The sequence below is a fragment of the Pistacia vera genome, unplaced genomic scaffold (assembly GCF_008641045.1).
Source record: "Pistacia vera cultivar Batoury unplaced genomic scaffold, PisVer_v2 Contig343, whole genome shotgun sequence".
Lineage (NCBI taxonomy): Eukaryota > Viridiplantae > Streptophyta > Magnoliopsida > Sapindales > Anacardiaceae > Pistacia > Pistacia vera.
This window is the reverse complement of record NW_022196161.1, coordinates 638012-782190: the sequence shown is the minus strand read 5'-3', so window position 1 is coordinate 782190 and position 144179 is coordinate 638012. Positions and strand designations below refer to the sequence as shown.

The following is a 144179-nucleotide window of genomic DNA, read 5'->3' as shown; positions in this document are numbered from 1 at the left end:
AAAACTTGCAGGGCAAGCTTTCTATTATTTTCTGGATGGCTATTCTGGATATAACCAAGTATCAGTTGCCCCCGAAGACCAAGAAAAAACCATGTTTACATGTCCTTTTGGCATGTTTACCTTTCGTCGCATGCCCTTTGGGTTATGCAATGCACCAGCAATGTTTCAAAGGTGTATGTTATCGATATTTTCTGACGTGGTGGATCAATTCCTTGAAGTGTTCATGGATGATTTTTCTGTATTTGGTGCATCTTTTGATGATTGTCTCGAAAAACTTGAGTTGGTGTTGAAACATTGTAAAGAGACAAATCTTGTTCTTAGTTGGGAAAAGAGCCATTTCATGGTTCAAGAGGGAATTGTATTAGGTCATGTAGTTTCCAAGGAAGGGATAGCAGTGGATAAGGCAAAGGTAGAGCTGATTTCTCAACTACCACCGCCTTCGTCGATCAAACAAATTAGATCTTTCCTAGGCCATGCAGGATTTTATAGGCATTTCATCCAGAATTTTAGCAAGATCTCTAAGCCTTTATGTGATTTGTTGATATGCCGTTCATTTTTTATGACTCTTGTATGATTGCCTTTATCATTTTGAAGGAAGCGTTAACCATAGAACCCATCATGCAACCTCCTGATTGGAACCTACCATTTGAAGTGATGTGTGACACGTCGGACTATGCCATTGGTGCAGTCCTTGGCCAACGGAGGAATAAAAAGCCCATTGTGATCTACTATACAAGCAAGACCCTCTAATGCTCAATGTAATTACACCACTACGGAGAAAGAGTTGCTTGCAGTAGTGTTTTCCCTTGATAAGTTTTGGTCTTATCTTCTTGGGTCTAGGATAGTTGTCTTTACAGACCACGTTGCAGTTAGGTATTTGTTAGCCAAGAAAGACACCAAGCCTAGACTAATTCGATGAATTTTGTTGTTGCAAGACTTTGATCTAGAAATCAAAGATAAAAAGGGTAGTGATAATGTAGTTGCCGACCACTTATCTAGACTCTTTACAGAGTATGTCCCTGGTTAATGTTTGAATGAATCTTTCTCGGATAATTTCTCGGATAAGCAACTATTTGCAATATCCCAATCCAAAGTACCTTGGTATGCCCATATAGTCAATTACTTGGTCGTAGGATAATTACCATTAGGGTGGACCAAAACTCAGAAAGATAATTTCTTTGCAACCATCAAGCATTATTTTTGGGAAGACCTGGTCCTTTTCAGTGTGTGTGCATACCAGATAGTTAGGAGATGTGTTCTGATAATCCATGGATTATATAGTTTTCATTAGACTTTTTAATCGAATTTCAGGTACTTTCTGGTGCATTTTGACCTGAATTGTTGCTTAATTCTTTACATTTCCTGTTTCAGGTTAGAATGGACATTTTGAGCAAATAAGGACAAAATTGAAAATTTTTGACTCAGAAGTTAGCGGATCTCAGAAGTTAGGAGAGTTCTGAAGCAAGATAAAGCACGATAAGGCTTGTTCCAAAGGGAGAGCACCGAGAATCGAAAAATCAAGCGAAGATGCAAGCAGAGTGGCAGTTCTGTAATTTCAGAACTTTTCAAGAAGCTTCGCCGCGGCGAAGATTTGTACTTCGCCATGGCAAAGTGAGCCAGTCACGCAGCAGACCTGTTTGGTTCTCCGCCACGGCGAAATTTCTTCTTCTCCGCGGCGATGGTCGTATATTCCAGTTTTGTGAAATGCACAGTTTTATTTTGTGCGTGTTTTTCTTAGGATTTTGGGCTAGGTATAAAAGAAACACTTAGCCTTTTTGTCCAGGGTCGTCCAGGAAGTAGGTTAGCAGCTTTTACATTTTCTTTGATTAAGCTTGGAGAGATTTAGCGATTAGAAGGGTGAAGATTCGATTTTGAACCAAGGGATTCATCATTTGAGGAGATTTCTTGTCCTTTCTCTTACTGTTCATTATGTTGAACTTGAATAATATCATTTTTCTTATTTGTAGTGTTAATTTAGCTATGAACTAACCCATTTTGGGTTAGGGTTTTGATTGTAATTCGGATTTTAATGGTTTAAGTGATTGATTGTTTTATGTTCATATGACTATGCTTTGATTGTGTGTTTGCTCTGAGTTTTAATGCTTTATGTGATGAACATGATGAGATTGAGAAATGAATCATGTTAGGCTTCTTAGGTAATCACCATTATATTATTGGATGCTAGAGATAGATTCAAGAATTAATGAAATCATTGTAGGATTCTTATGCTTAATGAGTTTGGAATTGTTAACTTTTAAATTGTTGGGTGCGGAAAGTTAATAAGGAAGAATAGGAAAACATAGCTTGAGAAGGTATGTTTAACACCTTAGTGAGTTTGATTTACAACTAATGCATATGAATGTGAATGTAGTTTAATTTTTAGGTTTAACCCATAAAGTCCGAATGAAGTCAAAACCTTACCCTTTTTAATTGAATTGATTTTATCCGTATTTTTTTCATCTCGCATTTCATAGTTAAAATTTAGTCAGTAATTTCAGATTTTGTTTTCTTTAATTAAAATTGCTCCCATTAATCCAAAAGAAGTCGATTGCTCCAACCTGAGAACAATAGGATATTTAGTGCTTAGCTTGCAGTCCTCGTGGGAACGATACTCACTCATCACTTTATTACTTGAGCGATTAGTATACTTGCTACATATTGCATGTTGTAGGAAACACGCATCATGTTCCCGACCACGAGTTTAGTAGTGTACTTGCATTTTGTCATTCTTATGCTTGTGGTGGTCATTATAGTGGCAAAAGGACCGCTTTAAAGGTCCTCCAATGTGGTTTTTATTGGCCCACTCTTTTTCATGATGCATTCTTTTATTGTCGTGCTTGTACTTCATGTCAAAAAGTAGGGAATATTGGTAGACGAGATATGATGCCCCTGAATCCTATTTTGATTATGGAAGTGTTTGAGGTGTTGATTTCATGGGTCCATTTCCCTCATCTTTTGGCTTTAAAAATATCTTGCTTGCAGTGGATTATGTGTCTAAATGGGTAGAAGCCATTGCCACTAGGACCAATGATCATAGGGTGGTTGTCAACTTTGTTCAATCGCACATCTTTAGCCATTTCGGTCATCCGCGCACCATCATCAGTGATGGTGGCTCACATTTCACCAATAGACACTTTGGCTCACTATTGAAAAAGTACTCAATCACCCATCGAGTTGCCACACCTTATCACCCTCAAACTAGTGGACAAGTGGAACGTTCTAATAGGAAAATTAAGACTATCTTAGAGAAAATGGTACGGCCCGATCGTAAGGATTGGTCAGTGCGTCTGAATGATGCATATTGGGCCTCTCAAACCACATATCGTACCCCTATTGGCATGTCCCCTTATCGGTTAGTTTTTGGGAAAACATGTCATTTACCTGTAGAACTTTAACATAGAGCATATTGGGCCACAAGAAAATTCAATTTTGATATGACCACGACCGGTGACCATAGGAAACTCCAACTTTCGGAGTTAGATGAGCTAAGACACGAAGCTTATGAGAACTCTCACATCTCTAAAGAGAGGACTAAAGCTTTTCACGATAAACACATTGTTAGGAAGTCATTCTCTCCTAATCAAAAAGTGTAGCTCTTTAACTCTAAGCTTCGCCTCTTTCTGGGGAAGCTTCAGTCACAACGGGATGGCCATTTTATTGTTCTTAATGTTTTCCCTCACGAAGTTGTCGAAATCCGAAACCCAAAAAGGGGACAAGTTTTTAAAGTGAATGGCCAAAGACTTAAACCTTATGTTGATGGCATTAATGATGGATAGGTGATTGAGGAGTGTTCTTTATTAGAACCACATTAGCCATGTCAGTGCACTAAGTCTGGCTGAAGACTTTAAACTTAGCACTTGTGGGAGGCAACCCACCTTTGTAAATATGTTTTACTACTTTTATGTTTTTGTTGTTTTTGTCTTCGCAGGATTGTCATGTTTGGAAACTCATTAACTAGTCCAAGGCTAAGCTTATGCATGCTCCACAAACTCTGTTGATGACAGCCCCACCATTGTTCCTCAGGTTGTATATCTCCACCTTATATGCTGTTATTGTTAGATTTCTTGTTTCTCAAATATGTTGGACGATTTTAATGTTATTGATCATATTGCCATTTGAGATCATTTGATACTAAGTTGGGGAGAATGTTTGTAGTTGTGGTTCATTGAGGACAATGACATTTTAAGTTGGGGAGTGTTGATTGATTTCTATTTTTGTGAAGTGTTGTTGATGATGCTTTTGTGGAGATTTTGATATCTTTGTGAAGTATTGTTGATGATGCTTTTGTGGAGATTGTGTGTTGAATGAATTGTGCTTAAATTTTTGTGGCATGATTTCTATTTTTGTGAAGTGTTGTTGATGATGCTTTTGTGAAGATTGTGTGTTGAATGGATTGTGCTTAATTTTTTTGGCACGATGATGTTGTTTTTTGTTGGAAATATGTTGAATCTTACTCTTGTAAGTCCAAAAGTGGTTAAAGTGAACTAAAGTGAGTTATTTTTAAAAATTTTCATGAATTCATGCATAATCACCATTTTAGAAGCAATTGAGATGCTAGGTGAAAGGTTTTGTGAGGTTTTTGAAAATTGTTTGTTGCAACATGGTTTTAAACATTAAACTATTGGTTCTGTTTTGTGCTAGGTTTGTCCATAATTGTGGTTAGACACAGTTTTGTATAAATGTCATGTGTTTTAGTGTTTATGCAAGTCTCCCACATACTTTGCATGCCTATGGAGCAAAGTTTCATTTATTATCTTGCGTGTGTTAAAAGTGCTTAAATGTTGCTTGATGATTTGGTTTTGATTTGTAGCCTAGTTGACTCGAGTGAGTACGCCCGAGGGGTGTTCTACACCTAATCCCCTAAAGCTAGCTAGCTTGGGAGCGGTTGACCTAAAACTCGTTACATGGGTTCTCTAGAAAGCATAAGAAGTCATTACATAGATCATAAGCTTTATAAAAAAGAAATAAAGAAATAAAGTCTTGACTTGTAGCCTAGTTGGTTTGGGTGAGTAAATTCGAGGAGTGTTCTACACTTAGTGCCCTATAACCATTTGGTTTGGGAGTCATTGACCTAAAGCCCATTACACGGACCTTCTAGAAAGCTTAAGAAGTTAAGACAAGAAAAAACAAAACAAACAAACAAACAAACAAGTGATGAATGAAAACAAATAATATGTCAAAATCTTGTGTGGAAAATGAGCATTATGTTGCATGTACATAAATTGGGGAGTTTTGCATAACATCTTAACATTGTGATATGAAAATGAATGTGTGTTTGAGAAGCTTGAATGGAGATAGGCAAATCCTGACAGAAACTTTAGTTCTTTATATAGGATTATGTTGTTTGCATGTTAGGTTCAAATTCTTCACTTTACCTTTTGATGAATGTCTTGGTTATTGATGAATATGGTTGTATATGGTTTTGTGAGAACGTTGAAAGAGTTCTTTTAACTTTACTCGAGGACGAGCAAAGAGTAATTTGGGGAGTGTGTTAGAGTCATGAAAGTGCTCTATTTTGGTGATAAAAATACCCCAAGTGTGATTAAATTGAAGTATATTGAGACAATTAAAGAATTTATGAATTTATTCACGAAAATCGCTTCCTAATATTTTTCTTATGAATTTAACATGTTTTGGAAAGGATATGAGTTGATATTAGGTTCTCGTTTATGGATTAGGGGTGATTTTGTCTCATTTATGCTGTTTAGGGGGTAAACTGTCATATTTACAAGGGTTGATTTTGTCATTTTTCAATCATGCAGGGACCAAAGTGATATTTTATAGTTTGTCTATAAAAAGAAAACGAAAGGTCGCGTTACAAGGTGCGCTGTTCATCCATTTTTTAACGACTCTTAGTCTTCCTTTCCTGTGACCTTCAGCGACAATCCATCTTCCCCGTGCACCGTTCTTCATCAGCCGCCATCACCACCGTAAATCACGCACCACTGCCACGACATTTCGCATTCTGCCATCGCGACTCTTCATCTTCTAGCCATGATTTCTCCAGTTTTTGATGACGTTTCAGCTTCTTCCTACCCCACAGTCGGATCTAGCACTTCCAAGCTTCAGCTGCCGTCAAAACCGTCGGAATCAGCCATCTAGCCCCCGCTCCTCTTCATCTTCTAGCTGCGATCTCGCTCATTTCCGACAACCTTTCATCTCCCTAGGACTTGATCTAAATTCCCCATCACCAGAGCTTTCCATCGGTACCTTCGGATCCCATTTTCGCCACCATTTTCCAGAAGACCCGTCGAAAAATTAACATTTTTCGGCGAGTGTGACTGTTCATATTCCGAGCTATCCGTTGGTCGTTTTCGCCCCTTCTTCACATCATATCGCTGTTGGTTACTTCCTCTCCGCCATGATCAGCTTCGTTTCTACCGTTTCAGCCTCTGTCATCACTACCATGAGCGGCTGAGTTCTCGGTTGTCTGTTACGGCGTAGGCGAGATCGAGATTGACTCCACGACTCTGCTCATCAGCTCTGACTAGTTGGATGAGCTTGATTGTAGGACATTTGGTAGTATTGTGTTTCGAATTATATTTGTTTTCGTTTCATGTTTGATTTCGATACTTTAATATGATTTGAGCATAATTTGTGATGAATATTGTTATCCATTATGATTTGATGTTTTCATAGAACTTGTTGAATGATAAACGTTGGCTTGAAATAACTGAATGATGAATATTGCTTTTCATTACTTCGCATCGATTGTAATTGACTTGTGTTCGGATTTAATTTCATTTCTACTGTTGTTGCGTTTATTGTGAAGTTGGTTGATTGGAAGATACGTGTTAACAAATTGTATTTGTTAATTGCGTATCAACTAGTAGTATTATCGTGTAGCGTTTATCGGCGTTCAATGATAGTCTTTAACCAATTGAACTTGAGTGATCGGGTGAGACAGGATAGATTATACCTAGAGTGCCGGGAAGCCATTTCATTTATTTACCTTGCCTTGTAGGTTTAGGGGATCGTAGAGGGTGGAGGAGAATTGTATGAGTCAGTCTCATGTCGAACCAAAAACGTAACGACAATATTTTTATTATAAAGTCTTCATTTGTTTTAATTTCACGATTTATTATTTGCATTTAGTTTGTTTAGTTTAATTAATCACATTGTCAATTTCATTTCCGCTACTCAAAATACATTCGGTTGTTAGTCTTGCTTTCTGTGGATTTGATCCTGCTTACCGCTAACTACGGTATTTAGGTTTAATTTCTTGACTGTGACGATTGGTTCGACAATAGTTGTTTTTATTACTGCAATTATGAACTAAATTCCTTTTCTAAGGCTAAAGATGTAGCCCAATTTATGAATGTGTAAACTTTATTGTTGTTAATTTTAATTAAGCATTAATTCTAAGTTTTATTATTGTGTGTAATGCTTTCAATTTTTAAGGGCCCAAGAGTTGAATGATTTTACGGGTTGGGTTGAGATCAAGAGATGAAACTTGATTAGTCTACTCTAAGGTAATAAAACCATAGATTGAGCGAACACTAGAGATAAGTTATCGTGATCTGTAAGGTTCTGGTAAATTCCATGGAACTTAATGATCTCTTAGCTTCTAAATCCACCTTAGAGATATTTTCGGTTATTGCTTAAGGGTTAATTCGCTAATTGTTCGAGAGAAAGTTAGTGAAATATTAGGGAGTTTGGCCTTTAGAATAAGCTTAATTAGGTTAGCAATAATTGTCAATACATATGATTAAATTGGTGTGAAATCTGTGCACTAGGTTTAGTCTTATTGATCTTTTTACCAAAGTATTAATACAATTCTGGTTTTGTTTACTTTAGTTTGTTTTATTTTTCATTAATTCATTCTTAAAATTATGTTTCATTAAATAGCAATAAAATAGACTAGTTTGATACTTTGTAGGTAGTTCTCTTGGGATTCGATACTCGTTTACTCGAGTTTTACTACTTGCATGATTTTGTATACTTGCGAATAACCTGTCGCAAAACGCGAGAGAAAATAGTGAGTGTGATTGAGAGCATCAATGCCTGGAGGTAAGTTTCTTGTTTTTTCTTTAGTTATTTTGATCCCTTTAGTTTGTCAATTCCGCATCTAGGATCAAAGATTATTCAACATTTTGATGAATTAATACAAAAATAATTCACTATCATTTAATATGTATTTATTAAGTTGATTTTTATATTAATTCATCCAATCATATTTTCACACGTCACTTTGTATAGAGTTTTTATAAGTGTAGTATTACTCTTTTTGAGTCCTTAGATTAAAACATTTGAATGGTTAAGATTACATCTTAATTATAGTATTTTCAAAATACATTAATTATGCAAGTTATATTGAATTTCAACCTCCCAAAATCCTTGGATATAATAGCTCATAAATTGTGTCATATTTAATTTATGTCAAAATAGTGGTGCTTCTAAACCTTCCAATAGCACTGGACTACAATTCAATGTCTATAATAATGATCTTCTTAGTTGTTTTATGTAGATGCTAATGTCTATATTATTAATGATAATGAAATAAAGTTGTTTTTTTTTTTTTTTCAATTTTTTTTTTTTTTTTGGCGCATAGAGTATGTTTGGTTCTCAGGATTGGATTGCATTAAAGGGATTATGAGGGCTATTTTAAAACTAAACCCTGTTTAGTTGGGTTGGAACTTGGAAGGAGAGATGACAATATTAAAAGTAGGGAGAACTCTTCACTATTAAACCAAAATTAATCACAAACCTCCCACGGGTTTTATCTGCAATTGCAATAACCCAAACTTTTCAAAAGAAAAAAAAAATTGTTAAAAAATATTTTTGTAAATATTAAAATTATTTAAATAATACTAATAGAATAAAACGGTCGCGTGTCACCGTTGAGTCACTGACAACAAATAATGTTGGGCCATCGCCAGCAGTGAATCTATCATCATCATCGACACCATTAAATAGATAGTTGTCTGATTTATATAACGGTGGAAACAGAAAAGCTGCTATAGACGTAAAAATCTACCTGTACGAAAGAGGGTCTGATCCCATGAGGTTGAGACCGCCAGCGATCCGCTGCACCTGCACACGTAGAGAAACAAACACGTGAAGCAAACGGGAAACACCGGGGTGGTGTTTGCCGTAGGCACTCCGACGCTTAAGTCAGCAAGGCTGAAAAAGGCTAGTGTAGTAAGGGCTAGAGAGTAGAAAGGTTACCGGAAGTCTAGTCAGAGACTATGACTATGGCAGTGATATGAAGCTCTCAAGTAAGAACTTCGGGTGTGAAGGTGTAATGTCATGTCATTTGTGAGAGGGTTGGCCTCTATTTATATAGTGACTATCTGGTCTCTCAATCCTGGTAGGAGTAGGAGTCCGAGTGTAACTCTGATGCAAACCCTAGAAAAGTTAAGGTGGTGGTGAGCTATCTTACCTGCATCCAAATAGGAAAGTGATCTGAACAGGAAAGTCACTTTGAGTAGGAAAGTGACCAGGAACGGGAAAGTTACTTCGAATAGGAGATTGAACAGGAACAGGAACAGGAAAATGATTAGTGGGGGCCGTGGGCTCTGAACTCGCCTATAGGCCTATGAAGTGAGCTAGAACTGGGAGGCCCGTGCCCCGATGGTTTGGGCTGGTCTTATCTTGTATCAAATGGGACTAATTTGGCTTGGGCCTCTTTAGGATTGGGCCTGGCCTTTTCTTCACTGGTGGTCCTGTTTTCCTATTTGGGCCAAGCACGATTTTTGTCCCCCACTCTCTGAGTTAAGAGTTTCTTAAGTCAGACAGTAGGTAGCGCTCGAGGCGAGCTCGGTCTTCCTTCGTGGACGATCTAACCGTTGCAGGTGATTCTTGGTTGGACGTCGTTCGATATCCATTCCTGACCCAGAGTATGCCACTATTGAAGTGTGCCTGATCGGTGCGACGGGCCGAAGGGAAAGAGACAACCAGGCCCCGGTGCTCATGTGCTCGTTTGGTACATCCGTCTGACTAGCAAGGTGAGTTGCAGTGTTAAACGAGGTATTCACTCGTCATGCCGAGTCGAATGATTAAGAAGTTTATTAAAAGGCTTCGCTCGGTCAGGATGCGAGGACGATCAAGTGGATGAGATAAAACTCGACTAATGATTGTCCACTCGTTTGCTACGGAAGGATGAACGGGTGAGGCATCCAGCCTTGTTCTGAAGAGGGCTCGACCCAGGCCGTTCCAAGCTGATTGACCGGTCGACCAGGCCTTCTGGGTCGACAGAGCATGGGAAATTAGAGTGCCTCTGGAAATTAAAGGCTGAGTCAGTCGGAAGGATCGGGCGACCGAGTGGATGTGAAAAGCAGATCTAGACCAGGGGTTGATTACTCGTCCATTACGAATGAGCGATGCATCTTGGCTTGGTTGTCCGAAAAAAGTGCACGGGCCGGCCATTCGAAGCTGACCGGCCAGTCTGGAGGATCTCTTGGTGTACGAAGATTGGATGCGCGTCGGGCCCATTTCGGAAGACATGAGCTGAGTTGGCCGGGAGAGCTGGGCGGCCGAGCCGTAGCTTTCGTACAGGGCTACGGTTTCTTATGTGATCTGGATCACTGCCACGTGTATAGTGGCGATCGATCCATCGTTTCAAGAGCGGGAAAATGAAGAGACTCCTAACCACTAGCCAATCACAAACTGCCACGTGTTCGCTTTTTCCTTACAAAACTAAGGAACAGACTGTTCATCTTCCATTTGCATTTGTCTTGTGTTTTCGTCCCAAATTTTTTTTTTCTTTCCTTTTTCTTCCTTCTTTTTTGTCCCAGTTTCTTGAGCGACAGTGGTCTCTTTCTGCAATCTTCCAAGGTAAACATTTTTTCTCTTTAGGCTGATTTTCTACTTTGTTTTGGTTGTTTGTTGAATCTTTGGAAGGTAGAGTGAAGTTTTTGAACTTTTGAGTGGGTTTAATTGGATTTCGAAGTGTTTTGGTATTAGGATTTTTAGAATAGGCATAGATTTGGATTTTCCGATGGATATCCAGCGAGAATCCGACAGTTTTAGGTATTTTCTGGGTTTTTGGACAAGATTGGGAAGACGAAGTCATGTTTAGTATCGTTTGGTTCAGCCAGTCTGTCTTGCCGAGTGGTGAGGGAGTACAGAGTGGATTGAATAGTTGGTCGGTCATCCAGACCGAATGGGTAACATTGAGTGGGTGCATCAGTGAGCAAGGGCGAGTAGACTTAGTGCTGAATCTAAAGGCGAGTCAATCACTTGGGGTGAGCGAAGAAAGGCTTGAATCGAGGTCTAGGTCGGTCGGTAGGAAGGGTCGATCAAGGATTAGGAGTGACCTTGTTGCTGGGTAGGTCGATTGGTGCTGAGGGACGGGTGATAGCTGGGTTTTTGCGGTTTTATTCGGTCAAATGGTTAGGGCGAACCGTTGCTTGTTCACTTGGCATTCTTGAGTTAAGTTTGGATCGGGCCGGTCGGTCGATTCCATGGGTCGACCGAGGTTTAACAGTTGATGTGTTGCTAGGTAGGTCGACCAGTGCTGAAGGGCGATCGATAGCTAGGTTTATTATCTTCATTCGGTCGATACTCAGAGCAAGTGGTTCTTTGACAGTTGAGAATTCCAAATCTAGGACCGAGTCGGTCAGTCGGGACAGGCGATTGGGCCGTTATGTCAGACACTGAATCAGCAAGCTCAAGTGAAATTGTGGTGGATGCTGGGGATGAGTATGAGCATGCCTCCACCATAGTGATGGTGCCCGAAGAGGGCGTCCTGATTGGGGTGCCGACTAGAGTTAGTGTAGCTACCCCAGGTACGAGTACTCCTGGCTCGAGTGGTTCGGGTAGGCATGAGGGAAGTGGGGAAGACTCCGAAGGAGTTGGTAGTCCATCCTCTTCCGGTAGTGGCTCTAAAGAAGAGCCGAGCCATCAGGGCAGCGATATTTTGACTAAAGATTATCCGCCCATGCTGAAAGATAGTGATGTGTGGAGCATCTGGACCTTGTATCACATTTCGAGTTCGGTTGATATCCAGATGCCGCAGGCGTATGAGCAGGTTGACTATGAGGCAAAGGGCTGGATCAGTGTTTATGAGAAGTGGTTTCATGATGGGTTGAGGCTACCCGTCCCTCGCCTCGTGTGGGAGGTACTGAACCACGTCATGATTGCCCAGTCTCAGCTTATGCCGAATGCTTGGAGACTGCTAATGGCTTTGGAAGACCTCTGTGTTAGGAACCAAGTGAGGTCCAGGCTGCACGAGCTGCTGTATTCGTACTTCTTGAAGGAGAACGATTAGGAGAAAGGTCGGTATATGTTGAACTTGAGGCATGATCGGTCTCACTTGGTGATCGACCTACGGTCCAGTGATAAGAACTGGAAGGATCGATACTTCTACCTGAGGGGTCAGGCTATTTTTGGAGAGAGAGGTCAGGGCGAGATCCCGATCGGCTGGCGAGCTACTGGTGAGAACTTAGTTGTTTCTTTCGTACTTTTGATTACTAAATCTTGATTGTGTTTTTTGTTTGTAGAGCTTGAGTTCAATCGGGCTGGGCAGAGCGGAGACAGCTTGGACGTAGCGACCCAGAAAGTGTTAGCCATCCCATTAGAACAGAAAGATTGGCGAGTAGTGCTAGCAGAGTCCAACCTGAGGACCAGCATTCTTTGGACCGGAGTAGAGGCGATACAGAGAGGTATTCCCTCCCCTCGCTAAAACAGACTTGGAATGTGCTTCTGAGTAGATACTACAACCATATCATTTTTGGTGAGTCTAGGCTGAACCTACTAACTATTGGACAGTTTGCACTTGCAGAGTCACTGATGAAGAAGTTGACCATCCTGAGCGCGAGCGAATCTATCGACCGACGCAGCGAGAAGAAGAGGAGGGAGTCTTTAGCCAAGGAGGACAGGAGAGCAGAGGATGTGTTAATGACGTCGTCGAGTCAACAGCCTACAGTTGGAGCTGGATCGTCCCAGACCGCGGTCATGGATGAAGAGGCCGGGATGATTACCATCACGATTCTGGCTAATGCGTCGACTTACTCTGATGCGACTACCATGAGTAAGCTGGCCGACTCATTTTTGTTCCTGGCGGATGAGGCGCGTCTTAACCAGATGGGTGCAGTTACTACGGCTGATTAGAGGGTAGCCCGCGCCGTTCAGGTATGATAGTAGTATTTGATGATTTTGTTCCTGAATCTCGTTCTGATGACAATATTTTGTTGTGCAGGTACTCACTAGCAGTCTTCATCTGAGGAAGTCTGTCGTGGCATAAGAGGAACAGATACAGGATGTATCCAAGGCCAACACCAGCCTACTCCAAAAGAGGCGACGGCCCGGAAGGCCGAGCAAGAGTTTCAGCAGCGTCTGAGGGATAGCAAGCGTGAGTTGGAGCAGTTGAGGCGTGAGTTGGCCGAGAAGACAGCAGAGATTGAGTCTCTGAAGGAGTAGTGTATTTCCATTGCCGATGACGCTATCATCAAGGCCTGCGGTGAACTCATACTTGAGTTCAAGGAAGGGAAGACTTCTTACTAGGATCCAGACGAAGACATTCAGCTCATACGGGAGTTGTTGGAAGAGGGAGCTGGTCATCCGGGTTTACAGGACGAGGAACCGATGCCTGACCTTGCTAGTCAGCCAGGGCCATCGGATGTTGGGGATGTGAGCTACTGGGCTGCTAGGACGGGTGCTGGTGGTGCAGACATTATGACTGAGTCGGAGATGGAGTAGGCAACTCGTACTGAGGATAGTTAGCCTAGTTTCTTCCTGTATTTTAGGGCTTGCGATGCCCTTTTTCTTGGCGTGTGCCATTCTTTTGTATTTTGAACTGAGCCCTTTGAGGTCATCTGTTATTATATTTGGCTGTTCTAACTTCTGATGCTTTCTTTATGGATGAATGAGTTCATTGTTTCTTTTCTTGTAGATGCACCAGGTTGTGTTTGCTACTTCAGTGTGACCCAGCGGCTAAGGCATTTAAGCCTTATGTTGGGCTAGGTTGGCGTTTCGCTTATTGCCAGTGTAAGAACCATTCATTCGGTCTGGCCGACCGAGTATTAAGTCTTGGATTGGATGAAGTCAGCTCGGAGGTGTGAGTTCTTGGGTCGGACGGGTCCGACTCGAAGGTGCAAATCGTAGGTCGGGCTGAGCTGATTTGATGGCGTCTCTTCGTGCATCGGGCTGGGCCGATCGAAGATGATCTCGTGAACCAAGCGGGTCGATTTAAAGATGTTTTTGTGAACCGAGCGGGGTAGATTCGAAGGTGTTTTCATGAACTGAACTGGGTCGATTCGAAGGTGTTTTCGTGAACCGAGCTGGGTCGATTTGAGGGTGTTTTCATGAACCAAATGGGGTCGATTTGAAGGTGTTGAACCAAGCTGGGTCGATTCAAAGGTGTTTTCGTGAACCGAACGGGGTTGATTCAAAGGTGTTTTCGTGACCCGAGCTAGGTCGATTCGAAGGTGCAAAATCGTGGATCGGACAAGGCCGATTTGAAGGTGTTTTCATGACCCGAGCTGGATCAATTCAAAGGTGTTTTCGTGAACCGAATGGGGTCGATTCGAAGGTGTTAAACCGAGTTGGGTCGATTCGAAAGTGTATTCGTGAACCAAACAGGGTCGATTCAAAGGTGTTTTCGTGACCCGAGCTGGGTCAATTCAAAGGTGCGAAATCGTGGATCGGACAGGGCCGATTTGAAGGTGTTTTCATGACCTGAGCTGGGTCGATTCGAAGGTGCGAATTCGTGGATCGGACAGGGCCGATTTGAAGATGTAAACAATAATTGATTGATCGGAGTCGATTTGGAGATGTAAGATTTCTGAATAGTACTTTATTAATATTTGGCCATGAGGCCGACTATCTAAGAGGAGGTGGATAGGCCCACTCATCCCTTTAAAAATAAACAAGGAAAAAATAGAAAAAAGATTAAGTTCACCTAGAAGTAGTAGCGCTTAAGGTGAATGGCATTCCAACTATTACTGATGTCTTTGCTTTCGGGGGTCTGGAGTTTGTAGGCGCCCTTCCCTGCTTCTTTAGTTATCTTGTATGGGCCTTCCCAAGTGGGGCTGAGTTTGCTAGAGTTGACCTCCTTAGTGTTTTGAAAGACCTTGCGGAGGACCCAGTTGCCTATCTTGAAAGTATGGATCCTCACGTTGCGGTTATAATGTCGGGCGGCCTGTTGCTGATAGACTACGTTACGGATGCTCGCCCATTCGCGTAGCTCGTCGATGGTGTCCAGGTTCTGGCAAAGGTTCTGGCAAAGGTTCTTGTCGTTTGATTCCTCGTCTGCCCATTGGAGCCTGGTGGATTGGACTGACACTTTAGTTGGGATTACTGCTTTCGAACCGTATGTAAGGGAGAATAGGGTCTCGCTCGTTGACGAGCGAGCTGTGGTTCGGTATGACCAGAGGACAGTGGGTAGCTCAGCTGCCCATGCACCCTTGGCTTTCTGTAACCACTTCTTTAGTGTCTGAATGATGGTCTTGTTTGACGACTCGGCCTGGCCGTTAGATTGAGGGTTGCAGGGGGTGGAGAAGCTCAACTTTATCCCCCATATGTCACAGAAATCCCTGAAGCCTGAGCTGATGAATTGGGATCCATTGTCGGTGACGATCTCTTTCGGTATCCCGAATCTACAGATGACATTCTTCCAGATGAAGGTTTTTACCTCTTGGTCTCTGACTTGTGCGAAGGCTTCAGCTTCAATCAACTTCGTAAAGTAGTCTGTCACAGCTAACATGAAGACTCGCTGTCTAGGTGCAGTAGGTAGTTTTCCCATGATGTCCATTCCCCACTTCACAAAGGGCCAAGGTGTGAGGATGGAATGTAGTCGCTCTGGTGGGAGGTGTGAGATATGAGCAAACCTTTGACAATTGTCGCACTTCTTCACATAAGCGGCCGAATCGGCACGCATGGTCGGCCAGTAATATCCAGCAGTGATCACTCGGTGTGCAAGGCTGCGTCCCCTAGCATGGTTTCCACATTCGCCTTCATGTAACTCAACAGGGACACGTTGGGCCTCCTCTGGGCTTGTGCATTTGAGGTAAGGGCCCGAGAATGATTTTCTAAGGAGTTGGCCCTCATGTATGGTGAATCTGGTGGCTCTTGTTTTTAGTCGTCGTGCCTCGTTCTTTTCGGCAGGGAGTTCGTCATGCTCCAAGTATCTCACTATCAGAATCATCCAGCAATCGGCTAGTTCAACTCCCATGGCTTCCTCGGGCGGCTTGTTTGATTATTGTCCCTCCCAGTTGGCAGGCCACTGCATGAATAATAGAGGGATCGACGAGGGGGAAGAGCATTTGAGGGCTGAGTCGAGATTGGCAAGAGCATCAGCATGAGAGTTCTCCGCTCTGGGGATTTGGACAATGGAGAACTCATCGAATTGTGCCTGTAGCTTCTTGACCATGCTCAAGTAGGATGTCATCTTCGAGTTGCGTGCTTGGTACATGCCTTGTAGTTGATTGACCACGAGTTGGGAGTCAGACTTCACTTCTAGTTCCTTTGCTCCAATTTCTTTGGTTAAGAAAAGTCCAGCTACGAGGGCCTCATATTTGGCTTCGTTGTTTGTGTTAGTGTATATTAGTATATGCCCTAGAAACCATTCGTGTTGTCGGTTTCAGAGCATTTTGTCTTGTATCTATATATATCATAAATAATGGAATAAAGAGTTCTTCAATTCATATATATAAATTGCTTCCTTTATTCAATCATGAATTTAAAATAAAGTATGTATATGAATTGTTCAGATGATTCATTTAATCAGTAAATGAATTATCGAAAAGGGTTCCCTACGGAAGCAATATAATTTGGGCAACTATATTGCACAGTAGGCATATCGGATGCTTTCGAAAGATATCATGAGTTGATATAAGTACGGATGACGATGATAGTCTAAATGGCTTTGGAAGACCTCTGTGTTCAGAACCAAGTGAGGTTCGGGCTGCACGAACTGTTGTATTCGTACTTCTTGAAGGAGAATGACAAGGAGAAGGGTTGGTATCTGTTGAACTTGATGCATGATCGGTCTCACCTGGTGACCGATCTACGGTCTAGTGATAAGAACTGGAAGGACCGATACTTCTACCTGAGGGGTCAGGCTGTTTTCGGAGAGAGAGGTCAGGGCGAGATCCCGATCGGCTGGTGAGCTAACGGTGAGAACTTAGTTGTTTCTTTTGTACTTTTGATTACTAAATCTTGATTGTGTTTTTTGTTTGCAGAGCAATTTAATCAGGCTGGGCAGAGCGGAGACGGCTTGGACGTAGCAACCCAGAAAGTGTTAGCCATCCCATTAGAGCAGAGGGACTAGCAAGTAGTGCTAGCAGAGTCCAACCTGAGGACCAACATTCTTTGGGCTGGAGTAGAGGCGATACAGAGAGGTACTCCCTTCCCTTCGCTGAAGCAGACTTGGGTGTGCTTCTGAGTCGATACTGCAACCATATCATTTTTGGTGAGTTTGGGCTGAACCCACTAACTGTTGGAGAGCTTGCACTTGCAGAGTCACTGATGAAAAAGTTGACCATCCCGAGTGCGAGCGAATCTATCGCCTGGCATCCTGAGAATGTGAGAGAGTCCTTAGCCAGGGAGGATAGGAGAGTCGAGGATGTGTTAGCGACACCGCCGAGTCAGCAGCCTGTAGCTGGAGCTAGGTCGTCCCAGACCGCAGTCATGGATGAAGTGGTCGGGACAATTACCATCACGATTCCGACTAATGCGTCGACTTACTCTGATGCGACTACCATGAGTAAGCTGGCCGACTCATTTTTGTTCCCGGCGGACGAGGTGCGCCTTAGCCAGATGGGTGTAGTTGTTGTAGCTAATTAGGGGGTAGCCCGCGCCGTTCAGGTATGACAGTAGTATTTGATGATTTTGTTTCTGAATCTTGTTCTGATGGCAATGTTTTGTTGTGCAGGTACTCATTAGCAGTCTTCATCTGAAGAAGTCTGTCGTGGCATAGGAGAAACGGATACAGGATGTATCCAAGCCAACACCAGCCTGCGCCAAAAGGAGGCGGCAGCCCGGAAGGCCGAGAAAGAGTTTCAGCAGCGTATGAGGGATAGCGAGCGTGAGTTGGAGCAGTTGAGGCGTGAGTTAGCCGAGAAGACTACAGAGATTGAGTCTTTGAGGGAGCAGTGTATTTCCATTGCTGATGACGCTATCATCAAGGCTCGCGATGAGCTCATGCTTGAGTTCAAGGAAGGGAAGACTTCTCACTAGGATCCGGACGAAGACATCCAGCTCATGCGGGAGTTGCTAGAAGAGGGAGCCGGTCATCCGGGTTTACAGGACGAGGAACAGATGTCTGACCTTACTAGTCAGCCAGGGTCGTCGAATGTTGGGGATGCAAGCGACTGGGCTGCTAGGATGGGCGCTGGTGGTGTAGACATTATGACTGAGTCAGAGATGGAGGAAGCGACTCGTACTGAGTATAGTTAGCCTAGTTTTTTCCTGTATTTTGGGGCCTGCGATGCCCTTTTTCTTGGCGTGTGCCGTTCTTTTGTATTTTGAACTGAGCCGTTTGAGGCCATCTGTTATTATACTCGGTTGTTCTAACTTATGATGCTTTCTTTATGGATGAATGAGTTCATTGCTTCTTTTCTTGTAGATGCACCAGGTTGTGTTTGTTACTTCAATGTGACCCAGCGGCTAAGGCATGTAAGCCTTGTGTTGGGCTAGGTTGGCGTTTCGCTTATTGCCGGTGTAGGAACCATCCATTCGGTCTGGCCGACTGAGTATTAAGTCTTCGATTGGATGACGTCAACCCAGAGGTGTGAGTTTTTGGGTCGGACGGGTCCAACTCGAAGGTGCAAATCGTAGGTCGGGCTGAGCCGATTTGACGGCGTCTCTTCGTGGATCGGGCTGGGCCGATCGAAGGTGATCCTGTGAACCAAGCGAGGCCAATTTGAAGATGTTTTCGTGAACCGAGCGGGGTCAATTCGAAGGTGTTTTCGTGAACCGAACGGGGTCGATTCGAAGGTGTTTTCGTGAACCGAGCTGAGTCAATTCGAAGGTGTTTTCATGAACCGAACGAGGTCGATTCGAAGGTGTTAAACCAAGCTGGGTCGATTCGAAGGTGTTTTCGTGGACCGAGTTGGGTCGATTCGAAGGTGTTTTCGTGACCCGAGCTAGTTCGATTCGAAAGTGCGAAATCGTGGATCAGACTGGGCCGACTTGAAGGTGTAAACAATAATCGATTGATCAGAGTCGATTTGGAGATGTAAGATTTCTGAATAGTACTTTATTAATATTTGGCCATGAGGCCGACTGTCTAAGAGAAGGTGGATAGGCACACTCATCCCTTTAAAAATAAACAAAGAAAAAATAGAAAAAAGATTAAGTTCACCTAGAAGTAGTAGCGCTTTAGGTGAAGGGCATTCCAACTATTACTGATGTCTTTGCCCTCGGGGGTCTGGAGTTTGTAGGCGCCCTTCCCTGCTTCTTTAGTTATCTTGTACGGACTTTCCCAAATGGGGCCGAGTTTGCCAGAGTTGACCTCCTTAGTGTTTTGAAAGACCTTGCGGAAAACCCAGTCGCCTATCTTGAAAGTCTGAGTCCTCACGTTGCGGTTGTAATGTCAGGCGGCATGTTGCTGATAGACTGCGCCACGGACGCTCGCCCGTTCACGTAGCTCGTCGACGGTGTCTAGGTTCTGGCAAAGGTTCTGGTCGTTTGATTCCTCGTCCGCCCATTGGAGCCTGGTGGACAGGACTGATACTTTGGCTGGGATTACTGCTTCCGAACTGTATGTGAGGGAGAATGGGGTCTCGCCCGTTGACGAGCGAGCCATGGTTCAGTATGACCAGATGACTCCGGGTAACTCATCTGCCCATGCACCCTTGGCTTTCTGTAACCGCTTCTTTAGTGTCTGAATGATGGTCTTGTTTGATGACTCGACCTAGCTGTTAGATTGGGGGTTGCGGGGGGTTGAGAAGCTCAACTTTATCCCTCACATGTCACAGAAATCCCTAAAGCCCGAGTTGATGAACTGGGATCCATTATCGGTGACGATCTCCTTCGGTATCCCGAACCTGCAGATGACATTCTTCCAGATGAAGGCTTGTACCTCTCGGTCTCTGACTTGTGCGAAGGCTTTGGCTTCAATCCACTTCGTAAAGTAGTCTGTCATAGCTAACATGAAGACTTGTTGTCCAAGTGCAGTAGGTAGTTTTCCCATGATGTCCGTTCCCCACTTCATAAAGGGCAAGGGTGTGAGGATGGAATGTAGTCGCTCTAGTGGGAGGTGTGAGATATGAGCAAACCTCTGACAACTGTCGCACTTCTTCACATAAGCGGCCGAATCGGCGCACATGGTCGGCCAGTAATATCTAGCAGTGATCACTCGGTGTGCAAGGTTGCGTCCCCTAGCATGGTTTCCATATTCGCCTTCATGTAACTCAGCAAGGACACGTTGGGCCTCATCTGGGCTTGTGCACTTGAGGTAGGGGCCCGAGAATGATTTTCTAAGGAGTTGGCCCTCATGTATGGTGAATCTAGCTGCTCTTGTTTTTAGTCGTCATGCCTCGTTCTTGTCAGCAGGGAGCTCGTCATGCTCTAAGTATCTCACTATCGGAGTCATCCAACAGTTGGCTAGTTCAACGCCCATGGCTTCCTCGGGTGGCTTGTTTGGTTTTTGTCCCTCCAAGTTGGCAGGCCACTGCATGAATAATAGAGGGATGGACGAGGGGGAAGAGCATTTGAAGGCTGAGCCGAGATTGGCAAGAGTATCAGCATGGGAGTTCTCCGCTCTGGGGATTTGGACAATGGAGAACTCATCGAATTGTGCCTGCAGCTCCTTGACCATGCTCAAGTAGGACGTCATCTTCGAGTCGCGTCTTTGATACGTGCCTTGTAGTTGATTGACCACGAGCTGGGAGTCAGACTTCACTTCTAGTTTCTTTAATCCAATTTCTTTGGCTAAGGAAAGTCCAGCTATGAGGGCCTCATATTCGGCTTTGTTGTTAGTGCACTTGAACCCACACCGTATTGCCTGCTGGATGATGTCTCCTTCTGGCGCAACCAGTACCACTCCAAGTCCGCTTCCATTTACGTTACTCGAGTCGTCCACTAAGAAGGTCCACTTGGATGGTGATCCGCCGTTCATGCATAATAACTCACTTTCTGTTTGGGTGGTGGTATTCGGGGTCAAATAAAGTCTGCCAAGGCCTGGGATTTGACGGCGGTGCGAGGCTGGTATGATATATCAAACTCACTGAGCTCTACTATCCACTGCAGGAGTCGGCCTGATAGTTCCAGTTTGTGCAGTATCTTCTTGACTGGGAAGGAGGTGAATACAACTATTGAGTGGCACTGAAAGTATGGCCTGAGCTTCCTGGATGCATGGATGAGGGCAAGAGCTAACTTTTCCAGCTGACTGTATCGCGTTTCCGCGTCAAGGAGTGACTTGCTTACATAGTAGACTGGCAACTGCCTCATTTCTTCTTCCCAAACTAGTACTGCTAAGATAGCTGTCTCTGAGACCGCTAGGTAAGAGTAGAGCTTCTCCCCGTCCACAGGTTTGGAAAGGAGCGGAGGGGAGGTTAGGTACCTTTTCAACTGTTGCAAGGCTTCTTCGTAGGAGGCGGTCCACTCGAACTTCTTGGACTTCTTGAGGGCATGGAAGAAGAGATGGCATTTGTCGGTTGACCTGGAGATGAAACAGCTCAAGGCGGCTACACGTCCTGCGAGGCGCTGGACGTCTTTAACGCAAGTTGGAGACAGTATCCCAAGGATTGCTTTGATTTGGTCGAGGTTGGCTTCTATCCCTCGCTGAGTCACCATGTAGCCTAGGAACTTTCCTGACTAGACCCCGAATGAGCACTTGGTTGGATTTATCTTCATGTTGTACTTCCTGAGGACGGCAAATGCCTGGCTGAGGTGGTCGAGGTGATGTTCGGCCATCAGTGACTTGAAGAACATATCGTCGATGTATACCTCTATGGTGTCTCCTAGGTACTCGGCGAACATCTTGTTGACCAGCCGCTGGTAGATGGCCCCAGCGTTCTTCAAGCCGAATGGCATCACCTTATAGCAATAAGTTCCCCTTTTCATGATGAAGGCTATCTTCTCTTTGTCATTCGGGTGCATCAAGATCTGGTTGTACCCTGAGAAAGCATCCATGAAACTTAGGAGCTCGTGACCTGCGGTCGCATCGACCATCATGTTGATATGTAGGAGCGGGAAGGAATCCTTGGGGCAGGCTTTGTTTAAGTTCGTGAAGTCGATGCATACTCTCCATTTCCCGTTCTTTTTCTTTACGACCACGACATTCGCTAGCCATTCGGGGTAGTGGACCTCTTTGATCATACCATTGCTCAGGAGCTTCTTGACCTCTTCGTTGACAATTCGATTACGCTCTGGTGCGAATTTCCTTCTCTTCTGTTTCACTGGTGGGTGATCTGGGTCTACCTTGAGCTGGTGGACCATTGCTTCCGAACTGACTCCGATCATGTCGGCGTAGGACTAGGCGAAACAGTCTTGGTTCTGTTTGAGGAATTCTATCAGCTTCTCTCTTGTCTCGGGCTTGAGGGGGGACCCTATGTGTGTCTTTCTCTCGGGATCGTCTGGATGTATCTGTACTTCATCCAACTCTTTCATAGATGGTTGATCCGGATCGGTCGGTAGGGTTGGATGAGACTGTAATTGCTACGAAGAGTTACCCTTGCCTTTGAAGGCGTTCTTGTAGCAATCCCTGGAAGTTTTGGGGTCACCCTTGATCTCTCGTACCCCCCACTTGGTAGGAAATCTGATCGTCTAGTGGAAGGTAGATGGGACTGCCCGCAGGTCGTGGATCCAAGGTCGGCCCAAGATGATGTTGTATGGCGAAGGGCAGTCAATTACCAGAAAAATAGTCTATTTGTTAACTCTGCCGGCGTAGATAAGGAGGATGATCTCCCCGATAGTATACTTATGCTCAAAGCTGAAACCAACTAGAAGCGTCAGCCGCCTGTTGATGTTTGCCTCTTCCAATCCCATAGCCTTCACCGTTTCAAGAAATAGAATGTTTGCTGAAGAGCCTCCATCTAAGAATACTCTTTTTACTAGGATGTTGGCGACCTACTGGGAGATGACTAGGGCATCGTGATGAAGAGCGGCCAAGGCAACCAGCTCATAATCTTCAAACTGAATTACCTGATGAGTGTGTGACCGCGAGATCGGATGTATGGACTGGACTTCATGGTGGTGGTTGACTCTGGCGTATCGCTTGGCCGATGAGTAACTTACTTCACTGATCTCTGATCCTCCGGAGATGAGCGAACAAAAATCTTTTGGTGTAGGTTCTCGTAGAGATGGTGATGGTTCTTTTGAACTCTTATGGCTAATGGTGTTCTTCCCCTTATCAGTTAGCAGATCCCGGAGATGTCCCCTCTTTAGAAGTGCAGCGACCTCTAGCTGTAAGGCGATGCAGTCTACAGTATTGTGCCCATGATCGCCGTGGAACTCGCACCATTTGGTCTTGTCTCTCCTTGCCTCGGGATTGAGCTTGCCTGGCCACTTAACAGTGGATCCCATTCCCTTCATAATAGCGATGACCTAGGTTGGCTCGACATTGAGGCTGTATTCCGGTATCTTGTACCGATTCGATCTGAATTGTCTACTCTCGGTTCTTGTCGGTTGACGATCATACGGTTTCCTTGCTCTGTTCGAATTACGTGCTGGAGGTTGGTAGCGTGTTCCGCTGGCCTGTGTTCTGGCTTCATGTCATTCCGCCTTGAATCGTATCTGGAGTAAATCATTTGGTTTATCTCATCCTCCTCCCACCTTATTTGGATCACTGCCCAGGCCAGGGCGTCTTCCATTGTGGTGCAACCCAACTTTGTAAGTTCTTTGTAAGTTCTTTGTATAGCTCTCCGTCCGGGAGGAGACCCTTCCTGAAAGCATCTACGGCTGTCTCAGGGTTACATGCAGGGATGGAGATCTTCTCTTTGTTAAACCTGCTGACATACTCTCTCAGTGGCTCTCCCCTTCTCTGGTATACTCTGTATAGGTCAGCCGACAGCTTCTCGAGTTTCTTGCTGCTGGCAAACTGTTCAACAAATGTGTCGATGAGTTGAGCGAATGAATTGATGGATCCGTTCAAGAGATTCGTGTACCATTGGAGTGCTAGGCCAGATAAGCTCGAACCGAAACTTTTGCACATGCAGGCTTCCCTAAGCGGTCGGGGTATTGAGACGGTGAACATCCGCTGCTTGTATGAGACTATGTGATCGTCCGGATCGGTTGTGCCGACATATAGTTTCATGTTAGGGATAGTAAACTTCTAAGGCATGTTAGCTAGGGCGATCTCATCCACGAAGGGTGAATCCACATAACAATGGGGCCTCTTCTTCTTGGATGGGACCGGCATTCCTAGAATGCGTCGCATCAGTGCTTCCACATCGGCCAATCTCTTGGCTAGTACCTGTTCCATAGGAGAAGGGGACGCCACTAGGTCATCCCGCATGACCGGGTCAGCCTTTGCAATTGACTTTGGTACATTCCGTTGGGTCATCCCTCGTGGGGTAGTCTGACGAGTTGTTCCTTCGTGCGTTCCTTGGTAGCATAAATCTTCGGTCATTACCTCTAATTGGATGACTCCAATGGTAACTGTTCTGGTGTTTTGCCCTACATGGATGGTCAGGGGAGTGCTCTGATAGTCATTCGGTTGGTCAGGATGGATGGGCTCAGGTGCTATTTGTTTAGTTTGGCCGTTCATCCCGTAAGGATGAGCCGAGCCGAGCCGAGTGGAGTATGTGTTGGGATGGTCGACTGGATGTAAGGTGGGATGGTTAGATTGGGTTGGTCTTGTGGATGAGGGTTTTCTGCCATCGGATCGTCTTGATCTTGATGCTGGGATGAATCGGCTGAATGATGTTCTACTAGCATATCTTTATCTCCATGAATCAGGACAGAATCGTCGATCGCAGACGAGTTTAGCAGACGCGACCCTCTGCCAGAGACCGAGGGTCGGTGCTCTGGCGTAAGGAGAGGTTACATGGATGGAACAAGGGTGTGGAACCGATTGGGGGGTGCCTGGCCAGGCAGGAACTCTAGATCGTAGAATTGACTAACCTTCTCCTTGAGAGACTGGTTTTCTGACCTGATGGACGCGTTTCCTGTCTGGATTGCATTGTTCTCGGCTTCCAATGCGGCTACCTTGTCCGAGTTCTGTTGCATGAGAGCGGTTAGAGTTTCCAGTTTGGCCTAAAGGCCGAGATTAGCGTTGTCGGAGTTGTCAGCCATAGAAAGTTCTTCTATGTAGCAGGGTTCGTCGAGTTGAATGATTGCTAGAGGCCCCAAGGTAGGCGCCAAACTGTAGACATAAAAATCTACCTGTACGGAAAGGGGGTCTGATCCCGTGAGGTTGAGGCCACTAGCGATCCGCTGCACCTGCACATATAGAGAAACAAACGCGTGAAGTAAACGGGAAACACCGGGGTGGTGTTTGCCATTGGCACTCCAACGTTTAAGTCAGCAAGGCTAAAAAAGGCTAGTATAGTAAGGGCTAGGGAGTAGAAAGGTTACCGGAAGTCTAGTCGGAGACTGTGACTACGACAGTGATATGAAGCTCTCAAGTAAGAACTTTGGGTGTGAAGGTATAATGTAATCCCCTTTGTGAGAAGGTTGGCCTCTGTTTATATAGTGACTGTCTGGTCTCCCAATCCTGGCAGGAGTAAGAGTTCGAGTGTAACTCTAATGTAAACCCTAGAAAAGTTAAGGCGGTGGTGAGCTGTCTTACCTGCATCCGAATAAGAAGGTGATCTGAACAGGAAAGTCTCTTTGAGTGGGAAAGTGACCAGGAACGGGAAAGTTACTTCGAATAGGAGATTGAATAGGAATAGGAAAATGATCAGTGGGGGCCATGGGCTCTGAACTCGCCTATAAGCCCATGAAGTGAGCTGGAACTGGGAGGCCTATGCCCAGATAGTTTGGGCCGGCCTTATCTCGCTGGTGGTCCTATTTTCCTATTTGGGCCAAGGATGATTTTTGGCCCTAACATTATATATATATATTGTTTGAATATGTTTGCTTGATGAGAGCTTCATATGATGGGTACAAACTCTGCATAGAATTTCTAACCACCAATCCTACCATCACTGACTGATATTCATCTTTTTCTACCATGATGATTCTTAATACAAAAAATTTTTATAAACAAAAAGCTGGATATAGAAGACAATTCTTCCATCTTGGACATTTCTGTCATTAACAATTAATTGATTATTCCCTGTCACCTTTCTTTTTCTTTAGGTACTATAATTCTACTTTCTATAGTCCACATGACAATAAGATCAGAAAAAAAGATGCAACCACATAAAAATGCCAACATTCCCAATAGGGCTGTGCAAAACCGGGTATCCGCTCCGATTTTGGCCAAAAACTTCGGGTACCTCCAAAAATATACCCGCTAACCGAACCGGTTTTAGAATACCCGGTTTTACAGGTACCCAAAAATTCGGNGCCTAACAAGTATGGCCGCCAAACTCGTATTGCTTCAATTATGGCTAGCATCTCTCTGGCGTATGTAGACCATGATCGTTTTGAAATTCCCAAGGCCAAAATCATGAAGGCAATCAGTTTATTTTGTTGAGTTAGAATTGAGACAATCCCATCAAAGGAAGCATCAGATTCAATAACAAAAGGTTCTTTGAAGTTAGGCATAGCAAGAGTAGGAGTAGATGTCATGGCTTGTTTAAGGGAATTGAAGGCAGCGTCTGCCTCATCTGTCCATCCAAACTGTCCTTTCTTCAAGAGGTTGGTGAGTGGTCGAGCCAGGATGCCATAATGGCAAACAAATTTCCTGTAATAACTTGTAAGACCTAAGAAACCCCGTAATTCAGAAATAGTAGTAGGTCTAGGCTAGTTGAGCATCGCCTTAATTTTGCCTTGGTCTACCTTGACTCCCTGAGGAGTAACAATATGACCCAAATACTCTAATTCTTGTTGTCCAAATGCACATTTGCTGACTTTAACAAAAAATTGGTCGTGCCTTCGAATTTCCAAAGCTTGTTGAACATGTTCAAGATGCATGGTCCAATTGGGGCTATAAATCAAAATGTCATCAAAAAAGACTAAGATAAATTTACGGAGGTAAGGGCAAAATATGGAATTCATAATAGCCTGAAACGTAGATGGTTTATTGCAAAGGCCAAAGGGCATAACTAAATATTCATAATGACCATTATGAGAAAGAAAAATAGTTTTAGGAATATCTGGGGAATGTACTCGTACCTGATGGTAACCGACCCTTAGATCTAATTTGGTGAAGTAAGTTGCCCCATGAAGTTCATTTAGCATGTCATCGACTGTGGGTATGAGAAATCGATCTTTAATAGTAACGGCATTAAGAGCTCTAAAATCAGTGCAAAAACGCCATGTACCATCTTTCTTTTTAACCAGTAAAACAGGAGATGAAAATGGACTGGTACTAGGTCTTATATGCCCCAATTTTAACAAGACAAGAACTTGTTTTTCAATTTCAGCTTTTTGGAAATAGGCATACCTGTAGGGTCGTACATTAACTGGTTTGGTGCCTTCCTTAAGGAGAATGTAGTGGTCAACTTCTTTTGTCGGGGGTAGTTGTGTAGGTTCTTTAAAAATATCAGCATAGGCCTCCAGTATTTGTTGCATGTCCTTGTAAACATGTGGTTGTGACACTTCCTCTATTGATTGCAAGCAAATTGCAAAAGTTGAACTTCCTTGTCTCACCTATTTAGTCACTACCTTCAAAGATGCGGATTGAATGGTTTGTGCATTGGTGCCTTGTAATTTATGAGCTTATTCTCCCATTGGAACTCCATTGTCATTTGTTTCCAATTGCAAACAACTGACCCCAATTGCTCTGGCCATTGGATACCCAATACTAAGTCCAAACTTGTTAGTGGTAATGAATATAGAGTAAGGTAAAAAGGAATGCCTTGAAGAAGTACATGTACTTGTTCATATCTTCTTTGGCACTGTAGTCGATTTCCCCACTCGGATAGTAAATGATTCGGTGGGAATTACTGGTAAATGCAACAAATTAGCCACCTTCTCACTTATGAAGTTGTGAGTAGACCCACTGTTAATGAGGACAACAAATTCATCGTGTCCTATCTTGGCCGTGACTCTCATGGTTCTGGAGGTCGACCACCTAGTCAAAGCATGTAATGATATTTCTGGTTCAGGCTAGAAATCTAGTAAGGCGTCCTCTGTTGTATCGCTGTGTTCTCCTCAAGTGTAATACTACTTTCGCCGGAACATCCTTCGAGCAAATAGAGTTGTGGCCCCTGGTATTTATGGCCTGCAGTGAATTTATCATTGCAATTGAAACACAAACCTTGATCACCTTTTTTTTTGCATTTCTTCCCAAGATAAACGTTTCATAGGAAGTGTTGCGTTGGATCTAGCTGAAATAAGAGAGTCCAACTGCGGTCGGTTAAATTGAGGTGGTCTGGTGAACTTTCGTTGACGAAGAAGTTGGTCCTCTCTCATGCGTGCAAGACTAATGGCTTCTTTTAGTATTTTGGTTTGAACATCCTGATGCCTTATGCAATTTCAGGCTTGAGACCCCCCATGAAGGTTGCCATCAAAGCCTTATGTGACCATCCATGTACTCGATTGCCCAATCTTTCAAACTCCTTCTAATAATCTCACAGGGAGCCCATCTCTCTAACCTGTGATAATGCCTCGTCGAAATCTTCGCATTCCGTAGGTCCAAATCGAGCCCATAGTTCTTCCTCAAAAATCGACCATGTCACCGTTCTGCCTTCCTCCTTATAAGGTCGTTGTAACCACTACCACCACTGGCTGGCTTCACCTTCAAGATGGAATGATGCTAGAGAGACCTTTTTTGTTTCAATAGTCCCTTGAAACTCAAAGAATTGATCAACGCGGTTGAACCATTCGGTTGGATCGTCACCGGAGTATCTTGGAAACTCAAGCTTGGCCATTTTGGCTGAAAAAATTTGTCGATTCCCTTCTGTGTCCTTTCTATTTTCCTCCTTGTTGATACGGAGTAAACTATCTCCTACTATTGTTGTTGCTGGATCCTTCTTGCTTGGAATAAAGCTCATACAACCTTTTGATAGTTTCTTCCATTGTGTAACTTTTCAGCAACACCAAGTTCTATTCGGCTCATGTCATCTGAAGTCTCTGTCAGCCCGCCTTTAAACTCTCAATCCTTTCCTTGTTAGATGCATTGTTAAACCCCTATACCAATGATAAGTGCCCAATCAAGGTTGATTAATAATAGCAAGATAATTAATTCTCTTTGGGTGAGAATAAACCATTGTTTGGATGAAAATTGTCTACTTTTTTACTGCACTGGGTGGAATTTAAAATAACAAACTTCAACAACTCTTCCTAAACTTAGACCACTACTGCAGACAAAACGAAAACAACAATATCAAAAAAGCAACAAAAAACAACTTGTCCTATTCCAGCATATACGGGAACTAACAACGTTTCCCACAAGCCGCTCAAATCTGTGCATATAAACCTCTTACGCCCACTACTTTTTTGTTTAGGAGCACACATTCATGATTATTTGGGTTAAATTGATACACAACTTATTATATGTGTTTCTTTTTTTTTTCATTAAATTAATAAACAGATGAGTTTATCAACAGAATAAAGTATGAGTAAGATAAGATTAAGATCAACCATAATCCTAACACTCAAACAACAGATCTGTTTACAAATTGACTTCTCCATTTACATATGTTGTTGGGTTTTATACAATTAACATTTCAATGCCATATTGGCTATTATAATTTGTGATTGCAATACAAATCTATCATTAATTGTTTCAAGTAATATTTACGCACCAATCGGTTATTAATCAAGTTTAACATGTATTAAGTCCTTATAAGATATACATATGATAAGTGCAATTAGAATGACCATTAAACAATGAATTTGTCACATAGAACATTAGATGGTGACAACTTGGAGTGGAATCATAATGTAAATATGAATAATATATATTCAAACTCTTTTATAATATTAATATATGTATAAATATAATAACAGAAAATTAGTATATGATACAATCATAAAAAAATTATTAAAACACATATAACATAAATTCAATCGCCATTTGTATATAAGGTCTTTTGGTTTTTGGAATACAAATTCAAATGAGCGTGCAGAATAAACTTTTTAATATATATATGCAATGTAAAGCTTCTGAATCAGGGAGGTAAACCCTGTGATCCGTGATAAATAATATTAGCAATCGTTCTTGTAATTCGAACTTGAGACCATAAGAGGAGCAAACCCCTTGACCCTAAGCTTTTACCATTCGGCCAACCCATTATTGGTTAAAATAAACTATATAATTGTATATAAAACTATGATTTATAAAAGAGAAAAGTGAAACTCACCTACCCACTAATCTTATATAGAGGTGGAAAAGTAACCCGCCCGGCCCGGCCCGGGTGGGTTACTTCTTTTGGCAGGTTGGTCCTAACCCGCCTGCCAACAAAGGCAGGCCGGGTTAACCCTATTTTTTGATTTTTTTTTTTTATTTAGTTAACTTTTCAAATAAATAATTAATGATTTATAAATGAATAAATGTAATTGCTTTTAGTTAACTTTTCAAATATCAATAATTATATTAAATTATTTTTTTTTTATTAACATTTCAAATATTAATTCAATTTTAATACAATAAAATTGTAATATAAGAAAAATTAGATTTATTCATTCAATTGATGAAACTTTAGTATAAGAATGAATTATATTTTATACAAGACATGGAAATTTAAGAATAAGACTTCAGTATTTAATTTTTTTATATTTTACGTACCATAAAAAAATAATAATAACAATGTGTCAAATATTAAGAAGTTTTATACATTTTAATATTTATGATTTAGAAGTATAGTTTAATATTATTGTGTAAAATTATTTGTAAGAATTCAATTATAATAGTTTAATTAAAAGAATTAAAAAAATGGGGGAAACTTGAAAAAAATAATTAATTTTTAATTTTTTTTGGGCCAACCCGCCGGGTTTGCTATTGTAATAAATAGCAACCCGCCGGGTTGGCGGGTTGCCATATAGAAACCCGGCCCGTCTATAAGGCGGTTCGAGTTGAACCCTCTCTAATGCGGGCCGGGTTAGGGTTGACCCGCCTAACCCGACCCATTTGTTCCACCTCTAATCTTATAAGAAATTTTGATCATTTGGATCTCAAACCAAGGGTTGATTGTGGTCTTTNTACATATGTTGTTGGTTTTATTACAATTTAACATTTCAATGCAATATTGGCTATTATAATTTGTGATTGCAATACAAATCTATCATTAATTGTTTCAAGTTAATATTTACGCACCAATCTATTGGTTATTAATCAAGTTTAACACGTTATTAAGTCCTTTATAAGATATACAATTATGATAAGTTGCAATTAGAATGACCCATTAAACAATGAATTTGTCACATAAGAACATTAGTATGGTGACAACCTTGGAGTGGAATCATATATGTAAATATGAATAATATTATATTCAAACTCTTTTATATATATTAATATATGTATAAATAATAATAACAGAAAATTATGTATATGATACAATTCATAAAAATAATTTTATTAAACAATATAACATAATTATTTCAATCGACCATTTTTATATAATGTCTTTTTTTAATACAAATTCAAATGAGCGTGCAGAATAAACTTTTTAATATATATATATATCCCCGACGTTGAACAAGGCTTCCGAATTAGGGAGGCAAACCCTGTGATCTGTGGTCAATAATATTAGCAATCGTTCTTGTGATTCGAACCTGAGACATAGGGGGAGCAAACCCCTTGACCCTAAGCTTTTACCACTCGGCCAACCCATTGTTGGTTAAAATAAACTATATAATTGTATATAAAACTATGATTTATAAAAGAGAAAAGTGAAACTCACCTACCCAACAATCTTATAAGAAATTTTGATCATTTGGATCTCAAACCAAGGGTTGATTGTGGTCCTTGAATCACGAATCAATGGATAAAAATGTCAAAATATCACCCTTTTCAAAAATATTTTTAAAATTGCTCTAAACTTATTTTACGTAGGTATACTTTAATAGATCAGGCAATTAGTAATTTAGTTGGTAATTACTAGGGTCCGTTTGTTTCAATATTTTCCCCTATCCTACTACTATTTTCAAAATACACATTTGTTTCCCTATTCTTAAAATACTATTATATTTTATTCAATTATTTTTAAATCCCATAAGTTTGTTAATTTAACTAAACCCTCTCCCCCCCCCCCCCCCCCCCCCCCCCCCCCCCCCCCCCAAAAAAAAAAGTTTGGAAATTGAAAAAAACATCACCACCATCCACATTTGCCAGATTCTAGCCACCACTGCCAGAAGGTGACCAGAATCTGGTATAATGGTGCACTACCGACTGGATCTGGCCGGTAGTGCGATTATATATCCTTTTTCGGACAGATCTGCCGTGGATCTTTGGCCGTAGCTAATCGTCAACGACGGCCATATCTTAGACTATCGTTGATGACCAAACACGGCCAGATTTGACTGTCAATGGCCAGATCTAACAATAGATTTGGCCTTTTCTGGCCAAATTCACGGTGAATCTGGTTGGAAAAGGCCATCTCAATACACAACCGGTCATATCTAGCCGGTCGTACGATAATATGGCAACTCCGGTCACCCTCTAACGGTGGTGGCCGGCTACCGATATTTAAGGGATGGATAAGGGTGTTTTTACAATTTTTAATATTTTTATTACTGGGGTGTTTAGTAAATTAACAAACCTATGAGGTATTTTATTAATTTTTAAATCTTACCTCGTTATTCCCACCCAACTCTTACTATTTCAAAAATACTATTATAAATACTAAACCAAACATACTCTAGAATATTGACAATTTATCACTAGAATTAATTCATAATCTCATGTTGGGATTAATGTATGTATGATTTTAATTTCAAAATTTTTGGTTATAATATAAAATTATTTCATAGATTGATATATTATACACATGTAAAACACGTATATAATCTCGTATCAATAATTGGTAATTAAAATAATTAAAGAAAGGACACAACTAAACAAGGGTAAAATAGTAACTTCACCGAGTTTCCTAAATTTAACGTTAGTGACGCCATGTAGAGCTGGACTAGAAGAAACCCTAACCTGAATAAAAACACACAACATCCTGTCACTTGAAGCGAAAATTACGTAATCACATCAACGTACATACATAATTACATATACATTCCATCGCCTCCCATGCCATACATCATACGAATAGACATACATATTTTTACATACATGGCCATCCATCCATCCATCTTATATTTATATTAAACGAATATTATATTATGAGATGAAATGACATGATATGACATGTATTTGATGTATCATGTGTGTGATATATTGAGTCACGTGCTACGTGGAATTTGACGGAAAGAACACCGTTGCGTTATTCAGATAAAAGGCATAACGGCCGTTTAAAAGCTTAATATCAGCTAGCGCAGCGCTGACAGTTGGACTCTGAACTTAAGTGCTTCAAAAGAAGATTCTCTCTCTTAAAATAATATATTTTTGAGGTCCAATCCGCTGCTTCATATCTGATCGTATAACCTTGCAACTCTCCCGCATCAACCTGTTGTGACATTACTTTTCGTTTGACTTCAAATCTGTAGGCTCGAGAAATGGGTGTAGGTTAAGAGAAACACACGGGAAAATCACTGGATTAGTTAATTGTGCGGCTCGCGATGCAGGGTAGATAAAGTGTAACATTTTAATATTGATTAGTGTGATGCGTTAAGATGTAAGGTGGACTATATTAGTAAGATGTGATGACGATTAGATATTATTCAACGGTGGTGATGCAATTTCCTAAACTGATATTTTTTTCTCTTTTTGGGGTTTGAGTTTAATATCGATAGGAATAACTGTCTTAATCAGAAAAATAAGTATTCTTCTTTAGGAAAAAGAAATTTAAAATTATTATAATTTATTTATATTGAATTAGAGTATAAAGAATGGCCAATGTTATCTGCACTAATTATTTGTACTAATCCAAATACTAATATTGAAAATTTAAAATTCTCCAAAAAAAAAATTCAAATTTTCAATATTAATATTTAGATTAGTATAAAATGGTTAATACACGTAGTATTATTGATAAAGAATGTTGATAAAATTGTTTTAGTTATTTTGGGATTTTCATAAAAAAAAATGATTTATAACTCTAATTCATGTTTTGGGTTTAGGTCCCACAATCACTTTTTGATTAATGTATAAGCAATTAGAGGTTATTAATTATAATTATAATTTTAAATGGAGATTAAGGTTGAAGATGGTAAAAATATGAATCACAAACTTACATGGTGGATTTTTTTTATTTTTTATTTTTGATAATCGAGATGTCTGGATCAGTTTATACGCATTTCAACTAATCCTCAAGACTCATTAAATATCTTATAAATCTAATATTTTAGGTAAATCACAAATATAATAGATGAATACGATGTAGCTTGAACTCAAAAAGTTAATCAATTGAGCAAAATCTTCATTTAACCAGTCAATAGGCTCCTCGGGATTATACGGTAGGTTTGTTGGGTTAGATTACAGCACTATTTCCACTCTTCTTAAAGCACACCACCAAGTCATTTGGTCAAACCAATGAATTAGTCTAATATATATATATATATATATATATATATAATTGAATCAACTTTTTATTTTTTATTATTTAACTTTTTCTTTTGACGATATCCAATTTTGATAAGATATATGACGTGGGAGATGACATGTCATCTTGTCATTGAGGGATATTTATGTTAAAAAATAATATGAATCGATTTATTTTTGGCAAGAGGAAATTATTAAAAGAGTGAAAAATGTTTAGAATGTGAATGGTAGGAGTAAAAAGTGAAAGTTAAAAAATTGAAGAAGTAATTGATTGAAATAAAGCTGTAAATGGGAGTAAATTATAATAAAAATAAAAGGAGTATAATTGAAGAATTGGAGAATTACTAAAAAAGAAAAAAGATGACTAAAAACTCAAGTCATACTTTTAACTTTTGAAAAATAATCAAATTGAAGTAATAATGAGACTCCACCAAAAAAGTAGAAAAATTTGAGGCCCATTGGGCCTTGTAGGACACGGGCCAGCGGGTCCAAATCTGAGATTGCTGTTTAAAAGACTATATAATAAATTAACATATTTAATATGTTTGAAGATATTATATTCACTCTGGGAATTTCAAAATTAGAATTTTTTTAATTAAAAGTTGTTTGTTTCTAAAATACAGATATATGCATTGATTATAGAGTAAAAAAACTGACGTTACATTTTATAGACCATATGAGATTGCCAAATGGCAATTTTTTTTTTTGTTTTTTTCGTCTCGATTCCCCCCACAACTCTTTTATAACCTACTCTTTTGCTCACCAAATTCAAAATCAGTCACTGCAATTACAGAGATAACAATGGCGAGCCAGCAGCCTCCTCAGTTTCAAACTACTGTAACAAAGAAGCTCACGGTAGCAATGGTAATTATATAAACTCAAGAAAATTTTTATTATTTTTTATTTCCCATGTTTGGTTTAATTAATCAAATACCATTCATTTGATATGTGTGTATATATATAGCGGATAATGAATGTATTGAACAAGGAAAAGGAGGAAGGCAAGACTTCAAACAAAGGAACAGTGTAAGTACTGTATATATTTTAGGCCAATTCCTATAAATATTAATGATTTATATTTAAATTATTTATTAGTTTTATGTGGTGATTAAATGAAGGGTGGCATCGCAATATGAGACGAAGGGGGAGAAGGGAGTTCCAGTTCCAGCTCGAATGATCGTGACCAAGAATATCAAAATCTTCAGCAGACTCTGAAGGATCTAAATGTGAAATAATGACGCTTAATTTTCTGAAAAAAAGCCCTTGCTTTTAATATAAAATAAATTACTTTGTGTTTCAATGCTGGTTGTAAATGGCAGGTGCTTGCTCTAGCATATATATCACCGCCATGGTTATCATGTATTACTGTTTTCCGTTTGAATAAACAGAGTTTATGAATCTAATTAATGTTGTATTTGATTTCTGATTTTGCTTATAGGTTTAGTTAATATATATATATATGATTTACTGAAAAACATATAATTTTTTTTTTTTTTTTTAGATTTGTTTGGTACCACTTATTAGAATGAATCTTACAAAAGAAGAGTTTAAGAAAATTATTTTTTATGAAAAAATTGTAATTAATCAAGAAAAAGTAAAATAAATTTTGAGTAAATTTATAATATGATCAAACATTTTGTTGTTTGTATATTCTATAAAGAAAATATAATATATTTATCATATTATGTTTAGAAAAATTATTATATGAAAATTCAGTTGTCATATATTCTTTAAAGAAGATTTTGTTGTATCAAATATTTTTGTCGTAATATGTTTAGAAATATTTATCATAATAATTGAATGTTCTATTGATGTTTTTTGTTTAAAGAATAAATTTTTTTTTTCATAATAATTATCTTTGTTGTATTATGTTAAAAAATATTTATCATAATAATTGAACATTCTGTTGTCGTATATTATTTAAAGAAGATTTTGTCATAATAAATATCTTTGTCGCATTATGTTAAAAAATATTTAGCATAATAATTGAACATTCTGTTGTCGTATATTATTTAAAAAAGATTTAGTCATAATAAATATTGTTGTCGTATTATGTTAAAAAGTATTTATCATAATAATTGAACATTTTGTTGTCATATATTATATAAAGAAGATTTTTTTTTTCAAAATAAATGTTTTTTGTTGTATTATATTCGAAAAATTCATTATAATGATTGAAAATTCACTTGTATATTTCGTAAAGGATTTTTTTCATAACTAATATTTTTGTCGTGTTATATCAAGAAGCAGTTATCATAACGATCGAACTTCTGTTGTAGTACATTCTTATAAAAATATATATATTTTTATAATAAATACTTTTGTCATATTATGTCGAGAAAAAATATCATAATAATAAAACATTCTGTCCTCGTATATTCTATAAGTAAGATTCTATCATAACGGATATTTTTGTCGTACATAATAATGAAACTTTGTTCATACTTCAACAAAGTTATCATCTTCATTATTATGTAACGACAAATTAAATTGTCATACTTTGTCGGATATCATAAATCATAATAATGATATTCATTATAAATCATAATAATAATAATATTCATTATCGTAAATGAATTGATTAATATTTTTTTTTTGCACACAATATTGTTTTATTGTGATTTAATTTCTATAACCACTTTATTCCAAGAAATAGCACATATAAGATTTAATTAAAACTTTTACAAATAAATGAAAGAGAGAATAAGTATATAGATGGTATGATATTCAAAATTAGATAAGTTTTAATTACCTGTTCAAAGTACGTTACATTTTGAGGGTTGCCAAATGGCAATTATTTTTTGTCTCGACTCCTTCCATGACACTTTATATATCTCATAACACAACCCTTCATTGACAATCAGTCACTGCAATTAGAGAGATAACAATGGCGAGCCAGCAGCCTTCTCAGGTTCAAACTACTGAAACAAAGAATCTTACAGTAGCACAAATCAATGTAGCAAGGGTAATTAATTTTTTTTTTTTTTTTTTTTAATTTCCCATGTTTTTTTAATTAATTAAATACCATTCATTTGATAATATATATAATGTTTTAGCGGATTAAGCAGGCACTAGGAGCAATGCAAGCATTAGAACAAAGGAACACCATTAAATTAATGGGTGTAAGTATTTTCAGGCCATGACAAATACTAATATCGTTGTTTAATATGTTATTTATACATATAATTGTTATTTATATATATTTTTTTTTCTGAGAGATTGATATAATTAAATTATATTTCAGGTTGAAATTGCAATATCAGATGAAGCGGGAAAGGGGAGTTCATCATCAACCTCGAAACCTGATGAAGGATATGAAAATGTTGAGAAGAACTTGAAGGAACTGAATTTGAAGTGATCGATGGAGGCTTAATATGCAGCAGAAAGCTCTGGTTTTTATATAAATTACTTTATATTTAAGTGCAGTTTGTAAATGGTTGGTGCTCCACCATATATAGCACCACCATAGTTATCATGTATTATCATTTCCCATTTCAATAAACAGAGTTTATAATTACAAGTAAATGTTGCATCTGATTTTTAAATAAAACCCAAAATAATTTATTTAAAATCTTATAAGCACCTTTAAAATTAATCAACCAAACAACCTAAAATTTTAAATAAAATCTTTTGACCTATAAATAAACCCAACTAAAGACATTATACATGATAATGTTGTATATACAGAGATATTAAAAAGATGAAATTAAATGCTAAAAACAGCAATTCTTTTCAATAAATTAATTGAATTAGCCATGGCCAATATGCAGGTGTATCTAATAGAAAGACGTAATAAGGATGTATGGTTATGGAGTTACATTTTCATGAGAGAATCAAAGCAGTTTGCATGAAGCTAATAGCTTTTACTGATTGGTACTGCCAGCCACTGCACAAATCCACTCACCTTTTCTGAAAAATTCTCAAAGAAACGCTCCCATTATTGGCTGTTACTGACTCGCCAAGCGACGGTTATACATTCAACACTTTATCCTTCTGCCATCTGTATCTATTTCCTTGTCTTCTCCCACCATGGCTGCCACGTTTTTGCATCATCACACCTCATCTCCCTCACCATGCATGCATCCTCTTCTTCTCTTTTATTTTTATATAAACAAAACAACCCTAAACAATAATAAACAAGCCATTGAATCTTTTTTTTTTTTTTTTGTTTTTTTTTTTTTTGTTTTTGGTTTGAAAGGAGAATGAATATGGAAAAAGAAAAGCCTTCATCTTCTGAAAAAAAACTAGAGAGGAAATCATCCCTGGAAACTGAACCCAAGACATTGTTTGAGAAGGAGCTGGACTCAGCAAGGGTCTGCATAATTATATATATTAATTAATTTTTAATATTATTGTTTCTTTGTTTTTGTATTTTTTATTAAAATTTATGTTTGACTAATACAGGAAGCAGCCCTGAAAGTGATCAATAGTAACACGCCAGAGGAGGCATTGAAGATATTTCTGGAGGTATCAACTCATCATCTTAATTTTGTTAATTAAATGAAGATTAATTAATGATATAAAATTTGATGTTTCAGGGTCTGCATCCCATTCAAGGTGCAGTGAAGGCAACTTGGGAGTTCAAGGCAGCTGATTATGAGGAAGATTGAAGGACTGACTTCATTTGAGAACTCCAGTGATCTGCATGTTGAAGCACAAAGACTTTTTTCAAGCCAGCGTTGTTGTTCCTTCTTGTTTTGATTAAGCTGTTTCTTATGTATGAAATATGGTGATATATATGTCACCTTTAATAAATTGTAGCTTCGTTGAACTATTAATTATGTCCCTTCGTGTCTCAATTAAGTTTATATCTTCATATCACTGTTTAAAATTTTGGTGCCTAAAATAGAAACAATTAAATGTCACATTGATCCGATTATCAAATTCATATGAATATGCATCTACACTTAAACCTTTCTATAATCACAATGGTGGGATTAAACTAATTTATTATCATAAGGAGGTTATAACTTAATAGAGATGTAGTTATAAAAATTAATGTTTTAATTTCTTATTTTATAATTCACGTTTTAATAGTATGTATTAGGATTTCAATTAATTGTTTTAGTAGTCATTGCTGCAATTAGGCAAGAATAGAAATGAAATAATTATGAGGATAATAGTACAAAAATACAAAAAGTTTCATGCTAAGAAGCTTTAAACATTTTTTAGAAGCTATAAATGTTCTGGCTTCAACAAGAATGTGTCTTTATTAGCGAGTTATTATGTACTCACAAGTTAAAAGATATAGTAACAACTTTAAAACATAAATTATTGTCCCAAAGAACTTTAGATAAATGTTTTATTTCATCTTAAACCTTTAATGTAACATAGTATATATATTTTTACAATATACATATAATAATTACTATATGAAGGCAACTTTCTTAAGACGAGAATTAGAAAAAAATATAACTTATTACAATGTGGAGTTTATTCTTATTTATAATCATCCCAAGTGAGAACTATAATTTTTTATGACAATATAGAAGTTATTCCTACATAAAGTATCATTATAAAGAAGTTTTACTGTACATATAAGTAAAATAAAATACAGATAAACTAATATATATATATATATATTGAAAAGAAATATTTTCAAATTATAATATATAGGTTTCAAATTTATATCTTTAACTTTTGTATCCTAAGTCTTTATTCATCTAGTAATTTTCAATATACAATAGAATTTCTATATAATGATACTCTATACAATAGAAATCATCTAGTTATTATTTTTCTAGATTTCGTCTCAAGGAACTTACCTCCACATAGTAATAATTATATATACATTGCAAAGAATTTATGTTATATTATATTAAAAGTTTAAGATAAAATAAAATACTCATCTAAATTTGTTTGCGATAATGATTCATACTTTAGAGTTATTACCACATTTTTGAATTTGTAGGTACGTAATAACTCGTTAGCATATACACCTTCTTGTTGAAGCCAAAATATTTCTAGGTTTTCAAGCATGTTTAGAGCTTCTTGGCACAAAACTACGTTTGAATCTCTTATCAATGTCTATACCTTGACATGCTCCATTAATTAATTATTAATGAGTGCATATTTTACCTCTATACCACTTGCACTAAGAATAACTAAGTCAAAACAATAATTTTTGTAACTACACCTCTATTAGGTTATAACTTCCTTATAGTTAGGGGTGGATCCAGAAATTTCTATTAGGGTGGGCCAAATAAAACCTAATTGTATATAACATTCGTATTCTGTTTTTCCAGTCAATATTGTCACAAAAAAAAAAAAAAAAAAAAATTACATTTACTATTGTCCTCGACAGGGCTTCATATTGAGGAATCGTTGCATGACCATCTCCTTATCAACACTGTCAAATATATCTTTCTCAACATATGGAATTAGACTATCATTCAAGAATTGATCTCCCATCCGATTGTGTAAATGAGTCTTCACAATTTTCATAGCAGAAAATGCCCTTTCTACACTTGCAGTTGCAACGGGTCCAATGTGATGAACAAATATACCAATGAGTAAATAAGATGCTTGTTCTTTTCAACCATTTTCTGAGCAAGACTGGTAATATTATTTAGTTCTGTAATTATCAAGTTGAAGTTCAAGTGCCATAAGATTAGTAGAAGAAAATTCAAGTGGAAAAAATTGAGCAAAATGCTTGAAAGCAATCACTTGGATTTAGGGAGGCCATGCAAATAAGTAATTTTGTATTACCTTCATTAAAATGACTGTTAAACTCTGATAGTTGCAAATCTATTATGGCATAGAACAACTCAACACGATAATGAAATAAATTTGTCATTCTTGAACATTACGCCGTGATCTCCCTCGTGCAACAAATTTCTCTTTCATATTTGGCACATCTACATTATGAGCAATGCAAAAATGAGAAACTTCATCAAGTAGATTATCCCATCCATTATTTCTTATCAACAATAATCTTCTTTTCGACAAGTGAACCAAAGACATAGCATTTATAATATCTTGATCCTTCCTTTTCAATGATTGTGAAAGTTCAAATGTGATTCCCAAAATGTTTTTCATCATGTGCAGGTTAAAAGCAAAATCAAAAGAAGTCATATAATCCACCAAATCACTTGCTTCAACTCTATTATCAGAATTTTTAGTAAGATCCTCAAGTACTTCAATAACAAATGAAAACAAATTAATCAAGCTCAATACAGTCCCATAATGTGAACCCCACCATGTTTCCCTTGGCCGCTTAAGACTAGTATCTTGATTAAGACCTTGCCCTGTTGAAAGCTCACCACTTTCAATAGCTTTTTTCACCTTCAAAGCTTGTTTCTCATTAAGAAGATCCTTATGTCTAGGTGACCATCCAACAATATTTATCACATAAGAAACTTTCAAAAAAAGTCTCTCAATATTTGTATCCTTTTTTACCACAACTACAAGTGCCAGTTGAAGTTAGTGAGCAAAACAATGAACATAGAAGGCATATTCATTATCTTTCAATATAAGTGCTTTTAACCTATTAAACTGACCTCGCATATTACTCACACCATCATAGCCTTGTCCACGTAATCTTGATATGCTCAAATTATATTTAGAGAACAATGTTTCGATTCCCATCTTTAGTGACAAAGCAATCGTATCCGTGACATGCATAATGCTCAATAGACACTCAACAACACATCCTCTTTTATTTACATAACGTAAGATAATTGTCATCTGCTCTTTGTTGGATCCATCACAAGCTTCATCAACTAGTATAGAAAAAAAACCATCTCCAAGATCACTAATTAGTTTGCTGATGGTTTCAATTGCAAATGCATTGATTATATCTTTTTGGATACTAGGAGCAATCAATTTATCATGTCCAGGAGCATTCTCTAATTCTACTAATCTATATTCTTCATTTTGCTTAGCTGTATAGTGTAAAAGTTCAAGAAAGTTTCCTCGATTCATTAAATAAACAGACTCATCATGGTCACGAAAAGGCAATCCTTGCCGAAGAAGAAACCGACTAGTAGAAATTGATCCTTTCAACTGAATACGATAATCTTCTCGCTGTTGGTCAGATTTCTTATTAATAATTGTACTTACATGCTGCTTTTGATCCATCAAAGCTTGACAATTTTTCACTGCCTGGTTATGATAACTGTTAGGACCTCCAATATGATATTTAAAATTTTCAAGTCTCTTCCAATTGCGAAACCCATCAAGAACAAAAGAATCACCGCCACTTTGCTCACCTTTATCTGGTTTGAAAAGATAATAACATAAACAATATGTAGCATCATTCTCAACACTATATTCCAACCAGTAAAGATATTTGTCAAACCAAGAATGTTGGAAACTTTGTTCATGATCACCAGATTTTGATTTGGGAAACTTATGGTTGCGAGTAAAACTATAGTTAATTGCCACTGTTTCCATTGTTGCTTTTTCAAACCATTAATTTCAATATCACACAGTCACAACGGAATTAATGTGAGTATTCATATAAAGATGTATTGAGATTCTACAATGGATGCATCATCTAGAAGATGGAAATGAAACTGTGGGAGGATTTGGTGGTGAATCAGTGGATGGTTGATGTGAGATCTGAGTTAAAGAAAGCTATAGAAACCACTCCCAAACAAGTAACTCTCCTCATCTCCTACAGACGGCGGTTACGCCAAAGACAAAGCNTGCTATTAAAGAGAGGCAATTCTCATGATTTTGCAATTCGACAATGGGAATATAAAGATTATTTGCTTCATTATAGGATAGTTAATGCAAAGATCAAGTAATTTGAACACTCACTTGAATTCAGAGATGGCGATGGTGAGATGGAGACCGCTAGCTGAAATCAGTGAGACAGCAATGGCGATATAGAGACCAAAAGATGTAATTTGCAGCAACTGGTAGCCGGAGGCCTTGAAATCAGCGATGGCTACTGGCTGGAGACCGAGAGGATAAATCAGCAACGGTTGGTGGCTGGAGGTCGAGAGGTTAAATCATTGACGGCTGGTAGCTGGAGACTGAGAGTTGAAATCAGCAACGGTTGTGGCTGGAGGTTGAGAGCTGCACGGCGATGATTGGTGGCTGGCTTCTGTGAGTTGAAAGGAGTTTGTAGTTTAGTTTAGGATAAAGATTAAGGCAAGGAAAAAATGGGTTTATATATGTTGGGTAATTATGTAAATTGGGATAATTCATAAGGGCAATATAGTTAAATTATATTGTTCAATATATGGCGGGCCAGGGCACAAGGGGGGTCGTCCTCGGGCTTGGCCCGTCCTCAGAGTTGGAAATTAAAACCGTCCCCAGGCTCGTCCCCATCCCTTAAAAAAGTGGAATTCCAACCGTAAGATATGGGTAAGGATAGGCCATCTCTAACCACAGCCCATTCCAAATCACCCCATCCCAAACCACCACCATAGTTGGCCAAATGATCCCATTCCAAACCACCACCACAGCCGGTCAAACCTCCACTTTTCTTAGATAAATTGAGGAATGGGATGGGTTGCCATTTCGCTAAACCTTCCTGTGGGAATATGTTGTTTGCTTTAAATATAGTAGTAATATCTATTAAACATAAGTATAAATTATATAATTTAATTAATTAATGTAAACCTTTGTATAATATATGTTAATTTTATTAGGCGCTTGTCCCCACCCCTCTCAAATAAATTGAGGAATGAGATGGGGTTGATGTATGGGCTAAAAATCGTAATGGGTCTTATTAGGCCTAAACACAAAATATCTACTACATGACCTAATGCCATGACCCAATTCTGATTGGGCTTGCGCTAAGAACCATACAACGAGTCAGCCCATTGCACAAACCAAGCAACTCACAAATTAGATCGTTCAACTACGAAGGCCATACCTCAAATTGGGCCTTGTCGTTAACTCGCTTAGGCTCAAGCCCATCAGCCCATGGCTACTCCAAAGAACCCAGAGTTCCATTCATATCCTAATTCATCTACATCCTATTTTATCTACATCCTAATTCCTCTAAGATTTGGAATCTTACATGAATTAGAACTCTTACTCCTACGAAGGCAAGTAAGTCAGGACTTTCCTATTTACTCAAACTTCGCCATTATGAACTCAAGGTTCTACTAATATTCAAACTCTTAGGCTCACTATATAAATAGAGATCGTGCCTCTCGTTAGGTATTCAATCTTAATACCACCTACTTGCTCCTAAAGTTCTTGCTCTCAAGAACCACTGGCACCTTCACCATAGTTCTAGTCTCTAACGAGACTCTGGTAACCTTTCCTCTCCTTAGCCCTCATTAAATTGTCTTGTCTAGTCTTATTGATTTAAGTGTCGGAGTATCTACGACAGACACCACACCGGTGTTCCTCGTAAGCTTCACGCTTACTTCTTTGTGTGTGTAGATCTAACATATCATCAGTGGCCTCAACCTCTCACAGGATCCGTCTGCTCTGCAACCTTAGATTTTTATCGTCTATAGTTGAGAAAAAAACTTCCCATGTGGGGAATCTCACTCCTCTCGTTCAAATAATTTGGACAATAAAATATGAAAAATCTAAAGTGGGATAGGAAATAAATGACCTCTAATCCACTTCTTTGCCATTCCTAAATAATTGTAAGATAATCAAATACTTTTATATCATGAAAATCATATTTATAAGAAAGATTTAGAACTTCAAATTTTTTTAAGGTATACGAAAATATCACCTTGTGCTACACTTTCACCTTGTGCTACACTTTTAAGTTTGGAAAATATCACCTTGTGCTACACTTTTAAGTTTGGAAAATATCACCTTGTGCTACACTTTTAAGTTTGGAAAATATCAAGCCATTGGTAGCTCCCTTCAAGTTTTTCTTGAATCGAGTACAAAATTATAACTGAAATAATTATTCAAGTAATATACCACATTAATCCTAAGATGATAATACGATTATATTATTATTTTTATATAATAATACTATATATACAAAGTTAGGATACTAATAAATCTCAATTAATGTTATTGAGATATATTAACATTGCATTATTCATAATAAATTAAACATTTTATAACATCAACTTATAATAATTATTGTATTAACATATCAATAATGGCATCAATTTTTATACAGACATTATTGATACATATTGTTGATGCTGATTGCTGGCACCAACCAATTCTCACGTGGATGTTGCTATTTGATGAATTAACACACGCGATGATGGATGCATGAAGTGAAATAAATGCAAAGAAGACTTTTAAAGTGGTTCGGATGCTAAGGTAGCAAGTCCTACGTCCACTGATTTGTATTGAAATTTGTGTGGGTCAGGTCGCGAGGCGGACTGACGTACAAAAGGTTAAGAAAAGTAAATGTTTTCTTTTACAAAAGAGAGAGAGTCGTTTTCTGTAAAGAAATGGCCGAATCCCCTTAATGGAGGGGTCTTCTTCGTTTTATATCCAATTGAAGCGTGTAATCATCATTAAATCCATGGGTTGGTGTGATTGTCAGGATGTAATCCGGCTTTTACGTCCCATTTTCCTTTTTCCAAGCTGACTTCGCACGACTCGCTGCAGAGGAATGGACGCGTGTGAGCTCCATATTATTTTGCAGGACTGACGTGTGTGTGTTGCCCTGACGGGAGCAGGTCACCCGTAACGTGACTTTCCCACGTCAGCCCTTTATTTTCTCGGGTATAACAAAAGCCCCCTAGTTTTTAAGGTTTGAGGAACGAGCCTTGGAAACTATGTCACACTGGAGTCTTTGGTCGCTCCGACCTGGATGGGGTGAGCTCGGCTCAAGACTAGCAGCGAACACGGTCTCGCGCGATCCCTTGCCTAAGCGACCTGACAATCTTTATCCTAGCGACCTGGACCTGACGGACGCTCCTTTCTGTACCTTAGAGGTCCAATGAACCTGGCTCTGCGCTATCAGGCGCTCTGCATGCATTACAGCGCTTGTCAGACACATTAAATGCGTGGTATGATGACCCGATGCCGTTTTGACAGCATTGACTGTTTAACGCATTTGAAACCGACAGCCTTTATTACTGCATTTAATGCGATGTGGGTTTGAAATGGCGCCCCTTTTCACGGCATTTAATGCGACGTGGGGGCGCATTTAATGCGGAGGGAGAGAGAACTGCCGTTTCGGTTCCAAGGGGTGGTAACCGTCGATTCGCAATCCATATAAAAGCTTTGTATTTTTCAGATGAGGTCACCGAAACTTCTTTCGCTTCGAGTGACAAACATCGGCAAACCAAGAATTATTTTCTCCCGATCGGCGCTTTTCAAGCAACCAGAGCGAGTTTCGGCCTCAGCTTCGTATACCACAGAGTAAGGTTCTTCCCCCTTTTTTTATATTTTGCATTGGTTTGGTTGAACCACGGCGTCGGGTCTTCCGGTGTTTGACCGAAGTCGCGACGCCGTTATTGGATTCAAGCCGTGGATGGCGGCTTAAACCACCACTAGGTTTTAAGTATTTGTCCCTTGCCACCGCACGGGACAAACATGAAGGCCCAAATGACCGTGTCTGTCGATGTTGCAGACTGGAATGGAACCGTCAACATCAAGGCCCGAGGAAGGAGCCAGCTCGTCCTCCCGGGGAGCTCCCGAGGACGCAGCTCTCGATGTCTACTCGGTCCTCACCTCCGAGGAATATGCTAGAATAAAGCGGCAGTTCGATATCTGCGCGGAGGTGTTCCTTGACTATACTAGGCCGTCACGGCGCCCACCCGACGGCCTTGCCGCGATCTCTGAGGAGATCTTCAAGGGTGGAGGGAGGATTCCCTTCCATCCTTTCATCAGGTCGGTCCTGGATCATTTCGGGATCGCACCAATGCAGCTGACGCCAAACACGTATATCATCGCCGTCGCGATGTACATTGCGTGTTGCGAGAACGGCTTGGGAGAGCCGTCAGCGGTGGAGCTCGGCGTCGCCTACTACCTGAAGAAGAGTAGGGACAAGGATTCGTACTATTTGTCTCGGCGACCTATGATTGTCGCGGGGATACACAGCTATCCAAGCAAAGCGGGGGCCTACGAGACAAAATTTTTCTTTTTCTTTTATGACGGTCACCGCCATTTTCAGGATCCAAGTAGGTTTCCTTTCGCTGGGTTTGTTATCTGCTCGCACGATCATTAGTAACGACCTGTTTTCTTATGCAGTTAATAGAACGACCAGCCAAGACTTACTCGCCGACCCAAACAGGCTCGTATCTTTCGGGGTACTGGACGAGGAACAACGGGACGCGAGGAAGCTTGTGACGACCGCGAACCTGCGGAAGTACGGTTTTTTCACCAACAAGGCGTCGTTAGAACCTCTGGACGGTAGGTTATACTGGTAACTTTCTGGTCGTGATATAAATTCCGTTACTGACGAGTTTAAATACAGAGACCATGCCCCCAAAGGAGTCCGGGTAGTCCCGCCGAGCGCCATTTGTTTTCCCTCGATCAAGGAGGGAGAGAGAGAGAGAGGGAGAGTGCGGCCGAAGCTGCTCGGGCTATTCCCGCACAACCGCTGCGAACTTCTGCGCCTTCGCAGCCTCGTCCTGCGCAAGGAGCGACCAGGACAGAACAGGTCGCTCCGGCACCTGCTCGCCCCAGACGGAAGGCTCCGACCCAAAGGTCCAAGAAGAGGAAACAGGTCCAGGTCGAAGAGTCTGAGACCGAATCCGAGGAGGAGCCTCTGAGGACGCGCCAAGAATCCAGGAGGTCGGGAAAAGAACCCGCGAACGAGGCGGTGACTGGCAACAAGGCGAAGGACGCGCCTGTTTTGGACTCGTTGGGGAGTCTGCCCGAGTACCTGCAGCCAATTGTTTATGGCCTGCTCGAGTGCGAGCTATCGGAGTCGTACGGCGAATTTGCAGACACGGGCGACGACCTGATGGCCACCTCGTTCCAGCATCTGAGCAAGGTAAACCAGCTGTACTTGAATTTCCATTTTGATTTATTTCTAACTCGTATAATGCTCGAAGGGGTTGCTTGCGATGAGGATGTCCATGGAGAAGACGCGGCTGGGGGCCGCAAAGGGAACGAGCGACCTGGAGGCGGAGGTCGCGAAGCTGAAGCAGAACTTGGAGTCCGTTGAGGCGGAAAGAACCCAAGCGTTCGAAGCAGCGAATAGGTATCTGAACCAAAAGGACGCTGCTCAGCGAACAGTGGACTTCCAGAGGGCGGAGCTCGATCGGCGTGCGGAAGAAGTCAGAGAACTTCAGAGGACAACCGTCAGGCTCTCTAGGGAGGTCGGAGAAAAGGACCAGGAGCTTCAGGCGACCTTCGCACGGGCTCAGCGAGCTGAAGAGAATAGGCAGGTCTCCGAGCAGGAAAGGCTAGCTCTTGAGGCCGAGCTCCAGGAGAGTCGGGCGAGAGTCGCTTCTCTAACTGATGAAATGCAGAATCAGTCGGAGGAGTTGGAAGAAAAGGCCGCGGACTGGGCGATAGGGTGTATCTACACCCTGCGAGCAAGGAACCCGGATTTGGACATGTCCGCCCTCCCGGAGGGTTGGCAGGCGACCTTGCGGATAATGGCCGAAGAGGACGACCAGGCTGCCGCGGCCGCCCAGGGACCCGACCAGGCGGGTGGCTCTGGCTCGAAGGATCTCCCCGACCAGCCTTAGGCGTAATGAACTGTCTTTGTTGTAATCGGGTTTTTGGACTCTTTGTTTGTAAATGAATGAAATCATCTTTTCAATTAGCAGTTCGCTCTTTTCATATATTGTGTGTACAATTTACAATTTGCGATTTACATAGGCAACTGTTCACTAATTTTTACATGCGAACAGAACACATACGAACTGTTTTAAGCGAACAAGGTAATGCTTAAAAAAGAAATTAACAAAAATAATGAGAGTTGAGTTCGGGATTACTGATAGTACGGCCGGAGGTGCTCGGCATTCCAAGCTCGGGGTACTTTGGAACCGTTCAACCTTTTGAGATGGTAGGTCCCTGGCCTGATTACTTTGTCGACCCGATATGGACCTTCCCAGTTAGGCGGAAGTCATCAACGATTTTGATTGGACAGTTTGCAATATTTTATTTCTTAAAGTTTTTTACAATTTCACTAATACATTAAGTGATATTTATTATCCTACTACTAATTTAGCTTTAGAATTTTACTTCAAATTTGTAAAACTTTTGCTAGACATAGATATAATGAAGAGTTAAGCGACATTGTTTCAGAAATGGAAGCAAAATACCAGAAATATTAGTAGATATTCAATTCTTATATGGATTAGGTGTTATTGTAGATCCTAGATTTAGATTAAACGTATTTAGTTGTATAGTAATGAGATAGGCCAACATTTAAAATATGACTATAGCTTATTTGATATAATTTAACAGAAAATTGGAATGTTTTTTTTTCTTGTATCAAAATAGGTACATGGAATGCCCATCAAAGACGAGCAGCAGGAAGCTAGATAAGACATTATCAACAGGGATTGAGCATCTGGATGTATATGAAACTTAGTAATAGTGCTGGTGGATGTAGAAGCTCCAGCACGTACAAACATGGATCAAGTGAGCTACAATGGTATCCACCAACGGACATGTCCTACATGACCAAGAAGGAGAAAGTGAGGGGATGTGCTTCAAAGGTAGAACCAAATGCAAGTCGATTCTCCATTGTAACCCAAGGCACGTGACATTTTATGTGTGCCATTTTCCACAATTGCATCGATAGGCATTCTCAATTAATGGTTGCATTATGGAAGACAGAAGACACTCTTTAATCATGAGGTGGTTAAAGTCATTACATGTTTACAAGACTGGACTCATGTAGACAAAAAACTATAGTACCACCCTGAAGATTCGAAGTACGCAACTTCTAAAAAACATAGATTTGAGTGATGTAAATTTCGACGATGTAAATTAATATTAATAAAAAAAATTTTATTTAATGTTTATTGTTCAAGTTAAATTAAATTTGCACATTGTAAACATTTATTAATTATTTATGCTAAAATTAATTTACTCTTTAAATTAAAACCATATAAATTATAAACAATTAACTATCTATTTATATTCATTTAATTGTAGTTCAAATTAAATTTTCACATTGCGAAGCTAAAATTAAATTATCTCTTTAAATTAAAACCATTAAAACCATTCATTATGTTTATTTACTAATTAATTAAAAAGTTTACATATCAACCCTTGAAAATTACACAAACCCCTTTACATAATTTATATTTAGCACTAAATATAAAAAATTAGAAGGGCTAAATGAAATTTTCTAGGCCATAAGACCGATCCTATGGGCCCATGATTGGTCCTAAGGACTGGTGAGCCTTGAGAAATCTCATGGGCCCAAGATAGTCCCTGATGATTTGGGCCTAGACATTGAGGCCTAGTCCGGAGCCAGAATCACCTGGGCACGAGCCTTTCCATCTCTAGTTTTGGACAAATGATTGATCGTTTATTATTGTTACAATTCTTAAATGTTAAAATTAGGGGTGAAAAAAACCGGTTACCGAAAGCTTGAATCGAACCGGTTTTCGATTCAAGAAAATAATTGAACTGAAACCGGACGGTTTCGGTTAAATTATTTTCTTGAATCGAAAATCGTTCCCGATTCGGTTAAAAACCGGTTATGAACCGAACCGAAAATTTGGTTCGGTTAACCGGTTAAAGCGCTTATATATAGGGTGCATTTTTTTGGCCCAATTATGAATTATGGGCTGCTTTTTTCGGCCTAATTCGGTCACACTCCAGTTTGACCCATTTTTTTTCTAGTTTTTTTTTTTTTTTATTGAATTAAAATTATGCTTTACCAAACCGAAGAAGAAGAAGAAGGAGGCTGAAGGTCAATCATGGTGTTCTCTTCTTGACTGTTATCCAAATCTAAACAGAAAACGTGAAAGAGAAGAAATGGAGATACGAAAAAGAAAAAAAAACAGAAAAGTGAAGGAGAGAAGACAGAAAAAGAAAAGGAAAAGTGGAGAAGGAGACAAGAGAAGAAGACGAAAAGAAAAAGAAATTGGAGAAGGAGAGGAAGAGAAAAGACGAAAATGAGAAGAAAAACTGAAAAAAGAAAGAGAAAGCAGTGAAAGGAGAAAGAAGACGAAGAAAGAGAAAATCGTGAAAGGAGAAAGAAGACGAAAGAAAAAGTACTTGTGTGGAGAATCAAACCCAAGAAATACGAGAGAAGCAGGCTGCAGTTCTACGTCCCTAACACCAAGAAAAAGTGGGGGAAAAAAATAAGGGATATTTTTATTTTTTTTTTTTTAAACCATTTGGATTAACCGGTTTAATATTATCCTAAATCGTTAGCTGAACTAGAATTCGATTTAATTATTTTTGAAAATCGAAACCGAGCCCATTAATATTAAAACCGGTTTTTCGATCTGATTTTTCGGTTCGGTTCATTTTTGGTTTTTTTTTTTCAGTCCTAGTAAAATGATTGATGAAATGACTGAAGGTTCATTTACTTTTTTTTTTTTTTTAACATTGTTTTAATTTATTCCAAAAATTAGAGAGAAAAAAAGTTTTTTCTATCAAACCTTATTGGGATAGTAACTAACTTCTATTTATTGATTATCATAATAGTTGATTGAGTATACCCAGCAATATATAATTTGTGATGCAGGTTTTCGGCACCACCAATTGTCACGGGTGACACTATTTGATGAATTTAATGCACGTAACAATAGATGTGTCAAGTGAAATAAATGAAAAGAGGTTTTTAAAGTGGTTCGGATGCTAAGGTAGCAAGTCCTACGTCCACTGATTTGTATTGATGTTGGTGTGTGGGTCAGGTCGCGAAGCGGACTGACGTACATAAGAGTTAATAAAAGTAATATGTTTTGGTTTTACAGAGAGAGAGTTGTTTTCTGAATGAATGGCCGAATCCCCTAATGGAGAGATCTTCTTCATTTTATATCAAATTGAAGCGTGTAATCATCATTAAATCTATGGGTTGGTGTGACTGTCAGGATATGATTCGGCTTCACGTCCCGTTTCCCTTTTTCCAAGCTGACTTTGCACGACTTGCTGTAGAGAAATGGACGCGTGTGAGCTCCATGTTCGTTTGCAGGTCTGACGTGCGCACATTGTCCTGACGGGGCAGGTTACTCCTGACGTGACTTTCCCACGTAGCCTTATTTCCCGTGCAAACAGAAGCCCCCTAGTTTTTAAGGTTGTGGAACGAGCCTTGGAAACTAAGTCACACTGAAGGTTCTGGTCGTTCCGACCGGATGGGGTGAGCTCGGCTCAAGGCTCGCAGCGAACACGATCTCGCGTGATTCTTGCCTAAGCGACCTGACAATCTTCATCCTAGCGACCTGGATTTGACGGACGCTCCTTTCTGTACCTTTAGGACAAGACCTGGTTCTGCGCTGTCAGGCGTTCTGGGGTGCAGCGCTTGTCTGACACATTAAATGCGCGGTATGATGACCCGATGCCGTTTTGACAAACATTAACTGCATGGCATATTTGAAACGGCAACCCTTATTGCCGCATTTAATGCGACGTGGGTTTTGAGTTGACGCCCTCTTCACGGCATTTAATGCGACGTGGGGCGCATTTAATGCGGGGAGAGAGGGAACTGCCGTTTCGGTTCCAAGGGGTGTAACCGTCGATTCGCTATCCATATAAAAACTTGGCATCTTCAGATGAGGCCACTGAGATTTCTTTCGCTTCGAGTGATAAACCTTCGCAAACCGGAATCATTCTCTCCCGATCGACGCTTTTTAGGCAACCAGGACGAGTTTCGGCCCCGGCTCCATATTCTACAGAGTAAGATTCTCTTCTTTTTTTTTTTTTTTTTTTTTTTTTTTGCGGTTTGGTTGATCCACGGCGTGGGGTCTTCCGGTGTTTACCGGAGTCGTGCGCCGCTATTGGTTTCGAGCCGTGGATGGCGGCTTGAACCACTGCTAGGTTTTAAGCATTGTCCCTTGCCGCCGCACGGGAAAACACAAAGGCCTAATGACCGGGTCATGGGATGCTCCCTTAAGAAATATTTGATTTAAATTTTAAAAGGTTAAGCATGTTTGATTTATTTTAGATATTTATATAAGATAGGAGTGGTTAGAAAATTAGAATCCTGGGATATGTGAGAGAGCCCAATTTTTTATGCAATTTTTATTTTATTTTATTCTAAAAATAAAACTTACCTTGGAGAGAATGTTTTAATAAAAAATATCTTTAATATATCTTATAAACAATTTTAAATAAGAATAGATCTTCTAATTTAGCAAGAATAAATCTCAACCATCAATATTCTTAGATAATTTAATTAAAAAACAGATTTTATTTGAAGTATTGATGATTTTTGTATCCCTTATTATTTCTTACGACATTTTCTTTCGAGTAATGCTATGTGCACTAATCCAAGTACTAACATTGAAAATTTGATTTTTTTTTTTTTTTTTGAGAATTTCAAATTTTCAATGTTAATAATTGGATTAGTACAAATTGGTTAGTATACATAGTATTATTGTTTTCTTTCAACCCTTAGTGACTTCATACTTAAAAAGACTAACTATAGTGTTACTGGGGTTAGAATTTTTGCTAAACCTATAATAGTGTTTTGGGGTTAGAATTTTTGGTCAAATAGTTGGAAGTTCGAACAGCGGTTATAAGTTTTGGATAGGTGGGAATTAAGCTCGGGCCCAAAGGGCTTGACCCAAAAACCCGATCCTAGGATTGGTCCTTGGGAGGATCGGACTAGGCCTAACGGAGGAGGGACCGAGCCTAGGGCCAATCCCTCCTCCAAGGCCTAGGCTTGGGATCGGTCTAGGCCTAGGCCCAAACTTACTCCTCAATTTTGTTTTAATCCTTATAAAATATCCAAAACCCCTTATTTGATATGAAATTAACAATAAATATAGGGAATACTTTTTTTTACAAAAAATAAAATAAAAAATTGGACCATTGGCTCAATGGTCAGCAACGGTCAAATGGGGGGAGGGGAGGAGGTTTATTTTTTTGCACTTTCCCTCCATACCTAAACTATAAATAAACCCCTAATTCCCACCCATTTTCCTCATAACTCTCAATCTCTCATTCTCTCTACTCCAATTTTCAAACTCTCTTCAATTTCACCTATTCTTCAATTTATTTTTTATATTTATTCATTATCATTATTCATTATCATTATTCATTATTCATTATTCAATTTCATTTATTATTTAATTTAATCTATTTCAGTTATTTATTATTTTATTATAATAGATTCCCCAAATTATAGATTCGGAAGATCATCATCCCCAAATGAGTATTATGTTCCAGTTCCTCCATCCACCCAAGAAACAGAAGGGTTCGATCCATTTTCATCACCCCTTCCAGACGCAGCAATTCTAAATCCAAAGGTGGTCGGGACTGCGTCTAGCCATACATAAGCGAGCTACGACACCACGACAAGACCGATGAAGAGGGCTATGTCCGGGGTATGACAATTTTTCACGAAATCAAAACGAGCAAAGCCAAATGGGTTGGGGGAAGAGACGTGTGGGGTATGTAATTTTTGCCCAACCACTATCGGTGCTAAGAACTTGACTTCTATGATGAGGCGACACTTGGAGAAGAAGCACCCCAAATTAATGCAACAATGTTCAACTTTAACTAAAACCGATAAGCAAATACAAACTCAACTTTATTTTAATCCACGAACCTCAACTCTCTCAAACTGGCAATTCAATGCACAGACTGCATGAGAGGAAGTAGCCAAATACATAGTTGCTACGAACTCCCATTTCTTTATATGAAAATGTATATTTTGTTGATATGATTAAAAAGGCTTTTTGTACACAATATAGGCCTGCTAGTAGAGGTACAACTAGAGACATAGAAAGACTTTATATTAAAATAAGTGATAAACTTAAAAAAGAATTTGAAAATTTTTAGAATATTTCTATTGCATTTACTTTCGACATATGGATTGCTAGATCAAAAACAATTTTTTTGAGTATCATAATACATTATCTAGATCATAGTTGAGCTTTACAACAAAAATTGATAGGTTTCAAACCATTATATACTAAACATAGTGCTAACACTATTTATTTTACAATTATTGAAGTTTTGCAAGATTATTTATTAACTGAGAGAGTTGTGGTGCTAACGCTTGATAATGTAACTGCTCACACTAACAATTTCTTTATTTCAAAAGAAATTGGATCCGTTTCGTGAAAGAAATTTTTTTCACTAGAGATGTGCTTGCCACATCATCAATTTGATTGTTAAAACATGTTTAGAAGCTATACATGCGAGGATTGATAGGGTGTGTGCGGCTATAGGATTCATTGCCAGTAGCAATACAAGATGGAATGAGTATGTCAAATATTGTCACCAAGAGGAGTTGTCGGTTCAATCGAAGAAGCCATGTTGCGACATGTCTGTCCGTTGGAACTCAACGTACTTGATGTTGCAAAAAAGCTATGCCAACTACAAGATAAATTACAACTTTCATCAACCGGAAGAACTATCTGGATGAAGTCATCAACGATTTTGATTGGACAGTTTGCAATATTTTTCATTCATTTCTTAAAGTTTTTTACAATTTCACTAATACATTAAGTGATATTTATTATCCTACTACTAATTTAGCTTTAGATATTTTACTTCAAATTTGTAAAACTTTTGCTAGACATAGATATAATGAAGAGTTAAGCGACATTGTTTCAGAAATGGAAGCAAAATACCAGAAATATTAGTTAGATATTCAATTCTTATATGGATTAGGTGTTATTGTAGATCCTAGATTTAGATTAAACGTATTTAGTTGTATAGTTAATGAGATAGGCCAACATTTAAAATATGACTATAGTTCTTATTTGATATAATTTAACAGAAAATTGGAATGTTTTTTTTTTCTTTGTATCAAAATAGGTACAATGGAATGCCCATCAAAGACGAGCAGCAGGAAGCTGATGAAGACATTCATCAACAGGGATTGAGCATCTGGATGTATATGAAACTTAGTACTAGTGCTGGTGGATGTAGAAGCTCCAGCACGTACAAACATGGATCAAGTGAGCTACAATGGTATCCACAAACGGACATGTCCTACATGACCAAGAAGGAGAAACGTGAGATGGATGTGCTTCAAAGGTAGAACCAAAATGCAAGTCGATTCTCCATTGTAACCCAAATGGCACGTGACATTTTATGTGTGCCATTTTCCACAATTGCATCCGACTAGGCATTCTCAATTAATGGTTGCATTATGGAAGACAGAAGACACTCTTTAATCAATGAGGTGGTTAAAGTCATTACATGTTTACAAGACTGGACTCATGTAGACAAAAAACTATAGTACCACCCTGAAGATCTCGAAGTACGCAACTTCTTAAAAAACATAGATTTGAGTGATGTAAATTTCGACGATGTAAATTAATAATTTAATAAAAAAAATTTTATTTAATTGTTTATTTGTTCAAGTTTAAATTAAATTTGCACATTGTAAACATTATATTTAATTATTTATGCTAAAATTAATTTATCTCTTTAAATTAAAACCATATAAATTTATAAACAATTAACTATCTATTTATATTCATTTAATTGTTTAAGTTCAAATTAAATTTTCACATTGCGAAGCTAAAATTAAATTATCTCTTTAAATTAAAACCATTAAAACCATTCATTTATGTTTATTTACTAATTAATTAAAAAGTTTACATATCAACCCTTGAAAATTACACAAACCCCTTTACATAATTTTATATTTAGCCACTAAATATATAAAAAATTAGAAGGGCTAAATGAAATTTTCTAGGCCCATAAGACCGATCCTATGGGCCCATGATTGGTCCTAAGGACTGGTCCGAGCCTTGAGAAATCTCATGGGCCCAAGATTAGTCCCTGATGATTTGGGCCTAGACATTGAGGGCCTAGTCCGGAGCCAGAATCACCTGGGCACGAGCCTTTCCCATCTCTAGTTTTGGACAAATGATTGATCGTATTATTATTGTTACAATTCTTAAATGTTAAAATTAGGGGTGAAAAAAACCGGTTAACCGAAAGCTTGAATCGAACCGGTTTTCGATTCAAGAAAATAATTGAACTGAAACCGGACCGGTTTCGGTTAAATTATTTTCTTGAATCGAAAATCGGTTCCCGATTTCGGTTAAAAACCGGTTATGAACCGAACCGAAAATTTGGTTCGGTTAACCGGTTAAAGCGCTTATATATTAGGGTGCATTTTTTTGGCCCAATTATGAATTATGGGCTGCTTTTTTCGGCCTAATTCGGTCACACTCCAGTTTGACCCATTTTTTTTTCTAGTTTTTTTTTTTTTTTTACTTGAATTAAAATTATGCTTTACCAAACCGAAGAAGAAGAAGAAGGAGGCTGAAGTCAATCATGGTGTTCTCTTCTTGACTGTTATCCAAATCTAAACAGAAAAGCAGTGAAAGAGAAGAAATGGAGATACGAAAAAGAAAAAAAAACAGAAAAGTGAAAGGAGAAGAAGACAGAAAAAGAAAAGGAAAAGTGGAGAAGGAGACAAGAGAAGAAGACGAAAAAGAAAAAGAAATTGGAGAAGGAGAGGAAGAGAAAAGACGAAAATGAGAAGAAAAACTGAAAAAAGAAAGAGAAAGCAGTGAAAGGAGAAAGAAGACGAAGAAAGAGAAAATCGTGAAAGGAGAAAGAAGACGAAAGAAAAAGTACTTGTGTGGAGAATCAAACCCAAGAAAATACAGAGAGAAGCAGGCTGCAGTTCTACGTCCCTAACACCAAGAAAAAGTGGGGGAAAAAAATAAGGGATATTTTTATTTTTTTATTTTTTTTAAAACCAATTTGGATTAACCGGTTTAATATTATCCTTAAATCGTTAGCTGAACTAGAAATTCGATTTAATTATTTTTGAAAATCGAAACCGAGCCCATTAATATTAAAAACCGGTTTTTCGATCTGATTTTTCGGTTCGGTTCAGTTTTTGGTTTTTTTTTTCAGTCCTAGTTAAAATGATTGATGAAAATGACTGAAGGTTCATTTACTTTTTTTTTTTTTTTAACATTGTTTTAATTTATTCCAAAAATTAGAGAGAAAAAAATGTTTTTCTATCAAACCTTATTGGGATAGTAACTAACTTCTATTTTATTGATTATCATAATAGTTGATTTGAGTATACCCAGCAATATATAAATATTGTTGATGCAGGTTTTCGGCACCAACCAATTGTCACGTGGGTGACACTATTTGATGAATTTAATGCACGTAACAATAGATGTGTCAAGTGAAATAAATGAAAAGAGGTTTTTAAAGTGGTTCGGATGCTAAGGTAGCAAGTCCTACGTCCACTGATTTTGTATTGATGTTGGTGTGGGTCAGGTCGCGAAGCGGACTGACGTACATAAGAGTTAATAAAAGTAATATGTTTTGGCTTTTACAAGAGAGAGAGTTGTTTTCTGTAATGAATGGCCGAATCCCCTTAATGGAGAGATCTTCTTCATTTTATATCAAATTGAAGCGTGTAATCATCATTAAATCTATGGGTTGGTGTGACTGTCAGGATATGATTCGGCTTCACGTCCCGTTTCCCTTTTTCCAAGCTGACTTTGCACGACTTGCTGTAGAGAAATGGACGCGTGTGAGCTCCATGTTCATTTGCAGGTCTGACGTGCGCACATTGTCCTGACGGGGGCAGGTTACTCCTGACGTGCGCACATTGTCCTGACGGGGGCAGGTTACTCCTGACGTGACTTTCCCACGTCAGCCCTTTATTTTCCCGTGCATAACAGAAGCCCCCTAGTTTTTAAGGTTTGTGGAACGAGCCTTGGAAACTAAGTCACACTGAAGGTTCTGGTCGTTCCGACCTGGATGGGGTGAGCTCGGCTCAAGGCTCGCAGCGAACACGATCTCGCGTGATTCTTTGCCTAAGCGACCTGACAATCTTCATCCTAGCGACCTGGATTTGACGGACGCTCCTTTCTGTACCTTTTAGGTTCAACGAACCTGGTTCTGCGCTGTCAGGCGTTCTGTAGGAGTGACAGCGCTTGTCTGACACATTAAATGCGCGGTATGATGACCCGATGCCGTTTTGACAACATTAACTGCATGGCATATTTGAAACGGCAACCCTTATTGCCGCATTTAATGCGACGTGGGTTTTGAGTTGACGCCCCTCTTCACGGCATTTAATGCGACGTGGGGCGCATTTAATGCGGGGAGAGAGGGAACTGCCGTTTCGGTTCCAAGGGGTGGTAACCGTCGATTCGCTATCCATATAAAAACTTGGCATTCTTCAGATGAGGCCACTGAGATTTCTTTCGCTTCGAGTGATAAACCTTCGCAAACCCGGAATCATTCTCTCCTGATCGACGCTTTTTAGGCAACCAGGACGAGTTTCGGCCCCGGCTCCATATTCTACAGAGTAAGATTCTCTTCTTTTTTTTTTTTTTTTTTTTTTTTTTTTTTTTTGCGGTTTGGTTGATCCACGGCGTGGGGTCTTCCGGTGTTTCACCGGAGTCGCGACGCCGCTATTGGTTTCGAGCCGTGGATGGCGGCTTGAACCACTGCTAGGTTTTAAGCATTTGTCCCTTGCCGCCGCACGGGACAAACACAAAGGCCTAAATGACCGTGTCTGTCGATGTTGCAGACTGAAATGGAACCGTCAACATCCAAGCCCGAGGACGGAGCCAGCTCGTCCTCGCGGGGAGCTCCTGAGGACGCAGCTCTTGATGTCTACTCGGTTCTCACCTCCGAGGAATATGCTAGAATAAAGAGGCAGTTCGATATCCGCTCGGAGGTGTTCCTCGACTACGCTAGGCCGTCACGGCGCCCGGTTGATGGCCTTGCCGCGATCTCTGAAGAGATCTTTAAGGGTGGAGGGAGGGTTCCCTTCCATCCTTTCATCAGGTCGGTCCTGGATCATTTCGGGATCGCACCGATGCAGTTGACGCCAAACGCGTATGTCATTACTGTTGCGATGTACATCCCGTGCTGCGAAAACGACTTGGGAGAGCCTTCAGCAGTGGAGCTCGGTATTGCCTACTACCTGAAGAAGAGTAGGGATAAGGACTCGTACTATCTGTCTCGGCGACCTACTGTTGCCGCGGGGATACACAACTATCCCAGCAATGCGGGGGCCTACGAGACAAAGTTTTTCTTTTTCTGTTATACCGGTCACTGCCATTTTCAGGATCCAAGTAGGTTTCTCCTCACTGGATTCGTTATTTGCTCGCACGATCATTAGTAACGACCTGTTTCTTTTGCAGTTAACAGAACGACCAGCCAAAACCTACTCGCTGACCCAAGCAAGCTCGTATCTTTCGGGGTATTGGACGAGGAACAACGGGACGCGAGGAAGCCCGTGACAACCGCGAACCTGCGAAAGTACGGTTTTTTCACCGACAAGGCGTCGTTGGAACCTCTAGAAGGTAAGTTATGCTGATTTCTTTCTGGTCGTAGAGTAAATTCCCTTTCTGACGAGCTTGAATGCAGAGACCATGCCCCCAAAGGAGTCTGGGCAGTCCCACCGAGCTCCATTTGTTTTCCCTCGCTCGAGGAGTGAGAGGGCGGCCGAAGTTGCCCGTGCCATTCCGGCACAACCGCTGCGAGCTTCTGCGCCTTCGCAGCCCCGTCCTGCACAAGAGGCGACCAGGACAGAACAGGTCGCTCGGGCGCCGACTGCTCGCCCCAAGCGTAAGGCTCCGGCCCAAAGGTCCAAGAAGAGGAAACAGGTCTAGGCCGAAGAGTCTGAAACTGAATCTGAGGAGGAACCTCTGAGGACGCGCCAAGAGTCCAGGAGGTCGGGCAAAGAGCCTGCGGTAACTGGCGACAAGGCAAAGGACGCGGCTGTTCTGGACTTGTTGGGGAGTCTGCCCGAGCACTTGCAGCCAATTGTTTATGGCCTGCTGGAGTGCGAGCTTTCGGAGTCGTACGGCGAGTTTGCAGACACGGGCGACGACCTGATGGCCACGTCGTTCCAGCATCTGAGCAAGGTAAGCCAGCCGTACTTGAAATTTCATTTTGGTCTATTTCTAACTCATATAATGCTCGCAGGGGTTGCTTGCGATGAGGATGTCCATGGAGAAGACGCGGCTGGGGGCCGCAAAGGGGACGAGCGACCTGCAAGAGGAGGTCGCGAAGCTGAAGCAAAGTTTGGAGTCCGCTGAGGCGGAGAGAACCCAAGCGTTCGATGTAGCGAATAGGTATCTGAACCAAAAGGACGCTGCTCAGCGAACAGTGGACTTCCAGAGGGCGGAGCTCGATCGTCGTGCTGAGGAAGTTAGAGAACTTCAAAGGACAACCGCCAGGTTCTCTAAGGAGGTCGGAGAAAAGGACCAGGAGCTTCAGGTGACCTTCGAGCGGGCCCAGCGAGCTGAAGAGGATAGGCAGGCCTTCGAGCAGGAAAGGCTAGCCCTTGAGACCGAGCTCTAGGAGAGCCGGGCAAGAGTCGCTTCTCTGACTGATGAAATGCAGAATCAGTCCGAGGAAATGGAGGAGAAGGCCGCGGACTGGGCTATCGGGTCCATCTATACCCTACGAGCTAGGAACCTGAACTTGGACACATTCGACCTCCCGGAGAGTTGGCAGGCGACCTTGCAAGTCATGGCCGAGGAGGACGACCAGGCTGCCGCGGCCGCCCAAGGACCCGACCAGGCAGGCGGCTCTGGCTCGAAGGATCTTCCCGACCAGCCTTAGGCGAAATGAATCGTCCTTATTGTAATCGGGTTTTCGGACTCTTTCTGTTTATAAATGAATGAAATCTTTTCGATTTACAGTTCGCTCTTTTCGTATATTATGTGCGCGATTTACAATTTGCGATTTACATAGGCAATTGTTTACTAATTTTTACATGCGAACAGAACACATACGAGCTGTTTCGAGTGAATAAAGTAATACTTAAAAAGAAATTAACAAAATGAGAACTGAGTTCAGGATTATTGATAGTACGGCCGGAGGTGCTCGGCATTCCAAGCTCGGGGTACTTTGGAGCTATTCAATCTTTTGAGATGATAGGTCCCCGGTCTGATTACTTTGTCGACCCGGTATGGACCTTCCCAGTTAGGCCCTAGTACCCCCGCACTTGGCTCTCTGGTTCCAAGGAGAACTTCCTTTAGCACAAGATCTCCGACCTGGAAGTCTCTTCGCTTGACCTTTGAGTCGAAGAATCTTTTTGCTCGCTGTTGGTAGGCCGCTATCCTTAGCGAAGCCTTGTTGCGGTGTTCTTCGACCAGATCCAAACTTGCTCTCATTAGTGCCTCGTTTCCGTCCTCATTGTACAAGTCCCTCCGAAGAGACCCAGTTCCGACCTCTACAGGGATCATTGCTTCACAGCCGTAGGCTATCGAAAATGGAGTTTCCGAGGTGGAGGTCCTTGGAGTTGTCCTGTATGCCCACAAGACTTCGGGGAGGTCGTCAGCCCAATTTCCTTTGGCTGCCCCGAGCTTGGCTTTCAGAGTGTGCTTGATGGTCTTGTTGACTGCTTCAACTTGGCCATTCGCCTGCGGTCTGACGACTGAGGCAAATTTTTTATGGATGCCCAGCTCGTCGCAGAACTGCTTGAACTCCTCATTATCGAATTGTTTTCCATTGTCTGAGATAAGGGTGTGAGGAATTCCGTAGCGGCACACTATATTCTTGAAAACGAAGTCCTTTAGCTTTCTGGTCGTGATCGCGGCTAACGGCTCGGCTTCGACCCATTTTGTGAAGTAGTCTACCGTGACCACGACATACTTGACCCCTCCCTTTCCAACCGGCATGGGGCCGATGAGGTCGATTCCCCACATGGAAAACGGCCATGGGCTAGACATAGTGATCAGCTCGTGAGATGGGGCTCGCGGGATGTTCGCGAACTGCTGATACTTGTTGCATCTCTTGACAAAGTTGTGTGCATCCTCCTAGATTCGGGGCCAATAGTATCCCTGGCGCACAATCTTGTTTGCAAGAGACCGAGCTGCTGTGTGGTTACCGCAGATCCCCTCATGATGTAGTCTGCTTCTTCGCTGGTCACACATCGGAGGAGCGGGGCACTGAATCCTCTCCTGTACAGCTGATCCCCGATGAGCGTGAAGCGAGCAGACCTTACTCGTAGGACCCTCGCCTCGACTTTGTCGCTGGGCAAGGTCCCATCCTTGAGGTACTGTACAATGGGAGTCATCCAGGAATCTGGCTGAACCTCGTTCACGGCCTGTTCGGCAGAGCTAATAGTCGGAGCATTGACAAAACGAACAGGAATGTTATCGGGAGCCTCTGAATCTAGTGACGAGGCAATCTTTGCCAAGGCGTCCGCTATTGAGTTGCTCTCCCTGGGAATCTGAGCGATCTCAAAGTGCTTAAACGACCCCAAAGAGACCTTAGCTTCTTTCAGGTAGCGGACCATGTTCTCTTCCTTAGCTTGGTACTCCCCTAGGATCTGGTTGACGACCAGCATAGAGTCGCTATAAATACTGATCGCGGTTGCACCCATTTCTTTGGCGAGTCGCAACCCGGCGAGCAGAGCTTCGTACTCGGACTCATTGTTGGTCGCTTTAAACCCGAACCGGAGAATACCATGGATTCGGACCCCCTCGGGACTCACCAGGAGAAGACCCGCACCGGCTCTTTTCCTGTTCGATGACTCGTCGACGTAGAGGTTCCATGTCGACAGGTTCTGGATAGTTTCTTGCCCGACTTCGCTAGACTGTTGCTCGCTTGGGAGATAGGAAAATTCCGAGATGAAGTCTGCAACAGCCTGCCCTTTGATAGTCGACCTGGGCGTGTACCTTAAGTCGAACTGGCTCAACTCCATGGCCCATTTGAGCAGTTTACCCGAGGCCTCCGGTTTCTGGAGGACCTGCCTGAGNATTTTTAGAGCAACTTTCCCTTTTCAATGGAATCAAAAGAGGAGTAAAGGGAAAAATCACACTATCCTGCAACAAGTTGTTAGCCTCCGGGATGCTTTTTTCCTCAACCCCAAAAAGATTTGCAATTGATCCAAAAGAGTCACCCCATGTCACCATATAAGCCAGCAACGAGCTCACGCCATTCCCCGTCTGGTTAGCGCTCGGACAGGCGCATCGCAGCGAAACAGTTAGCTGCAAACCAGGCTCAAGACTCAGTTCATCATAATAATTCTGCCCCATGAGAGCCTGGCAAGTAGTGAGGCCTTGGTAAGTGTTATTGGCGATTGATAAATATGTCTCATTGCTTCTTATCGTATAAGGCGTGTTGTGCTGGTAAATGCTACCTGAACTGGAGGAACAAGAAACAGGAATAATTACTAATTTACCAGGCGGGATCGTGTCGTTATTCGACGATATGTTGTTGATCGAAGCGATACCAGAGGCTTCCGAGCCTAGAAGATAGGCAATCTTGACGGGGGAATCATAAGGTGGCTGTGAGCGAAATGTTATGAAGGATTGGCATGAAGTTTCAGGACCATTGCAGAGATAGCCTTTTGATATAGAATGGTTTTCTTCGCACTCTAATTGTGTGTTGTTCAGGTAACTTTGCTGGCAGTTTGAAGGATTGAAAAATGGAGATAGCAAGAGGAAGATCGAGAAGAGGAAGCTCAAGGATGAATATGGATCCATGGATTTGAGTCTTCTTGAACAGAGTAATTTGAAAAAAAAAATATCTTCCAAATTGGATATGTCTTCGCATGGTCAATCATACGAAGGATAAATTCATTTGGTAAGTGTTATGGTTATATATAGTTATTCTCTCTCTCGTGACGTTTTACAATTTTTTTTTTTTTTTTTTTTTTTAAGATTTTTATGTAGGAAATCTGTCTAAAATTTGTCTTTTAATAGATTTCTTATTTGTTGATGCTCGTTTTCGGCACCAACCAATTGTCACGTGGGTGACACTATTTGATGAATTTAATGCACGTAACAATAGATGTGTCAAGTGAAATAAATGAAAAGAGGTTTTTAAAGTGGTTCGGATGCTAAGGTAGCAAGTCCTACGTCCACTGATTTTGTATTGATGTTGGTGTGGGTCAGGTCGCGAAGCGGACTGACGTACATAAGAGTTAATAAAAGAAATATGTTTTTGCTTTTACAAGAGAGAGAGAGTTGTTTTTTTGTAATGAATGGCCGAATCCCCCTAATGAAGAGGTCTTCTTCATTTTTATATCAAATTGAAGCGTGTAATCATCATTAAATCTATGGGTTGGTGTGACTGTCAGGATATGATCCGACTTCACGTCCCGTTTCCCTTTTTCCAAGCTGACTTTGCACGACTTGCTGCAGAGAAATGGACGCGTGTGAGCTCCATGTTCATTTGCAGGTCTGACGTGCGCACATTGTCCTGACGGGGGCAGGTTACTCCTGACGTGACTTTCCCACGTCAGCCCTTTATTTTCCCGTGCATAACATTATTATAGGAATGCTAGTCCAAAATTTAAAAAAGGTATTTGAGATTCTCATGATACTATCATATAGAATAATATGTTTTTTAAAATATAAAATTTGAGATCCTCATAATGTGAAATTTTACTCCAAATAATAATTGAATTTTGTTTTGCTAATTGTCTAGGCTAAAATGGACTAATGTCTTCTTGTACTTACTTTACTATACAGATCAGACCCATTCCAATCTTAATCTTAAGAAAATATATAAAACATTAGTTTTTTATTAATTTTTTTCTCATCTTATTCCAAAAAGTCATATAAAAGGACAATGAAAATTTGAAATTAAGAATCCCTTCTCAATACGTTTGACAGTGACTTTTTGAGGTTGGTGTTGATTTCAATAAAATGCAGTTTGACTGTATTGAATAATCTGTGACTTCTGAAAGTACACGCAGTTGATTTCAAAATAGATTATATATGCCAGCCTCCAACCTTGACTAGCAGAAATCAACACAGATTATTTCAAAGTTCAAACCACGATTCTGAAATTCTTAAAAATAGACTCGGAAGAAGCTGCATGGGTAGTGGCATTTTGTTTCCGGGAAGTTTACACAGACAACCATAAGGTTTAGTGAAAGTGAGAAGCTAAGTTGCACTACTTTACACATTTTACCTTCAAATCAACATATCTCGGTTCACATTGGGATAATATTAGGCCGCAAATCACCAGGTTTTAACTTTAAAGAGAGAAATTCAAAAGAAAATAATGTAAAATATGGAAAAAGTAAATAAGTGAAGTGAAATCTAGAAACATTAATTCAAGTTAAAACAAAAAGCCCAACCAAATTAATGATTTTTTGTTTTCCTAGTGGACTTACCTATTAAATATGGTATATACTTCTCATAGTCCAATGTCTAATTGGGTTTAGAATTAGTTTACTAATATTTAAATTTAAATCGGGTTAGATTTGGGAAAGTTCAAATGAGGTTAGGTTTTCTATTATATATTTTCTATAACAGTGAGAAACCTAATATGAGAAAAAGAATAGAAAGTGAGAGTGAGCTACTATTGTAATTACTGTAAAGTTTTAATATTCAACAAAAATTCTCTATTTGAATGTTGAACATAATTCCTTAATTGGAACAAACCAGGAAAAATCTCCTAATTCTGTTATTATTTTATATGTTGTGCAGTAAACGTCTCCAGCCCGGGATCAACTAAGAAGCTCGAAATACACCCCTTTCCAAGTTATACATTAAGCTTGGGGATAGAGACGAATCAAGGAAACGCGAACGATCAGTAAGCGTATAGGAGCTTGACATTTGGCAAAGGCAGGAAAAGGGACCTGCCATGTGAAAACATCCTTTCACTCGGCTAAATCACTTTACCACGTATAAACTGCTTATCCCAATCGACGGCACGCAGTGAAGCAAACTCCATGTGCCTTTCATGTAGCTAAGCTAAAAGAAAACCTGTAAAGGTGCCCGCTATCAGAGGGAACGCTATCATTCTCTACGACATAGGGGCGTGTGAGCCTCTAGTCACCAATTAACTCATGACGACTCGGCTGACATGCCTGCCATCATGATACCCCCAAGGTTCCATATAAGTACAAAAGACAACCAAATAAGAAAGGGTTTGGGGATTAAAAGATAACGCCCACAAAAGAAAATATCCAATAAAGAGAGAACCATCTCGTGTAATTTGATTCATACTCATACACCTACATAAAGTATCAATGGACATACGCTTTGTTTATCTTCTAGTCTGAACCACTTTAAAAATACATTGTTCTCACATATCATTTTCTAGAAGGCACGCCATTGTCACGATCATCATCATGCATGGGTTAATCCATCTTCATTGATTCTCAAGAGCCACGCACCCATCTTACTCGATTTTTGCCTTGGTCAATCGATTATCTCTTGTTGATACGAATTCTAGTCTCGAAATTTTAGTCAGTATGGAATTTCGCATCAACATTTTGACGCTAGAAGAAGGGCCTCCAGCCTTGAAAGTTTCGATCCAAGCCCATTTCAATGCCAACTGCCACCGTTACCAATTGGTTCACCTGCCAAGCAAAGGTGCACAACTCNCATTTGAGAGGGTTCAGCTTCATTCTATAGAGTCGGAGTATGTCAAACATCTCAGCGAGATGCGAAATATGATCTGTGGCGACCTGGGATTTGACCAGCATGTCGTCCACATAGACCTCCATTGTCCTCCCGATCTGGTCGGAGAACATTCGGTTGACCAACCTCTGGTAGGTCGCACCTGCATTCTTGAGGCCGAAGGGCATGACTTTGAAGCAGTATAGCCCCCGGTCCGTGATAAAGGTCGTATGCTCCTCGTCTGGCTTATACATCGGGATTTGGTTGTATCCCGAATACGCATCCATGAAGCTTAACAGCTCATGCCCCGAGGTGGCGTCAACGAGCTAATCGATTCTTGGGAGGGGGAAGCTGTCTTTCGGGCAAGCCTTATTCAGGTCGCTGAAGTCTACGCAGGTCCGCCACTTGCCATTTGGCTTCTTGACCAGGACCGGGTTAGCAACCCAGGTCGGGTAGAGAGCCTCGCAAATAGACCCATTGCGGAGAAGGTTCTCCACTTCTGATTTTAATGCGGCGTACCGCTCCGGATCCATTGCTCTTCTCTTCTGGCGAACTGGCTTAGCTTCACTGCTGACGTTCAGTGAGTGGCAAATAACGTTCGGGCTGATCCCGACCATGTCTGCATGCGACCAGGCGAACACATCAATGTTCTCCTTCAAGAAGCTTACTAGCTCGGAGGCGAGCTGAGGGTTGAGACAGCTTCCGATCTTTAGCGCTCAGCTCGGCTCTTTTGGATCAACCGAAACCTCGGACAGATCCTCAACCGGGCCGCTCGGGGGGATTTCCTGAACTCGCGGATCTATGTTATCCTCTGCCGGACCAGGCTGCGGCTCGGTCCGGCTGATCGCCATAGCATGGCGGGGTGCACATCGCGTAACGCCCTTTCCTTTGTCGGCCATCTGGACCGATTTTACATAGCATTCACGAGATGCGCTCTGCGATCCGCTTACCTCCCCTATCCCCGTTGGAGTGGGGAACTTCATTTTCTCAAGGAGAAAGAGGGGGGGGGGGGTTTTTTCCACATGCACTTTTCACATCCGTAGTTGTATAACAAGAGGAACTTTAAAGGCACTTGCAAATATCTGCAAGCAATGTTACACATGACATAAGTCAGAAGCAAAAATAAAAACAGAGACTGCAGAGTTGGTTCAGATAAAAAGATAATAGATTCCCTTGTGGGTGTAGCACAGAAAAAAAGAAAAAAAAAAAAAGAAAAAAGAAAACCTAAAGTAAAGTAGACAATTAAAAGGGCTTCACAAGTTCAATCCCTTCTGATTAGCCATAACAAGTACAAATAACAAGATTTTAAAACATCATCAATGTACACCGATTGTAGCTTTGCGGTCCCATTTTGTAGCAAAAACAAAAGCAGTTCTTATTCTTAAAAATTAAAACCACCAAAAGAAAAAAAGCCGCATTGAATATGTGTTTTTGAAGAATTACCAATAAAAATTCTGTAGTTATCTACATTCTCAAAAGCATTCGTTCGGTTGCACTGAAGATTCCAAAAAAACATCAATTCATTGATAGCATATCCAAATTCCATCTCAAAACAATTTTATAAATCACCGATTTTCCAACACAACACACTTAAATTCCATTCATCAGAACAACAAAATAGAAGCAATCACTTCACCACAAAATTCAATTAAACTAATTTCCTTAGTAAACACATTTGTGCTGAAGTTTAATTCAACGCATGAAAACTTTACTTACATTACTTCAATTTCCATCATTCAATAAAACAAACCATCAAATAATTATAAAAAATTCAAGAAATGAACTCACTTAGTAAACATAAACGGAACTAAATGCCCCAAATGCAAAGCTTCAGATGATGGCCCACGTCCGTATACAAATAAAAATTCTCTCCTCTTATACGCGTCCAGTATCTCACCAAAATCCCTGCTTGACACAAACCCATTTCACAAAATCACAAAAATCGACCCAGAAACAAATTACAGAAAGAATCACAAAAATGACTTCTGGGTCGAACCGGGGGCGAAAAAACGCCACGGCGCAGGAACACGTGGGCCGGGCGGCGCTGAGGCGTTGGACTCTGTCGATGGGAGTTGTCGAGCCTTTGGCAGCCGAATTGGTCGATGAGTTTGTCGTAATCAATTTTGCCTTTTGAAGAGACCTGCCATGGGTTCACTACTTGATCTTGCTCTTGTTCTTCTACTTGAGTTTTTTCTTCATTCTTGTCCATGGAAATTGGATAGTGAATTGCTTTGGTTAGTGCTAAGAGTTAGTGATGCCGAGAGTTGCAGTAGAAGACGAAGCTTGGAGACTAGGGGATAGAAGATGAATCGGATTGTATTTATACTATGGATTTTAGGTCTTTCCAGGGGAAAAATTAAAGTTTAATTTAGGATTAACTGATTTAAGATAAAAAACAAAAATTCCCTAATTAAGTATGGCCAGCAAGTAGAACCAGAATTGCAGGTAGAACTGGGTCAGATCCGAAACCGACATCAGGTGGAAGGTTCTGGCTCTTTTATTGGAATCGATACTGTGCGATTTCGGTTCGATTCCTATATGTTTGGAACTAAAACCGAAACCAGAACTTAGAAAAAAACCTGAAATGGTATCAACTGGAACCACTTAGAACCCATTTGTGTTTTAGTTTTGATTGAGAAATTTTATGAATTGTGATAAATTAATTAAATAAAGTGTTGTTTAGAGATTAGAAGATTTATGAGTTACATTGAACACAAATAAATAAGTAATCAAAAGTTGAAAACTACTAAATGTAAGTTTTCTTAATTGTTAGTGGGTGTATTTGTAAATTTTTAAGGTTTTTTGTCATTTTTTAAACTAATAAAGGGTGATTGATTTTTATAGGGTACTAGGTAATGTACCGGTTCTTGAATGAAGAACCAACGGGTTCCGTTTCGATTTTTTTTTTTGATAATCTTACTAAATGGTTGGTTCCTGAAAATACAGGGTACCGAAACTGCTCACCCTTACCTAAAATTTTAAAATAACAAAAATTTTACTTGTCGTTTAAATTTAAATATTAAAATAAAAGATGGAATATAATTTGATAATATTTTAACTCATCCTCATTAAAGTTTATGTTATTTGGAAAATCTCAAGGAAATTTTATTAATTTATACGGAAGGAGATTAATGTGTTAATGATAAAGTTAATTAAGAACTTTATCTTATTTTATTTTTCACGTTTCACTAATATGATTTTACAAAAGAATTTTTTCAATATAGCTGAAAAATCAAATAAATATATATCTTTTAAAGAAACATAAAGTAAATATGTTTTGATAAACTTCCCTATGCTTTTGATATATCATTTACATTAATTTTTCTTTTTTTGGTGTATTTTTTATATATGACTATGTAATTTTAAGAAAAGCTAATAGTATGCTTAAAATCCCCCCAAATCATAACTTCTATCTTCCCACTACAACAATTAAATTAGAATTTTTATACATGTTTTCGATATAATATTTTTTTTATTTTTTAATTATATAGTAGTTAATGATAAAAAGTTAAAAAAAGGATCTACTTTACCATTTTCGAATTTGAGTCCTAATATCATTTAGGCGGAATAATCGAAATAGGTGTTAAATAAAAAAAAAAAAATCAACTGCAATTAATTAATGGTTGAGTGTGCATCGGAATTGTCAATTGTGTCATTGGTACATAGGTACGGCATATTATATTGAATCTCAATCATTTCAAAGCGTCTTTATTCAACACTCTAAATTTTGTAATAATTTATTAAAAAAAAAAATAGGTTGACTTAGCCATCTTGTTTATAACCTCCATTCCCGTGACGATTCTCATAATGTAACTCCTCTTCAAAAATAAAATTCCTCCTATGTAGAATCATACGTAATAAGCAAATCCATTTTTTTTTTTTTTTCTTTTTTATCATTAAAAGATACATATTCCAAAAATAAGAACCTAATATTGGATGACACATAAAAAATAACATCAATTCAACTACTTTGAATAGTCGAGTGTTCGATAAATATTCTTGCATGAATTATCAAGAGGTCTTAAGTTCAAATATAATCTTGTTGATAATAGGGACAACCATTGAAATCTTATCCTGTTGATAGTTTCAAGGTCTTAAAGATTAGTTAAAAGAGCGTAAACTGGTCTGTGCCCTTGGCATCCAAGAAAAAAAAAACATCAATTCTATCTTTCTAAGATTCCCAAAGCAAGAATAAAAAAAAAAAAAAAAACTAGGAAATTTTTTTATTTATTTTTTAAATCAGGTAATGTCTACAATGATGGAGACTCCATTTTTAGCGGAAATAAGCTAGTTGTGATAGATTCTTGTCCATTCATGGATATTTCATCGTTCAAAACTTTTCATCTTGCTTGATTTCTAGGCATTTTTGAGATCTTCTTAACCCTTCAAGCTCCAATGCCACATCTTCATTGTAGGCCTCTTTTTCCCACTCAATCTCAAGCAACTCATGCAAGCTCTACAATAGTTCGAATATCTTCTTCACTTGCTTCTTTAGCTACTCGGCATCTAAATTCCATCACTTTGTTTCTTTGCTAATGAATGAAGTGTGAAACCACGTTTCTCTCTTCTTCATCTAAAGAGATCGGTTTTTTACCGGTTAACAGTCTACAAGCACTACCCGAAGCTGTACACATACTTTTCTCTGTAATTGACTTGATTGGAAGTACTCAGGATCCAAATACCCAAAAGTTCCTTGAACTGCTGTGGTTATATGGGTTTTGTCATTTGGATTAGACTTTGAAGTCCCAAAATCGAAACTTTTGCGCTATCTTTTCATCCAGAAGTATGTTTGAAGATTGATGTCTCGGTGAAAAATGGGAATTGAGGCTGTAGAATGCAATAAGCTAATGCACCTGCAACTTCGCACGCGATTTGAACTCGTGCTCCATGAAAGTGAAGCTTCTGTTTGTTGAGATTATGAATATGATGGGAAAGCGTTCCATTAGGGATGACTCGTAGCAGAGGACTGGTACCTCAGTCTCCAAGCAACAACGAGAAGCTTCACGATGTTTCGATGATTGATTTGAGATAAAATGACAACTTCATTAATGAATTGCTGAATCTGGCTTTTATCAATTGCCTTTGCTCTTTTAACAGCAACTATGGTTCCATCAAGTAACTTCCTTTGTATAAAGTGAAATCCTCCTTGACGAGAAACCGACTCGGTTGTAATTGTCTGTAGCACTTTGAAGCTCCTCTGCTGTAAATATTTTAGCATTTTCACTACTACCACTGGATGATAATCGTTGCTGCAGCAAGAAGCCACCATTTTGCTTAAACAATTTCTCTCTTCCAATCTGTTTCTCCTTTTCTTTAGAATTTGTATAAGTTGTAACCCAAAAGAAACATGCATAACAATCCCAAACCAATGCCAATACCTGAAAAAATAAAAAGTTAAATTGTTTCATAGGATGGTATTAAAAATCCATCGTAAAAAGTGTATTTAACGATATCTTATACAATGGTAGTATTCTCCAATGTTTAGTCAAAATCTATTATCATTTACAATTGATTAGCCCAACCCGTATCAAACAAAAACGATGTCGATTCTGCAGGTGAAAATGTAAGACTTTCAAACTTATTGGAAGTCAATTTTTTTTGGGGCGATCTGCGTATTTGGAAATCTAAACAGTGAAAATGTTAAGAGGTTCTAATGAATGCCTGCAATCCTAAGAGAAGTAAAATTATGATAAGCTCTCTCGCTTTCCTAAGAATATATGTAACAAGCTTCTTGTTTTCACAGAAAGTATTAACAAGATAATCAATGCAATTTAATTCTGTATTTTAAAGACTCAACAATGAAACTGATGAGCTTAAAGGCAAAAAATTATGAGGCAATTACCTAACAGAGTACCAATTTGACTGAAATTTTTTGCCTTCAGTTTTACAATAACTGATACCTCTAGACTTCCATCTGCTGGGCAATAACAAAGAATTTCTCTGATTTTTAGAGCAACTTTCCCTTTTCAATGGAATCAAAGAGGGTAAAGGGATAAATCACACTATCCTGCAACAAGTTGTTACTCCGGATGCTTTTTTCATCAACCCCAAAAGATTGCAATTGATCCAAAAGAGTCCCCCATGTCACCATAAGCCAGCAACGAGCTCACGCCATTCCCCGTCTGGTTGCGCTCGGACAGGCGCATCGCAGCGAACAGTTAGCTGCAAACCAGGCCAAACTCAGTTCATCATAATAATTCTGCCCCATGAGAGCCTGGCAAGTAGTGAGGCCTTGGTAAGTGTTATTGGCGATTGAAAATATGTCTCATTCTTTCGTATAAGGCGTGTTTGCTGGTAAATGCTACCTGAACTGGAGGAACAAGAAACAGGAAACTTACTAATTTCCAGGCGGGATCGTGTCGTTATTGACGATATGTTGTTGATCGAAGCGAACCGAGGCTTCCGAGCTAGAAGATAGGCAAAATGCGGGGAATCATAAGGTGGCTGTGAGCGAATGTATGAAGGATTGGCATGAAGTTTCAGGACCATTGCAGAGATAGCCTTTTGATATAAGGTTTTTTGCATCTAATTGTGTGTTGCAGGTAACTTTGCGGCAGTTTGAAGGATTGAAAAATGGAGATAGCAAGAGGAAGATCGAGAAGAGGAAGCTCAAGGATGAATATGGCTCCATGGTTTGAGTCTTCTTGAAAGAGTAATTTAAAAAAAAAATATCTTCCAAATTGGATATGTCTTCGATGGTCAATCATACGAAGGATAAATTCATTTGGTAAGTTTATGGTTATATATAGTTATTCTCTCTCTCGTGATTTTACAATTTTTTTTTTTTTTTTTTTTTAGATTTTTATGTAGGAAATCTGTCTAAAATTTGTCTTTTAATAGATTTCTTATTTGTTGATGCTCGTTTCGGCACACAACCAATTGTCACGGGGTGACACTATTTGATGAATTAATGCACGTAACATAGATGTGTCTAGTGAAATAATGAAAAGAGGTTTAAAGTGGTTCGGATGCTAAGGTAGCAAGTCCTACGTCCACTGATTTTTATTGTGTTGGTGTGGGTCAGGTCGCGAAGCGGACTGACGTACATAAGGTTAATAAAAGAAATATGTTTTGCTTTACAAGAGAGAGAGGGTTGTTTTTTGTAATGAATGGCCGAATCCCCCTAATGAAGAGGTCTTCTTCATTTTTATATCAAATTGAAGCGGTGTAATCATCATTAATCTATGGGTTGGTGTGACTGGCAGGATATGATCAGGCTTCACGTCCCGTTTCCCTTTTTCCAAGCTGACTTTGCACGACTTGCTGCAGAGAAATGGACGCGTGTGAGCTCCATGTTCTTTGCAGGTCTGACGTGCGCACATTGTCCTGAGGGGCAGGGTTACCCCTTCTCCTCATTACTCTCCTGACGTGACTTTCCCACGTCAGCCCTATTTCCAGGCATAACAGAAGCCCCCTAGTTTTTAGGTTTGTGGAACGAGCTTGGAAACTAAGTCACACTGAAGGTTCCTGGTCGGTCGACCTGGATGGGGTGAGCTCGGCTCAAGAATCGCAGCGAACACGATCTCGCGTGATTCTTTCCTAAGCACCTGACAATCTTCCTCCTAGCGACCTGGATTTGACGGAAGCTCTTTCTGAGCCTTTTAGGTTCAACGAACCCTGGTCGCTCTGTCAGGCGTTCTGCAGGAGGTGACAGCACTTGTCGCACATTAAATGCGCGGTATGATGACCGACGCCGTTTGGACAACATTAACTGCGTGGCAGATTTGAAATGGCAACCCTTATTGCCGACTTTAATGCGACGTGGGTTTTGAGTTGACGCCCCTTCACGGCATTTAATGCGACTGGGGCCGCTTTAATACGGGGAGAGAGGAACCTGTTGCGTTCAAGGGGTGGTAACCGTCGATTCGCATCCAATAAAAACTGGCATTTTTCAGATGAGGCACACGAGATTTCTTTCGCTTCGAGTGATTAAACCTTCGCAAACCCGGAATCTTCTTCCTGATCGCGCTTTTAGGCAACCAGGACGAGTTTCGGCCCCGGCTCCATATTTACAGAGTAAGATTCTCTTTTTTTTTTTTTTTTTTTTTTTTTTTTTTTTTTTTGGCGGTTTGGTTGATCCACGGCGTGGGGTCTCCGGTGTTTCACGCGAGTCGCGACGCCGCTATTGGTTTCGAGCCGTGGATGGCGGCTGAATCACTGGCTAGGTTTAACATTTGTCCCTTGCCCGCACGGGCAAAACACAAGGCCTAAATGACCGTGTCTGTCGATGTTGCAGACTGAAATGGAACCGTCAACATCCAGGCCGAGGACGGAGCCAGCTCGTCCTCGCGGGGAGCTCCCGAGGACGAGCTCTTGACGTCTACTCGTTCTCACCTCCGAGGAATATGCTAGAATAAAGAGGCAGTTTGATATCCGCTCGGAGGTGTTCCTCGACTACGCTAGGCGTCACGGCGCCCGGCTGATGGCCTTGCCGCGATGCTCTGAAGAGATCATAAGGGTGGAGGGAGGTTCCTTCCATCCTTTCATCGGTCGGTCCTGGATCATTCGAGATCGCACCGATGCAGTTGACGCAATGCGTATGTACATCGCTGTTGCGATGTACATCGCGTGCTGCGAAACGACTTGGAGAGCCATCGCAGTGGAGCTCGGTGTTGCCTACTACCTGAAGAAAGTAGGGATAAGGACGTCTATCTGTCTCGGCGACCTACTATGCCGCGGGGATACACGCTGATCCCAGCAATGCGGGGCCTACGAGACAAAGTTTTCTTTTTCTTTTATAACGTCACTGCCATTTTTCAGGATCCAAGTAGGTTTCTCTCGCTGGGTTGTTATTTGCTCGCACGATCATTAGTAACGACCTATTCTTTGCAGTTAATAGAACGAACAGCCAAAACCTACTCGCTGACCCAAGCAGGCTCGTATCTTTCGGGGTATTGGACGAGGAACAACGGGACGCGAGGAAGCTCGTGACAACCGCGAACTGCGGAAGTACGGTTTTTTCACCGACAAGGCATCGTTGGAACCTCTAGAGGTAAGTTATGTGATTTCTTTCTGGTCGTAGAATAAATTCCCCTCTGACGAGCTTGAATACAGAGACCATGCCCCCAAAGAGTCCGGGCAGTCCCGCCGACGCCATTCGTTTCCCTCGCTGAGGAGTGAGAGGGCGGCCGAAGCTGCCGTGCCATTCCGACACCACCGCTGCGAGCTTCTACGCCTTCGCAGCCCCGTCCTGCACAAGAGGCGACCAGGACGAACAGGTCGCTCGGGCGCCGACTGCTCGCCCCAGGCGTAAGGCTCCGGCCCAAAGGTCCAAGAAGAGGAACAGGTCCAGCCGAAGAGTCTGAAACTGAATCCGAGGAGGAACTCTGAGGACGTGCCAAGAGTCAGGAGGTCGGGGCAAAGAGCCCGCGGCAACTGGCGGACAAGGCAAAGGACGGGCTGTTCTGGACTCGTTGGGGAGTCTGCCCGAGCACTTGTAGCAATTGTTATGGCCTGCTCGAGTGCGAGCTTTCGAGGTCGTACGCGAGTTTGCAGACACGGGCGACGACCTGTGGCCACGTCGTTCCAGCATCTGGACAAGGTAAGCCAGCCGTACTTGAAATTTCTTTGGTCTATTTCTAACTCTATCTTGCTCGCAGGATTGCTTGCGATGAGGATGTCCATGGAGAGACGCGGCTGGGGGTCGCAAAGGGGACGAGCGACCTGCAAGAGGAGGTCACGAGCTGAAGCAAAGTTTGGAGTCCGCGCTGAGCGGAGAGAACCAAGCGTTCGTGCAGCGAATAGGTATCTGAACCAAAAGGGACGCTGCTCAGCGAACCGTGGATACCAGAGGGCGGAGCTCGATCGTCGTGCGGAGGAAGTAGAGAACTTCAAAGGACAACCGCCAGGCTCTCTAAGGCGGAGAAAAGGACCAGGAGCTGCAGGCGACCTTCGAGCGGGCCCAGCGAGCTGAAGGGATAGGAGGCCTTCGAGCAGAAAGGCTAGCCCTTGAGGCGAGCTCCAGGAGAGTCGGGCAAGAGTCGCTTCTCTGACTGATTGAATGAGAATCAGTCCGAGGAAAGGAGGAGAAGGCGCGGACGGGCTAGGGTCCATCTATACCCTACGAGCTAGAACCCGAAACTTGGACACATCCGACTCCCGGAGAGTTGGCAGGCGACCTTGCAAGTATGGCCGAGGAGGACGACAGGCTGCCGCCGGCCGCCCAAGGACCCGACCAGCAGGCGGCTCGGCTCAAGGATCTTCCCGACCAGCCTTAGGCGAAATGAATCGTCCTTATGTAATGGGTTTTTCGACATCTTTTTTGTTTATAAATGATGAAATCTTTTCGATTTACAGTTCGCTTTTTCGTATATATGTGCGCGATTTACAATTTGCGATTTACACAGGCAATTGTTGTATAATTTTTACATGCGAACAGAACAATACGAGCTGTTTCGAGCGAATAAAGTAATACTTAAAAAGAACTAAAAAATAAGAACTGAGTTCAGGATTATGATAGTAGGCCGGAGGTGCTCGGCATTCAAGCTCGGGGTACTTGGAGCCATTCAATCTTTTGAGATGATAGGTCCCGATCTATTACTTTTGTCGACCCGGTATGGACCTTCCCAGTTAGGCCCTAGTACCCCCGCACTTGGCTCTCTGGTTGAGGAGAACTTCCTTTAGCACAGATCTCGACCTGGAGTCTCTTGCTTGACCTTGTGAGTCGAAGAAGATTTTTGCTCGCTGTTGGTAGGCCGCTATCCTAGCAAGCCTTGTTGCGGTGTTCTTCGACCGATCAAACTTACTCTCATAGTGCCTCGTTTCGGTCTCATTGTACAAGTCCCTCCGAAGAGACCAGTTCCGACCTCTACAGGGATCATTGCTTCACAGCCGTAGGCTAGCGAAAATGGAGTTTCGAGGTGGGGTCCTTGGAGTTGTCCTGTACCCCCACAAGACTTTGGAGAGGCGTCGCCCAGTTCCTTTGGCTGCCCGAGCTTGGCTTTCAGAGTGTGCTTGATGGTCTTGTTGACTGCTTCAACTTGGCCATTCGCCTGCCGGTCTGGCGACTGAGGCAAATTTTTTATGGATGCCCAGCTCGTCGCAAAACTGCTTGAACTCCTCATTATCGAATTGTTTTCCATTGTCTGAGATAAGGGTGGAGGAATTCCGTAGCGGCACACTATATTCTTGAAAACGAAGTCTTTAGCTTTCTGGTCGTGATCGCGGCTAACGGCTCGGCTTCGACCCATTTTGTGAAGTAGTCTACCGCGACCACGGCATACTTGACCCCTCCCTTTCAACCGGCATGGGGCCGATGAGGTCGATCCCCCAATGGAAAAAGGCCATGGGCTAGAACATAGTGATCAGCGTGAGATGGGGCTGCGGGATGTTCGCGAACCGCTGACACTTGTCGCATCTCTTGACAAAGTTGTGCGCATCCTCTTAGATCGGGGCCATAGTATCCCTGGCGCACATTTGTTTGCAAGAGACCGAGCTGCTGTGTGGTTACCACAGATCCCCTCATGATTTCCCTTATGATGTAGTCTGCTTTCTGCTGGTCCACATCGGAGGAGCGGGGCACTGAATCCTCTCCTGTACAGCGATCCCCGATGAGCGTGAAGCGAGCAAGCCTTACTGTGGACCCTCGCCTCGACTTTGTCGCTGGGCAAGGTCCATCCTTGAGGTACTGTACAATGGGAGTCATCCAGGAATCTGGCTGAACCTCGTTCACGGCCTGTTCGACCGAGCTGATAGTCGGAGCATTGGCAAAACGAACAGGAATGTTATCGGAGCCTCTGAATCTAGTGACGAGGCAATCTTTGCCAAGGCGTCCGTATTGAGTTGCTCTCCCTGGGGATCTGAGCGTCTCAAAGTGCTTAAATGACCCCAAAGACGACCTTAGCTTCTTTCAGGTAGCAGACCATGTTTCTTCCTGCTTGGTACTCCCCTAGGATTGGTTGGACCAGCATAGAGTCGCTATAAATACTGATCGCGGTTGCACACCATTTCTTTGGCGAGTCGCAACCAACGAGCAGAGCTTCGTATCGGATTCATTGTTGGTCGCTTTAAACCCGAACGGAGAATACCATGATTCGGATCCCTCGGGACTACCAGGAGAAGACCCGCACCGGCTCTTGTCTGTTCGATGACCCGTCGACGTAGAGGTTCCATGTCGACAGGTTCTGGATGTTTATTGCCCGACTTCGCTGACTGCTGCTCGCTCGGGAGATAGGAGAATTCCGAGATGAAGTCTGCAACAGCCTGCCTTTGAGTCGACCTGGGCGTGTACTTAAGTCGAACTGGCTCAACTCCATGCCCATTTGAGCAGTTTACCTGAGGCCTCGGTTTCTGGAGGACCTGCTGAGAGGGTAACTTGTCATTACATTGATTGTATGGGCATGGAAGTAAGGTCGCAGCTTTTGGACGCGACCAACAGGGCAAAAGCTAGTCGCTCCCATTTCCGGGTACCGCATCTCGGCATCCGATAGACGCTTACTTGCATAATATACCGGCCAATGAACTGTTTCACCTCTTCTCGTACTAAAGCTGCACTGACCGCGAACTGAGACACGGACAGGTAGATGAGCAGGATTTCTTGTGGAGAGGCTTAGGAGGAGTGGTGGCTTCCCAAGATGCTCTTTTATACTTGGAATGCCTGTCGCATTCGGAAGTCCACTCGATTTCTTATGGCTTTCAGAACATTGAAGAATGGTAAACAGCGGTTGTTAGCCTCGATATGAAGCGACTAACGTGCCGCTATGCGACCGTCAGCTCATGACACTGAATTTTTGCTGGTCGGACTATTCCATATCGAGCAGGGCTGGATCTTTCGGGGTTAAACCTCTATGCCTCGCTGAAGCTATCAGGTTTCAGAATTAAACCTTATCATTAATGACCTTCCCAGAATCAGTCACATAAATTGCAGAACTAGCATCAGTAGCTGACATCTTCCCTGTTTCCCCCTGCATATATCCAGTTAAATAAGAGATGAGTCTATGACTTTAGAACAGCAAATCTAAGGTATACAACATAGGAAAATTCATGTCATATAAAGAAAAAGATTGGATCCAGTAAACTTGAGTCAAAATATATTTTCCATATATGCACTGGGGCAAATATGCCCTATGTAAAACAAAATTATGAATACCATAAACACCATATAATATTTATTTAAAATACCGCTCATTAATTGGAAAGTCATGCTGTCTACAGTGTATATATATATATATATGATCAATCTGCATCAATTACCATAAAAATTCTATATCTAAACACAAGAGTACCTGCAAGGCACGGAAGAACAATGATTCGATCAACGCTGGCTTGTGATATCCTATCCGGGGAGCAACATCTCATGTTATTCTGAAGTAAGGATCCTGAACAAAACAATATGATGAAATACGAGCAAGAATAGAAGACACATATAACCAAATTAAAAAAAAAAATTAAAAAAAATGGAGAGACAAGCTATATAATAAACGTATAAAAACATTACCAATGGTAATTGTACCAGACACTTTCATCCCTACATAAGAAGATGGTTCACCACAAATGTTCTAGAAAAATGGTATAAGTACTAAAACTACTGACATTTCATGATGAATGGTGAAGATTATATAAATTTAATGGAAAGATTTTCCTATAGCAACAATCAAGCAAAGAGTTATCTGTTACATAACTAGATTATGATCCAAGTTCAATGTATATTTAGTAATTATATGATCAAAAGTAAATTCAATAAGAAATAAGTCTGAAAGATAGGAATCTTACCTGGTCAATGGCACAAGGAATTAAGCAACGAAGGTGATCTTTGCCGGAAAAAAGGTGTGGGAAAGAACTGGGAAACAATGGAACTGCCTGCGCTAATCCGAAATGAAGCACAGAGGTATATAATTGTGGTATTTGACACTGAAAAGAATTGTAACCAGTAAAGTGGCATCAACATACCTGCACAGGTGGAAAACTAACTTTTCCAATATGATCTTCACCAGTGAAACCAAATATGCCAACAACCTAAATAACAGCAGCAGACTGATTAGTACTATAGCACAAAAGAACAGGAATTACGGAAAGGACATACAAAAGAAAAAAAGTAAATCTGGATTCTGGGAAACAAAATGGTTTTTGCAGAAAAAGAAAAAGGAAATGTCAAACATAATTACTTTATTATACGTGACAAACTTGGCAACCTTCACCATGTTTTTGTGGAAGGCACTGCAAAACAAATTTTAGTACAACATCAATTAGGAAACAAAAAAGATGAAATAAGTATGATAGCATAATCCAGGGAAGGTTTGGGAAAATGCTCGAGAGTTGATGCAATAGTAAACCAAATTAACAGCCAAACAGATCAATAATAGGATTTTTAATTTTGCAGTTAAGCAAAATTAACAAGGATACTTATCCCAGTAAAAGATGCCTGGCAATAATTCACCATTCAATTCCAAGATATGGTGTTCAATTCTGCTGCTTAAATCACAGACTTGACATAGTTTCAGAAATGCTTACCAGTTAACAGTGCAAATTATCACCAATATTGATTACCACCTTTTTTTTTTTTTTTTTTTTCCCTAAAAATCCCATATATAAAAGTTATGTACACGCAAACAACATTGAATCTGAAGCTCAATACAATAGTTCCACTAGCTAAAACGTAAATGTTAGATATGAGATCCAGACTACCTCATGCTATCTATTCCCAAGAAAAAATACTCCAATACCTATTTTCAGTACATATACTACCAACTCAAGCACTCCACTACATTAGCATAATGTATCACTTAACAGCCTGCACTAGTATATTCCCATACCACATAGCATCCTTAACAATCAGGATTTCATTTTCATATGATTACCGATTAGATACAAGACTTAAAAGACAAAACCCTTTAGGTGGCAGGCCTGGTCGCGAGGTGATTTCTTGTTTACAGGCAGCTTAGAAGGCAATATTAAACTTGAATGTAGCCAAAAGCTTATTACCAAACCCAGGTTGCCATCAATACTCTCTAGCATTTTCACATGACAATAACCCTCCAGTCATTATCACACCCTCATACTGGTTCAAAATTTCTGTCCACAAATGGCTAAGCTATTTCTAAAAGTCATAAACTCCTAAAAAAATCTAACATTAGTGTCTAAGTTTTAGACAGAAGTTTGCTGGGTCATCAACTAGGTCAAAATTAGAAATATAAATTCCAAAACTGTCGAAAAACATACATACATTCAATCACTCACCCACCAACATAATCAAAATCTGAGAAGATGAAGGTTTTTGTTATGTCAAAACCACAAGCAATAATGTCTTTTGCATTCTCCCGGGCAAGTCTCTGGCTCTCCTAAATAGAAAGATTTTTCCACATGCACTTTTCATCATCCGTAAGTTGTATAACAAGAGGAACTTTAAAGGCATCTTACAAATATCTGCAAGCAATGTTACACATTGACCATAAGTCAGAAGCAAAAAATAAAAATAGAGACTGCAAGAGTTGGTTCAGATAAAGAGATAATAGATTCCCTTTGTGGGTCGTAGCACAGAAAAAAAAAACCTAAAGTAAAATAGGCAATTAAAAGGGCTTCACAAGTTCAATCCCTTCTGACTAGCGAGAACAAGTGCAAATTAACAAGATTTTAAAACAATCATCAATGTACCACCGATTGTAGCTTTGCGGTCCCATTTTGTAGCAAAAACAAAAGCAGTTCTTATTCTTAAAAATTAAAACCACCAAAAAAGAAAAAAAGCCCGCATTGAATATTGTGTTTTGAAGAATTACCAATAAAAATTCCTGTAGTTATCTACATTCTCAAAAGCATTCGTTCGGTTGCCACTGAAGATTCCCAAAAAAACATCAATTCAATTGATAGCATATCCAAATTCCAATCTCAAAACAATTTTATAAATCACCGATTTTCCAACACAACACACTTAAATTCCATTCATCAGAACAACAAAAATAGAAGCAATCACTTCACCACAAAATTCAATTAAACTAATTTCCTTAGTAAACACATTTGTGCTGAAGTTTAATTCAACGCATGAAAAACTTTACTTACATTACTTCAATTTCCATCATTCAATAAAACAAACTCATCAAATAATTATAAAAAAATTCAAGAAATGAACTCACTTAGTAAACATAAACGGAACTAAATGCCCCAAATGCAAAGCTTCAGATGATGGCCCACGTCCCGTATACAAATAAAAATTCTCTCCTCTCTCATACGCGTCCAGTATCTCACCAAAATCCCTGCTTGACAAAAACCCATTTCACAAAATCACAAAAAATCGACCCAGAAACAAATTACAGAAAGAATCCACAAAAATGACTTCTGGGTCGAACAGGTGGGCGAAAAAAAGGCCACGGCGCAGGAACACGTGGGGCGGGCGGCCGGTGAGGCGTTGTACTCTGTCGATGAGGGAGGTGTCGAGCCTTTGGCAGCCGAATTGGTCGATGAGTTTGTCGTAATCAATTTTGCCTTTTGAAGAGACCTGCCATGGGTTCACTACTTGATCTTGCTCTTGTTCTTCTACTTGAGTTTTTTCTTCGTTCTTGTCCATGGAAATTGGATAGTGAATTGGTTTGGTTTAGTGCTAAGAGTTAGTGATGCCGAGAGTTGCAGTGAGAAGAAGGGGCTTGGAGGCTAGGGGATGGCAGATGAATCGGATTGTATTTATACTATGGAATTTTAGGGCTTTTCCAGGGGAAAAATTAAAGTTTAATTTAAGGAATTAACTGATTTATGATAAAATTACAAAAATTCCCCTAATTAATTTGTTAGGGGTGTATTTATAAAGTTTTAAGGTATTTCAGTCGTTTTTTGAACTAATAGGGGGTGATTATTTTTCATAGGGTACCTGGATAAGGAATCGGTTTCTTGAATTTTAGAACTAATATGTTTTGGTTCCGATTCCTTTTTTTGGAAACCTGGATAGGGAATCGGAACTACTCATCCTCACCTAAAATTTTAAAATAACAAAAAATTTACTTGTCGTTAAATTTTAAATATTAAAATAAAAGATAGAATAATAATTTCATAATATTTTTTAACTCATACTCATTCAAGTTTATGTTAATTCGAAAATCTCATGGAAATTTTATTAATATATCATACGTAAGGGGATTAATGTTATTAACGGTAAAGTTAATTTAAGATTTTTATCTTATTTTATTTTCAGATTTCACTAATATGATTTTACAAAAGAATTTTTTCAATATAGCTGAAAAATCAAATAAATATATATTCTTTTAAAAGTAACATAAAGTAAATTATGTTTTGATAAATTTCCCTAATGCTTTTGATATATCATTTACATTGATTTTTTATTTTTTTGGTTTATTTTTTATATTTATTGAATATGTAATTTTAATGAAAAGCTAATCCAGTATGCTTAAAATCCCCCCAAATCATAACTTCTATCTTCCCTCAACTACAAGCAATTTAAGATTATAATTTTTATTTTGATGAGGTTTTATACAAAATTAATTTGTATATTGATCCACTATCAAAGTATGTGTATGCCAATTTTTTATAACAAATTATGATCAATTTCACATCAGCATCGTGATATATATATATATATATATATATATATATATAAAAGAGGCTTAAAAGCTACATATTTTTATACAATTTTCAATATAACATTTCTCTTGTTTTTAATTATTATTCGGTAGTCTGATGGTAAAAATTTAAAAGAGGATATAAATTTATACAACCTTTCAAATTTGAGTATCTATAGTCATCCGAATTTAAAAGAGATAATCGAAAATATGCATAAACCCATACGGACACTCTGAATCTCTGATGTTAACAAAAATAAGGCATATGATATGGAATCTCAATCTCAAAGCGTCTTCTTTATTCAATGACTCCAAATTTTGTAATAATTTATATTAAAAAAAAAAAAAAACAAACAAACAATTTGTTGAACTTGTTTATAGCCTTCCATTCGTCGTGACGATTCACACCATGTAACCCCTCTTTCAAATATAAAATTCCTCCTTTGTAGAATCATACATACTAAAGCAAATACATTTTTTTTTTTCCCTTTTTCTATCATTTAAAGAATAAAGATACATATTCCAAAAATAAGAATCTAAATATTGGATGGACGCATAAAAAAATAACATCAATTCAACTACTTTTGGATAGTCAAGTGATTCAATAGAGATTCTTGGGTGAATTACTCAAGAAATTTTAAGTTCGATTTTAACCTTAGTTGCTAATAGGAACAGTCACTGGAATTCTTACTTGGTTGATAGTTCCAAGATCTTGAATGATTAGTTGAAGTACGCGTAAACTGATCTACGCCCGGTCATCCAAGAAAAAAAAAATCAATTCTATGGGTGTGTTTGGTCCATTATTTTGATACTTTTTAGAATAATATTTTAAAAAAAAGTTAAATTGGATGGATATTACGATGTAGGATTTGAAAATTAACAAAAGATACCCTCTATATTTGTTTATTTACTAAACACCCCTATAATAAAATATTAAAAGTTAACAAAAACATCCTCAACCTACCCATAAAATACAGACAGTCGGCCATCACCACTTGAGGGTGGCCGGAGTCGTCGTATCGGCGTATGACCGGCTAGATCTTGTCGATCGTGCGCCGATAGGATCTTTTTCATCCAGATCCACGGTGGATTTGACCGGAAAAGACTAGATGTACGACTAGATCTGGCCATTGACGACCAGATTTGGCCACATTTGGTCGTCAACGATGGCCAAAGATATGGCTTGGCCGTCATTGACGATTGTCTATGGCCAAAGATGTGCCATTACACTAGATTCTAGCTAGCTTTCGACAATGATGGCCGAAATCTGATAAATGTGGATTGCTATGATGTTTTTACAATGTGGGTTGCTTTGGAGAATCTTTCCAAGATTCCCCAAAGCAAGAATCTGAAAAAAAAAAAAAAAAAAAAAAATCCAGATAATGTCTACAATGATGGAGACTCCATTTTTAGCGGAAATACTACACTATTTGTGATAGATTCTTGTCCATTCATGGATATTTCATCGTTGAAAACTTGAAGATCTTGCTTGATTTCTAGGCATCTTTGAGATCTTCTTAACCCTTCAAGTTCCAATGCCACATGCTTCATTGTAGGCCTCTTTTTCCCATTCAATCTCAAGCAACTCAATGCAAGCTCTACAATAGTCTGGATATCTTCTTCACTAGCTTCTTTAGCTACTCTAGCATCTAAAATCTCCATCACTTTGTTCTCTTTTGCTAATGAAATGAAGTGTGAAACCACGTTTCTCTCTTCTTCATCTAAAGAGATCGGTTTTTTACCGGTTAACAGCTCTACAAGCACTACCCCGAAGCTGTACACATCACTTTTATCTGTGAATTGACTTGATTGGAAGTACTCAGGATCCAAATACCCAAAAGTTCCTTGAACTGCTGTGGTTATATGTGTTTTGTCATTTGGATTAGACCTTGAAGTCCCAAAATCTGAAACTTTTGCGCTATACTTTTCATCCAGAAGTATGTTTGAAGATTTGATGTCTCGGTGAAAAAAAAATGGGGATTGAGGCTGTAGAATGCATATAAGCTAATGCACCTGCAACTTCGCAAGCGATTTGAACTCGATGCTCCATGAGAGTGGAGCTTCTTGTGCCTGTGAGATTATGAATATGATGGAAAGCGTTCCATTAGGGATGAACTCGTAGCGAGGAATGGTACCTCAGTCTCCAAGCAACAACCTAGAAGCTTCACGATGTTTCGATGATTGATTTGAGATAAAATGACAACTCATAATGAACTGCTGAATCTGGCTTTTATCAATTGCCTTTGCTCTTTTGCAGCAACTATGTTCCATCAAGTAACATTCCTTGTATACAGTGCCAAATCCTCCTTGACCGAGAAACCGACTCCGGTTGTAATTGTCTGTAGCATATTTGAAGCTCCTCTGCTGTAAATATTTAGCATTTTCACTACTACCACTGGATGATAATCGTTGCTGCAGCAAGAAGCCACCATTTTGCTTAAACAATTTCTCTTTTCCAATCTGTTTCTCCTTTTCTTTAGAAATTTGTATAAGTTGTAACCCAAAGAAAACATGTAAACAATCCCAAACCAAGCCAATACCTGAAACAAATAAAAAGTTAAATTGTTCGTAGGATGGTATTAAACATCCCATCGTAAAAAGTCTATTAACGATATCTATTACAATGGTAGTATTCTCCTAATGTATTAGTCATAAATCTATTTATCATTCAAATTGATTAGCCCAACCGCATCAAACAAAAACGATGTCGATGCGAGGGTGAAAATGTAAGACTTTCAAACTTATGGAAGTCAAATTTTTTATGGGGCGATCTGCGTAATTTGGAAACCATAAACAGTGAAAATGTTAAGAGGTTCTAATGAAATGCCTGCAATCCTAGAAAAAGTAAAAATTATGACAAGCTCTCTCGCTTTCCTACGAATATATGTTAACATAAGCTCTCTTGTTTGTCACAGAGAGTATTAACAAGATCAATCAATGCAATTTATCTTGTATTTTAAAAACATCAACAATGAAACTGATGAGCTTTAAAGGCGAAAAATTAGAGAGCAATTACAACAGAGTAACCAATTGACTGGAAATTTTTTGCCTTCATTTTACAATAACTGATACCGTCTAGACTTCCATCTGCGGACAATAAACAAAAGAATTTCTCTGGATTTTTAGAGCAACTTTCACTTTTCAATGGAATCAAAAGAGGAGTAAAGGGATAAATATGCTATTCGCGACAATTTGTTAGCCTCGGATGCTTTTTTCATCAACCCAAACAGATCTGCCATTGACCAATAGGGTCACCCCATGTCACCAATAAGCCAGCAACGAGCTAACGCCATTGGCCGTCTGGTTCGCGCTCGGACAGGCGCATCGCAGCGGAAACGTCAGCTGCAAACCAGGTCAAGACTCAGTTCATATAATAATTCTGCCCCATGAGAGCCTGGCAAGTAGTGAGGCCTTGGTATGTGTATTGGCTATTGACAAATATGCTCATTGCTTTTTATCGGGTAAGGCGTGTTGCTGGTAAATGCTACCTGAATACAGGAACAAGAAACAGGAATAATTACTAATTCCCAGGCGGGATCGTGTCGTTATTCGACGATATGTGTTGATCGAAGTGATACCAGAGGCTTCCGAGCCTAGAAGATAGGCAATCCTGATGGGGGAATCATAGTGGTGGCTGTGAACGAAATGTTATGAAGGATTGACATGAAGTTCAAGACCATGCAGAGATAGCCTTTGATATAGAAGGGTTTTTTTTGGCAGTCTAATTGTGTTGTGTTCAGGTAAGTTTGCTGGCAGTTTAATGGATTGAAGAAGGAGATAGCAAGAGGAGATTGAAATGAGGAAGCTCAAGGAGGAAATGGCTCCATGGATTTGAGTCTTCTTGAACAGAGTATTTGAAACAAAAAAAATATCTCCAAATTGTACAATAATCAAAATTGTGTCTTTGGTCTAACATACGAAGGATAAATTCATTTGATTAGTGTTATGATTATTATTAGTTATTCTCTCTCCTGACTATTTCAATTTTAAATTTTTGATGTAAGAAATTTGTCTAAAATTTTGGTTTTAATAGATTTCTTATTATAAATGGCTAGTCCAAAATTTTAAGGGCAGTTTGGTCGGGGTTAAGTGGCATTCTGAGGTATGTCATCTATATTACTGATTACCACGTTTGATTGTCAAGTAATATAAGATACCATAATCTTTAAATACCAATAGTGGTTATATTGGTAATATAAGAGGTAATCGATTACCTCCATTTTCTTAGGTTTTCTGAGATTACCAGTGTTATCTTTTTTGTTACAATTTATCCCTTATTAATAAAAAATTTTGGACAATAATACCCCTACTTTAAACAAAATTACATTAATATCCATTTTCAATTTTACCCTTGTTTAATTAAAATTTTGGACAATAATAAACCTTATATTTAAAAAATTTACAGACCACCACAGCCACCCAAGCCACCACCACCACAGCCACCCAGCCACACCACCGCCGACCGCGGTCAAACCACCACGGACCACCGCCGAAAAATTGCCGGGTCCTAAAAAACATGGAAATTCTGTGGGAGGCTCGGGGAGGCTTCGATATGGCCGTTTTTGGCCATATGATGCCGAAAACGGCCACTATCGGGCCAGATTGGCCTATAATGGCCAGATCTATTCTGGCCATTTCTGGCCAGATCGAGGGATCTGGCGTTAACGGCCAGATCCCCGGCCATTATAGGCAGGTCTGGACCAGACTGGCCGGTAACGGCCAGATCCGTGGGCGTAACGGCCAGGTCTGGTCCAGACCTGGCCGATAATGGCGCGGGATCTAGCCCGATATGGCGTTTTCGGCCATCATATGGCAAAAAACGGCCATATCGAAGCTCCCGGAGCCTCCCACAGAATTTCCAGTGTTTTAGGGGGGCTCCGGTGATTTTTCGGCGGTTGTTCGCGGTGGCGACAGGCGGGCGGCAGGAGGTGGGGGTGATTTCGTCATGAATTAAAGTTTTTTTATAAGCGGGGGTGTTTTAGCTAAATCTGAAATATTGGGGGTTAAAAAATTATTCAAAAATTAATAATAAAAATAATATTATATTAATATTTAAAAGAGGGTCAATTTAGTAATTTAAATAACATACCAACCAATTTATTCCCATAACCAAACATATTAATATAACATACCCACTAACTAACCAAACATATTTTCTTAAAGATTCCCAGTAATCTTCCAAGGTAATCTATCTTTCCAATAATCCAATATTCCCAGTAATCTAACATTCCTGAACCAAACGCCCCCTAAAAGGTATTTAAGATTTCACTATCATATAGAATAATATATATATTTTTTAAATATAAAACTTGAGATCCTCATAATGTGAAATTTTACTCCAAATAATAATTGAATTTTGTTTTGCTAACTGTCAAGATTCAATGAACTAACATGTCTTCTTGTACTTATTTCACTATTACAGATCAGACCATCTTTAAAAAATATATAAAACATTAGTTTTTAATTCATATTTTTCACATCTTATTTCAAAAAAAGTCGTATAAAACGACATGAAATCAAGAATCCCATCTCAGTATGTTTTGACAATGATTTTTTTGAGATTTGGTAACCCCAAATCCAATAATTAAGTAATGCAGTTTGATTTTATTGCATAATCTATGGTTTCTGAAAGTACACGCAATTGATTTCTGAATAGATTATATATGCCAGCCTCCAACCTTGACTAGGCTGAAAACAAGACGGATCATTTCAAAGTTCAAAGGTCAAACCACGATTTCGAAATTCTAAAAAGTAGACCTGGAAGAAGCTGCATGTGTAGTGACAGACGAAAGATATTGACTGGTTGGAGATGGTCAATCTCCAAGGAGATGAATAAGGAGAACAGAGAAATTGAAGAAGGATTTTTTTCTTTATTGGAGGCCTGTAATTACAATTACAATGAATTATATCACTATCAAAACTAACTTCAATTATCTATAATTGAATACAGGTAATCTATTTGAGCTATGACTAACAAACTCAACTCACTTCTAACATTTTCCTTCTCTTCGAATTACATGAGACTAAAAGTAGTCTTCCAATGCTTTAGGCTTCTTACTTAGTCTTCAAGGCCGACTTTCCACAAGCCCTTTGACTCTATCATTCTCTTCCCCTTCAAGCACAACCTTGCCCTCATGGTTGAATTGCAGATATAAGCACTTGAACCGCTCCAATGACTCCCATGATGTTTCTTCAAGGGGAAATCCTAACCATTGCACTAAAATCTCAACAATTGATTGAGAATTAACCTTTCGTACCCCGGATATGCTACTACTGCTGTAGGTTCAATCACATGAAATGATAATGTAGTGACTAGAGGTAGATCAAGTACTTGCCCAATGGTTGGATTAGGACACTTCTTTAAGTTGGAAATATGAAAAACCTTACCACCCTTTTAATCACTTCAAATGGCCCTTAATAACGCTTATTGAGCTTAGAATAATGATGCCCTACTAATGATGTTTGTCCATGAGGATGCAATTTTAGGTACACCCAATCGCCAACATTAAACTCCAAGTCTCTCCTGTGCTTATTAGCCTGCACTCTCATGGCTTCCTAAGCTTTATGCAAATTATCCTTTGATGTAGACAAAGCCAAGTCCTTAGGTTGCATAAACGACTCTGCCACTTCACTATTTGATGATCCCAGAACATATGTTGGTAGGGTAGGTGGAGGGCTGCCATAAACAACTTAATATGGGGAAATTTTTATAGAGGAATGGATGGCTGTGTTATAGCAAAGCTCAGCCCATGATAAAAGAGGATGCCATTTAATGGGTTGATGATGAACAAAAGCCCTAAGTATTGCTCAAGACACTTGTTTAAGACCTTAGTCTGCCCATCTGTTTTTGGATGATGGGCACTAGACATTAGCAAGGTAATTCCACTTAATGTGAATAACTCTTGCCAAAAGGAATTTACAAATAGTGGATCTCTATTAGAGATGATAATCTTGGGAAACCCATGCAATTTGCAGACCAAGATGGTGAATATTTCAACAACTTTGATGGTTGTAAAGCCCTTTTTGAGAGCTCTAAAGTGCCCATATATACTCAAACGATCCACTACCACCATAATAGCATAGTAGCCTTGTGAATTAGGCAATCCAGTGATAAAATCCATGCAGAGATCCTCCCAAATAGCAGCTGGGATTGGAAGGGGCTATAATAGACCTATAGGAGAAACAATAGTATACTTTATGCTTTGACACACATGACGGTTAGTGACAAATTCTTTAACATCCTTAGCTATACCATTTCAATAGAAATTAGCAACAACTCTAGATAAATTCTTCTTCACTCCTAGATGACCAGCTAAGGTTGAAGAATGAAGTTCATTTAAGATGGCTTTTTGAGGGAAGATATTGGATTGAGGAGCAATTTATGTTTGAACAACATGCCATGTTTAAATTCCATATGAGGATGGGAAACCATAGAAGAATTCAAGTTAGAAATTATGGATTGATAGAATGGATCAATAGCAACTTTAGTTTTAAGATCAGCTAAGAATGAAAATATAGGTACTGAAATGGCCATAAAATGATAATCTTGCAAAGGTTCTAATATGGTAGCACACATGGTGAGTTGACCATTGTCAGAATCAATAATAGCATCTCTTGAAAGGGCATTAACAACTTTATTGTGTTTTCCTGGGTTATATAGAATTTAAAAGTCAAAACTTATTAACTTCTCCATATACCTTTGTTGATCAGGTGTTTGTATGACTTGTTTGAGCAAATCCCTTAGACTTTGGTGGTCATTATGTATATAAAAATGTGTATTAAGTAGATATTAACGGCATTTCAACACCAACTTTGTTATTGCAAAAAATTCTTTGACATATGTCGAGGATTTTTGTAAGGTAGGAATCATTCTCTTGCTAAAGTATGCAATATGGTGATTTTCTTGTAAAAGGACAATACCAATTCCCATCCCTGAGGCATTGGTTTGAATGACAAAAGGCTTTTTGAAATTTGATAGAGCTAATACAGGAGCTCGGATTAGCAAAGACTTTAATTTTTCAAAAGCACATGTAGCTTTATCTGTCCATAGGAAATTATCCTTCTTTAGTAGATTGGTCAAAGGTGCTGCAATGGAAGCATAATTTGGGACAAATTTTCTATAATATCTAGTGAGACCCAAAAATGATTTCAGTTGCTTCAGTCTTTTAGGTAAAAGCCAATTGAGTATGGCTTCAATTTTGTGAAAATCAGGTTTTACTCCTAAAGCAGTCACTATATGACCTAGATACTCAATTTGATCATTACCAAAACTACATTTGCTTATCTTAGCAAAGAAACAATTAGTATTAAGACAAGTTAAAACCATCTGTAAATGCTCTAAATGATCAGATTCATTTTTGCTGTAAACCAAAATATCATCAAAAAAGACAATCACAAACTTTCTTAGATATGGTTTAAAAAGCGAATTCATGGTTGATTGAAAAGTTGTTGGTGCATTTGTGAGACCAAATGGCATCACAACAAATTTGTAGTGTCCATCGTGTGTCCTAAAAACAGTTTTATGGACATCATTGGGGTTCACACGAATTTGGTGATAACTAGCCCTTAAATCAAGTTTAGAAAACACATCAGCTATTTGGAGTTCATCTAATAACTTATCAACAGCGAGTATTGGGAATTTATCTTTTATTGTAGCTTGGTTTAAAGCCCTATAATCCACACAAAAGCGCCAAGTCACATCCTTTTTCTTAACTAGAAGAATTGCAGATGAATATGAACTCTAACTTGGCCTAATTATACCAGTGCTTATATGGTTGTTAGTATCCTACGATACGCGATATGAATCCTACGATACAATTCGATACGAGTCACTAACGATACGTATTAGGGGGTATATCGCAAACTTTTCGATACGTTGATATGTATCCTACGATATAATACGTACCCTTAAAAATATCGATACAAATCGATACGGCTTTTTTAATTCAGCCCAAAAAAATTTTCGGGTCGGGTTGAAATAAATCGGGTTAGATCTAGGTCACTCGATCCGGTTCACTAAAACCCACCTAAAATTACCCATCACTAATTTTACCCTAGCTAGATTCACTCATGGTGAAGAGAGCAGTTGCACGCACCTTAGTCTCTCGGTCCCCACTCCTCAGCAGTCAGCAATTAAGCTAAAAGTCACCAAGTTCTACACAATTTGTTTAGGTGTACTACTCTTTTTCTCTTTTCATTTCATATTTGAATTGTAATATAATATTATAAAAAACCTTGATTTGTTTGTTTGCTCATTAAGAATATAAAAATTTGATTCATCTTTGTTGATTGTTGAATACAAGTGGAGACAATTAAATAATATAGAGCAATTGCATGCACCATAGCCTCTCGGTCCCCACTCTCAGTAGTCAGTAGTTAAAGTATTAAACCAATTAAGCTAAAAGTCACCCAAGTTCTACACAATTTGTTCAGGTGTACTACTATTTTTCTCTTTTCATTTCATATTTGATTTGTAATATAATATTACAAAAACCTTGATTTGTTTATTTGCTCATTAAGAATATAAAAAAGCGATTCATCTTTGTTGATTGTTGAATACAACTGGAGACAATTAAATAATATAATATTAGAATACTAAGAAATTCCTAGTTGCATTGTTTTATGAATAACAATTTTACAAACCTCTTGTATATGAGTTTTGATTTGTTTTCCTTATGTTATACTTCTTCATTTGGTTTTTTGCAGCCTCTTTTGGTCCATTAGATTAAGACTGAGATTTGAACCATGAGAAATAAGAAGCGAAAATTAGATGATATTACATGGGAGCATTGTAAAAAAGTGAATGAGGAAAGTAGATTGCATCTTACATGTAACTATTGTGGTATACCATATTGGGGTGGTGTAATACGAATGAAAAATCATCTTGCTAGAACCCATATCCAAGTTAAGCCATGTAGTCAAGTTCCCGAAGATGTTAAAATGAAATTTCAAGAGTTGTTGGTAGCAAAGAAAGTTAATAAGGATGATGATGATGATGATGATATGGTTGACATTTTTAAACAGCAAGATGTTAATCCCAATACGGGTAAAATTGACAGTTTTCTTAGTAAGGGAAAAAAAGGAAGTGGTTCTAACTCTAAGCAAAGAACTTTAAATGAAGTTGTGAAGGATAGGGAAAAGGTAATTCAAGATATATGTAGGTGTCTTTATGGCAATGTATTACCATTTAATTTAGTTAAAAGTCCTCTTTTTGTTGACATGTTAAAGTTAGTGGGAGATTATGGAAGGGGATTGAAACCTCCTACTTATCATGAAGCAAGAGTTTCTTATTTGAAGAGAGAGGTTGATCTTGTGGAAGAAAAACTTGGAAAGTATAAAAATGAGTGGAAAAAGAATGGTTGCACATTAATGTCAGATAGGTGGACAGATGGAAAGGGTAGATCACTGACTAACTTTCTTGTCAATAGTCCAAGTGGGACAGTTTTTTTGAAATCTATTGATACCTCCGAATTTATAAAAAATGCTCAAAAAATGTTTGAGTTACTTGATAGTGTTGTGGAGGAGATAGGAGAAGAGCATGTTGTACAAGTGGTAACTGACGGAGCATCCAATTATGTAGCTGCCGGTAGAATGTTAGAAGAGAAAAGGAGAAAGCTATTTTGGTCTCCTTGTGCGGCTCATTGTCTTGACTTGATTCTTGAGGATATTGGAAAGATTGCGGTATTCTATGACACCATTGCAAAAGCCAAGCAAGTCACAAGTTTCATTTATAGGCATACATGGGTGCTTAATTTATATAGAAAATTTTCAAAGGATAAAGAGCTAGCAAGACCGGCAGTAACAAGATTTGCAACATCTTTTCTCACATTGAGTTGCATTATGGATAGTAAACTAGCTCTTAGGTCCATGTTTGCATCAGAAGAATGGGCAAATAGTACACATGCTACTACAGTTAAGGGGAAAAAAGTGGTGGATATTATCTTGAGTGATACAAGATTTTGGAAATCCATCCAATTTGCCTTGAAATGTGTGGATCCACTAGTGGAGGTTTTGAGGCTTGTAGATGGTGATGCGAAACCAGCAATAGGATACATCTATGAAGCCATGAGAAGAGCAAAGAATCAAATTGCAAAGAATTTCAACAATATCAATATAGAGAAATATGGAAGATAATTGACACTCGTTGGGATTTTCAACTTCATAGGCCACTTCATGCAGCGGCATACTACCTTAATCCTAAGTAAGTGTTGATCATTTTTTTTTTTAATCCATATAAAAATTGCTTGAAAATTTGAATTTAGAAATCTAATTTATGTTGATTTTATATATTAGGTACCATTATGATCCAAACTTCAATCCGGACAAAGAAGTTAAAATTGGATTGTACAAGATAATTGAGAAGATGTATCCGGATGTGGAAACAAGAGTTGAAGTTGATGTTCAACTTGACAAGTTTAAAAGAGGAGTAGGATTATTTGGAATGGATATGGCCATAATAATAAGAGACAAAAAACAACCGGGTATGTTTACTTATATGTTTGTTATTTATTTATTTATTTTGGTTATAACTTACTAATGTGTTTGTTATTATTATTATTTTTTAAATAGCTTAATGGTGGGACAACTATGGAGAAGAGTGCAAAGAGTTGCAAACACTTGCCATAAAAGTCTTAAGCCTTACATGTAGTGCCACGGGTTGTGAAAGAAATTGGAGCACCTTTGAACATGTGCATTCTAAAAGAAGGAATTGTTTGGAGCAACAAAGATTGAATGCTCTTGTCTTTGTTAAATATAACCTTTAATTAGAAATGAGGCAAAAGCTTAGGGAGGAGAAAGGAGAGGCATATGATCCAATATGTTTATTAGACATGGAATCCGATGATGAGTGGATTATGGAAAAAGAAGATCCTTGCTTGCCGGATGATAATTCATGGATGGATGTTCAAGAATGCTTCAACATAGATGAAGGTGCTGCTAGCAATGAAAGAGCCAGAGGTATATCTTACTTCGATATTAATCTAGCAATTCTTTTAATAAAAAATTGAATGTACTATGTCTATTGATGGTTTGATGATTTCTTTATAGGACCAAGGAACTTAAATGCTAGCAACAAAAAAGCTAAAGAAAAAGTTGTTGAAGAGGAAGATGTACTGCCCATTTTGTGTGATGAAGACGGAGAAAGTGTAGAGGAAGATGTGTTGCCTATTTTGCATGAAAATAATAACACTAGTGGAGATATAGATATTGACATTGATCTTGGAAATGATATAAATGGTTGAAAAGAAATGATATAGATTCTTAAGTTTGTGATTAATTTTGATTATGTATTACCATAATTTAAAGTTAATAGTATCACAAAATTTGTTAATTAATCATGGGGTTATATTAATTTTTAGAAAAAAAATTATTATTTTATTATTTAAAAAAAATGTGTATCCTACGATACGATTCGACTTGCGATACACGATTCAAAAAATTAGGTTTTCGATACATGATACGATATGCGATTTGACAACCATGTTCTTAACATTTTTGAAACTAGCTTTTCAATCTCAATTAGAATTCAAATCCCTCAACAGCTAGTGTTGCCAGATTGGAAGATGCAGTTGCGACTTTAAGTCATGATTTTGGAGTTCACAATGAATTTCAATATCAGTGGATAATATTGATCCGAATCAGACTCAACATATTGCAGAATTATAGGAAACTCTTCAGGATGTTGCCAAAAGAATGATGACATTTGAAGAGAGATTTAGACTACAAGAACCACCCATTCATCCTTAGGAGCATCAATTTTAGAATCTGATTCATGTACAAGAGACCTAACCACAGATGCAATCAATCAGGGTGGAGGTTCCAAGATTCAATAGGGAAAGTGCTTCAGGATGGTTGATGAAAATTCAGAACTTCTCTGTCTTTAACCACACTCTAGTACATCAAAGATTGTCTATTGCTTCTTTTCATTTAGAAGAAAAGGCATTAGAGCATTATTAGTGGTTGCATAAAAATCATCTACTGAGGGATTGACAAGATTTTATGATGTAAATTGAGCACAGATTTGGGGATTCTCAATATGAAGATGCTTTTGGCAAATTGACCAAGCTAACATAGACTGGGACAGTAGAGGAATATTGTAGTCAGTTTGAGAAGCTAGCTATAAAAACGGAAGGTGTATTAGAAAGAGCCTTGATTAGTTGCTAGGTGCTTGGATTGAAAACACACATAAAGACTGAGGTACAGATCCAAGTTCCTTATTCCTTGGTCCAAGTTATGCATTTGCCTAAGATGCAAGAGAAGAAGTTTGAAGAACAGAGAGTGGCGTACAAATCTTGGAATAAGAAATCTTAGTTTAAATGAGTAATACTTTTGGGAATAGAAATTTTCCATCAAGGTAACCCCTATTGATGCTTCAAAAACCTTTTATTTTCTTATCAAGAGACTAACTCCAAGTGAGATTTTAGTCAAAAGAGAAAAAGGGCTTTGCTATAATTGTGATGAAAAATCTCACAAGGGTCATAGATGCAAGGGTACTTAGAGTGTTTTTGCTGTTATTAACTAATGAGGAAGATAAAGATTCTGTGCCTATGGAGGAAGAAATCACTGCCGGGGTATTAGCCATTATAGAGGAGGTTATTGATATTCCAGCCATTAGTCTACATGCATTGGCTGGTCAACACTGTCCAAGAACACTAAGAATGATTGGGGTTATACAGGGCATGGATGTACAAGTCTTGATCGATGGTGGAAGTACTCATAACTTCATCAAGAAAGGGTGGCAAGGTACTTGAATATTCCTATAGTGCTTTCTAAGCACTTCAAGATACTGAGTGGTAATGGCGATACATTGGAGTGTGAAGGTTATTGTTCTCAACTGCCACTAAAGTTAACTGATCAACAATTCCTAGTTGACTTCTATGTTCTGAATTTGGGAGGTGCATGTACTATTTTGGGAGTCCAATGGCTCGAGCTCTTGGAAGAGTCATCATGGACTACAAGGAACTACATGGAGTTTCAATGGCATGGAAAGACTGTGAAGTTACAAGGAGAACCCCTGCTGCAATGCTAACCTAGATGTCCTAGTTGAGAAAGCTAACCGAGAATGATAATGTTGCAAGCTATTTTCATCTTGGTGCTTTACCTCATCCAATTTAAGAAACCAATGTAAGTACTCTTAATAATGATCTTTCTTATCTCTTGGATGATTTTGTTGTGGCTTTTTCGGAATCAAAAGAATTACCATAATTTAGAGAAATTGACCATCACGTACACTTAGCACTAGCAACTAAACCCATTAATGTGAAACCATATCGTTACCATTACTTTTAGAAAACTAAGATTGAAAAGCTAGTTTTAGAAATGTAAGCACATGTATAATTAGGCTGAGTCAGAGTTCATATTCATCTCTAGTTCTTCTAGTTAAGAAAAAAAAAAAAAAATAGAAAATTTAAAAAGAAAAAAAGGAATTTAAAAAAAAAAAAAAAAAAAAAAAAATACCAAAAAAAAAAAATAAAAAAATAATAAAAAAAAAACAAAAAAATAAAAAAATTTAAAAAAATAAATTAAAGGCTGGTTATCACCAAATTTGTGTGAACCCCAATGATGTCCATAAAATTGCTTTTAGGACACACAATGGACTCTACAAGTTTGTTGTGATGCCATGTGGTCTTACAAATGCACTAGCAGCTTTTCAATCAACCATGAATTTGCTTTTTAAACCATATCTAAGAAAGTTTGTGATTGTCTTTTTTGATGACATTTTGGTTTAGAGCAAAAATGAATTTGATCATTTAGAACATTTATAGGTGGTTTTAACTTGTTTTAAAAACAATTCTTTCTTTAGCAAATGCAGGTGGTTTTAACTTGTTTTAAAAACAATTTCCTGTGATTGAACCTACAACAGTAGTAGCATCCCGGGTATTAAAGGTTAATTCTTAATCAATTGTTGAGATTTTAGTGCAATGATTAGGATTGTCACTTGAAGAAACATCATGGGAGTCATTGGAGCAGTTCAAGCGCTTATATCTGTAATTCAACCTTGAGGGTAAGGTTGTACTTGAAGGAGAAGAGAATGATAGAGTCAAAGGACTTGTGGAAAGTTGGCCCAGAACTAGAAGACTAAGTAAGAAGCCCAAAGCATTAGGAGACTACGTGTAGTCTCATGTTATTTGAAGAGAAAGAAAACGTTAGAAGTGAGTTGAGTTTGTTAGCCATAGCTCAAACAGATTACCTGTATTCGGTTATAGATAATTGAAGTTAGTTTTCGATAGGGATATAATTCACTGTAATTGTAATTACAAGCATCCAATAAAGAAAAAACTAGTTTCTTCTTCAATTTCTCTCTTCTCTTTATTCATCTTCTTAGAGATTGACTATCTCGAACTAAGTCAATATCTTTCATCTATCAATTTGAATGTTAGGATCTCACATCGAGATTTCACACCCACCAAGTGTGGTACTTAAGCCTAAGGGCTCTCTTACCCATTAGACTAGTCTTTTGGGTTAGACTTTCACCCTTAGGCTTGAGTTCTAACATTGGTGCTTTTATTCAAAGTTAGGCTACGAAAAAGGCTACTTATTGGCTAGATTATGGTGTAGTGTGCTCTCCTTAGGATTGGGTGCTGCATCGAATGATTGATAGCTAAGTGAAGCCACCCAAAGGGAAAAAAGACTACCGTCGGGTTAGTGTCGATAGAGTGAAAGTCGTTGTGGACATTGACTCTTGAAGGGGGTGCAATTTAGGATCCCACATCGGTATCTCACACCCACCAAATGTGGTACTTAAGCCTAAGGGCTCTCCCACTTATCAGGTCGGTCTTTTGGGTTGGACTTTCTCTTGGGCTTGAGTTCTAACATTAGTGTTTTTCATTAAGAGTTGAGCCGCGGAAAGGGCTACCTATAGGCTATATTAAGGTGCAGTGTGCTCTCTTTGGGAGGAGGCGTTGCATCGAATAACTGATAGGTGAATGACGCCACCCAAAGGGAAAAAGGGCTACCGTCAGGTCATAGTCGATAGAGTGAAAGTCGTAGTAGATGTCGGCTTTTGAAGAGAGTGCAATGTTAGGATCCCACATCGGGATCTCACACCCACCAAGTGTAGTACTTAAGCATAGGGGCTCTCCCAACTATCAGGCCGGTCTTTTGGATTAGGCTCTCCCTTGGGCTTGAGTTCTAACAGGTAGGATACTTTGTTTCTAGGAAATTTACATTGATGAACATAAGGTTTAGTGAAAGTGACAAGCTGACTTGCACTACTTTACACATTTTCCTTTCAAATAATTGGAGTTATGACATATCTCGATTTGCATAGGGACAATAATAGGCCATAGATCATCGTGACCCACGTTTTAACTTTAAAGGGATAAATTCAAAATAAAATAAGGTAAAATATGAAAAAATAAATAAGTGAAGTCAAATCTAGGAAGTGTTTGTTTGAGCTTATAAGCTTGTCAAACTAGCTTATAAGCTCTAAAATTAAGTTGACCTATTTGTTTATAATTTTTTTGAGCTTATAAACGGGGCTTACAAGCCTTAAAAAAAAAAAAAAAAAAGTTTGGGGAAGGTACTTTTTTCTTTTCTTATAAGCACTCTGCTTATAAGTTAGTTTGACTAAGTATATTACCACATTATCCATATTTTATTTTAAAATTTCATAATATACTCTTATTTTTATATTTCAAACTGGTCATGTTACTATGGTACCATTTTTAGTCATTTTAATAATAAAATGTATTTATAAACCACATTTTACCAAACGCGTCAACTACTTATCAATCACATATAAGTATTTTAACTAAACTCATAACTGTTTAAATTTTAAATGCTTATAAGCTCAAATTATAGTATAAGCACTAGCGGCTTATAAGCTAATTTTCGCTCAGACAAACACTCCTTTAAAAACATTAATACAAGTTAAAACAAAAAACCCTAATACTTCTAACCTAATTTTCATAAGCTCAGACAAACAGTCATTTAAAAACATTAATACAAGTTAAAACAAAAAAACCTAGACTACATTAATAATTTTTTTTTTAGGTGGAATTACCAACTCCAATCGTCACTGAAAATGTCAATCCTTAATTGTTCAATCTCTGCTTATTGAAATCAACGATTGGGTTGAGGATTCCTAGACGTTGAAGCCAATTTTCAATATGGCATTAAACAACTACAAAATGGAGAAGGGGGGAGGATATAGAAACTTAATCAATAAACAACACAAGCAAATTTAGGTTGAGGAACGATGAATTAAAAGGTACCACATGAACCCTTGGATTAATTGCCTTCAAAAGGGTAAAGGGGGGGACCTTCTAGAGGTACATACACATATGGAGGGTACGCCACAAGAATTTTGTCCTATGTCTAGGAGTGTGGAAAAGAACCGGCTATAACAGGAACCAGCCAAAATTAGAATCGACAGGTACTCGGGGTTTCGGTTTCGATCCTTATTCGAAACCATCCCTCACAAGGTTAATTCTGGTTCTAGAAATCAGGAACCGAACGGTTTCAGTTTTGATTCCTGTTCCTACAATGCAGGAATCGAGAACCAAGAATCGGAATTGAAATCGGAATCAGAACCAAGGTTTAGGTACTTGGGGTGGGAGCCGGCTTGGAACGGAATGTAATGAAATAATGAGGGGTCGCTTGTAATTTTACTTATCAATAATTCAATATCAAAAAAGGTGGGGGAGTTTATTAAAAAGACATTTGAAGTTTACATTTAATTAAAAGGCTATCAAGTTTTAAAATGTTAACTAAATAGCCATATTATTGATTAAGGGTAATTAGTGCTTAATTAGGATTAATGTAATCTTTTCAAAATTATACTATATTTCCACAAACCCGAAATTGTTACAAATAAACCCAAAAACCTTCTTCTTCCTCCCGCCATTAACGCATCTCTACCTCTGTATCTTCTTCTCTTCTTCTTGGCTTCGTCTACATCTTCTTCTTCCTCTGCATCTTCTTCTTCTTCCTCCTTCCTGTACATCTTCTTCTTCCTCATTCCTTTATATCTTCTTGTTCCTCCGCCATTAACACTTTCTTCTTCCCCACCATTACTCTTCTCTCGGCAAAGATCCCCCTTCTCCTCCTCCTACATTTGCGTCTAAGTATGTGTATCTCCTTTTTAACATTTATATTTAGATTTACAAAGATTTAAGGATGGGGTTTGGGTTATGTTTTGATTTAGTTGTTTAGGTTGTTGGGTTGTGTTTGATGTAATGCAAGTTGAAAGGAGTGAAATTTGTTGAAAATTTTGTTCGGGTATTTATTCTGGTATGATGGATCGATTGTAGGTGGAGATGACTGAAAGTGTTTTCTGGGTACGATAGATCGCTTAAGCGATCTGGTGTATCGCTTAAGCGATCTGGTAGGTCTGGTAATGCAGCAGATAAGATCGCTTAAGTGATAGGTATGTGGCATAAGATCGCTTAAGCGATCTGTTAAAGTCTGTTGTATGGGAGCAGATCGCTTAAGCGACAGTAAATGGCATAAGATTGCTTAAGCGATCATGTTATTTATACTGGATCGCTTAAGCAATACAGTGTATCGCTTAAGCATCCAGTATAAATAACCATGATCGTTCAAGCGATCCATCAGACCAAATTGCAAATGTGTAGTCTTTTTAAAATATTTGAACCCTTAGTACAGCATTTAAGATATTGTTTTTCTTGCATTACAGGTAGTTGGCTATTATATATCCATGGGAAAGTTGTTGGGGGGTTGATATTTTGGTGAGTGGTGGAGGAAGAAAGTAGGTGGAGTGGATTGGAGAGCAAAGAAGTTATCACAATTGCTGTGAGCACAGAGGTTAGTTTTGATGAGTTGATTGATGAAATATGAGGTAATTTGAGTTGCTCGCTAGTGATATAGTTGTGAAGTATGTTTTAAGCAGAGCTCCTGAAAATTATAAGATACCTCCTGCATATTAAAGTTGGATGAAGATGTGAGTTTTTATGATTGATATGGCCGATAGTGGTTCGGGCCGATTTTAAGGGTTTCTTATGTAGAAAAACCGTTGGAAGTTGGTTCCAAGGAAGGGGATAACGAGGATTAGCGAGATTTGCCTGGTTTTATTTGAACTACGAGGCCATTGATTTGTTAGCTGAAAATAGTAGACGGTGATTGGGTGGTGAGGAGGACACTATAAGAGGTTGGTGATGGGGGGCAGAATGAAAATGTTGAGGAGGAGGACCCCGTAGATGTTCCCACAGATGTAGAGATTCCTTTAAATACATTATGCGAAGGCATAGATTGTGAGGAGAGAACACTATGGTCGTTTATACATGTCAAAGGGGGCAATTGAGTAGTAGTGGATCACTCATGTCTTTACGGATGGATCGGACTTGCGCATAGGGTATTTATTTGACAACAAAGAGGAAGTGGTGAGGAAGCTAAAACTTGTTGCTGTGAAAGGTAATTTGGAGTTCATCACCAAAAAGTCAATTCATTGGCTGTGACGGTTGCATGTCATGACCAAGTGCAAGTGGCGGGTTTATTGTAGAAGGTTGGCGGAGTCGAAAAGTTTATTCTTAGCACATATACCCTGTGCACACATGTGGTTTGGGACATATTTCAGTGAGCATCGACAAGCGTCTGTTGATGTTATTGGACATTTGTCAAAAGTCGGTCGTCGAAGGGAAGTCTATCTCCTAAAGATTCAGAGACTTGTGCGACAGAGTTGGATGTGCTGTTAGTTACTAGAAATGCTGGAAAGGGAGACAACTGCACAAGATTTGTGGAAGGGCACGCCGGAGCACGGGTACGCAGTATTAAAGCAACCGTTATATGCTTGAGTTGACAAACCAAGGTAGCAAGACGGCTTTGAAGTGGGACAGGAATATGATGTTTAAATATTTTTTTTGTTGCTTATGGTGCTGTTATAAGGGGTTTTGTAAACATGAGAAAGGTGTTGGCTGTTGATGGTTGCTTTCTGACGGGAAAGTATGGAGGTACATTGTTGGTGGCCACTGCACAGGACAGCGAAATCACACATATCTTGTTGCATGGTGTGTGTTGACTCTGAGATGACGTCGTGACTTGGTTTTTTCAGCAGTTACGTACGATAGTGCCTGACAGTGACGAGTTTTGCATAATATCCAATAGGCACAACTCTATAAAGAAGGGGATTGCCACTATTTACCATTAAGCACACACGGTTTCTGTATGAGGCACCTTGGTGAGAACATAAAACAAAAGTTTATTGTGCTGGCCTCCTTCAGACATACTACTGGCAGTAAAAGCTTATCGGGTTGATGAGTTCGAGAAGCCCTTCCAGCAATCCGATCAAGGTGTTAGAGTTCTAAGTATCTAGCATGATGTTGGTTTCGAGAGATGGAGTAGGCTTACTTTCTTGGAAGAGGTTTGATGTCATGACCACAACAAGCTGAGTCCATAATTCGAATTTTGTTAATAGAAAAGAGATTCCAATAGTTCACTTTTTGATACAATACAAAAACACTGTCGCGGTGGTTCCATAGCGTCGTACGGAGCCAGATAATTTTACTACAACCCTGTTTCTGTCAGCTGAAAAATTATTGCGAGAACATATGGAACTGTCAAATGCACTGTTTGCCTATCCTCTTAATGCTCAAGAGTTTACTGTGCGTGACTATGGTCCGGATGCCCTAGTTAACCTTGTTACAAAAACTTGCAGCTGTAAGTGCTTGACATTCAACTTTACCTTGTCCTCATGCACTAGCAGCACTGAAACCACCAACGGAAGCCGGATTTTGGTTCAGAATTTACATGGAACTTTGCTCCCCTTTCTATATGACAGATCACTACATGCTGCATATTCAGAAACGATATATCCGGTGCCTCCAGAAGACAGTGGTAGTGCCGCCAGAGTGGCTGACATTATCCTCCAGCCGCCATTGAAAAGACACCAAGGAGAAAAAGGGTTAAGCGTATTCCATCAGCCTTTGAGATTCCCCGGAAGATGAATAAGTGCTCAATTTGAAAGCAACCTGGTCACAAGAGAGCAGTTGCCGAAGTAATTAGGTTCGATTCGAAGAAGGATGAAATTATTGATGTTTTAAATTTTATTGTTACCTTTAATAAATTATCCTTTATATTGTGTATCTTATTACATGGTCAAATATTTGTTGGTGATTTTAGTTTGGAATTAGGCTGTCAAATTGAGGAAAAGTATGGAATTAATACGTGTTGGTAATTTTAGTTTGTCAAAATTCAGAGAAAAGGTGCAAATGTATATATTGCCCACTCGCTTAGCGACTAATGTATCGCTTAAGCGACAAAGTGTTTTTCGTAGAAGGATCGCTTAAGCGATACAGAGATACGCTTAACTCGTGTCACCTGGACTGATTGATTCTGCCCAGGTGCATGATCGCTTAAGCGATCCACAATCGCTTAATCGACCATGGAAAAAAGACAATATTCCTAAGCGATATCACGGATCGCTTAAGCGATCAGCACCTGGGCAGATTTGCTTCTGCCAATCACATGATCGCAATGGATCGCTTAACCGATTCTTGTGCAAATAGTTTTAAAATTTAACATACACCCCCACCTACCCACGGTGCCAGATTCTTACCATCGGAGCTGGAATCTGACCGGGAAAGGGCGTTACGATGCACAGTGTTCGATCTGGCCGATAGGCCTTTATATGGCCTTTTCTGGCTAGATCGACCACGGATGTGGCCGGAAAAGGCCAGACGATCCGCCAGAACTGGCCGTAGATGAACGAAAAATTCTAAGTGCTGTCTGCGACAGCCAAATATAGGGCCATCGTTGTCGGTCAACGTGGCTAACTTTGGCCGTCGTTGACCATCAAATCAGACATTTCATTGAAATCCATGCGGCAAGATGTGGCCTTTTCCGACAACATCCACGGTGGATCTGGCTGGAAAGGTCACAACTGGCCATTACCGGCCTTTCCGGTTGTTTGTTGCTGTCGGCGGTAGCCAGAATCTGGGAAGTTAGTGGGTGGGGGTGTTTTTGTTAATTTTTAAACTTTTCCTTGGTATTAATGAAATTAATTCACTTAATGGGTCGAAAATTAATTAAAAATATACTAATATTTCCTAAATAATTAGCAAACAAATATAAAAATATACTGAACGATCGTAAACCCCATATGTTTAGCATAGCCGTTAACAGGTGCTCTGAACGAATCGTAACCCTATAGGTTTCATACTGACGTGTAAAAGAACTATATTTTTTATATAATGTAAACGAACAGGTGCTCTGAACGAATCGTAAGCATATAGGTTTCATACTGACGTGTAAAAGACTATATGTTTTATATAAATGTAATAACGGATCGCTTAAGCGATCTTTTCCGAGGCAGAATGACAACTGCCCAGACTATGATCGCTTAGACCCATTTATATCGCTTAACGATTCTTTCTAAAAGACACATGGTCACTTAAGCGATTTATGATCGCTTAAGCGATCTTTTCCGGGGCGAATGACATCTGCCCAGACTATGATCGCTTAACCCCATTATATCGCTTAAGTGATTCTTCCTAAAAGACACTAGTCGCTTAAGCGATTTATGATCGCTTAAGCGATCTTTTTCGAGGCAAATGACATCTGCCCAGACTATGATCTCTTAAGCGACCCATTTATTCGCTTAAGCGATTCTTCCTAAAGACATATGGTCGCTTAAGCGCTTTATGATCCTTAAGCGATCTTTTCCGAGGCAGAATGACATCTGCCCAGACTATGATCGCTTAAGCGACCTTACTGACGCTTAAGCAATTCTTTCTAAAATGACATCTGCCCAGACCTTGGTCTCTTAAGCGATTTAAGATCGCTTAAGCGATCGTTTCTGGAAAAGTCTTGGTCGTTTAGAGAGAGATGTGGACAAATAAAAATATCTTATATGGACACACCATACATAGTAAATTGAAACCGCTGATGAATTATCTTATATGGACAAACAAAAATATATCCCAAATATCAGATCCAATTCTTTACAATGATCACACCATACATAGTAAATTTTTACAATTTCCTATACACTGCCTTTAATTTAGTTTTGATGCCAAGAGTTTAGAATCCACAGTGAATGGTATCAGGCAGTCCATGCTTAAAAGATGCCCACGACATCATTCTTCCTGATGCTTTCTGGCTCTGCACTAGCATCTAACAAATTCAAGATGATATCTACAAGGGCGGCTAATATGGTGCCTCGGTTGACTTTCTGTGGAGATTGACCATTCCATCTAGTGACCTGCAGTGTAAAACACCATAATATGAGAAAGACATGAATTAGAAAATAGCCAAGCCATGAGAACAAATTAAATAAGCAGTTCGACACAAAGTACACATCAAAACACCATTGAAAATGAACATGTATATACACCCTTATTGATAATTATAACAGGTATCACATAAACTCAACTAAAAAAACCCAAGTATGAACATCACACATCACATAACTACAAAATTCACGTCCACTTTCAACCCTTTGATTAGGTTCTGGTCACTCAAAACGGATCCATTTGCCCTGAAGCAGTCGACACCAGTGCTCCCGACAGTCTCTCATTGTTTCATCATTCAAGCTGTCCATCGGGCTGTTGGTCATGTCGAACTCAATATTTTAGGACATATACCCCACATTCGCGCTACATAGGAAGAAGACATTAGCATTATAATAACTTTATAGAACAATTGTATTATGTAAGTTAGTTTTAAACAAAATTTACCTTGACCATTTATTGGGCAGGTAAGTGCTGAATTGGCCACTTTCCGGTTAGTACCTGATCACCCAAGTGCCCAAACATCCCGCTGTCACGCAACAGCCGCGGGAACAACCTGGACAGTGGCTCCAACTCGCATCCAACTGCTTGTCTCGACAAATGGTTGGGTTGCAGTCAAGGATCTTCAGAACCCCTCCTCTAGATGCGCAACGACTGCTATCCAGTGCATCTGTTTGACGAGGATGATGCAGTACACTTTTTTAACAAAGGCCCAACCGTGCCATATTTGGCCGATCCCCCCTTACGTACTGCATAATCCTGTCATCAAATCGGAAATCATCAGGGATGTATTCCAACTGTTGTGCGGCCAATCGTTTTCGCTTCGGTCCTTTTGCTACACCACTACCAACGACATTTTTATTAAAGTGCGATATGCCAAAACAAGCGTTTGCCCAAACGCCACATCGGTGATAGCACAGTCGGGATACAACAGATCACCATCACTAGTCGTCGTAGCTCATCAGTGCCAATATCTCATCGAGTGCTGTTCAAATAAAACAACAAGATAAGTAGGAAAACACAGGCAAAAATAAGGAAAATTAAGTAAAATACTCACCGAGTCCTCAAGCCACGTCCCCATCGTCAACAACTTCTGAAACCATTCCCGGGATAATCCCCTGTCTTACACTTTATATGGCCATCACTCTTGATCCATTGTAATAGGCATAAAAGAGTTTTTTCTTTTCCTCTATTGGCCTATACAAATCGACATTTGAGTCCAATTTTCCTTCCCCACTTCCCCCCCTTCCTCCATTTTTACATCCCCGCTTCCTTCGCCTCCCAACTCCCCCTCCTCCATTATCACCGCCCACCTTCCACCACCAACCTCCTCAACCTCCTCCATTTCTGGTTGTTCCTCCATTTGTTTCTTCATTTTCTTCTTCTTTACCTATGTCACTACCATATAAGGCGATTTCACAAACTTGCTCTTTCGGCTCTCTCTTTTCAAGCCAGTTTGCACTTCAACCGCCTTTAACTCTCCACCAACTTCCTCCTCCATTGTATCAACTTCGCCCTCCATTGTAGCTACTTTCCCTCCCACCTTATCCACTTTCTTCTCCACCCTTTTCATTGTTTCTTCCATCTTCTCAACCTTGCATAACGGCTGTTGTAAACTCTCAAACAGGCCGTTTTGGGTCAACAACCTCATTCTCCCTACCCGATGTCTCAGCAAGCGGTACTTGTTGTACCGATTTGCTGAGCATGAACCTCTTCCTCCCTCTTCTCCTCCTCATCCTCGGCCCCCCGAGCTTCATTATTCTCAGCATCAACGACATTGTCAAGCAATGGCCCTGCAACTGCCATCACATGCGTGACCCTTTTAGGTCCCGCATCAGGCGGTCTATCTGTTCATCCCTTTCATCCTCCATTACTCTGAAAGATGTGACATAGTCCTCTTCCGCTTCATCCCCAATAGCGGTCAAAAAGGGCGGACGACTCCCTGCAATAAGAAATAAAATCAATCAGATTGAAGCAAATAAAAAAGCAACTGCATGTCAAAAGCTTAATCCTTCAATCTTACCCCAGCTCGTTGAATCTCAATCTCTAATTGGCCATAATCCCAATGGTTACAGCTCTCGACATGCCACGGCAACATCCTAGAAAATTGCTGTTGCACATTCAAATTGTTGCTCCTCCCCGCCGCCTTAGCGAAGACAGGGATGGCCTCGTACATCCAACTTTACATTGTAAAAAAACGTCCATGTCATTATTCAAACACACATATTATAAAAAATATAATAGCAGCTATTATATTTTACCTGCATTGCCCATGGAAGCCAAACAAATTATACGCTTGGTTTAGCCTTCCCGCCCCTTGTGCGCTGCTTTAACGCCATGTCTGGTTTTTTCAGGCTCTTGATGGTTCGCTCAAATGATATCCGTCCCCCCGGATAAGAATTAATAACTCCAAGTCGCTTACAAACAGCAACCAATCTTTCTCAACAGCTTTTTTGAGTCACCAGCCATAAGAAGATAGAATGTAAAAACATATCAAGCACACTTTTATCTTCTCTGCATCACTAAACCGAACTGTATATAGCCTCTCTCCTAAAACTTTCCTGTAATAGACTTTGCCCCTTTCAAACCTTTTTACAAAAGTTTATGGCTTCCGCACTCGTCCTTATGCGTCTGCTTCCGCCTTAGTTGGCATTTTCCCGCATCCTAAGCCCGTCACCAACGTAACTCCATAATACCAAACCGTAGTGGCTTTCCCTCCACCACGAACCACATTTCATTTTTTGTTGCATTTTACTGAGTGCATCAACATGTATGCACTCCCTGCCCCCAAAATGACTTTTTCCACTTTGTTCCGATTCTTAAAACTGACCGAAACAGATGCCACCAAAATCTCTTTCACCATGCCTCATTCTAGCTAAAATGGTCCTTATTCTGTCAAAAACCTCCCAGCTCGACCTCACCGTCACCCTTGCAGGAAGTAGGGTACCTTCTCACTTATAGGCTCCACCTCGTACTCTCTACAGTTTACGGTCCGCACAATCTGCACAATCGTATAAATAAAATGTCATCAACAAAATAAACCAAAACCACTGTAGTCGCTTAAGCGATCTAGATCTTTACTCTGCCTCATGCAAGATCGCTTAAGCGATTTTAAATCGCTTAGCGACCAAGAGTTCACTGAGAATCTCTAAAGCGATACAACAGATCGCTTATTATATCTGTGATTCTGCCAGCCTAAGATCGCTTAACGACCAAGAGTACACTCATGATCGCTTAAGCGATCCTTTTTATCGCTTAAGCGATCATGGCTGCGATCACGATGTAAAACAGAATAATCGCTTAAGCGATACAAATGATCGCTTAACGAAATTACAAGCAACATTCCCAAACTGCGTACCCTATCTTCGTCGACCTCTCCTCGTCTCCTGGATCCCTCGACGACTCCTCCTGGCCTGAATTCTCGCCGGAATCCACCTCCTGGCCTGAATTCTCTCTGGAATCCTCCTCCTGGCCTGAATTCTCGCCTGACTCCTCGTCTTCAGCCCCGTTTGCTGGTTCTTCCCTCTGTTCTTGCCCGCCGGCGTCTCCTTTACGTGTGGACCACCTTCACTGGTCAGAGATCCACCGGAGCAGCCATTGAACTGCTTGCGCCACCGGAATCTGGATTCGAAGTGGCTTTGGCCTTCCCTCCTCATTGTCAGTGTCAGTCATGGTTTTGGATTGAATTTGGTGTCAAAGTTTGCAGTTTCGATCGGAAATGTAACTGTATCGCCGAAATGACACAGATTTCGTTTATGGTTAAGGAAATCAATTTTAGTTTTCAAAAATCGATCGAAAATCGCGTCTGTATCTGTTAGGGTTCAGAAATTGATTTAGGGTGCAAATTTGTAGGTGTTCGATCGGAAAAAATCGCGTCTCCCTTTCGTTCAGAAATCGCTTTTTGAACTGATGAATTTCGATTAAGCGAGGTGAATATTAGTGGGGCTTGTTTTGGGAAATTTCAAATTTTAAAAACTTTCATTATTTCTGATTCGGCCCCACTATGTTTTAATCTTTTCATTTTAACCCATTTTACGTGTTTAATTAATCCTAACTATGCCACGTCATCTTCTCTAAATTAAAAAAAAATGATGAACAGTTTCAAGGCCATTTTCTTAAATAGAACTTGGGATGACAGGGCAGCTAAATTTTCTCCAAAAAAGGTCTATTAGTTAGGATTGGGGAAAAAAAGAAAAATCAGATTAGAAGAAGTGAAGAACTGCCATCGCCTCGACATCAATTTGCCCTAACCTAAACGACCCTCCTCATTCTCTCTCAACCTCTGTTAGACTGTTACTCTATTTCTCCCTGAGTTTCTGCGACTCTCCCTCACTCGCTGTCTTCATTACCGTCATCGACCGATAAAGGTATCAATTTCATGCCGTTTTTACATTTCTGTCTTCGCTGTTACAAAGGTTTCGTATTGCCATCATCTAGTTATCTAGCTTCTGGTTTCAAGGTTTCTTATTGGGGAAATAGGAAGATGAAGAATAATCTTTGATTCTTTATTTGGAGAAATGATTGAATGGAAGAAATATTGCTAGAAGATTTATTTTATCATTGGTTTTGGAGGTGGACGAAGTAGGTAAGAAATTGGTGAGGGTTTTAGGTCTTGATATTGTTTGTAAAATTGGAAAAGGAGGGTTATTGTGGGTGAGATGTATGAGTTTTTGCTAAACCTTGGAATTAGTTCAGTCATGGTCATAGAGATTTATGAGGTTTCTTTACTAGAGAATGAAAATTAGAAGGCGGAAATTCTTTTTCCGTTATCTTTACCGGGTAGAATGAAGTCTTGAATGATGTTTGGTGGGGTAGATTCTTGTGTACTGTTTTTCTTATTCTATCACATCTTAACTTTTCTGGTTTACCTAATATCTAATTGGTAGTTTATTAAAAATAGTGTTAATAGATGGTTAAGACAATACAGTGATAGGATAACTTTACTGCTGTGAGAATTTGGGTACTGCTATGATGGTTCCATACCTTAGTGATGAAATAATAATTCTCAAGTATTAAATCCATAGCCGAATGAATAATAAATTTTTTCAGCAAAGGTTTTGGATGTGTTACCTTTTGATTTTTGGTATGGTAATGGTTATGTCTTATGACTTGGAAGTGAAGACATTTGAGTTATAGAATAATACTTGTGCAATAATAATTTAAGTAAAGCCCATACATTAAAATGTTTATAACATTTATTGGAGATAATTACGAATCTTTGATATTTGATATTTGAAGAGTAATTGACTTAATAAAATATATTTATTATAATTAATTAAATATGAAAAAATAAAAAATAGAAAAAACTAAACCAAATCTGAGTTAATCCCACAGTCATCGCACTCTCCTTAATCCCACAACCGCCACTCCTCTCTCCATCTCTAGCCATTGCAGCGGCTGGCATCAAACCCTACAGCTGCCAACCCTCTCTGCCTCCCTACCCCCTGCTGCCGCCCTCTCCCCCTCCCAACTTGACCATCTTGACTTCAAATTTGGCCGCATTTGGTCGTTACTGTTGTGCATTGGGGCTGATAGGTAGCTTGCGAAAGGACCAAACACCTGATATACATTGATTAATTTTTAGGGGAGTTTTACTTGCTTTGCTGGGGTATTCTGAATGAGTTGCTTATGATTAAGGTTTTCCTGATTTTTGATTAGTGATGACTTTTTTGAAGATTAGTAAACTTTGGATTGTAGTGTTGATTAGTAATGGCCAATGATGTGTGGGTACGGTTGTCGAATTGGATTGCGTTAGGAGCTTGTTTTTGGGCCTCAACGTGTCGACACGGCGGTGATTTGCTTACACTCCCGGAGAAAGCTGATGAGTCTCTCTAGAGGAAGTTGTTGGCTTTGTTGGAGATTTAGGATGAAGATTGAAGATGAAGATTGACAATGTAGAATGAGAATGAAAAATCAAACCGGGGTTTGAAATTAATGACCCAGTTTAGGGCCCGGGTTGGTTGGACCGGTAGTTCGCTACTGTATCACCGGTCCAATAGCAGGTCAAAGCGGGCTATTGCAATTATCTTTTTCAGACCTGACCAGCCCGACTTAGCCCTAGTTTTCAGTTGATCGGCAAACCGGTCGAGCTGGGATGGATTTGAAAACATTGCTTACATAGGGTACACATTGTCTCCTTTCCAATACCTTGCTATTTCCCATATTAGATAAACTTTAGGTGATTCGGCAAAGAAAGTTTCTTGTTTACATAACATCATTACTTGTATCAAGTATTTTTTTTGATAACCTCGACGGTACGAGGAAATTTTATTAATATAAAAAATTTGACACCTGTAGGGGGACGTAATGAGCCTTACCCTTCAAATCTATGTTACATGAATATATATAAAAAATGATGTATGCATGCATGAAACACGAAAAAAAAAAAAGGGCAAAATACAAAACAACTCCCCATCTAGAATAACTGTACGTAACATACATCCAGTAATTGCCGACTGTATCATCTGTCAAATCCTTGTGAAAAAAGATAGAACGCATCCCACCATTGAAGAATGGAATTAATATTGTGAGTCAACTTTGAAATAATCATTTCTTGCAAAATTAAAGAACATGAAGACACCAGAGTTATCTTCCATGATTCAATCCGTTTCCGGCAAAGAAATATTAAAATTAAGCTCAGAAATATAAATTAACTCATACATTCCATAAACTCTGACATAAAAAAAAGCAAAGAATATGTGAGGAGGAGTTGCAAAGCATTTGGTATCATCAGCAAAAACCTAGCATAAATAAGCCATACTATACGGAAACTAAACCGGTAAAATTAAATCGTGATATATTGTAGTATGAACACTGAATTAGAAATAAAATCAAAACGTTCTATTCTTACAAATAAAGCAATCTACATTAAAGGAAAAGGAAAAGAGATTACCTGTGGACTGAATGCGATCATGGCTGCCTTTTTCAATATATTTGAGATCAGTAAAGTCGATTTTCGGGTGAGATCCAGATGAATCCACTCTCTTTTGGATACTGTCCTTCATCTTCTTTACTTAGGGCATGAGATGATCTTCAACTCCTTCAAAGTTGTAGCCTTATAAATGTAGTCTGGCAAGTCTCTAACTTGGGGCAGAATGCATGGTGAGGGACTCAATACGTTCCATAATTTTAACATTTCTTCTTTTGCAAACGCAATCCCGTAGTTCATCCTTTCCATTCTTTCATATCTGAAATCGAGATGTTTTAATTTGGAAAGGCCTCCACAGAGGATTTGCTATCTGTAATTTCCAATCCCAAAATTCATTATCCACTCTTTCCACTTCCTCGAACTCCTTATAATCCGTGATTCGAGGGATGATAATTTTCCCAAAGGAGGTAAATTATCCAGCTTCATGCAATGATTTAATGACAAAAACCTCAACTTTTTTAGTAAGGTTACCCATTTGGAAGACATAACCTTACCACTATATTGAACTATCTTTAATCTCATTAAATTGGGAGGTAATTGCAAGTTTTCAAGAAACTTTTCATCATGATCTTCATTACCTCCCATCCCAGTTTCTTCATCTTTTCTGAAACATAGACACACATCGAGGAGGCTTTCCTTATTCTGGAGGGTTGTAATTTCCTTCCGGTTTGTCGAGGGTTTTTTTTTTTCTTCATGATTCCCCAACTTTTTTATGCTAAGACACCCTCGAAGGTGTTTCAAGTCTTTGAGAGATTGAAGAGTACATGCTTTGCTACCGTTGCCACCATTACGACACACAATGAATTCACTTAATGTTCGAAGACGAGTTAATTTCTCGATTCCTTTCGGCAAGTAACTTAGCGAAGTCTCATCATTTACAATATGCCTTAGGTTGATCAACTTTTCCATCCTTTGAGGTAAAGTTTTGAGATTCCTACACCGATTGACCTCTAAGGTTTGTAAATTACTCAACTCGCATATTGTCTCAGGCAATTCTCTTATCCCTTTGTTGTTAGAAAAGTTGAGGTACCTCAAATGTACAAAATTTTTTATTTCTCCTGGAACTTCTTTGATTAATTTGTAAAAAGAATTATCCTGGTTGCTCAAATCTAATGCCCTTAGACAAGTCAATTGATCAAATAGCTTAGACAGTTCTACATTACTCATAAAACCACCTCTAGGCTCAACTAAAAGGCTACGCAACCTTTCTTTATGATCTTTAGCATAAACTTCTATGGGAAATGAGCTCCAAACTTCTTCCAACGTTATCATTAAATGCCGAACGTAAATATTTAAATGTTGAACATCAGTATTTACGAGCGAAGATTCATATCTCGTTGCCTCCATATGAAAACATTCATTCTCTGCTAGAAATCGAGCAAATTCACTCACCGAATCATGTAGCTTGCAACTTATTATGCTACCATCATATTCATATAATTGAAAATCTTGAAAAAAGGATCGCATTGCTAAGTGGTCAAAATACTCTTCTCCTATTAACTCCATATCATCCCTTTCCTCTTCTAACTTAATGAGATAACTCTGAGACATCCATAACTTTATCAATCGATCTTTTTCTATTTGATAATTGTTTGGAAAGATAGCACAATATAAGAAACATTTTCTCAATATGAAAGGCAAATCATAATAACTCAATAATAAAAGCGGGAATACAGACCCTCCTTTTACTTCTTCAAGTTCCCATATTTCACTATCTAAGACACTTTTCCACTCTTCTACACTTGTTTTAAAGCGTAAAAGGCTTCCTAATATCTTTATACCAAGAGGCAAACCATAATATTTTTTAATGATCTTTTGACCAATTTCTTCTAGTATTTTTCTCTCTTCATCATTAGGCCTTCCAGAAAGTGCAATCTGGTGACACAATGACCAACTATCATTATCAGACAGTCTCTCTAATGATATCGATTCGGTGGATTTTAAACCATTATTCTTATCTAATGAGGTCACCAGAATTCTACTTCCTTCATAACTACACTTAAGAGCATGGTTTAATTGTTCCCAATAGTTACCTGTAGAGTCAAAATGTACATCATCTAGGACAAGAAGAAAATTTTCTTTCTTATTACATCGACTTATGTGCCATAACACACTATCCCATTCAACAAAATTTGATGATGCATCATCTTTACTTAGAGATTCAAGAATTGTTGTGGCAACTCTAATCTTATTGAAGGGATAAGCGCATACCCATATTTTTTTATTGAAATGATTTTTTACTTTCTCATCATTAAAAACTTCACGAGCTAGAGTAGTTTTCCCAATTCCTCTCGGCCCAACAACAGAAATGATAGGGAGGATTTTAGTCATTTCACCACTCCCACTCCCACTAACCAAGAAGTTTACTATTTCATCCTTGACTTCATCTCTTCCATGAACTTTTGACATATTACCAACAAAAGAGGCAGTCAAATTTTGTTTTAGTTCTCTTGTGCCCTTCACCAACTTAAAATTGAACTCATCTTTTTCTACACTAACATCATGTAGTGTTTTACTAACATATTTAATCTTAAGAGCTATTTCTCCATGCAAACGAACTCGCTTATTACACATCAAATAAGGACGGATGGATGAACATACCTTTCTCATAAGAGTGGAATATCTTCGTTCTCCTGTGTCCTCTAATTCTTCAGGTCGTAGTTTTTGGATCGCAGTCGTCCACTCATCGAACATCTCCTCGATATCATAGAACTTGTATTTAAGTTTATGTAACCAATATCCCACAGCAAGATCGTCAATCTGTCTGCTTTCCGCGTCCTCGAGCACCTCACGAATGGCCAACATTTGGTTGAAGAACTTGCGAAATTCTTCCTCCACGCACACCACTAGTCTTAACCCTTCTTGTTTTTCCTGACGAAGCATTGAGTTCAGTTTGTCGAAGGCTGTGGAAACAATCACCTGATCAGTCATAGTCAAAGATGGTAATTGCCCTTACAAAGATGAGAATTTGAAGTATTTAGTGTCTGTAATTTTGTAAAATGCTTACTATTTTCCTTTTGATCTTTATATATGTTGCATTTATTGAAATAGTCAAAGAATATTATGTCTTGCGTGGCTTGAAGCAAAGTTTTGCTTTGACGCTAAGTAACGTATGTATCGTTCTCCAAGTTATTCCAAAATTCTTTTCTTTTTCCTTAATGTACATATTACTCATAACTCCAAATTTATCCGGGTAGTCATTATAAACTTATTGTAAAAATTACCAAATTATTGTTACGAAATGAACTTGTCTAATGTTTGAATACTTTGACGTGACCTATTTACCTGATGGACACAAATAGTGTCCAATTTAACATTAACTATGATGCTGAGAGAATGGAGAACAGAGAAAAGAAAAAGGAAAAAGAAAAGCAGAAGAAAAAGAAAAAGAAAAAGAACCTATATAGCATAGATAAATTGGAAAGAAAAATGAAAAAGAGAAAGAAAAAGAATAGAAGTTGGTGGCATGGTGAATGTTTATTGGTAAGGGAGAGAATAAAGATATTTTTAAGTTTTTGTATTTGTACGTATTTGTTATGTAGAAATACAAGAAGACAAAAAAAAAAAAAAAAAAAAAAACTAGAACCTTATAATACCAAAATTATCATTATAGAGTAATGTTTGTATCTCCTTGTAGGATTATCTATCCAAATATAAATTATATTTGGCAAATGGGTGGGCCGGGCAAGCATGGGTCGGGTAACCATGGGTATGGGTCAAACGGGTAAAATTTTTGGATAAGTAAGAAAATGCATCAGCTGTACTCGTCTTATGGGTCGACCCGCGGGTCACCCGTCTCCCACATATATTTTCACTTTTTATTTTTGTCCCAAATTTGTTTAAACTTTTTTATTTTTATGCAGCACCAGCAATACAATTTCATGATCAATCACACAATTTCATCATCAATTTCACCCATCTGATACACTAAAAAAGGAGATAATTTGAATCAAAAGAATCCTTATTGGTTACATTATAACCCAAGTGCTATTTAAAGGGATTGATCTATAGAGTAGAAGTTTTTCAACTTGTAGTTTCTCAGCCGGGTAATTGAGATTAAAAACCATATGATACAAGAAAAAAATTATGAAGTTAGAACATTAATATTCAAAGTTTTAGCTTTAAAATATGAAAAAAGTAATCCAATCAGTAATATTAGAAATTTGGTAGTATAATATAACACTTAAATTTAATAATAAGGATTATATTTTAGCATCTAATCACTTATATATAGGTAAGAGCTATTAGCAGACAGCAGAACAATTTAAAAAATCAAAACATTTTGCAATTCTTATTAATTTTAATTTCTTATTTTTCCACTTGATTTTAGGTCTAGATCAACCCAGTTGTCTCATGTGGGTAACACGCATAAATCTTCAATTGAGTTTAAAAATATTCATTCTCTATTTATCTCAATTCATTGTAATTGCATTTTTTTTTTTTTTTTTTTTTTTTTTTTTTTTACTATTTCAAATTTTTTTTTATTTAGTGCAGGCACCCACGGGTATCATCCTTAGTCTATGGGTGGGCCGTACAAGTAACAACCATATGAGCCTAAATATATTACCAATACTTGCAAAAATTACTTGTGACCAGTTTACTAAGTCTAATATAATAAGTTCACAAAATAATTTCATATATATATTATATAATTGACTCCTAAGATGCCAAGGAGGCTGAAATTATGAATAAACAACATTGAAACACACAATCCAAAGATAACTCCATCCCTGACCAACAATAATATCATCAATAGCTAAAACTAGAGGAAAAGAAAGTTGTTTTAACTCCTAAAGACATAACCAGGCAACCATCAAAATCCTAAGACGATGGAACACAACCCCACAAGAAAAGGGTCAGGTTGCCTTTAACTCTAATACAAGAATCTAATCATAGCACATAATTCACATCTTAGGAGACTTCAAAGAGGAGTCAAAATAAGACCAAGAAAATGGTCAAAAGATTTCCATAATTCACATATCTGGGGCCATTCTATTGAAGTATAACAAATGAATTTGCAATCACAAAGGTAGATCTTAATTTATAGTTTTATATAAAATACTTTTATAAATATAAAAAATGTATATCAAACCAACTATTATATTCATTTAATTATATATTTTATTCTTCAAGAAGTATGGATAACCTGTTATTTATTTTCCAAATTTCAAAGAATTGTCAAATGAATTGAAAAAGCTTTGTATTGGTTGAACTGGATTGGTACTTAGGCCACGAAATCCAATTATTTGCCAACCTGATGTCACAGACATAGGAAAAGTGTAGGAAGCGCTAGGGGTGGAAAAAAAAGACGAAAACCAAACCAAACCGAAAATCGGATCGAAAACCGAACCGAAATTTGGTTTTTCTAAAATCTGGTTCGGTTTCGGTTTAAAAAATTCATAAACCAATTATCGGTTCGGTTTTCGGTTTACATGTATTTTAAACCGGTTACCGAAACCGAAATCCGGTCTCAAAATAAATAATACATATTATTAAATTAAGCCCACCGCCACTTTCTCTTTCATCTATCTTTTCCTCATTTTCAATCTTCTCCTCACTTTTCCTCTTTCATCTTTCTCTGTCACTTCTCTCTTTCAACGTCCTTTTTCATCTCATCTTCTCCTTTACTTTTCTCTTTTGTTCATCTTCTTCTTCTCCTTTGTTCTTTTCACTTTTCACCTTTTTTTCGTCTCTTCTCCATCTCTTCTCCTTCAGTTTTCTCAGTCTCATTCTCTCTAGTCTCTGTCTCTCACTCTCACTCTCTGCCTCTCCACTCTCTGTCAGACTCTCATTGTCTCTTCTTTTTTCAGATCTGCGTTCTCACGTCGTTCGCTCAGCGCAGTCGCCGTTGTCGCATTCGCCGTCGTCGTCTGTTGCGGTGGGTTTTCAGATCTGTGTTGTCACGTTTTCAGATCTGGGGTTTGACATTGAAATTTGGTTTTAATTCTTGTATAGTACTGATGGCTGTGTATTTGTTAGTTAGAACTTAGAATGAATGATTTAGAACTACAGTTTTTGTGTTACTTCATCAATAAATGAATAATGATTTTGGAGTTGAGAATCAATTGTTATTTGGTTAGAAATGACTGATCTTGGTGTTCAACGTCATAACCTAAAAAAAAAAATAAAGGACTGATTGGGCCAAAAAATGCAGCCCATAATGGTGACCGAATTGGCCGAAAAAGGCAGCCCATCATAATTTTAATTAACCGGTTTAAAAACGTTAACCGAACCAAATTTTTGGTTCGGTTTATAACCGAAAGGATCGGTTTCGGATCAATTTATTTTTAAACCGAAAACCGGTTCGGTTCAAACAACAGGTTAACTGGTCCGGTTAATCGGTTTTTTCCACCCCTAGGAAGCACTCTATAATCTGGATCTTTTCTCGATTTGCGTTTTCATGAGCTTTTAAAAATCTCTAACATGTGGTATTTCACATATTTACTATTCATATTTTTTGTCTATTATTCTGAAACACAAATCACAACCTTTATTTGGCCCTCAAGTAAAGATCAAATCATAGAGAATCTTGGTCCAACAAGTAGCCACAATAAGTAGTGTTAAAATTTTTTTCAGAGTAAAACATGTTCCCACCCGAGTTTAGCGAAATGACAAAGTACTCCCTGATTTCATTTATATAAGACTCATATCTTTAAGTAATACCGTTTGTTAAAATGTTAACACGTAGGCGGCGTGCATTAGCAAGCTAAAGTACGTTAGAGCTTTTCTGGGCAGAAGACAGACTTATATAATAGCGTCCAAGTCACTATTTTAGTTTTATATGGTCATTCTGAAGTGCAAAATCACTTCCAAAACTACTATTGGTTCCCCACAACCTCTTTTATAAACACATGCCTTCACTGCCGACCTCACTTACTGTTTTCGATCACTTCATTCTTGCCACCTTGTGAGATTGGTTGTTCTCAAGCTTTTTCTGATCGATATGGTATAAGCGACCCCTCCAGATTTCACTACCAGCTTCTCTGCCATCAGTTGATTGTTGTGATAGTTTTTTGGCCGTTGCTACTTTCCAATTGTGGGAAATCAAAACCCAAATTTGTGCCCATAACCTGCTCGATTAAAGTCCTGGCCCAGCTACTTGCCTAGAGCCAATCCCATCACCACTAAATAACTAAATTAACGTGTTACTTTTAAGGGTAGGAATGTGTTATTTTAAGGGTAGAAATCTAGAATAAATAAAATCAGATATACCCTTTCCATTTCACTAAATTCGTGGAAACATGTCACTAAAACTCGGGTGAACATGTCGTTACTCTTTTTTCATTAATCTCCTAATAGATATTCTGCCAGCCGCTTCCTGGCATTCTACGCTTTCTTTGCTTTTTCCTTTTCCCCTGTCTTATTCCTTTTCTTTCATGCACTCGCTCCCTCGGATCTTCTGTTTTATTTTCTTTCTTTGTCTCTCTCTTTTCTTTCTTTTCTCCTTATGTTATTCTTTCTTTTTCTTATTTGAGACTTCATTGCTAGACTTCTTTGAATAAGATGGATGCTGTTAAGTGGCCAAAATAATGAAGTCAATTTGGTTATAGAGAAACCAAACATATACGATGATTTATTATATCATTCTCTCCTGTAGAAGTAGATTTTTTGAGACCCGTTGTCCAATCCTGGCCAAAGAATGTATTAAATTATAATGTTTACATTTGTGATGCAAGATAATTGGTGGAAATCTTGTTTTTTAGTGCATTCCTCTCCATATATCAGTTTTTCCTTATACATGCCTATGTCATAAGGTTTTTATATCCACTCTTTGTTACTTTTGCATGCAAGAATTTTTTTTTTTTTTTTTTTCGCTGTAAAAAAGAAAATCTTGTATACAGGAGTTCACTCTCATTTTTGAGGGCTTAGGTATGCGAACAAATTATTTTGTGCATAAATATTTCTAATGAATATTCTGCGGGCATCGGGGTAGCTATATATATATATATTAATATATATCAACTTTAGTTTTGCTTTAGAAACAGGCTTGAAGAACAAATATGCTCCTTCGGATTAAAGAGAAAAGAGAATTAGAAGTGACTACTAAGCAAAAGAATAGTGTTTTACTCAATCATTTGGCAAAGAATGGGAAACAGTTAATTATAATTAGTTGATATAATATAGTAAAGAGTGAAGATGAGATTGTCCGTAGAAGATGGAGTACAGAAACCGATAGATTAATTAATTGTAAGGTGATTGCCAACATAATTGAGCCATGCGTACCAAATTGCCGAATATTAATTATTCTCAATGCTGATCAGGTACAACTGCTCTTTTGCTTAGAGCTTCAGAAGACAAGGTCCACTGTCCATTTGATTTGTAATCTAAACATAATTTTCAAAAATCTGGCTGCTTTTGTTTTGTTATTTTTCCCCCTCCTACCCAAAATATATATTTGTTTCTCTATTCTTAAAATCTAATCCTATTCTATTTTACTCAATATTTATTTTTAACCCCCTAGATTTGTTAATTTAACTAAACATTCCCAGTCGGCACATCCAGCTAGTTGTATGCCATTCCGGTGAATTTAGCCACCGTTCAACGGTGGTGGTAGGCTCTCACATTTAATGGGGTGGGTGGTTATTTTGTTAATTTAAAATTTTATTGTAGGGGTTTGTTTAACTAAATTAATAAATACAGGGCATTGAAAAATAATCTTATCAAACACTTTTCAATTCAAATCCTATTCTTATATAATAACTCAACTCAAATTTTTCAAAAATACTACTCAAAATAATAAAACAACACCCGCTTAAACGATTCAATATGATTTCGTAGTTTCTAATATATTAAAATATGTTTGATATAATTGAAAAACTATAAAAAAAAAAAAAAAATTTAAGAACCTCTTTAATTGTTTTCTTGTTTTACACTAGCTTTTATGATTATATTCAAAACTGTTTTCAAATACATTTTGACTCATTTATACCAAACATTTTTCATAAGATTAGTTATGTGTATCTATTGTTATGGAAAAAGAAGAAGGAAAAATTGTATTAAGTTCTACATTTAACAAATACCTATTATTCCTTTAATATGAAATGTAATGTGATAACAATGATACATGCTATTTAAATTATGCCTGGCAAAGCCTCATGCAATTAAAATTAATCTTATTATATTATATAATTTAACAATAAAATATACTTACAACTTTTTCAAACAACCTTTTTATACAACTTTGATGTACAGTTCGTATTGGTAATTCGCATTTAGACAATAGAACCCCCTGCAAGTTGATCAATCATTAACCATACATCAAAGTTGATGAAAATATTGTACAAAGTTGCAGTGTAGTGCTGCTTATAATTTAACTCCATAACTAAACAAATATTGGACTGAATAATCCCATCTCTTAGCTTAAGCTTTACTGTTACAAACGTTCAATCCTCACATTTCATTGGATTAAAAAAAATGGAAGGAAAAAAAAAAAAAAAAAAAAAAAAAAGAAAAGAAAAACCAAGTCTCATATAGTATCTACTATACGCTTTTAGTTTAACATGAATAACTTAACAGTGAAGAAAGAAGTCTTAAACATGAAAGAAAATTTATTAATGATAACACACATAGAACGGAACCTGAAAACAGGAAAGAAATCAGTAATAATAACAACAGCAAATTTCAAATTAAATTACAATAACTGAACACTACTTGACAATCAATTTGGCTGCCGCTTGGCCATGAGATATCTGGAATTGATCAGTCATTCCAAAATGTGCCATAAGAAACCAGACATGAGTGAGAAGCTCTCCTCCTCGTTTCAGGCGCGAGCATGTTGATTTCCTCTTCCCTGACTTGCAGCATAAATTAAAATCTCCAACCAAACATCTGTAATCATGTTCCACTTCCTTTTTTCATCTGTAATTTTTCAACTCCGTTGCCAGCTTGCATGCATCAAATAACACTGATTTACTTCTATCTCCTTTCACTTTGTTTGGCGGGACATCGTTTTAACTCCATAACATTCTGCAAGCTTCAACTCTTCTTTCTTTTCGTAGATCCCCTTTCTGACCAGGAGGTTTATTCTGGTTTGAGTTTGCCTGTCCCAGTCGGCGGCAATGAAGTGTTTTCTTGACCAGAAGTTTCATTGCGCTTTCAGTTTGGCTTGTAGAACGATGAACATTCGTTCCTTAAATATTTCCAAATTAACCCAATCCGCGACAATGAAGTGTTTCTTTGACCGTTTGAAGATTCGGTGTTGCTTTGAGTTGGCTTGTACACAGGCGAACATTCCTTCCTTGAATGATTTCCTAATTTTCGAACAAGTCTCCCGAAATTTGTTAAAGATTATCCAATTCGCGAGAATAAACATTTTCTTGATCCTTTTCGGAACACAATTTCTTGACAATTCTGCACAATAGATGGGCATTCGTTCTTGAACAAATTTCTCGGTTTCCGAGCAAGTGTCTCGAAACCTTATAAGACCTCCCAACTGGCAACAATGAAGGATACACAACCAGGAGATAAATCATATATCTAGACAATACTTGCTGAATTTTCGATATTTGGTCTCCACCTGAATTGCTACCTTTTTCCGGATAATTTTCGTAATAGCAAAGTGTTGTTGCAATGTGCCAAAGAAGAATGCTTTTGTCAAACTCAGCCGCCACACTCCAATTCAGAGTCTGAGCTGATCATAATTTTTAAGTATGCGGCTTCCCCATTTGGAGTGTACCTCTTTAATATGGCCATTTTTCTTATCATCAGCAGCACTACTTGCCCCTTCGATTTCATTAGAGGAGACCGGCTTCTTCAGATTTTCCTCTTTGGGTACTTCATCGAGTTCTGTTTGACACATGTTCGAAGACCAACTTCTTCAGATCGTCCTGCACTTGCTTGAAGTTGTGTACGGGAATCTTTCCATAGCCTTCTGTGGACTGAAATCGCCTGAGATTTTATACAAGGCCAATAAGGCCTGTTCTCTGCAGCAAAGACATGTAACACTGTATTGCCCTATTTGATTGACCACCTATTTAGTTTAACCATTCGCTCCAAAAAACCAATTGTAGGTTTCAAGATTGTGAAATCTGATCTTTTTGATCCACATTGTAACTTTCTTATGCGATCACGCCATAGAGTGGATTGGTCTGAGTAAGATAACAAACTGCATATATCTCTAAAACAATTGCTATTATCAGCAATAGGAAGGTTATTGAAAGGTCTATCTGGTATATTTCTTCCCGTTGACGAAACAGCTGAAGATCACTAACACGACGAAGGTGAGGAAGGGTGATAATGCGGCGTACAAGACCCCAAGTATGAATTACTGTTGCCTTTGTGTAGAGTAAGTCATACATGAATCCCAATTCGATTTCAATCACATTGAAGGCTTCTCCATAAGACATTTTCCGGAAACATATATCGACTGTGGTCTCTGTCTTGAAAGCTGAGAATAAGATCCACAAACAACACTTGAATTTCTTAAACAAGTCATCCGCTTTACGGATGTGTTCTTCAGGTGGAGTCTGGTTCAGGAACTGCAGCACTGAGATCTCAACCTGATGACTTGCTGCAATTACGTCTTGTGCCTCAACATGAAACCCTTCTGAATGCTTCAAACTGAACTCATTCATGAATTTGGGTAGCTTGGACCAGCATCAGGGGAAGTGAGCATCGAGTCTCGAAGTTGATCGCCGTTTGCGAAAAAGAGTAAATGTCCTCTCACCATACTTAGGCACCCAACACAGTCATTGGCATGCTAGAAATGAAAGATCAGAGCCAGAATTCCAAGCCAAGAGAATGATGTAAACTGTTGCCACTGTTTGAAAACTAGACCAAATGCGTGCCTCAGGTACAACTCGTTTGTCTTCCAAAAGTAAGCTGTGATAGTATCAGGGCCGCCCAAATGCAACAAGAAAAACGGTGCCCAAAATGCTGTAAGCTCGTTGTTAGCATCGATAGAACAGCCATGGTGCTCATAGATTTCTCCAAGGTTGTTTAGGAGAACGCCGAGGCCCATGGTGGCGACGGCATCTGCTAGCAAGTAGGCACTCCAGACTAGACCTGCAATCCACAAGTTTGGATTGTACTTCCGGCGACTGCCCCAAATGATTAGAACTAATTGTGAGATGAGGCTAATGAAAACCAGTGCTCTCAGTTCCCATTCCTTCCAAATGTCTCTTATCTTTTCCGGAAAAATCTCCATCATGCTCCTCCTCTTCATAAAAACTAAGCTGCTAAAAACTGAAAATGTACATGCAAGATACATAAAGATTTTCTCAATGTATTCAAAATTTACTAAAACATATGTTAAATTAGATACCTGCAGTGAGCATCATTGTGGACAAGTTGAGTTCCTGCAATCTCGATCAGCTGTTACAGATCTAAACCAGTGCTCTCTGTAGTTTCTGTGTGAGTATGCAAGAGAAAGAGAGTAACTGAAATTCCTTCAATAGAGCAACATGAAATCTGTAAATCAACCAAAAGATTGCTATAGAAAAGTAGTGTCTACAGGAATTTTTTAATTCGTTTCTTAAATAATAATTATTGTATATACTAAACCTGGTCAACAGTTTATCTTATGATTCCCTGGAGTGAGTATATGTCACACCCCGACTTTGAGGTTAGGGTTATTTTATTTTATTTTATTTTTTCCAATTAAAATGTGGAAAGTAGCAATATGTGAGAGCTGGAAATTAAAGAGTTTATTCGAATTTGAACTTTTTTTGTGGGATAAACTTTATCCTTCGTTGCTTTGCTTCCCATTTTGGTCTCATTAATTACAACCAATGTTCCTACATATGAAAAAGCCCAGAATTTTCTTATTATGTACCACGTCATCCGTACTACCAATAAATGTATTTACACTAGGGGTGAGTAGATCCGGATACCTAGCAAAAATCGAGGAACCAAGATTCCCAAGTCAGTAAAGATCCAAGCCCCAGCCAAGTATGAAAGGGTGGACTGGTTCGTGCTAGGATGGATCAACATTTATGAGCAGACATTGATAGATGGTTTAAGGTTTTCTATCCTGAGGTTGGTCTGAGAGGTGCTGAACCATAATCTGATTGCCCCTAGCCAATTAATGTCAAACATATGGAGGTTGCTATTGTCCTTAGAGTGTTTGTGCATGAGACTGAGCATAGAGTTTAGGGTTATGGATCTACTGTACTCCTACAATCTGAAAGAACATGATAAGGAAAGGGCCAAATACCTTTTGATGTTGAGGCACAGCCGGAAGCACTCGGTGACAAGGCTTAAGACATATGATAAGAGTGAAAGGATGTATACTTCTTTGTGAAAGGAGAGTTGGTATTTGAGGAGAGTGGAGTCGGAAAGATCCCAATTTTCTGGCAAGCAACCTGTGAGTAGTTATTGAGTTTATGATGTTTATTCATGTACCGAATCTCATTGTTTTTTCTTTGCAGATTTGTCTTACAACCGAGCACTACTAGAGTTGCTTGCTGAGGAGAAGACGCTGAGGATCCTTAAGCTATCCAAAGAAGAGTGAGACTACCACCAAGTGTTATCTGAGTCAAATCTGAGGCGGAGTGACTTGTGGAGGTTCAGCAAGGTATCCTATTTCCACCGTTGAAGCTACTATTGTACACCTAGTTGGTTCAGTATAACAACTTCCTTACCTTTCGTGAGTCTCTTTTCTACTCTCTAACTCCCGAGGAATTCTCCCTTGCAACAAAAAAAATGAAGGGGACTTTCCATGTGCCAAGCGCTAAAGAACTTCTGGAGAAGCATCGAGCTGAGAAGGGGAAGAAAAGGAAGAGGATGAAGCCTGTTGCAGATCCATTGATTGAGGTACCATCCGGCTCAACCCTATCACCTACGTAGAGGGTCGAGCCGTCCCAACGACAGGAGATTGTTGATGATGAGGAGTCAGTGAAGATAATCATTCCCTTGACTGCCTGGGCTTACTCAGACACATCTTTTGTTGGAGGGTGATGGACTCATTACTGTTCAGTTAAAAACAACTTTAATTCCTCCGTAAGTGCATGAGTAAAGTGCACAAGTAAAGGTCGATCCCATAGAAAGTCAAGCTATCAATTAATCTAATACTGTGCAAAAGCAAGTGCGATAATAAAATTACCCAACAATTTAATAAAATCTAAATTAACTAAAATTCAAATAAGAGTAACAAAAATACTAAAATAATAGCTAAGATAAAAACGAGATCTAAACAAGTGTTCAACAATGAGAAGTGGTCTAATGTATCCAATTTCACCATAATTATCCTACTTTATGTTATTAATCTAACTGATGTTTCTCGATCCAAATCTTAGGGTCGATACTTACCAAGGTAAGGTCATGCCGTGGCCAACCGCATCAACCTAGTGTTTTCATCATCCAAACTAGCTAGTGGCATGTAGCCTAGTCTAAATAAAAAAACCCATTATGCATAAAAGTACCAAAACGAACACAAACCAAGTCACATCTGTCGAGGGCATTGCACAGACATAAATCAATTGTTCATCAGTGCAATTTGAGATTAGCTAGTGGCGTATAACCTAATCCCAACTCATATAATCAATCAGTCAACTAGTAAACATGACTAGACATCAACAACGATAAAAGATCAAGAGATATTCAAGATTAGCTAGTGGCGTATAGCCTAACCTTGACTCATACAACCATCCAACCATAAATCAAAGGCAATCATGCAATAATAATGATTAATCAACTCAATAAACATAAATGAAGGAAACTAAGATGCCATTGGATCAATTAAATATTCGATTAAACAATAAACATAAAGTAGTCTAATTAGATTACATTGGATACACTAGGAAAGAGTTTAGCTACTCATAAATACATGAAAACAAACCTTGATCTTACCCTTACACATTTGGATGCAAAATCCACTCAAGATGATCAAGGTTTAGCTTTACACAATCAATCACTCTCTCCCAAGCCTCCAAAGTTGAAAAAGTGTTTTATAAAACCTAATAATATATGAAAATTGGAGTAAAGTTGCCTTTATATATTTTTTAGGCAAAATGGCATAATTGTAAATAATAGTCACCAAAATTAGGGTTGAAAATGTTGAGTTCTTCCAAATATTGTGATTTGCGCCGTGACGCACTTTAATTGCACTGCGGTGCAGTTCTAGATGATTTTTCTTTGACAAAGACCCTATCATACTGCGGCATGGATGAATTGTGCCACGGCGCAATTTGAATTTCGTCGGCTTTCTACTAGTGCGATGATTCTTCGCTGGGACATAATATCGGTTTTGTCGTCTTCACGTTGCGACTTAGAAAAGTGTGCTGCGGCTCAAATATAGAATTTCACTCTTTTTCTGTTCGCCTTGATTTATCTACACTTGATGTGTCTAGGATGTCCAAACACAAACACAAGCATGAATAATCCATCTTTTTGCACTTGAATACCTGAAAACACAACAAAAGCCGTGATTCTAGGAGATAACAAAACAAGTAAGGAAACTCATCCTAAATAATGCGTTAAAACTTGAATTCCTTACAATTTCACCCCTAAATCACAAAATAAATCCGCATTTCGATCACTCAACAATTGCCGCAGCCAGAAGTTGATCATTGGCTGAGCAAGATTGGCTTCATCTAGGCAACTGAATGGACTATCACTCGGATGTTTAAAGTACTTATGGTTTATTGACTTTGATATTTTCACCTCTTAGTTTATATCTTGTCTCTGCTTTCTTGGTTGCAAGCTTTTTTAGAGGGAGCACATTTGAAAAAGTTGGTATCCACTCAAGAAAAGCAAGACTTGGCCAACGCCAATTCCCAATTGAGGAAGTAGTTGGTCAATGTGGGAGAGATGGAGAAAGAGTAACTTAAGAGCCAAGCAGAGATTCGGTCTAGACTTCAGCATGCCCAAGCAGAGTTGGAGTTCAACCGGACAAAGTGAGAGGCTGAGAGGGTTGCTTTGTTGAAGAGGCTAAAGTCAATGGCCATCGAGGTTGTGTTCAAGACTTGCACGGATTTGATGGAAGAGGTCAAGGCAGGTAAGCATACCGAATGGGATCCAGATGATGAGATTGATATGTACATGTCCTATATGACAAACCAAGAGAAGGGAGATGAGAGGGGTGAGTAAGGTAAGGGTAGCGCCAACCCAACAGAGCAGAGGGATGAGCCTGTTGATATTGAGTAGACTCAACTGACTAATGAGAGGATCAAGCCGAGTGATAGGCTTGATAGAGAGGACTAGGTTTAGTCCAACTTTTCATACTTGTGTTTTGTTTTTGTTTACTTTTCTATGGAAGTGTTGAGTGCACTTGTTGATGTACGTGTTTTTGAGGCTTTTGACATTGGGTTATATTTATAGGGTTATGACCTTGCTTTGTTTTCCTTTCATATGTTTGTATCATTTAGTGTTATGTATGTTTTAGTGTATGTGACTTAGCCATGCGAGGTGTTAATCACGTGCAAAGGGAATGACCCTTATAGCCCTTGAGGCATACTTCATAAAAAAATAACTGAACACTTTAATATACCTCGATTTATTAATGAATAAAGGGAACATAAATCTGCCCTGAAGCAAAGTTTACTTAAAACAAATTGGGGGAGTGGATAGGCCTACCCTGTCAACCATTATACATTTTTTGATGAAAAAATGCCTAAGTACAATGGGTGGTAGAGTCAAGTCGAGTGCCATAAGAAGTGATAGACCTTCAGGTGAGTTGCATTCCAACTGTTGTTGATGTCTCGGCCTTCCGATGATTGTAAGTTATAGGCTCATTTTCTAATGACCTTGGTGATCTTATACGGTCCTTCCCAAGTGAGGCTGAGCTTGCTTGCTCTTATCTCTTTAGTGTTCTAGAATACTTGGTGTAGGACCCAGTTGCCAACCTTGAAGACCCTTGTTTGGACATTCTTATTATAGTGCTGAGCCACCTTTTGCTGATAAAACGACATTGCCAATGAGGGCTTTATCTCTTAGTTCATCATTGATGTCAAGATTATGACAAATTGTTTGCCTATTGGTGTCTTCATCTATCCATTGGAGCCAAGCCGAGAGTACCGATACTTATCGTAGGCCAAAGAGAAAAGTGTTTCTCTTGTTGAGGACTGAGCAGTGGTGCGTAGGACCATAGTACCTTGGGGATTTCATCCACCCAAGCTCCCTTAGCCTTTTGGAGTCCTCTCTTTACTATTTTGATGGTGGTCTTGTTGGATGACTTGACTTATCCATTTACTTGGGGTAGTGTGGAGTGGAGAAACTTAGCTTGATCCCCCACATTTTGCAGAAGTGTTGAAAGTCGGAGCTTATGAATTGGGAGCCATTGTTGACTATCTCCTTTGGTAGGCCAAACCGATATAGAAGATGTTCTTCCAGATGAAGCTCTTTACCTCTCGGTCCTTGACCTGGGCGAATGCTTAGGCCTCGATCCACTTGGGAAGTAGTCGGTAACTACAAGCATGTAGACTCATTGGCCCGATGCTATTGGAATCTTTCCAACTATGTCCATCCCCCACTTCATGAATGGCTAAGGGGTGAAGATGAAGTTGAGCCGCACGGGGGGAAGGTGTGACACTTTGGGAAAATCGTTGGCAACTATCGTAATGTTTAGAGTAGTTGGTTGAGTTGATGTGTATTGTGGGCCAATAGTAGCCGACCGTGAGTGCTTGGTTGGCAAGGCTATGTCCCTTAGTATGGTTGCCGCACTCGCCTTCATAGAGCTCAGCAAGTACATACTTAGCTTCTTCGGGGGTAATGCACTTGATGTACGAACCTGAGAAGGATCTCTTGAGTAGATGACCATCATGGATGGTGAATCGAGCTGCATTGGCCTTTAGTCAGCGTGCTTCATTCTTATTGATTTGAAGCTCATCATTCTCTAAGTAATAGAGGATGTGTGTCATCCATGAGCCGTTTGAGCTGATTGGTGATACTTTGACCGAACTCATCCCAATGGCTAGCAATTGCCAATTGGAGGTAGACTAAAGGGATTGATGTTGGCGATGACGTTTGAAAAGCCAAGCCGAGGTTTACCAAATCATCAGCATGTGTATTTTTGGTCCTCAGGACTTGGGTGATGGTGATCTCTTTGAACGTCGATTAGAGCTCTTTGGCCAGGTTGAGATAGGTAGTCATTTTGGAATCTCAAGCCTAGTAAGAGCCTTGGAGCTGATTCACAACCAAATGTGAATCAGATTTAACTTCAAGTTTCTTGACCACCAATTCCTTTGTGAGGGAGAGACTGACTATCAATGCTTCATATTCGGTTTTGTTGTTAGTTGCCTTGAAGTCGCACCAGATGGACTGTTGAATCATATCCCTTTCTAGAGAAGTGAGGACAAGTACTAGTCCACTGCCATTGACATTGCTTGAGCCATTGTAAAACCCTTCCTTAGCCAGGTATTTTCTAAGTATCCCTTGGCCATTGAGAACCTAGAAAACGCACACCTAGGAAAGAAGTTTATTTTAAAATCCTATTCAAAGAATAAACTTGTAGTTTAAAAACATTTTTTTTTTATTTTAAACCATAATAAGTTCATTGTACAAGTCAAATAATATAGTTTCCTTTCCTTGGAGTAAATTATTAAATCCATAATAATAATTACTAGAAACATACACACTTTTACAAATTTTACTAGCGATTTGATTTCCTTTATTAACACAAACATATTTTCTCCATTATAGAACATGGACATATTTACTATATTATGAAATATGAGTATAATTACTACACAAAATACTAGCAAAACCATTCAATAGTCATCATTAAAGCATCCCTTATGCTCATAGTGTCCCTCAGAATCCTCTCCCAGCTTCATGCCTTAATCCTTTCCTGCAAAACATTTAAAACATTTCGTGGGGTGAGCGCTAATTACTCAGTAAGGGAATATGGCCATTTAGAAACTATTAAGGTTCATTATACAAGTATATTACTTAGGACCTTACCTACCTACAAGACATGACCTTCATTCATTGACATTAACAAGTTCATAAAACATGTCATACACTTTGGATTTTTCTCATAAACATAAGTCATAACATAACCATACATAAAATAATATAGAACATATATGACTTATGCAATATTCATAAACATGGCATGCCTATTTATTTTGTCTTTGTACTTGATGTTTTCATTAGTCTTTATTATACGATCGGATTCATTTGAACCATTACCTTGTTCTTGGTCGTCACCTCAAAGGACTCATGGTTTCCATAAGAATTCCATTCCTCTGATCTTGGTTTATACCTCAAGAGACTCATGGAATTCATTCTTTAACATTTAATAAATTTTTTCATAAGTCAACTAAATAAGCTATATGCATTACCATTATGAATGCAAGCATATGGAATAACATCTCTCAATGTCAATTATACTATTCATTCATTTAACATGTACCCTTGGCCAATTGCACACGTCATCAATCAATTTAGCAAAACTCCATGACATGAATATTCTTTGACTAAATTCCTTAACTTATTCATTCAATTTCTCAAACCATACAACGAATTTCAATAGTAAGATTATTCAGGGGTTTATTAGAATTAAAAAAAAAAAAAATGGGAATTTCCATTAAGAAGGTGGATGCCATATAGTTCGTCCCCTTTCAAGCAATTTTTCCCTCATCTTCCAATTCGAATTGATTTTGGCTAAAACATAAAAGTTTTAGCTCTATTTCTCAAGTTTTTAATACTTCAAGAATCAACTCAATTAGACTTCTATAACTTCAGTTATGACCGATTCATGAAGCATGTACAATATAAGTCTTAAAAAGCCAAATCTGAATTCTATTCATTTTAACCATGTCACCTTTGCCATATAATTCTAAGTATAAAAGGCCATAAAAACCTCCTTTTTTTACAGAATCAAAAAGTGCCAAAACATCATCCAACTACAAATCTCTTAATTGGCATAATCATCCTCCATATGCACACATACCCCAATCAACACACCCATTTAAACAATCCATAACCAAAGCATAGCACCACACTCATATTCACATAAATAAATGTAAGTTTCATAAACCCTAGGTGTTATCAATTGTAGTCATAAGGGAGAATTTTTCCTTACCTTACTATTCAAAGCACAAAGACACTCCTCCTTAGCTCCAAAGGTTCACCCTTTCTACCATATACACATAACCACTTATGAATTTCTCTTTTAACTAAAAATCAGAACAACTAGGGTTTTGAAACTCACCTTAAACCCTGAAATTGAAGTTCTTAAAGCGTGGATGGTGATCTCCTTTGAAATTCAACTTGAAATCCTATGAAAATTTGAGAAGAAAATGCTTGGATTTGTGGCTTTTATGGTGGATTTGAGAGAGGAAGAAGAAGATGATGCACTTGGAGTGTACAAGGTCGACCAATCTCTCTTAAAACCTTGTAGATATTTATTTCATTACTACTCTATTATGATTGGTCATTAAAAGTTAGATATAAGGGTCCTTTGGCATAAATTTTTCATATAAGGGCGTTTTGGTCATTTCCACCACAACATATTGATTAGCACTCATTTAATGCCATTTGACTTCTTTTAAACACTTAGCAAATAAGCAATCCCATTAGGTAAATGACTAATTTACCCTTAGTGCACTTTTATGGATACTTAATTCATATGGATTTGTATGAAAAGACCATTATACCCTTGGTTACCGTTTACGCCATTTAACCATATCAATCAACTTTATGACCATCCTACCCTCATTTCTCTTCAATGACATCACTTCTTACACTTTATAATGGTCACATTTCTAAATACATGTAAATTGACCATTTTCCTTCCATTCAAAAAAAGAAAATTACTTGAAAAGGTAAATTTCATACCTTAGGGCATTGGAATAATAACGTGGGGTTTACAACCATCTATCGAGAGGGCCAACTTGGATGATGTTCGGTATGTCAAACATCATAGCTCCCTTTCCTCCTGAATTGAAGTGTTAAGTGCAAAGTTGGCGATAAAGTTAACTAACACTTGAAACTTGATGGCAGTGCGTTGTTGGAAGGAAACGTCGAACTCATTTAGCTCCACAATCTATTGGGTGAGCCGACTCAAGAGCTCTGGTTTATGAAGGATCATTTTGAGGGGGAAATAGTCAAGACCACTATAAGGTGGCATTGGAAGTACGACCTTAGCTTCCTTGAGGCAATGATTGGAATGAGTACTAGCTTCTCAAGTCGGTTGTAGCGAGTCTCAACATCAACTAGGGACTTACTAGTGTAGTAAACTAGCAATTGCTTTCCTTCTTCTTCATGGATCAGCACGACCAAGATGGTTGACTCAGATACAGCTAAGTAGGTGAAGAGCGGTTCCCCTGGTTTTGACTTACAAAGCAATGGAGGCAAAGTCAAGTACCATTTGAGTTGTGCCATGCCTCTTCACAAGTTGGAGTCCAATCAAACTTCTTGGATTTTCTAAGAGAGGCGAAGAAGAGATGTTACCTCTCGGTTGACTTGGAGATGAACCGGCTCAGTGCAACTACCTTTCTAGTAAGACATTAGATGTCCCTGATACAAGTAGGCAAGGGGATGTTGAGTTGTGGATTTGATCAAGGTTGGCCTTAAAGCCGCACTGAGTAACCATATAGCCTAGGAACTTCCTAGAAGAGATACAGAATGAACACTTAGTTGGATTCAGCTTGATGTTGTGCTTCTTTAGCACCTCAAATGCTTGCTTAAGATAGTCGAGGTGATGTTTGGCGATTAATAACTTCACCAACATATTGTAGATGTAATACTTCCATGGAGTCTCCTAATAGGCCAGCTAAAATCTTGTTCACAAGTTGTTGGTAGGTGGCCCTGGTGTTCTTTAGGCTGTACAGCATCACCTTGTACTAGTATATACCTTTCTCAATGGTAAAGATAGTCTTCTTTTGGTCGTCCGGATGCATAAGTATTTGATTGTAGTATGAGAAGGTGTCTATGAAACTAAGTAGCTCATGTTCAGCGGTGGCGACGACTAGCTTGTTGATACAAGAGAGAGGGAAGGCATCTTCAGGCCAAGCCTTGTGCAAGTTGGTAAAATCAATGCAGACTCTCAACTTTTTGTTCTTCTTCCGAACAACCACTACGTTTGTCAACTAGTGAGGGTACTGAATTTCCTTAATCGAGCGATTACTTAGCATCTTCTCTACCTCTTCATTGATCACTCGACTATACTCAGGAGCGAATTGTAAACCCCGCGTTATTATTCCGATGCCCTAAGGTATGAAATTTACCTTTTCAAGTAATTTTCTTTTTTTGAATGGAAGGGTAAAATGGTCAATTTTCATGCATTTCGAGATGTAGCCATTATAAAGTGTAAGGGGTAATGTCATTGAAGAGAAATGAGGGTAGAATGGTCATAAAGTTGATTGATATGGTTAAATAGTGTAAACGGTAACCAAAGGTATAATGGTATTTTCATACAAATCCATATGAATTAAGTATCCATAAAAGTGCACCAAGGGTAAATTAGTCATTTACCTAATAGGATTGCTTAATTACAAAGTGTTTAAAAGAAGTCAAATGGCATTAAATGAGTGCTAATCATTATGTTGTAGTATAAATGACCAAAATGCCCTTATATGCAAAATTTATACCAAATGACCCATATCTCTAACTTTCGATGGCCAATCCCATTTTGGAATTAAAAAAATGAAATATTTATAAGATATTTCCTTGGTCAAGTCGGCCAACACTCTTAGAACATCAAACTCTCTTCTTCAAGTCTCATTCTCCTCCATTAAAGGCTGAAATTCAAGCTCTCTCTCTCTCAAAATTTTCATAGGATTTCAAGTTGAATTTCAAAGGAGATCACCATCCACACTTAAAGAACTTCAATTTCAGGGTTTAAGGTGAGTTTCAAAACCCTAGTTGTTCTGATTTTTAGTTAAAAGAGAAATTCACAAGTGGTTATGTGTGTAAGGTGGAAAGGGTGAACCTTTGGAGCTAAGGAGGAGTGTCTTTGTGCTTTGAATACTAAGGTAAGGAAAAAATCTCCCTTATGAATACAATTGATAACACCTAGGGTTGATGAAACTTACATCTATTTATGTTAATTTGAGTGTGATGCTATGTTTTGGTTATGGATTGTGTAAGTGGGTGCGTTGATTGGTGTATGTGTGCATATGGAGGATGATTATGCCAATTAAGAGATTTGTAGTTGGATGATGTTTTGGAACTTTTTGGTTTTGTAAAAAGGGAGGTTTTTATGGCCTTTTATACTTAGAATTATATGGAAAATACTATGAATGTGCAAATGAATGTGGCATGGTTAAAAAAGAATAGAATTCGGATTTGGCTTTTTAAGACTAATACTGTATGTGCTTTACTGAATCGGTCATAACTGAAGTTATAAAAGTCTGATTGAGCTGATTCTTGAAGTATTAAAAATTTAAGAAATAGACCTAAAACTTTTATGTTTTAGGAAAAAATCAATTCGAATTGTAAGATAAGGAAAACATTGCTTGAAAAGTGACAAACTATAGGGCATCCACCTCCTTAATAGAAATTCCCATCTTTTTTTTATAAATTCTAATAATCCATTGAATAATCTTACTATTGAAATTCCTTGTGTTGTATGAGAAATTGAATGTCTTAAGTTAATGAATTTAATAGGAGAATATTTATGTCATGGAGTTTTGCTAAATTGATTGATGAGTTGTGCAATTGGCCAAGGTTACATGTTAAATGAATGAATAGTATGATTAAGCATGAGAGATGTTATCCCATATGTTTGCATTCATAATGGTAATGCATATAGCTTATTTAGTTGACTTATGAACAAATTATGAATGAATTTATGAAATGTTAAAGAATGAATTCTATGAGTCTCTTGAGGTATAAACCAAGATCAGAGGAATGGAATCTTTGTGGAAACCATGAGTCCTTTGAGGTGACGACCAAGAACAAGGTAATGGTTCAAATGAATCCGATCGAATAATAAAGACTAATGAAAAAATCAAGTACAAAGACAAAAGAAATAAGCATGCCATGTTTATGAATATTGCATGCCGATCAGACTCAGTTGAGGCATGGATTCGGAACCCTGGCCATGTGAGTGAGTACAGTCCTCATCTACATGCACTCTTATGGACTATGCAAATTCTTCTTCTTCTTAGGCCGCTTACTAAAGGCGGCATGCATGTAGGAATATTCTTTTGGGTATAGTCCTCATCCACATGTACTCTTACGGACTGTACAAATTCTTCTTCTTCTTAGGCCGCTCACTAAAGGCGGCGTACATGTGGGAATATTCTTCTTCTTGTCACTCATGAGTTCCCCATCGCAACAACCTTCTTTTCTTTTATCTTTTTACACTTCTTTAGATAAAATTTCAGATTTGAACTTCTTTAATATTCTCATTTATTTCTATTTACTCTTTAAAATTCTTTAGTGCTTTTTCATGCTCTTATGAGCATGTATGCATGTAGATGGTTTCATGCTTATAATTATTTCTAAATTCACATGTTTAGATGCAATAATGCAATATGGAATGCAAACAGGTCATTCTCTACTATCTACAAACTCATCTCAATATAACACATAATCATACTCATACATGCACTTCTCTTTGACATTTCATCAAATAACTTATGTGCACAAAGCAACTCTAATTTGGCTACACTTCTATCTCTTTTCTAAGCCACCAAAAATTTGGTATAAAATCCTCCATATTTAATGGCAAACCTATCCAAAATGTACACTCCAAAATTTCTACTCCAATTCTTCCATAGATAAATTCTAACCATCATTCAATATCCATTCCATCAACAATTCTTCATATATAAGCATATACATGCATAAAAGAAATTCTCTACAATTCATCCAAACTCTCTCTCTTTGTTCTTTAATGTTCTCATATATGTGTATGTGCATGGAAATATGCTCATTCTTTGCTATTCTTTCTAAATACAAATGTGAGAATGCATTATGGCATATAAAGATATCATTATGGAACTAGTATTCTCTACCAACAACATTCCCATACTTGAAATCAATCATAGATTATTAGACTAAAAATAACTAATAAATTGGAGGTACTTTTGAGGTAGTCATTCTGCATAGGTCATATTCAAGAAGGCATATCTCAAGCTATACACATCAGATTCCTATGATCTTGGTCTCATTTTAAAGCCTAGGGAAAGGGCTACAACTTTTATTTAGGTCTCAGCCCAATTCGATGGGTAAGAGGCTCAAAAATCACTCATAAGGTCACGGATTTGACAGTGCAACCATGGTAACATGTTTTCTCTTAGGATTTGTATCAAACAATTCATATGCACATGCTACTACCATGTTGGCTACACTTCCACAACTCTCTAATTCAACCAAATTGTGAGTCAAAAACTCACTAAATTGAGTATCAAACCTGGCTGAATTTATCACTTCTCTACACTCCAAAAATCTCAACATAAAATCTTCCACAACTTCACCAAATCATCACATAACCATATACTACTTCTCATGGCTAGAATTTATACATCAATAGACATAAAAAAAAGCCCATAATTCTCTCATACCATCACATACAAACGTGCAAAAAAATTCATTCAACAAAGTCTTGCTCAGATTAAGGTTCAAATTAGGTTTACTTACCTTGAATTTGAGCAACTCTAACACTATACTCTCTCTTTTGTAGAATTCCCTCATTCTCAAACCATAAGCATATATAACCACAAGAATTCAAAACTCTAAAATTTAATCTCACTTCTTGGTGCAAGAATCTTACCTTTGGATGCGTAGGATTGAAAATCTATCAAAAGTTAGCCAAAATCCTATGAATTTCCTTGGAAATTTAATGAAGAAATTTGAGAGAATTTGGGTAGAGAATGGCTTGAATAGAGGGTAGAGTGGCTAGGGTTTCTCTTCTTCAACTCTTAATATCATAAAATAATACATATTAGATTCCCATTTTACCCTTGCACTTTCTAAAAATTTCATCTATGTCCCTTAGTCAATTACAAGAATGCCCTCATTTTTATTATCTTCTCCATGTTTTCTATTTCTTTTCACTCCCCACTTTTTCAACTAATTATGAGTGAAAAGACCATTTTTCCCCTAATGAAGGTTGAAGGAATTTTCTTCACACTTGTTCAAGATAACTTTAATAAAATTCAACTAAGGGCATTGGTGCATAAATAAAGCTACATACCTTGATGTCGGCGTTACAGGGTGGTTCGGGTCAGCGTTTAGTTGATGGACAATTGCTTCGGGCTGATCCCCATCATAGCCAAATAAGACCAAGCAAAGCAGTCTTGGTTCTACTTAAGGAAGTCTATAAGTGTAATATTCTCTTTAGCTAGTAATTCCTTGGGAAATAATCCACTAAATAACTTTTGAAAACATATATACGTATATGTATATAATGTAAAATCCAAAAAGCTCTAATTTTAATTCATATAAATATATACACAAAATAACTAATATACTTTAACAAGTATAAAATAGTCTTGGACAGTGCTGCCAAACTCCTCTGCTTGCTGACGTCCCACCCGACCGTAAATCATCTAGTACCTACAAAACAGTAAAATAATGGAGTGAGCACTAATTGCTCAGCAAGTAAACCAAACTGTACTACTGTTTTCCTCCGTTACTCATATTCTGACTTTCCTTTTCTCACTTTAATTTTTTTCTGATATGCTGCATTCTTTTCTAATATTCTGCATTCTTTTCTGATATTCTGATTTGCTACTTACCAATTTGCAAAGACAATTAATAAAATTGTACATCATCGAGCACATAAGAAATGATAAATCATGCAAGTAGCATAATACATATGCAGAATAATAAACTTTTCTTAGAAATGAACTTTCTTTTATGTTTTCTGTCTCTTATTCTGTATCTCTTTCTTTTCTTTTTTGTTTTTTGTTTTGATTATGTTTCACTTTTTTTTTTTTTTTTTTTCTGTTTTCTATTTTCTATTCCGGTTTGTCGATCAGACTAGGTTGAGGCATGGATTTGGAAACCTAGCCGTGTGAGTGTATTCTAAAATTCTTTATGGGTATAGTCCTCATCTACATGCACTACTAATGGATTGTATTAATTCTGTTATGCTATTTTGAGGCCACTCGTTGACAGCGGCATGCATGTAGGAATTTTCTGCTAGGTACAGTCCTTATCCACATGCATTGCTGACGAACTGTACAAATGCTGTTTTTCTATGTTGAGGCTGCTCACTGATGGCGGCGTGCATGTAGGAATTTTTGGCATCTCTGTCACTCATGGGTTCACTATCGCAACAACCTTCTAACATAACATGCTGTAGAAAGAGAATACAAAGAGATTCTATACACTTTTCTAAATAAATTTCCAAGCTATAGAAATTCTACACTTGCATTCTTTAGTAAATGAGAAAATATACATATTTGCATGTTAGCTTATAAAAAATCTATAAGCCATTTTCTTTTCTTTCTTTTTCTCATTCTTTGCTAACATTTTCTTTAATATTCTCATTTGCCAAATCAAGGCTATATATATAAATAAATCATATGCACAATATATGCATGATAAAACCCATTCTCTCTCATTTCCAAGTTCACATACACAAACTTGAAAATTCATTATGGCATATTGATATGTCATGACATATTCTACCGTTCTCTACTATCAACAATGCCATATCAAAGTAACACTTTAACATGCAATTCTTTTCTAACACTTTCATGTGCTATTCAAGAAGTAGTAAAGGTTCAAGTAACTAGAACTAAGCACTAAGGGCCATTTCTCTCATGGAATTAAGATGACCAAGTGATATTCTAAATTTTGGCATAACAAAATGCACTCTTGAATACTAAAATTTACACTTGGTTAAGCCCAACATAATCTTCCTACTTCAATTCTTGCCTTTCTCTAACCATTTCTTCAATAGGGTTTAGCCAACTCATGCATGCATTTTCTTTTTGGATTTTCACCAAACAATTCATATGCACATCAACTACTAAGTTGGCTACACTTCAACATCTCTCTAAATCCACCAAAATTTGAGCAAAAACACACTAGCTATAGCATCAAACTTGGCCGTTTTCAACAATTCTCAACACTTCAAAATTCCATCTCTAATTCTTCCATAATTCCACCAATTCATCACATACTCAAGCACTCTTTCTTATGGCTGGAAATTACACATCATTCAACATCAAAAACAGCCAACAATTCTCACATACAATCACATACAAACATGCAAGAATCATTCTACACAAGTCTTGCTCAAATCAAGGCTAAAATTGAGTTTACTTACCTTGAATGTGTGATATAAACTCCTTTTGCTAAAAGTCTCTTCCTCTTGGACCTAGATCATATAAAAACCATAAGAATTTAAAACTTTAAAGGTTAATCACACACCTTGTGCTAGAATCTTACCTTTGGATGCTTTGGATTGAAACTCTACAAAAAATCCAAGCCAATCCTATGATTTCCCTTTGGAATTTGGTGAAGAAATTTGAGAGAAAAAGGAGTGAGGGTGGCATGTACAAGGGCTGAAAATAGGTTAGGGTTTCTTCTAATGAAACCTTATATCTAATAATATATCCATGTATTCCATTTTGCCCTTGCACTTTCTATGAAATCCAATCTATATCCTTTAGTCAATTACCAAAATACCCTCATTTTTATTATCTTTCTTCACATCATTTTGCTTCCTTTCAGTCTCCACTTTTTCATCTAGTTATGAGTGAAAAGACTATTTTACCCCTAACAAAGTTTTAAGGAGTGTCCTTCACATTTGTCTAAGGTAACATCAAAGAAATCAAACTAAGGGTATTAGGGCATAAATAAAATGATGAACCTTGATGTGGGTGTTACAATAACCTTTTCTCAGATGTCAAGTCTGAGTTAGGCTCCCACTTTAGTCTTTCAGTTTGGGTTGTCGAGGTGTAACTGGTGTTAGAGTATGTGCCTTAGAGCCAATCA

At 38.7% G+C, this 144179-nt stretch overlaps 5 protein-coding genes and 3 pseudogenes across 5 annotated transcripts; 2 read left to right on the top strand and 6 right to left on the bottom strand.

Annotated features, from left to right (window-relative positions):
• Positions 1 to 41323: 41323 nt before the first annotated feature.
• On the bottom strand, positions 41324 to 42925 carry LOC116138671 (zinc finger MYM-type protein 1-like). Its single transcript, XM_031424362.1, has 2 exons — positions 42031 to 42925; positions 41324 to 41934 (listed from the first exon to the last, which is right to left on the bottom strand). Exons 1-2 carry the CDS (start codon positions 42923 to 42925, stop codon positions 41324 to 41326), a joined length of 1506 nt encoding a protein of 501 aa, XP_031280222.1.
• Positions 42926 to 43035: 110 nt separating this feature from the next.
• Positions 43036 to 49101, top strand: LOC116138670 (eukaryotic translation initiation factor 5B-like). The gene is made up of 3 exons (XM_031424361.1): positions 43036 to 43131; positions 47847 to 48368; positions 48430 to 49101. The coding sequence occupies exons 1-3, from the start codon at positions 43036 to 43038 to the stop codon at positions 49069 to 49071; spliced, it is 1260 nt and encodes a 419-aa protein (XP_031280221.1). The 3' UTR covers positions 49072 to 49101.
• Positions 49102 to 62191: 13090 nt separating this feature from the next.
• On the bottom strand, positions 62192 to 64914 carry LOC116138669 (protein LYK5-like). Its single transcript, XM_031424360.1, has 2 exons — positions 64176 to 64914; positions 62192 to 62217 (listed from the first exon to the last, which is right to left on the bottom strand). Exons 1-2 carry the CDS (start codon positions 64912 to 64914, stop codon positions 62192 to 62194), a joined length of 765 nt encoding a protein of 254 aa, XP_031280220.1.
• Positions 64915 to 72553: 7639 nt separating this feature from the next.
• On the bottom strand, positions 72554 to 75496 carry LOC116138668 (annotated as a pseudogene).
• Positions 75497 to 80603: 5107 nt separating this feature from the next.
• Positions 80604 to 84349, bottom strand: LOC116138667 (annotated as a pseudogene).
• A 2307-nt stretch (positions 84350 to 86656) lies between these two features.
• Positions 86657 to 93717, bottom strand: LOC116138666 (annotated as a pseudogene).
• Positions 93718 to 95030: 1313 nt separating this feature from the next.
• On the top strand, positions 95031 to 96419 carry LOC116138665. The gene has a single exon (XM_031424359.1). It carries the CDS (start codon positions 95031 to 95033, stop codon positions 96417 to 96419), a length of 1389 nt encoding a protein of 462 aa, XP_031280219.1.
• Positions 96420 to 115052: 18633 nt separating this feature from the next.
• LOC116138743 (putative disease resistance protein RGA1) lies at positions 115053 to 118398 on the bottom strand. The gene is made up of 2 exons (XM_031424427.1): positions 117999 to 118398; positions 115053 to 115707 (listed from the first exon to the last, which is right to left on the bottom strand). The coding sequence occupies exons 1-2, from the start codon at positions 118326 to 118328 to the stop codon at positions 115651 to 115653; spliced, it is 387 nt and encodes a 128-aa protein (XP_031280287.1). The 5' UTR covers positions 118329 to 118398; the 3' UTR covers positions 115053 to 115650.
• Positions 118399 to 144179: the final 25781 nt, after the last annotated feature.

What these genes read in the sequence shown, in the direction of transcription:
- LOC116138671 (XM_031424362.1), bottom strand. Translation starts at nt 42,925, where the DNA reads ATGGAAACAGTGGCAATTAACTATAGTTTTACTCGCAACCATAAGTTT. An exon ending in TGGTGTGAGTAATATGCGAG is followed by an intron (nt 41,935 to 42,030) that starts GTCAGTTTAATA and finishes TGGCACTTGTAG; the next exon opens with TTGTGGTAAAAAAGGATACA.
- LOC116138670 (XM_031424361.1), top strand. Translation starts at nt 43,036, where the DNA reads ATGGAAATGAAACTGTGGGAGGATTTGGTGGTGAATCAGTGGATGGTT. An exon ending in TAGAAACCACTCCCAAACAA is followed by an intron (nt 43,132 to 47,846) that starts GTAACTCTCCTC and finishes GTTTAAATACAG; the next exon opens with AGACCATGCCCCCAAAGGAG. An exon ending in CGTTCCAGCATCTGAGCAAG is followed by an intron (nt 48,369 to 48,429) that starts GTAAACCAGCTG and finishes TAATGCTCGAAG; the next exon opens with GGGTTGCTTGCGATGAGGAT.
- LOC116138665 (XM_031424359.1), top strand. Translation starts at nt 95,031, where the DNA reads ATGAGAAATAAGAAGCGAAAATTAGATGATATTACATGGGAGCATTGT.
- LOC116138743 (XM_031424427.1), bottom strand. Translation starts at nt 118,328, where the DNA reads ATGACTGATCAGGTGATTGTTTCCACAGCCTTCGACAAACTGAACTCA. An exon ending in ATTCCACTCTTATGAGAAAG is followed by an intron (nt 115,708 to 117,998) that starts GTATGTTCATCC and finishes TGGAAATTACAG; the next exon opens with ATAGCAAATCCTCTGTGGAG.